This window comes from Cupressus sempervirens, chromosome 3 (genome assembly GCF_028749045.1).
Source record: "Cupressus sempervirens isolate cs-2001-9-10 chromosome 3, ASM2874904v1, whole genome shotgun sequence".
Taxonomy (NCBI): Eukaryota; Viridiplantae; Streptophyta; class Pinopsida; order Cupressales; family Cupressaceae; genus Cupressus; species Cupressus sempervirens.
The window spans coordinates 635,841,755-635,985,933 of NC_143120.1; the positions used below are offsets into that span (position 1 = coordinate 635,841,755).

At 35.4% G+C, this 144,179-nt stretch overlaps 1 protein-coding gene across 2 annotated transcripts; it reads right to left on the bottom strand.

The window, feature by feature from the left end:
* Positions 1–14,781: 14,781 nt before the first annotated feature.
* LOC149568286 (endonuclease 4-like) lies at positions 14,782–61,575 on the bottom strand. 2 transcript variants are annotated; one of them, XM_089821265.1, is made up of 9 exons: positions 61,186–61,572; positions 58,906–59,086; positions 58,467–58,571; positions 58,236–58,291; positions 58,006–58,089; positions 56,020–56,112; positions 44,386–44,453; positions 15,244–15,317; positions 14,782–15,165 (listed from the first exon to the last, which is right to left on the bottom strand). In XM_089821265.1, the coding sequence occupies exons 1-9, from the start codon at positions 61,300–61,302 to the stop codon at positions 15,038–15,040; spliced, it is 906 nt and encodes a 301-aa protein (XP_089677391.1). In that variant the 5' UTR covers positions 61,303–61,572; the 3' UTR covers positions 14,782–15,037. The 2 variants fall into 2 exon arrangements, with proteins under 2 accessions (XP_089677391.1, XP_089677392.1); XM_089821266.1 differs by lacking the exons at positions 14,782–15,165; positions 15,244–15,317 and adding an exon at positions 32,238–32,387 and having other exon boundaries at positions 61,186–61,575.
* Positions 61,576–144,179: the final 82,604 nt, after the last annotated feature.

A 144,179-nucleotide genomic window follows, 5' to 3' on the forward strand; every position in this document is an offset into this window, starting at 1 on the left:
GTTTTTTAAATTAGAATTCTTGCCCATTTAAGGTGATAGTGGTAAAACATTCTACATACTAGTTTGGCCCCTAAATTTTTCCCTTGAACATTTATGTTCTTGATAGTTGCTCCACTCTTAGATCTTCGCCTACATACTTCATCCCAAGCCATTAAAGAGATCTTCCTTTTGTCCCCCGATTCCTTGCTAAGAATGATCAAAGACATTTTTTTAGTTCCTCCCTTTTGTTCGTTGGAAGGTCTATACAAGATAGTTGAAAATAGATTGTGCTGAAAGAATTGATTGAACCATTGTTTCTTTACTTGTTGCTGAGAGCCACTTCCCTTTCTGTGAATCTATTTTCCTTTTGATTTTCTCAATGGTAAGTTCCCATAATTTGGAGGATCTATGCTCTGAGTCTAAAGAAGACCTACCTACTTACAGGGTAAGCTGCTTTTTTTGAAGTTGAGAATGAGACTAATATGATTTACTCCTTCTAGGGGATATTGATGAAAACATTTTTGATTTCTTAGCGTTGATTTCTTGTCGTGAAGCTTTTGTATTTATGTTAAGTGTTGCTTGAAAAACTTTGGCTTCTTCAATTGAAATTTGACCATATAACATGGTATCATCCATAAATTGTTGATGTGAAAAGGTTCTAGATTATTGGTAATGCTAATGCCCTTAAGTCTCTCTTCCTTACGAGCTCATGATATAGATCTCCCCAAAGCATCTGCCATAAGGATAAATAAGAAAGGTGAGTTTTGATCCCTTTGTCTTAGACCCCTAGAGATCCCAAAGAAACCTGTAGGTGAACCATTTACTAGGATAAACAACTTAGGAGTTTCAATACATTCAAATACCAAATTGATCATTGTTTGGTAAATTTGAAGGTTTCAAGGCACTTGCATAAAAATATCCAATCCACTCTATCACAAGCCTTCTTGATGTCTAATTTAATAAGCACATTTCCTTGTACATCTTTGCATACAACCAATCTCCATGGATATAACAAATATGTATCCATCCATGAGATGCACATATACAAATAAATCTTCATGGATACAATGGATCCATATCCATCCATGAAATGTGCATACAACAAAAAAATCTTCACGAATACAATAGATAGATATCCATACATGAGGTGTATTGATGCACAAAAGAAAAGTTGCCAGTAGGAACAAGTTTTTAGATACAATTACAAACCTACTAGAGCTTCTTTTTGGGCAAGGAAATCATCTCTCTCTCTCTCTCTCTCTCTCTCTCTCTCTCTCTCTCTCTCTCTCTCTCTCTCTCACACACACACACACACACACAGCTAAGCTAGTAGGTTACATCATGGAGTTGGTATTGTCGTTGGTGATGCACTTGTTGTTCCTATGTGATCACTTGTGCTTTTAATTTACAATAGGGGGGAAGCCAGTCCCAAATGGTAATGGTCCTCGAGGTGGGAGGAGAGGTATAGTTGGTTGCGGCTATAGTGGTGTCGAGTAGGGCGGGGCGGTGGGTATGGAATTGGGATACATTAATTAGAGTAGGGGCCAATAGTTTGTTGTTCATGTCATGTGACACTTGATAGTAGCCTATTACGTTGAGATCATAGCAACCTTGGCTTGGTCATAGATTCGCTAGAGATTATATTAGTGGCTAAGACATTTTCGATCGAGGTCATTTGTCACTAGTTGATTTGGAGTTTTGTTTTAGTACTAGCCCTTTTGTTGTTTTTGGGCATCTTCTTTTTTGGCTTTTTCCTTGTTTCCATGCTCTTCTACAAGGATGTAGAGTTCAGATACTTAGTTCAGGGGCTTATGTCCTTAGACTTGGTAATGTCTTATCTCTTTGCAATTTTTCACAATCATCTTTCCCTCTCTTTCTTTTATCTCTTCCTTTACCATAAGCATGAGCTTATCTCATACTCCTACTAAGTGGGGGCTAAATGTATAGTCCTAAATAGTAAGCACTTATTTAATGCGCATTTTGGGACCATTTTCAGCCCACTTTAGTCTATTTCTTTTGCGAGGAACTCATATTATACCTAATTGCGTACATAATTTAAATCAAGGTCCTTATTCTTCAACCTTACTCAAAACTCTAAGTTGGTTCTAATTTCTATGCACAATTTTTTATTTATCCATTCATTCACATAAATCATTTCCCTCTTGGGCACCATTTCAACATTTATGCTTTGATTTTTTAGCTTATCTTTTTTGTTTTTTTTCCTAAATCATTTAAAACTTCTTGAATCCCTCAATCAGACCTCAAACTTTACATTTTTTAGTATAGATCATTACTTATTTCAACCTATACCATATACAAGTCAAACTTGTTTCAACTATACCTAAGAGGTTGAATTTTGGTGGGTTTTGGGCCTGATGCAAGGTGTTTTCATTTTCTCACCTAGTATAGTTATTTTTTTGCGAATGTGGACCTAAAATCACTATAAAAGGACACCTCTTCCCCTCATTTTCACATCTTAACTTATCTCATTCGAGTAAGACATTCACACATGAGCTATTTATGCATTCAACGAGTTCAAGCAAACAAACATCCACTGAAGGCATTCATCCATTATTGATCAACCATTCATGCATATATCTAGCTTCTTTCTCCATAGGAAGCAAATAAGTTGGCAATTAATGTCATGTCCCCATTTTGGTTGACATCGTTTAGCATGTAAGATCAGTCTATCACAGGCTCTCGTAGACTGGTGGTGATGTGGAGATAGTGACCAACGACTATTTGGCAATATTTTGTCCTTACAGTTGATTAGTGATTTGGGCCTACATTTGTTATAAAGTTACTTTATTCGGGTCCAGTTTTATAATTTGATGTTGAGATGCACTTTTTATGATAAAGTAATATTTTATAAAAGTGCACTTTATTTCATAAGAATATTTGGATCCTTCTAGAATGTATAAGTGACTTCAAGAGGAAGCTACTGAAAAGTGAATAAATAGACCCTATGGGTCTTGCATTTGATCATCAAGTTTGTATTTTCTCCCTTGACATCAAATTGTGATTTAGTCATATAGTTTATTATGGAGCCAAGTGGTTTCATATAGTCACTAGATCTTTGGGAACGGAGTCTCCCTTGGATTCACATAACTGAAGGGGTGAGATATCCTCTGAAGGGTTGCACATTAGGCATCATTGGGCCTAAGGCCATTTTCGGCATTTCAGCATTTCAGGAGGCATTTTTTGCAGGGCCGACATTATAGGAGGTTTTTTTTAGCAGGTCCGAAATTATAGGAAGCCATTTTTAGCAGATTTGAAATTTTAGGAGGCTTTTTTTAGCAAACCCAAAATTATAGGAGGGAATTTTCTAAGGACTATTCATTTTCAGTCATGAATTAATTGCAGGACATCTTTAGAAGGCTTAATTGTAGTGGAGGAAAGATTTATAGCTATTGGTTCATTTTTGCTACAGGTCTGATCCAATTTTCAGAATTTCAAGATAGGGCTTTGGAACCACATTTTTGTTCATATCTTCCTCATTACTCAGCATATCATTCTGGGTACTTTTGCATCGGATTTCTATTATTGAGGAGATGAAGATAGGTGCATTTTGGAGTTCCAAAATGCCATGATTTATTTTTAAGGAATTTTTCAAAACTCCTAGAGATTTTCAAAAATTTGCAAGGAAGTACATTTTCAGATTTGGGGTGATTTTGGCTTGGGTGTTGGCATCTTCAACATTGGTAAAAATTATTACAGCCATCTACAATCAGGTTCTTCACTTCTCATTTGGCATTTGGCATATTTTCTGAGAAATGTTGTTTTCAACAAAGTACAAAATATAGCTTCAACACTTTACTATTTTACATTGTACTTGTCTTTGTTTGCCATTTGGCATTATTGGTATCAAAGGAAGGCTAGGATTTTGCAAGTGAAAGAGCATTGTAATTTTTAGACTATCTATATTGCCAACCTAGGGTTTGATGATCATATTATTGGCTAAAATATGTATGGCATTGTTGCAAATTGTTGATATATGAATGGCATATGGTTTTGAGCAATTTCCTATGTTCAGCATTTACTTTCAGTAGTAGTCTTCAGTTGCATGCCAAGTGTTTGACAAAATTTCTCAGTTCAACATTAGAGGTTTTTAGTGGCCTATTGGTAGGGGTCATTACAATGGTATCGGAGTGGTTTTCTTGCCATCCTGTTGGATAAGAGCCATCTTGTATGAGTGATCAACACTCTACTTTATCCAAAATGGACAGGTATAGTACAGAGTCTCAAAGGACACGATCTTGGACAGTTGATGGAGAAAGTAGGAAGATCCAGAGTCGGAACAGTAGAAAGGATGGTTATTTAGACATTCGAGATGAACTTAGGAAAATAAGCCATGACATGTCTGAACAGTTGGTTAAGCACCACCGTATGATGAATGACATGTTCGACCAAGCTAAGGTGGATAAGTTGACTGGATTTCTATTTGGTAGATCTTCTCACAAGGCAGATGACAAAATTACTAGGAACTTTCATGAGGAGTTCGAGAAACTAGCTTACAGCCAAGCAGAGGTCTCAGATTCTACTCCACCACAGGAGGTAGTGGTAAAGGATATTACACAGATTGATAGTAACGGTCAACTTGATACTCAAGTTGAGACAGTTGTATATAGGTCACCAGAGGATTATGTCATAGGTACGTGGGATGGTTTAGTTACGACAAGCAGTGACTACAACGTAGAGGGTTTAGATGATGATTTTGATGATGTTGTTGTGCACGATGGTGAGATACCCTGTAGAGATGAGCAGTCATTGAGTATTCATGACTTTGCTGAGAGGGAGTACTAGGCACATTTGGATGCTTCATCACATCAGGTTGAGGCTGGTAGTACTTCTCATGATTTGTCCAACCAATTGAAGGTGAGTGAAGACAATATTGTGACTTCATTATCTCATCATGACAAGATGCGGGATATGATAAAGGATCACATTCGGATGATTCAGTTACAGGGCAGACACAAGGGAGTTCAGGCAAAGTCTTCTTGTGTTGACTTACAGGCGATTAGAGAAGGAATGGGAATGATGAAGTTGAGTTATCTACATCTTCTATCAGATCGTGACCATCTTCTTAGCCTTGCCGGTGACTATTCAGATGCCTTGAGGAGGAAGGAGAAGGAAGTTGACAGGATTTCTCATGAGCTTGAGGACACTCGAGCTTCCTTGGTGAATACTCCATTCACATTACAGGACTTGGAAAGACATGGGAATGAGCATGGCATGGAGTTGAGTTTAGTACCATCTTGCACACCTGATACTCAGCTTCCTGCGGCAGGCAGATCAAATGTGGTCGTTGATAATGTTGTGAGTTCATCTTGCATTCACATCCAGGACACAGGGACAGTGTCAGACAAGTATGTGGAGTTAGTTGGCATTAGTCATATTACTTAGGTGAGGAGTTTGCCTGAGTTACCAGTTGATTCTAGTTTATGGATATGGACTCAAGATTGTTATATTGGCGTTTGGGATTTAGTTGACTGGAGATCTTTATCACTTTTTGGTAGTAGTGATTGTTTGGGTGCTATCATGGATTTGATTAGCAGATTGCATGGTGTTGTCCTATCTTGTGCCAGCAGCTTGTCCGATGTTGGTATTACTTTTTATACACTGGTGTTGGTCTTTGTTCATATATTCAGTCAACCATTCTTGTTGGAATGTGTTGATGATCTTTCATATTTGGTAGTGTTTACAGATGAGTCCTAGGATCATATTGGCATTGATGACATCCAGGACGATGTAGTGGGCAGTTTTGAGGACTTAGTTTCCTTGGTTGTTTCTTTTGGTACAGAGGAATTGGGTAGTGGTGTTACAATTTTTGCTACTCCGTATGTTGATATGAGCTTTGGAGTTGATTCGCAAGATGTGGATGGTAATACTCTAGAGACCAGTAACTTTGAGGATACTCCTTTGGACAGTGCGTCAGAGGAGGTTTGTAGGAGATAGTCTAGCCAGTGCCATCATGTGTCTAGTTAGCTAAGAGTTAGTGAATGAGACATTGCTATTGCTTGTGAGCATTTCGATGCTGCTTGTTAGTTGTTAGTAGTTGATGGGTGGGGTTCTCCTACTAGTGATGAGCAGGGAGGCAGTTATCTTTCCTTGACAGAGATCCACTCTTTATGGGAGGCTATCCGGATTCTGCGACAAAATTATATGCAATTGGTAGCCGATAGAGATTATCTTATGGAATGGGGGAGTATAGCATACGATGCATTATTGGTCGAGGAAGATGAGGTGACTGGCCTTACTCAGTAGCTCGAGGTGACTTCTGAGATTCTTGAGAGTACATAGTTGGCTTTTGAGGAGTCACAATTTCATTTGGCTGAGGTGACCATGGAGTTAGAGCGATTGTAGTCTTTACCAAATTCTGTACAGTCACAGGCTGTGGTGTCTGGTGATCCGAGGATGTCCATGGTCAAGATTGTCAGAGACAATGGAGATGGGGACACATCCATCCTTGATACTGGCATTGGCATATCGGGTTCGTTTCCACTAGAGTCAGGTTCAGTTGAGTTGGGTGTTGCAGCAGATAGTTGTGGTATGCCTGACATGGTGATGGCCTCTACTACTGATGGCACAGAGACTAGGGATGTTGTGTCAGAGATCATGTGTGATGCTGGTGAGCCGGCAGTTGGCATGGTTCCTGCTAGTGATGCTACTCCCTTGGCGATGTCTTCGGAGGTAGTAGTCAGTTCCAGCTTGGTTAGTGATCGGTTGCAATTAGTTTCATCTAGATTGCAGTTTGAGCCACTGACTGAGATTGGCGCATTCTATCGGCATTACACTGTGAGGTATGCTCATCAATTTACCTTTGATGACCATGTTGATAAGATGATGATACAGAGATGTACTTTGGTTCGTAGTGCTTGTCATCAGTTATGGGACAGTTTGATGCCACGGGATGAGAGTTGTGATGGTCATGACATGGCGATAGGTTCTGAGGTTGACAGATTGATAGTACATGACTTAGAGCAGGAGTTTGGGAGTGATGCTTCAGCAGTTGTTATTGATTCTACTCCTTTGGCTATATCTTCTCTTGAGTTAGTTGGTGATCAGTTACAGTGGGTTGTATGACCTATGCATGGCGAGTTGTCGACTGAGGCTGGTTCTTTTGATCAACATTATACTGCAGGGTATGTTCATCAGTTTGCATTTGATCCATGTGTTGAGGAGTTGATGGCAGACGGACTTGGTTTGGGTTCTATTTCTTATTGTTTATCTTGTGATGTCTACTCACCATCAGTAGTGCATGGGAGTTATGGTTATGAGATAATGGCCAATAATTTGCTGGGTTGTGTTGATTGCAGTTGGTGTCCAGTGTGTGGATTCTCCATACTTGTTATAGTTTCATTCAGGAGTGTCCACCATTGTGACAGAGTTGGATTGTACATTCTGCATAGGCCAGTGGGATGTGTCGATGGTACTTACTATGTTGGCAATTTGGGATGTCCACTCTACTTGGGTTCTGATATTTTGGGAGTTTGTGTCTTGTGGGTTCCTGACTATGGCAGTAGTGGATTTGAAGTTCAGTTGAGCAATGATTCACGCTTCATTTATGGATTCTTCTTGGCTATATTGTAGAGAATATTGCAGGAGCCTGCGTTGATTAACAACAGTATAGTACATGACTATATTTGGGATCCAGGTGGGTTGATTGGTTTATTGTTCAGTCATTGCTTGGGGACAAGCAATTTCAGGATGGGTGGACTATCATGTCCCCATTTTGGCTGACATCATTTAGCGTGCCAAATCAGTCTATCACAAGCTCTCATAAACTAGTGGTGATGTGGAGAGTCAACCAGCGACTATTTGGTAGTATTTTGTCCTTACAATTGATTAGTGATTTGGGCCTACATCTGTTATAAAGTAAAGTTACTTTATTCGGGCCCAGTTTTATAATTTGATGTTGAGATGCACTTTTTATTATAAAGTAATATGTTATAAAAGTGCACTTTATTTCATAAGAATATTTGGATGCTTCTAGAATGTTAGTGACTTCTAGAGGAAGTTACTGAAAAGTGAATAAATAGACCCTATGGGTCTTGCATTTGATCATCCAGTTTGTATTTTCTCCCTTGACATTTGATTGTGATTCAATTACATAGTCTATTATGGAGCCAAGTGGTTTCAAATAGTCACTAGGTCTTTGGGAATGGAGTCTCCCTTGGATTCACATAACTAAGGGGGTGAGATATCCTCTGAAGGGTTGCACATTTGGAGGTGATACTACAGTCACTTCAGCTAGGGCATCATTGGGCCTATGGCCATTTTCAGCATTTCAGCATTTGAGGAGGCATTTTTAGCAAGGCCAAAATTATAGGTCATTTTTAGTAGGTCCAAAATTATAGGAAGCCATTTTTAGCAAATTCAAAATTTTAGGAGGCTTTTTTCAGCAAACCCAAAATTATAGAAGGAGGACATTTTGTGAGGACTATTCATTTTCAGTCATGGATTGATTGCAGGACATCTTTAGAAGGCTTAATTGTGGTGGAGGAAAGATTTATAATTGCTGGTTCGTTTTTGCTATAGGTCTGATCCAATTTTCAGAATTTCAGGATAGGGCTTTGGAACCACATTTTTGTTCATATCTTCGTCATTACTCAGCATATCATTCTAGGTATTTTTGCATCAGATTTCTATCGTCGAGGAGATAAAGATGGGTGCATTTTAGAGTTCCAAAATGCCATGATTTATTTTTAAGGAATTTTTCAAAACCCCTAGACATTTTCGAAAATTTGCAAGGAAGTACAATTTCAAATTTGGGGTGACTTTGGCTTGGTTGTTGGCATCTTCAACATTGGTAAAAATTCTTACAGCCATCTACAATCAGGTTCTTCACTTCTCATTTGGCATTTGGCATATTTTCTGAGAAATGTTGTTTTCAGCTAAGTACAAAATATAGTTTTAGCACTTTACTATTTTACATTGTACTTGTCTTTGTTTGCCATTTGGCATTACTGATATCAAAGGAAGGCTAGGATTTTGCAAGTGAAAGAGTATTGTAATTTTTAGACTATCTATATTGCCAACCTAGGGTTTGATTATCATATTATTCGCTGAAATATGTATGGCATTGTTGCAAATTGTTGATATATGAATGGCATATGATTTTGAGCAATTTCCTATGTTCAGCATTTACTTTTAGTAGTCTTCAGTTGCATGCCAAGTGTTTGACAAAATTTCTCAGTTCAGCATTAGAGATTTTTAGTGGCCTATTGGTAGGGGTCATTACAATTAAGGGAGAAGATCCACATTCATACATTCAATTTTTCATCTTCTTCTTCAATTCAAACATTGAAAAGAAATTACAACATTCACTACATAAGGTTTCATCTTACAGAATTCCACTTTGATTTTTGTGTTTAGTCAAGGCTATTTCATCAACGAACTTGATCACATACTAAGCACAATTACATCTACATGGTATGATATATTTCCATGTTATAATCTCTACTACATGATTACATTTCCTTTATTTCAATTCAAGTTTGAATGCTAAATAGGGGCTTGATCAAGGCAAGCACCGACCCCCTTCCTACAATAATTTCTTCTTCTCTCTTGTGTGTAGATGCAAATTTACAAAGCTATGAAATTGGATTTGCAAATTCACAAACACAATAATAGTGATAGTCTAGAGATCTTCAATTTTTTCCCTCATGAGTATATGTCAAGCTTGTTTCAACCTATACATGGTATAAGTTGAACCTATTTCAGCCCATTCCTTCAACTAGAGAATAAAGTCTCCAAGCTTCTACATCTTGATCACTTTTTAGTTCTAACAACTTCTAACAAGGTTTTTTTACAAATCTAAAGTTCCCTGCTCTAGTACCCCTCAAGGTGAGTAAATCATCATTCTTATTCCTTCATTAGACTAATTTTGATATATTAGATCTTATATCTTGTTATCTAAAATTAAGATAAAGCGTTTTATTTTACTTTGTGTAAACACTACATTTGTCCATACATGGAAAGAATCACATCCCTTCACTAGATCATGCATTAACACCTTTTCATCTATTTGGGTTGTGCTAATCAAATTTAGTCCAAGGGGGTCACATTTTATGACCCCTTCCAATGTACGCGTAAAGTAGAGATCTATCACTAATCACCATTTTCCACCATAGAGTTGTATTCTCTTGTATGATCAAGATTTGGTGCATTACATCATGTGACATCTTCTAAGGACATGTTTTCTACTTTTGAGCCTTGGAGTTCACCAAGCATTTTGACGAGTAACAATACATACATAAAAAATAGTGGGAAAGGTTCTATCAATGTGGGTGAAGGATCATTTAATGATGTTTTGTGTACCTTCCCTTGCCACTAATCTCCTTTCATCAAATTACAACCTTCATCGACATTGGAGCTTCTTCATAAAGGGAGGCCATATTGTCTCATTTCTTCCTTTATGTGGAAGTATATTTGATTGTTTATACATATACTATGTAGTTCTTGGGAGGCATAATTGAGTCTTCTATCCATGCATCTCGATTGTCTCTCTCTTTTAGATAGGAAATTTCTCACACGTTTTCTTCTCCTCTATCTATATTAGAACCCATCTTGCATCTAGCTCATGTTGCATAATTATTCTTCTCTCTAAGTTGCACTTAAAGGGGTTTGTTTGGGTAAATTAAATTTACTCATAGCTTAAATCCAACCTTAGGTTAGTTGGCATTTATCATTTCCTAGGTTACATAATTACTTAAGCCATATAGTTGTCAAGCAGTTGAGTTTACCTACTACCTAACCATGCATTTCATTTGGCCACATGACACATTCAATGCCCTTCATTCTCTCTCACTTGGCCTATATGAAAAGGCTTCTGTACATTTGTAATTCATCTCAATATCAATTCTCATCTTTCGGTGAAATATTATGTCACATGAAGGTTGTTTTGTGGGCTTCAAAGTCCCGACAATGCCGCTAATCACACAACACAAACAACTATCAACGATAAGTACTATAGTGTTAAATGAAAAACCTCCCATGAAACGAAGAAAGGATTAAGATTGAGAAGACAAGAATCTACATGTGTCCTCCATGTTAGTTCCCAAAACCATAGATTAGAAATCCAAGAGCTTGCCACTTCATTGACAAGAATCCACAATCAGTTCTGGCCAACGAACAAGAATCACCTTGATTCCCCTGCACTTTAGTCTCTGCTACACCCAGGCAGGTAGAGCTTCACTTCAAACATTGACTGCTTGGTTTAAGGCTTTTCTGTAGCAAATTTAAGCTTTAGTGAGTTCTTCTTGGCAAAGTCCTTGGACTTGATCAAAATAAAGTTGAATGTTGAATGTTCGAACTAAATGAATATTTTGTATAATATTTGTCAATAATCGATTTGATGCTTGTAAGAAGGAAGATAGAGATTTTCTGACTTCAAATATAAATCCAATAATACTTCAATGATTCTAAAGACCAATGCCTTTGCTTATTCGAGCAGTAAAGTCAACTAAAAAGAAGATTGTAATGTACAATTTTATAATGTTCTATGCACATAAACTATAAATAGTATAATAATTAAGACGAGACATATCAAATATATATATACGCAATTTTAAACTAGTCCAAATTACGCTTCATCTTCTAAAGTCGAGGAGACAGTCTACAAATTCAAAAACAATTAAATATTTCACTATATCTATAATGATGAGTTTAAAATACCATAAATGATCTTGACCACTTATTTGACATTAAACAATTTATGAAATTTTAAATATGATTATAAAAGACAAATCAACTGTAATTTCAATCTCCATAACTTTAATAAAAAATAACAAATGACTTTTTATCTTATTATTAAAATAAAATAGTTAAATTCATATTACAAATTATTCCTCGCGAGTGTAAAATACTTTTTCATTCTCGAGATGTCGAGTATATCTTATTGTTCTTTGTTTATTTAAATGAATAACTCTCCTTTTATATCTTGAAAAAATAAATAGATCTGTCTTTTCAACTTCAGAGCAGCTACCGATGATTGCTAAAACCTTGGAAAAATCCGCTCTGTCCATTCGAGTGGCTCGTTTTGACTTTGATAATCAAATAAAGGCAACATGAGCAATAATTGCTTTTCCCTTGAACATCCAAGCTCTTTTGCCTTCATTTCTAGCTGTTCTGATTTTTTCCATTTCCATTCTTCTTTCTACTTGTTGTCTCATGGTTAAATCCTCCTCTATAACAAAGCGAGAACCCCTCAAGAGCTGTTTTTTGTTAAGTAAATTTTGTTTGTCGCTAATGTTGGGCATGACTACCTTGATTGGCCTATTTCTCTCAGCTTGTGGTTTCTCTATGCCATCAAAGAAAAAAATCATGCAAATGGTCGATCATCACATTGTCTCCCCAAATTCAGAGTGAGGTCTGCATACGGTGGAGCCGGCGGGCCATGATGCGTCGGCAATTGGAGATCGACGACAATGATCTGCATTGATATCAGTTTCAATGTAGAGTACTTTCAACGCAAATTCTAGCACAATACCAGATTTTAATACTTGCATCACGCAGGTGAGCCCGTGAAACGCATGAGAATAGTGGGCGGCAGATTATTGGTTTTCTAGTGAAAAATTTGGAAAAGATTAGTACCACTTCATTGTCGCAAACACTTCTTCTGCTTTTGTCTTCGCGCATAATATCATACTGAAAGAGACGATACTGGAGTTCGTAGATGCTGGAGATCATTTCCCGCTATGTCGTATGCCCTTCATTCATTACTAAGGCACCCACAAATACTGAGGAGATTGTTAAAGACCATCGCCATCATATTCACCCAGACCTATCTCTCTTCCATCCTCCCGTGAATCATTTTCCATGCGGCATAAAATATATTACGTGCCTATCTTCTTAATATTGTCGATATCCCTGGTGAGGCAGGGTATCGTTTCAGAATTTTGCTTAGTTGTTGATGGTATTGTTTCATACAGTGTGTTGTGTTTGACTTTTCGCTGAGAACATCGTTCCTCGTAAGAATTTGATCATTGCTATACATGGCCGGCACTACATATATATGTGAAGCCATCATGAAATTCTTCGATGACAGTTTTTATTTCTAATACACTGTGATGTCCCCAGAGAGGACCCCGAACACGTGGTAGCGACAAACCACACAGACAGACCTACGTCACCTTCCGTTAGGGGCCCACTCTGGGGACATCAAAGTTAGTAACCATTGCACCAAAAGCCCGGACTATTAGTAAACAGCACCTCCCCGCATTAAGGGGGCAACCCTAGAACAGCCTCGCTGGCTAGGACCCCGAACACGTGGTAGCGACAAACCGCACAGACAAACCTACGTCACCTTCCGTCAGGGGCCCACTTTGGGGACATCACAGCCCACCACGCTCCGCGGGTCTCGACCTCAAGACCTTCGGCTCTGATACCAAGTTAGTAACCGTTGCACCAAAAGCCTGGACTGTTAGTAAACGGCACCTCCCCGCGTTAAGGGGGCAACCCCAGGATAGCCTCGCTGGCGAGGACCCCGGACACATGGTAGCGACAAACCACACGGATAGACCTACAACACCTTCCGTTAGGGGCCCACTCTGGGGACATCACATACACCACTAGTCTGAATATTATACTTCTGTTTTTATTTGCCCATGAAAGGATAGATGTAACACATATACTTTTTATTTGCCATTGAAACTCAACACTCGACTCTACAAACATCAGCAATCTCTCATATTATGTGCAGTTCCATTGTTTCTTGTTAGTTTTTGCTGCTGACAGGATCTCCCTTACATTGAGACATTGTACTGACTTATCACGAGTATTCCATAAGAAAGATAATGGCTTATGTGTAGTCTTTGACACATGACATAATATGTCGCTCTGCATATATCAGTTTGAGTGTATATTGGTTGATTCTTGTTTACCATCGCTGTATTTATTTTCATCATGTCACACTTCAACCCATCTGATCTTTTGAAATCCTTCCCTAGAGAGCTCCATAGGCTCCTGACCATACGCTCTCTCTGTTTCATCATCTAGAGACAATATATAGCGGCTCACTAGACAAGTCTGTTAAGGTTTGGACAATCGGAGCACAGGAAATAAAATGCATTCAGGTTGTTGACATGAAAGAGGAAGTGCAAGCTGTGTCTCCAATAGCTCAAGTTATCAACAAACCTATACTCCATTTGATATAATTTTGTTGCTGTAACAAACAATCTCTACATTACTTCCGAGTCTTCCAAAGTATATTCTTCAAATTTTCATTCATGGCAGAGATATATGTCTGTCACGGTATACTTTATATGTATATCAAACAGTAGATGATTTCTTTCTAGCCAATGTAAGGAACCCCACAAACCTGATTTTATTTGTTTGAAGCAAACCAAACCACTCATAGATTTTTACAATTCCTATTTTGCTCAATTAATGAGCTGCAAGATCACTAGGGCCTCCTCAGTGATAACTAAATCTGGCTTGAAGCTTAACATTTGAGAGCATATCTTTTACATGTATTCTTCTTCTATCTTCAGCAAATCACCCCAATCCTCTTCCTTAATCAACTATGCATTTGTCTGGTTTTCTCCTTTTGTGTACTGTAGTGCAGTCCAAAAGAATGACTCTTGGGTTCAAGATTTTTCTCCTCATTTTATAGGTGCTGGAACATCCTTATTAAACATAACACCCTTGAGAACCTTGGAATCTTCCAAAAATATTTCTCAAATGGAAGCCCTAATTTGCAAAGTTTGGGCTCCATCACCCCCAAGGACATTACTGAAACCATGAACAGATGGAAAACAAAAGGCAAACATATATATATATATATATATATATATATATATATAAAATAAACTTTGAAATCTTCATATTTAAGAATAAATGTTGGCTCTAAATAATGTTCACTATCTTTTTCCATGGTCATGACATCATATGCTTCTACCCCTTGCTGCCACAGTATGTTACACCTCTCACTGTAAAAATGCGTAAGTACAGAAATTTAAGCATGACATAATTTGCAAGTATAGCAAATAGATTATCCAAATGTGTACCCTGATATAAATCTGTACAAAGAAATTCATTTCAACATTGTTTTAACTTCTCATATGATTGCTATCCGTCTGTCAGCCATTTTTGAAGTGAAAATGTGATTTAGTGTTGCAGCCAGCCTGACAGCTCCTTTTGCAAGTTGCTTCTCAACGATAGGCAGCCGAGAAAGGAAATAATCATCTGCAATTAAATAATTCGCTTTCATATCCTAGGGCTGAAATGATATAAACTGCTAAAATATAGAGTAGGTGAGATTACCACTTAAAATTGTGCCCGGAGTAGCATTTCTGTATGCCCACTTGCAAGCTAAACCAATGCTTTCAACTGCATACCTAATGCCACAGCCAAGTGAACCAAATCAACAGTGTAAAATGAAAATAAATGCTAGACGTGCAAAGGACCAAGAGGGAAAAGCCAGTCTTCTAGATCATGCGTCTACTACTTAATTAATCTACACCAAAATAGAAATTTACCTTATCCTAGGTTTAACAACAATGAAGGAAAAAATATTTAGATACATCTGAGCAAAAGCAGTTATGGACATAATTATATATCTTTACAGTTAATAGTTCAATATAAAAATGTGGAAACACACCTGTTCTCTGTATTTTTTGGGTTCCAAGCAGAGTGCAGATAATCAAAATTTCACTTGCTCTATCTAAATCTTGACATGGAAATGATAAATCAACTGACATGCTCAATAAGAGAAAAAAAATCAAACAACTTGGAATTGTTTGTTTGTGTATTAAATTTTTTCTTGAAAAAAAACCTTTATATTCTCTAAAGGCACACGTCATCCAACCAAAATGGAACTTAAGAGAACTCATTCTAGGCAGGTTGCATTTTGTGAGTCTGAGATCAAGCAGGTTGGATTCCTAGAGTCTGAGGAACATGGAGGATGCAATAGATCTCTCGAGGGAGTCAATTTAAGGGCCCAGTCTGTCTGGCTCTCCTGTTGTTTCAGATCCATCTGTTGCAAACGTAATTTCTCCCATCAATGCAATGTCAAGTCGGCCTAAATAAAAGAAATGTTTTAGAAAGAGCTGGATGAGGATAAACGAGTGAAAAACATCAAATATCATTCAAGTTGGCCTATGATCTAGAATTATCTATGTAATTTCCAGAATCATCTTAGACCCCTATAAAATGAGGCCTCCATGTAATGCTGGGAATCAGGTGGTGTATAAGTATGAGAATGAATGCTGTAGCATTCCAAGCGCTTGTAACGTATTCAAGAGTCTAATGAAGACTGCTGTACCACAACAACATTTTGATGAATCACTTCTGCATTTTAATTTTCTGTGTTTACATCTAAATTTATGAGTTTTGCCCACTCCATCCACTCTAACAGAATGGTATCACAGCAGGCAGTTCATGGAAGCAGGCAGTTTTGTTGATTGTATTTCCAGAGCCAGATGAAAGAAAGATGATGAAGATCACTGGAGAACAGTGCAAAGAAGAGGAAAGTTTGTAGCTGTTTTATGTAGCCACCAGAAGATTAGATTAAGGGTTTCCAATCATATATTGCTGTCATGAAAGCTGATAGGGCAGAGAGTCAAGTTGCTGCTATAGAAAATAAACATTGCTACTAAGGGAAGCTATTGACTGTCTCTGTCAAAGGAGGATTGCTGAAGGTATCACCAGGAGATCGGTTAAAGATTGCGGTTGCCTGTGAACAGGAGGAAATCACAAACCAAGGATGTGCTGCCATTATCGAAACCACTACACCTGATTGAAGGAGCTTTCACCAAGTCCACAGCTGAAGCAGAAGATCACTGCAGAAAGGAATGTGAAACCACTGGTTTGTGAACAAAATGCCCTGCAGACCCACCAATGTGTTTGGAGGTAAAAGGGACTGTTGTGTTTAATTATAATTGCTCAGTAACTAAAATTGTATGTTGCTCTGGAGATGAGTTTGCGACAAAAATAAGATTACAGCATTTACAAAGCTGTTTAAAATGCCAAGGGAGTTGATAATTAAAACAAACAAAGCACCGATCATGTTTTATGAGAATGCCTAGTTTGTTAAGAGAGACAATTTCATAAGGGAAGGAATTGCAACCTTCTGAAGCATACAGCCCCAACTGTTAGATAAATCATTAATCAAGCATATAAGATGAGTTGAAATTGTTTATTTCAATGGGCAAGATAGGTAAAAGAATGAAGAGAGAAAATGCAAATTTATTTTTCGAGATGGACAGTTTAAAAAAGGAATCGTTGGAAATGAAGAAATCCAAATCAGAAGGAGAGCAATTATAAACGAGAAACAAGCAGAAAAATGTAAACATTTAGATGAAATTTGTGATCTTTCAGCAAATTGAACAAAGTTGCTAGAAGAAAACCAGTTGTTTGATGAAGTTAAGAAGTGGAATGAAGATTTAGTAGAGAAATTAAAGAGATTAGAAAAGGAGAACGGTGTATACAATATCTAAATATCAAAATTGCATGAAGAAAAATGAATGCCTAAGTTCACAACCATTCATTCATGATTCTTCATGCAGTACACAAGATTTGTGTTCATCATTTGGTAAGTGTGATTTTTCTGAAAAAGATTGTCAAGTTCAAGATGTTAATATTGTTGGATTTGATGATACTACACTTGATTTTGCAAATGTTGCTAGTTGATTTGGTGGCGATGTTGGTTTAAAGATATGAACCAAATGTTATGAAGGTCAAGAGTTGGGAAAGCATGAAGAAGGAAAAATAAATTCTATTGAGCCAACAATGAAGCCAAAATATGAAGGCCTTGGCTTTCTCACAGACAGAGTAAGAAATAATACACTTGTTACAGGCTTGAGCAAATCAGTTCAAGGAATGTGCAAATTATGCAGTGTTCACATTGTAATAGGAAAAGATATACAAAGCACAAGTGTTGGGATCTACATCGTTGCAGTATTTTTGGTTAGAGAAATCATTGTAAAAAAAATGTTGGAATAAAGAGTCAAAATAATGAATCTATGACAGGTTGCATGAAAATGAATTGTGGAAGGAGCTATGGATCAAGTTAAAAAATGATTACAGGCGTGATAAAAATATGTTCGACTGTAAAAGCTCATATGTTGATAGCAATCATAAAAATTTAGAATGTTCAAGAAGGATGCATAATGCTTTGGATCAATGAAATTTATTGTCTCACAAGACGTCTACAGATGGTAAGTTTGTAGAACATTTTGGAATCAAATTTTAAAGGATTGAAGGACTGCCTTAGCAGTTAAAGAAGGCCAAGAAAAATGCACCATCAGATCTAAAGATTGTAGAGATGGTTTGAAGTTATCAAGAAGGAAAGGATTTGAGAAAGTCTGAAGGCATGATTGTGGATAACAATTAAAGGGGAGTGTTAGTAAATGTAATTTCTCTCATCAATGCAATGCCAAGTCAGCCTAGATAAGAAAAAATAAACTCTTCTAGAAAGAACTAGATGAGGATAAATGAGTAAAATTATTCAAGTCAGCCTGTGATCTAGAATTATCTATGCAATTTCCAAAATCATCTGAGATGTCAATGATATAAGGCATCTGTTAAGGTTGAGAAACAGATGGTGTGTAGCTGATCATGTATGAGAATGAATGCTGTTGCATTCCAAGCATATGCAATATATTCAAGAGTTTAATGAAGAATGTGCTGTAGCACAAAACAATTTTGGTGAATCACCTCTATGTTTTAATTCTGTGTATTTATTCCTAAATCTATGAGTTTTACCCACTCCATCCACCCCAATACCATCTGGTTGGTAGGCAGAGCTGGCTGATCTTTTAAAGAGTGGGCATGGATGTTGCAAATATTATTTTCTTGGGACAAGCAGCTATTATGCACAATGTAATCTGTCCCCAAGACATTATTATTACCCATATGGGTGATAATGAAATTTGAACGTTTTGCTTTTGTAGCTTGTATTGAACTTTTCTAGCAAGTTTATCTAGCTAAAAATTTTACTAGTGTTGGCTAATGGTGACATGACAAAAACAACAATATTTTACATCGTATCCGCCCTTAGTGCAATATAATATATCATATATTTTATCAATAAGATAAAAAATTTGTTCATAGAAATGATAGATGCCAAGTTTGCTTCAACCTTCTACATATACAACAGATTGGGTTACTGTTGTGACCATTTCACACATCCCCCCATTGCATATGTGGACCCCCTCTTTTTTCTTAGGAATTTGGTCACTCAGCTTAGTTGTAATTTGTGGTAGTTGTTTTGGCTTCTAAGTCTCCTCCTTAGGATGGAAGCAAGTCATTTGTCCCAGTCTTAGACCTATGGGTAGGGAAGAGCGATCAAGAGTTGACAAGAAACTGTCGAAATGTTGTCAAGAGAGAAAGTTGTTTCAAATGCGAGATATCACTTCGGTTTGGAAAATCAACATGAGGAATCTGTGGAAGGAAAAGAGAATATTAGCACGGAACAATTCGGGAATATGAGTTATCACAATTCGAAATCAAACTGGAAATGCTAAGCGGAAATCAGAGTTCACTAGCTTAAGTGAGGAACAAGTGAACAAATTGCTAAGTTCTTAGTGGAAAGTTGCAAGGAATACTAGTGAGTGTGAGCGAAAGGAAGGAAATTTTTTTCCCATTTCCAATATGGCATTGGAAATCCACCTAGCATTTTGCTCATTTTCAATATCCCATTTTCAAGTTTGCTCATTTCCATTACCTATCAAGAATTCCAGCCCAGGCATTTGCTCATTTCAAAACATCCATTGGAAATCCAACCCACTCTTACTCATTTCCAATACTTATTGGAATTCTGACCCACACATTTCTCATTTCTACTACTTCATTGGAAATTACTTATTAGCATCATTGACAATCCAAACTATCTCTTAAATCTCACAAAGAGAGGATAAGAGCAATTTCAGAAAAAGCTGCAAAGTCAAGTGGACATTTGATCAAATTAAGTCATAGAGGTGAAGGAAATATGGAGAGATTGAAATGCAACACATTTGGAAGAAACTGAAATGCAGATGGACAAGATTTTGGCCTAGCTCGGTCTCCTTGGTGTGAAATGCAACTAGAGCTCATGCATTAGGTTTTTTGTGCCTTATCATTTAAAATTTATTACAAACCCTCGTTTTTCCCTAGTTATGTTATAATTTTGTGTTACCCTTTTTATCACTTAACTAATGGGTCAAGTGATCATTGATGGGGTTGTGGTTTATAATTACCTAAGTATTCATTTAATTACATGGTCAACCTTTGTATTTCCTTAGTCTCATTTTCCTAAGGGTCCTAGCCTAAGTCTTCCTTTAACTTTTAAGCCAAGGTTCTTCCCGCACGGGCTACATGTCGATCTCCTGTGATCCCGCACTAAAGTTAGCTTATGTCTCCATTTGATCGTGGGATCACGTCGTGCTGCCACCTGTCCTTTTCGGTGGGTCCGACATCCTTTGTTTATTGTTTCATCAAAGGCTTCAGTACTCATCATGCTACTAATTGCTCCATCTTTTAGCACATGCTTAGATTGACAATGATCAACAATTGTGTCAGAAAACTAGCGGACTACATATCTTCCTGTCAGCATTGAGGGAGATTAAACTTCAATTCGAATGTAACAACTCTCATGATCCCATGTTGGAAGGTGATCGATCTTCATTAATCGTGGGATCGCTAGATATTGCCATATGTTCATGGTGGCAAAAGGTGTTATGTGGGGCCAATAGTGTGTCCATCTCAGTGATAGGTGTTTTCTTTCTCATTAGTTAGCATAGTTGACAAAGCACTAAGGTATTTTGTGCCACATATTATCTGATGTATGACTTGATTGGCAAATATGCTCAGATCATGCCACATGTCCCAAATGAACAAAGATCTTTAAAGTTGTTGGTATGTTGGACACGTCACCTTTTATATTATGTTGAGATGGAGATTAAACTTCAATATCGATCTGATGGTTCCTGTGATCCCATGTTGACACTTGCACTATGGTTATTTATTGTGGGATCATGGGATCTTGCTACATGTTTGAGGCTGCCAGAAGGGCTTGAGGTGGGACTTGATTAATTGGAATGTGTTAGAGTTCATGATTGGCACAATTTTGTGACGTGATGCCAACGCGTACCAAGCTCCAATGCATTGAGGGTAAACAAAAAGATGTTAATGGGTCTATCTTTGTGCACATTGAAATTTTCAACGACGATGTTTAAACTTGCTGATAAAGTTGCTTGAGAGTTAACCCATTTTTGTTCAATGTTGAGTTATGCTCATGATGAAGATCAACAACTCTTGTAATCTTGCACTGAAAAGTGCTCTATAGTTATCTATCACGGGATGCTGACACGTGTCTCGGATGGTGAGAAAGTAAAGTGTTATGCACCGGATTGTCATCATGGATTTTTTTGATGATTTGGAGACTTCTGATTAGATATAGTGTACACCGTTGTGACACACATTGTTGGTCAAAGGATGGTGGACTTCTCATTGTCTGATTGAGAAGCGTAGATGGAGATCAACAATTGGAATTCAAATTGTAATTTTGCCTCCTCTCGACCATTTGCTAACACATGAATTCATGGCAAAAATTACCTGTAGTAATGAAGATAAAAGATGACTAAATGATGAATTCTTTTTCATTCTGCTCTTCTAAAAGATTGTTCTAGGCTCTCTACAACTGTTCAACAATATGAAGGAGCTCTTTGCAAGCAAAATTGAGTGTAAGATTGTGCAAAAAATTCATAAGTTATTTGTGCCCTAGTTTGATTTGTTTTGGTGTGTGTAAGGTCTCTGTTGGTAAATTGATGTAAGGAATTATGCTCTTGGGTTAGGGTGAATTTATTGTTGTGATAATTTTGCAAAGTAGCAAAGGTTTTGAAGCTATTTGAGATTTTTAGTAGGAAGAACCCTAGTTTAACAAGTTACGAGTTGAAACCCTAGTTACAAAGATGTTGCCTATTACAAGATTTTGGGTGAATATTTTGCAACCAATAGTTTTGTTAAAATGCAATCGCAAAATAGGATGACCAACCATAGCATATGAGATAAACTCTCTCTTACCTTAAAGGGAAGGCTTCCCCTTTTCACCATTCCTTGGATCAACTCAAGGTAAGCAAGAAGTTGAGAGCTTCATAAGGGGTGCTACCAATAATATTTCCTCTTAAATTTTAGGAAAAAATCCACTTCTCTGCAGAGCGAGTAATGGGCAAAATGAAATCTCTAACTACACTTCTATCTAGTAGTTGGAAATGGTGATATCAATAAACCAACACCAACTCAAAGGCTGATTAAAAGCGTACCAATTTGGCTCTAAGTCTTGTTTGTCTAATTTATAAGAAATATTACTACCATTGGGGCGCAAAGACTACTAGAAGTGGATGATCTCTATTCTATAACTTATTGTTGGTTTTAATCTATTCTATAACAAAAAGCTCTACCATTGGGGTGCAAAGACTTCCAAAAGTTGGGAAATTTTAACTATTTTTTGTGAATTTGAGATGGTAGCACAAGCTACAGTCAAAGCTTCTAGTCCATGTATTACCACAACCACTCCCAGTCAAAGCTTCGGCTCCAATTGCTTCTCACTATGTTCTATTATTTAACACACAATAATAACATGAATCAAAGACAATAGGCACAAACTACAATCAAAGCTTCTAATTTGCTCTATCACAATTGCTTCCAGTCAAAGCTTCGAATCCAATTGCTTCTTTTATTCACTTTTCTCCCAAATTCGTACTACACAATCAAAGTTATGCTTGCACAAGTTTGGCACAACTTTCTTGCATACAACAAAAGATGATTTTTACAATGAGGGGGGTACTCCTTATATAGGAAAAGAAATGAGAAAAAGGAGGAACAAGTGGGAGAACTCGAAAAACTTTGACCCAGTCTAACTAGGTGAGAAGAATTATTGGATTACATGTATAAAGGACATGTAAATCAAATTACATGTAATTGAATCTCATGCAATTCATCCTCCCCAAATACAAATAGGAAAAACAAAAAAAGAACAAGACGGAAGAAGTTGAAACTATTGATTCTGAATGAATCAATCCTGTAGACTATCAACAAAAGCCTTGTACTTTGTGATGATTGGGGGATCAGGGATTCATGTATTCTACACCACTGCATTCTCTTTGATAAGTAATCAAGCTTTTTCTCATTCGAGTTGTCATGAATTCTCCTTTGTAGATTGGCATATTTTGGAGTCTCTTGATACTTTGAAAACCTTCTCAATGGGATCCAGATGTAAACTCGGAACAACATTCCATCAACACCTTTAACTTTTTTCTTTTCTTTTTCTTTCTTGAAGCAAAGTGCTTGGCATATTCCCACATGAACTCAGGTTCTTGGACAGCCATTGGAAAATCGGAGACCAACTAAATAATTTCTTCTTGAGAATCAAACCATGTTTCTTGACGGGATGCCTTTCTTCTTTGAAGAAGTTCTGACATATCTTGAAGAGTGTGCCTCAACATAAAGATGAAAACATCTTCCAATGAGATTGGGTCCATAAAAATTTTGGGATTTGAGTTACAATGACGTATCCATGAGGGATGAGCATCCGAAGTATGGATTAAATACTTATGGAACACATATGATGGCTGGAAATGAACAAGAAAGCATATGTATTTGGGTGAAAAGAGCCAAAATCACTCTCAAGGGTGGATTGCATGTGGGCAAAGATGGACTTTTGTGGGTATGGCAAAGAATGCAAGTTGGGATGCATATGGATGTGCGCAAATGGTGCCTTTGGTGTTTAAAGAGTGACCTTCTGCAAAGATGGGCTTTTGTAGGTATGGCAAAGAATGCAAGTTGGGAAGCATATGGATGTGCGCAAATGGTGACTTTGGTGTTTAAAAAGTGACCTTCTACCAAAGTCGGATTCTCCAGATGTAATTACATATAAAGTGATTTACATGTAATAATGACTTGATGTAATCATGTAATTAGGTTTGAAAGATGAGATTACATGTAAGTGGGTTTGGAAAATGGATTTATATGTAAATGCATATGAAGGATGGAATTATATATAATTAAGGATGGAGAATGAGATTACATATAATTGCATATGAAGGAAATGGATGCAATATGCTTTGACATTAATTGATGGGGTATGGAAAGATGTGATGCATTTGCATGGAAAGGTGGAAAGTGAAATGGATGCAATATGCATTTGCATTCTTGGGAAAAATTCTTCAACTTTCTTCCAAAACAAGCTAGAAAACAAACAAACAAAACAAAAACATACCCCTTGCTTTCAAACATGACAAAATATCAAGTTGCTCTCCTACATGCAATTTCGAAATTGGAATTTGGGGAAATTCCAAGCATTCAAAAATTGAAGTTTTCATCTTATTTAAAGGAATTTTGCACAATATATGACATGTCTTTGAACAAGTATGCAATAACAAGCCATAAAATGCAACAAAATAGCAAGATAAGCATGAATAGAAAAGCAAAGTTGAATTTGTCTACTTACTTGGAGATCAATGAGCCAAATATGAAGGAGAAAGAAGTTGCAATGAGAGACTAATCTCCAACTTTCAAACCAAATTTTGACCTTTCCAAACCTCGCAATGATGAATTCGAAATGAGCAATAGATGAGGTGTTCATGGATGGAGAAGCCAAAAATGTGCTCTCAAATCCCCAGTATGCAAGACGTTTTTGCAAGTTACAAAGTATTTGGACATTTTTTGACCAAAAACGTGGTCTCAATCTACCATTACATGGATCGGTTTTGGCATTGAATGTCAAAAACATGACTTGTAATGGCAATGGAATGAATCAATACAACAAAATGCCTTCCATATATGCAAAAACATGATCTCAAAATGCCCAAATATGGGCATTTTTTACCAAAATGTACCCTCAAATGGAATGAAAAATGACATTTTTTGTATGGAGATTCAACGCCTAAAGCATGGATATGCATAGAAATGCCAAAATGCACCTTAAGGAATAGACTTCATGCCATGAAATGGGGAGATCTGGACTCTCTCCAAAAAAGTGGTCTCAAAGGACAAAAACATGGACATTTTTGCTCTTAGAGGCAAAAACATGGACTCAAGATGTAAATGCATATGATGAAATGCAAAAATGCACTCTATGGGAGGCTTTGCATGTTTTAAATAACAAGTATATGGAGTCAAGAGGCAAAACGCAATCTCCAAGCCTCATTACATGTTTTAAAATACATGTAAGTGCCAATCTATGCAAAACGCACTCTAGAGGCTTCATTACATATTTTAAAATTATGCCTTTAGAGGTTGAGTAAGTAAAAGGCACTCTAAAGGCCTCGTTACATATTTTAAAACTTGCAACATGGGCAAACAATACAAAACGCAATCTTGGACCCTCATTACATATTTTTAAAATATGCAACATGTAACATGCATTTGACAAATTTGACCTTGGAAGGCAAAAACGTGGACTCTAGATGCAATTACATGTAAAGGAGGTTTTTTAAGCAAAATTGACTCTAGGAAATCCATTACATGCATTTTTAGTGCAAAATGCACTCTTGGAGGTCCATTGCATGTAAACATGTAAATGGGTTGAAAAACATGTATATGCTTATGCACAACTTAAGTGATAAATTAAGCACGTCTAATTGATTTTTGAGGAAATATCACTTAATTGGGTCAAAAATAACATTTATACTATATAATTAGCTTAGATGTTTTAAATACAACATATTCACTCAAAAATATATCAAATGATATAGTTAATAAAGTCACTTGAGTGAAAAGTTTAGAAAGCAACTCAACATGAAAATATAACATAAAGTGCTTAAGTGATAAATATAAGTGATAAAGTAACTTGAAAACATAAAATTGACTTAATTTATGTTATATTTTTCAAAAAGTGAATGTTAACATTAAAATACAACATGATATTTTAAAATTTGCAATTGCATCTCAAGGTAACACTTTTTGGACACCTAAATTGTCATATCTTTTGACTGCCAAGCCCAATTAAGCCCTAAGATTTACCGAATCGAAGAGAAAACTGAAAGCAAAGGTTTGAACAAAACTAAAAGACCAAAAACATTAAAACACACACTCAAAAACACAAAAAGGGACATTTAAGGTTTCATAAATCAAGCAAAAGCTTGATAAAATGAAAACAAAAAAAATTGACAAAAGCCTTCAATAAAAGGGATCATTATATGAATTGGAATCAATTGATTGATCAATATTAGCCAATTAAATAATGAACTATCTCAGAGAAATGCGAAACTAGTTGAAAACGTTTCATACTGTTACCTCCATTTTGTGGTGAAAAAATGCAGGAGAACAAAAGACAATTGATGAAGATCAACTGTCAGGATAGGAATGTATATGATGATCTTGGACCAGTTAAAACCCTCGTCAAATGAAAAAGCAACTGGAGATTTAACTAAGGCAGGTAGGCAGATTGTTGATGGGTTGTGGGACAAATTTGGAAATGTAGAGGATGCTAGGTTACCAGTTTGACCTTGGAAAATTTGTCCCTAATGTCTATCTGAATGCTAGCAGAGAAATATGACCCAATGGCCAGGTGATTAGCGGTGAAGTTCAACTTAATGTGAATGCTGAAGCAATTAAGAAAGTATTTGACACGGTAGAAATATCTCTGACCTTGGAAGAGATAGATTACGGAGGATTTCAAATCCAAGTATGCAAATACCAGAAAATAGTGAATGATAAGCTTCTTCTTACACAGCTGTCCAAGGTGGGGTCAATTGAGTTTTCTATGGGAGACCTTGGCCAAGAACCTTTCCGTCTAATATTCTTTACAGAGCATTTCCAAGATGCATACTACTACTTGGGCCAATTGTTAGGAAGACATATTGGACATAGTATTCCACAAGAGTATCTATACATGATAGTTCGAATTCAGCATGCTGGTTTGTGAAAGTTTATGATTTTCCGAGTTTTGTTGCAGAAAAGATCCATGATAGCCTTATAAATTTGACAAACAATGTAAATGAGAAATTTTTATGATATTATTTCTTGATGCATATGATTTTGTTTAAAAATTTTGAGTATTTTGGCGAGTTCATGGAAATGGATAGAGAGCAAGATGGTGAGTCTATGTCAGTTCAGGCTTGGTCAACAATGTTGCAAACGATAGGCCTCAATCCAGCTAAATCCTTTTTTATCATCATTTTGCATCAAGACTTGGGACTAGGTTAGAATTTCACCAAGGATCCTTGCAGAGATGCTGAATTTTCTAAGGTCAAGGGTGAGAAAGCCAGAATTGGATGTACAACACAATTGGGGAGACATTATCCCATACCTTGTCAGTACAATCATTAGAGTATATAGTTTCTTTGGTTTTCCATTTATCCTTATCATGTTACAATGAGAATTGGATTCTTGAACCCTATGGTATGGGAGTTAGTATGTCTTAATGCAATGAATCTGAGGGTTTCCACAATATATTTCAGGAAAAGAGTTAGACTCAAGGAAGTTGATCATGTTTTCCATTTTCTTGAGGATTGTATAAAAAATGTTTAGGATGAAGAAGAACAGGAGGAAAACAAGAGAGTAGCTTGCATACAAGAATGTGTTCAATGAGATACATAGATCTGATCCTACTTATCATCTCCTCAAGTCCTTGGTTTCTTTTGCCATCAAGATGTCTACCCTATTCAAATTTTCAATGCAATTTGCACTACATTGAGACAGAAGCTGTGAAGGATTAAGGCCTTCAAATTGGCTTCTTCAAAAACTAGTGAGCAAGTAGAGGGGAAGGCACTAGAGGAAAGACCCCATCCCCAAAAGATAAAACAAGTGAGAAGGCCTTCGAAAGATTCAGGGGTGAACAAGTCAATGATTCTAACAGTGATGAGGAGGCAAGGAAGAAAAAGAAGGGAAAGCAGAAGATGACTTATATAAGAGAGATTTCCCCTCCTATCGGGCCATTTAAGGGCATCAATATCTTGGAGCCTCATGATTCTCCTTGGAGGGAGCCATCTCTTCCATCCCCAAGGCCACTTCCACTTTCCCCTACCATGGAAATACAAGAGCAAGAGGTTGAATTGGAATCAGGTTAAGGAGAAGATAAAGGCAAGGATGACAAATCAGTTCGACTAGTGCATGTGCCAAGTGATTGAGGTTGTGATACAGATGAGGAGCATCTCATTGTTATCCCTGAGGAAGATTTGCAAGTTGGTATCCCTCCTCTCCCAATTGCCCCTCTTCTTGATTTCTCATCATTGGAGGTGCAGGGTGAGCTCCATAGAGACCTTAGGATGGAAGTCTACAATGAATTTTTGAATGATGAAGGTTTCATCAAGTCTCCCTCATTTCAACATTTTTTATGGAAAAAACATGTAGAGGAAAATAAAAGAAAATAGGTGGAGAGAATAGCTCAGAGGCCAGACTCATCTGAGCATGAGATAATTCATGAGGTGCAATTGGAAATGCACAACAGATTTCAGGCTATCACACTAGAGCAAAGAAGGAAGCGTGTACATGAGGCTGGTGTTTTGATTTTGCCTGAATGGGACATTTCAGATGTGTTGCCTTTGATGCAGTCATGAAAAGTTTGAGATTGCATGGCACATAATTTGAAGAGGTAAATGCAGCATTGAAGGGTGTTTATTATAGCAGAGATTATGCCACCCTAGCAATATGGTCCCTTACACCTGCAGACAAAAGAAAATATATCTCTAACATTGATCCTGGATTGAGAGGGCATGTAATATTGCAAAGAGTTGGTGATCTAGTGGTCTTCAGATTGCTCAACAAAATGTTCAATCTTCCCATTTTGCTCTTGCAGTGGTACAAAAAGAGGAAAAGCAAATTGAAGACCTGAGATTGAGGAACTGACATTTATTCAAAGAATATGATATTAAGGCTAAGTTGTGCACCAACTTAGAATCACAGGTTGCATTACTGCGACAGAGAGTAAATGATTTGGAGGGTATGTTGCCACCTGGTACACATGCCATCTACACCAGCAGGGGGATCCAAACAATTAGCAATAAGGCCAGTTTTGATAGATAGGGCCACATCCCCACCCTCTTTTTCCAGAAATATGCCAGAGACGACAGATGATTTAGCTGGGGCATCAAAAGCCTTGTTGTATCACAAAATTGATGACTTGGGGAGAGGAGCAGTCAGGGACAGGCAAGAATTTGAAAAGAACAAAAGAAGCTTAGTGCAGTTTGATCTTTGGCACCTCCAAGATGTAAGGTTGGTAGGCATTTGTGCCTGCTACACCATGCTTTTCGAAGCAATTAATAAATTTGATAAGGATAAAGAAGTGGCAAGACCACTCTATGATAGATGGATTCAGAGGGTTGATAAGATGGGGTTGATCAATCGAGGATCAAGATTCCATAAACAGAGGCCCCAAAAAATCCAACATAGTGCTCATTTTGTAAAAACATTACTAGATTTTCAGTTAGTACCAGATCATATTGAGGTGAGGATAAGGCAGATGCAAAGAGGTTATGATGAAATGAAAGATACCCTCCTCCCTCCAATTTTGAATAGCAACAGAAAGGTAAAGCCTTATACATAGTGGAAGGATGAAGCTGTGTCAAGCTTAGAGGTTGTCGTTGATGAAATTTGCAATGGAATGAATAAGGATTTGTTGCAAAAAAGTAAGGACAAAATCATTGCCACATGGTTGTATTTTGACAGTTTGAAAGGAAGATAAATCAATGTGCAGTTAAGTACATCCCTTTTAGAAAGAAATTAGATGAGGCGATGGATTTTGATTGGCCCACATAAGAGGAATATAACAAATGGATAGAAATGTATGTGGAAGAATAAAGTGCGATAACAAAATGACAGTTTTGCCAACATTTCATCATTATTTAAAGATATACCATTACCCTTTTGCAATCCAGACAATCACGGGCTCAACAACAGGTCTATTTTAGAATGAATGTGACATGCAAGTACAAGAAATATCTTCTATGCAATAGAAACATCTTCCATGTCATTCTTGCTGTTTTGAGTCCTCTAATTGTCTTTACACATGTGTCCATCTCTTGGTCCTTAGCTTGTTGCTACCCTTATTCCTTTAAAAGGGTAATCAAGACCAAAGATGAGGGTCCAAATTTTAATGAATTGAGTTCTTTTCTTTGAAAGTTTGTCAGCCCATTGTTAATATTCGTATTTTTCGAAGGAAGCAATAGAATATACCAGGATACAAGGGTTTTTAAGGATGCCAGTGTCTTTTCTTGCAGGTCTTGTAAGTTTTATATTAGACATGGTTTTGTGCCATCAAATTGTTTCAATAAATAAAAACTGCAGAAAGAATTTCTGATTCTGTCTCCCCCATTGTGTATTTATGTGTGTTTAAAGTGATTGGAACAAGTTTTCAATTGTTTTCATTACATTGTTGTGATATGTGTACCAGTTTCAATCTTAGTTGCCGGATTCGTGCCCTAGAGGCTGGATCCGGATCCGTGCCTGGATTCATCCGGATTCTTCTTTAAAAAAAAAATTGTTTTCTTTTAATTTTTTGAATTTTTGAATTTTATTTTTTTGTTTTTCCAATTATTTTCTTATAATCATAACACATTTGATCCATAGATTCATACCAGAATCACAAATTCATACCATGAAATGATTTTGTTTTAGAATTATATATATTTCTCTCATTTTTTAGTATATATAATGCATACACACACACACACACACACACACACACACACAAATCCTCCACGAATCATAATTGGGGGGGAAAAATCACAAATCCACAGATCTGATTCACATGCCCGAATTGGATTCGTTTCACGAATCGATAACTAAGGTTTCAATGCTTTAATTCAAGGAATTAATTAAAATGCATGAAATTAGTGTGCAAATACATTGTTAGATTTGATAAGTAGGATATAATTGAGAAGTTAGGGATTTATTGCAAAGCAAAAAGGTTTTAGATCTTGGGGTTGTTTTGGTATGGTATGAATGGAATGAGTGACTCTATTTTCTAATGGGTAAAGCACTGGTCTAATTAGGTAACCTTTGCTACCGGTTGTGTCAATGTTTACACAGAATCTTTAAGATGACCAGATCCAATTTATTCTATAGTTGTTATTGAGAGAATTGGTGATTTAAGTCTCATACTCCACTTTTGAGTTGTGTTGAATAGATAGTTAGTTGTTGTCTAACACTTTCATTATGTGTAGAGGGTTTGATGAGACATCAGCTATGAATGACCTATAAAGATATAGGTAAAATCATATGAAATTCATTTAAGGTCATAGGTATACCCACCTTGGTGTTATGGAGCCAGAAGAGAAGGGCTTACATTAAGTGCCGTGTCAATTGGCCCAAGTCTATTTGAATTTCAGTCATAGGAGTTAGCTACTTCTTAGGCTTTTAAATAGGTAGTTTGGTCGCACATTTTCATATGTAAACCCTGTCAAATCAGGAGCCAACAAAACTAACATGGCCGCTCAAGAAAGAGATATTTTTTTAAAAATGCAAAATCCAATGTCACAATAAACTAGGTCAGCCTCCTCAGTGTAAAAGATCACACCCCTTCATAAAATCCTCATGATTGATGTATAAGCAAGGTGATGGAGGTCATTTCAACCAAAATTAAAAACAAATAAGAAGTAGATCAAAGCAGAGATCAATACAAACTTCAGCAGATTCCAATGCTAGAGAATTTAAGAGTAAGCCTTAGCCAAGACCTAGTGAATTCAAGAAGAGAAGTAAATCTAAACCCAGATCTTACTGATTTTAGCAAAAATTAGAGATATAAGTGTGAATTTCCAATATCTAGGCAAAGTTCAAAGTAGTTTGAAGGCAGAATCTGCCCTAAAAGGAGGCATTTTAATCAAGTCTGCAAAAGCAAGGGTAAATTTGAAGGCAGACCTGCTGGTGTGAGTTTTGTGACCACTCCACAACTACAAGCATTAAACATCTATCCAGTATAATAAAGCACCTTGTGAACCAATAAAAAAATTACATTATTTTTGAGAGCCAATGAGAAAATTCAAAATAGGTTAGGTGAGAACATTGAGTAGACTCCACCATGTACACTTGGAATGATTTGATTAAATAAGCCTAGACATGTGAAACTGAAATTCTTTGATTGGTTGAAGATGAGTGGGTGCCACCTCAGCATTTCTATCTTGTACACTTCATCAATATCTTCTAATACCCAACATTATTAAGCCTTAGATTGATTGTGATGACCCATATTCCCAAAATTTCTTCTTCATGATTTTATCCTTCCTTTGAAGTTCATCTTATATTACTTGAATTTCCAACTTGCTTGTACTTGAAATCTTGATGTCTTGGCCTTGGTCTTGCTCCATGAATTGGCACTTGATCTTGAATTTGCATCTTCACTTCGATCTTCAATCTCGAGCATGAACTTCTTGTCCTCTTAATGAAAGCTTGCCATTTGAGGATGCTTGAATTCCCATGTTGCACTTGTTTGAAATATTGAACTTCGTCTTGCCATATCCTCTTATCATCTTCAAATCCTCCATCTTCCTCTCCTTACAAAAAAAGACAACATGCTTGTCAAAAGCTTGGATTTCATAATTCATAAAATCAACATTCAATGCTAAGAAGCGAAACTTAAGAGGAAATCATTCTACATAGACAATGTTGTTGTGTAATTAAATATTCATTAATTGTGCTTTACTTAAGCTTACTTAGGACATGTATTGCATAGTGGTTTACATATGAGAAAATGAGGAATTCTCACCTTATTTGCACATGTTGCAGGATAAATTACAATTTAGGCAATGATAGTTGTTATCACATTTAGCTTTATGTGTGAGATACATCTTTAGTGCACTTATCACATTATCATCCTCCACATGTTGCACATACTTCATTGCATAATGGAGAATGTTCCACCTTTGGTGGACATGATTCCACCTTGTGGGTGATGACTTATCTCTTCCTTGTCATTGTCTTTTATTGTCTCAAACATCTACATTGTAAAGGAATCCACCAAATATGGTATTGTAATCCACTTATTGTCTATTAGTAACAATAGCATTCTTGCATCTTCATGCAATTGTCTTGCCATTCTCTTGTGGAAGTTATATTTGTTGTTCATTTGATCTTAAGGGGTGCGATAGAGCTACCTAAAACTTTAAAATGGTAACAGAGCACTTAGGGTGTAATGATTCCTTTTCAAGTGTGATTCTAGCTTGATTCAACTATGAGTGCAAAGTAAGGTTTTTTGGGTCACTGTTGTGTCTGGGAGGTTGTTTCAGTGAAAAACTACCATAAATTTGCCTATATTTGGTAAAAGTCAAAATCAAGGCAAAATAATTAGCAAACCAAGTTGTACTAACCGATTTTCTTTTTTGCAATACGATCATTAAAATAAATTTATTTTTTTCACAGTTTTTTATCTTTTTTTTTTTGGCCTTTGGCCCCTACCCATTTGCAATTTGCTAGTACATCAGACAAGTTTGTTAGATCTGTAAGAAACTAGCATTTACCTCAAACAAGGCATTCTTTGATTTCGACAACCACATTCAATACTAAGGACATAATTGTCTAACATCAGGCCTCAACTTTGAGTCCCCAACTTCATGCAACTACATTGTTACGTAAACATCACGGCCTCTCAAATTAAAACATTATCGCCTCCAAACTTGTGCCGAATGAGGGACTAATCTTTTAGTCCCAAGAAGTCTACATACCACCAATAGGCTTTCCACACTGTCACTGCACCACTACCCTACATTCGTTGTTCCTCTTTTTCCACGCTACAACAAGGAGACAGGTTGCCCCCCTTTATAAGAACTGGTGGAATATCTACAGTACGCCACATCTACACGTGAGGAACTGCCATCAGCTGACACGTGTACATGTTGCCGAATCAAGAATACCAACTTAGATTTGTACATCCTCTTCCACAACCACATCATCAAAGGAGACCAATAATTTTTTGCTAGGTGTCTACTTAGAATAAATTTGACACCTATCTGACCGTCATTTCCCAGGGTTATTGGCTCTTTGCAACCATATGGTCATCAAATCTAATCTAGCGCTTTGCTAACATCATCAAGGGTTTATAATTTCTCCCCCTTCAACATTGAGCATTTTGATTTTGCAATTCAATTTCAAAGGCATATATCTTGCTCATTTAAAGTCCTTTTTTCGAGTAATATTTTTTAATTTGGGATAGAATTTCATGAACTTTCTAGTAGTTGTATTATTTCCAGATTTTGGTGGTCAGATTGATAAAAATTTGTAGGTTTTCATAATTGCATTTGTCTAACCCTAATTTTTGCAACTTCCGAGGTTTTGTTTGGGCACATAAGGTAACATTTCTAGGTGTCATTTTTTTGACAGTGCATAATTTTTCATTTACCTTCCAGATTTGCTATCAAATTGTAGTCATTGTGAGTGGACATTTTTCTTTCAGCATTTCACCCTTTTCAAGCCTATGGTGGCACTTGTTATACTTGGATCTCAATTTTTTTGTTTTGCATTAGTGATTTGGAGGAGTAATTTGTTATATTGTTCTCTTCGATTGTATCATGGATTTGTTAAAAGTTGCGCTCCAAACTTCATATAATTATCATCAATAAGAAGCCATTGAGGATTTGTTGTTAAATGTGAGATTGTGTAGAATCACTTTTGGTCAAGATCCATAGCCCACCTTAGGTAATGTAGAAAGGAGAAATGGCTTGAACAAAGGGATAAAGCTCTTTGGTACTCTTTGATTATCTGTCTCTCCTGATTTGAGATATCATATTGTATCTTGCACACATCCTCATGATTTTTGGTCTACCATTGAGGGACTCTTTGGTAAGCTAAATTGAATGAGAAAATTCAACTTGGAGAATGAGCTAACAAGTCTAAATCTTTGTGATTTTGACAATATTTTGGACTTCTTCTCAAAGTTCAATTCTATTATGTTAGAGCTTTCTAATTATGGGATTACTTAAGAGGATGAACAATTGCGTTCATCCATTCTTTCCAAACTAGGTCCTAAATATTTAGCTTTTGATTCTAAATTCTATGCTACTAAGGATGCTCTTGGTAGTACATACAAAATGCCTTCTCTTGATGAATTTGCAGCTCAACTCACAAGATAACAAGCAAAGTTGGCACACATGGGTCAATTGAAAGCCATCAAAATCTCATGCATTTCTTACAAATGATTCCACTCCAAAGGCTTCCAATGGAAAAGGAAAGAAGCAACATAAGGACCCTAAGCCTCATGAAAAAGGTGATGATTCTCCTTCGCAACATGCTCTTAAGTCTAAGTCCTCTTCAAGAGAGGAATCATCTAAAAGGAAGGTAAAATGTGTATATTGTAAAAGCAAGGACATGATGAGCATAAATGTTTCAATAAGAAGATTGATGAGCTCACTCAAATTCTTCAAAAGAACAATATTAAGTTGCCCTCATCAATTTCTCCTCCTCCTACACATATAGCAGCCTCTCCATCTACATCATCAAGCATGGATAAAGGGAAAAGTAAAGCTCTCATGGCTTCTACACATCCTAAATGTGGTAAATGGCTTCTTGATTTAGTTGCTTCACATCATACGAGATCTTCTATTGAGCCTTATAATTCTCCTAATATATTGATGGGTAACATACATGAAGATTTGTGGGAAGGGTTCTATTTTATAGGAGAGGGGAAACTTATGATGTTCTATGTGAACCATCTTTGAACACTAATCTTCTTTCTATCTTTCAAATCACTCATGGAGCACAAGGTAAAATTGTTGAGTTATCTCTTGATTATGTCTACATAAGGGACATGGAGACTTAAAAATGTCCTAGCTATGGGAGTTGTTAATCATAAATCGCGTGTGTATTCCTTTTCACATATTGTTGATGATAATGAAGTTCTTGATGTACCCACCTTTCCATCAGGGGTGTATCATGAGGAGACTTTTGGACACTTGACTATTGTGTTCTTGAGACAAGTGTGAGCTTCCTACTCCTCCACCTCCTACTTCTTTGGAGTCGAGTTCTACTCTTCAACAAGATGATCATAGTGCTTCAGAAATTGCAATGCGAGATAGTACTTGGATGGCATTTTAGGTATGTCCGCTGAGTATCATATTGCAAATTTCTGAGACATACTTAATGGAGATTCACTTTTGTTTGATGATAGTTACATCACAGTTGGAGTTGGAATATCTTCTTCACCTTCTTTGGAGATTGACATTCTTGATTATTCCCCTTCACTTGGTTTCTCACATTCCATGGTTCAGCTTGATCATGAAGATGTGATGGATTCTTTGAGCTTGGAGATACCTATTCAATCTTCAAAGATGGATTCTTGGAGACTTCCTCATCCTTCCATTTGGACATGGATTGGCTTCTTCATCATTTGATGTACTTGTTTCTTCCTAAGATGAGACATGTTACTTGTAGGCATTGAATTATTTTTTGTTTACAAGTACACTTCATCAACATTGGAGCTTCTTCAGTATTGGAGGGTGGAGGGGCTCTCCTTTCCTTCCTATGGAGGGATGATTGTATATACATGATATATGTAATCCATAGGGGATCTTGGGTTCTTTATCCATGCATCCTATTTATTTTCATCTCTTTTTGGAGGGGAGTTTTCTCCCATGTGATTGTCTCCCTTTCTCCACTTTATTAGAGAGTACATTGCATTGCATTGTATATGGGTACTTAACATGGCCTAGTAATCGAGACCCATTTTGAATTATGAGTTTAAGTGCATTCCCCTAAGTTGCACTTGGGGTGGGGGGGGGGGGTGTTGGTGTAATTTAATACACTTATTACACTTTACATTAGCTTACTTGGGGTAATGCATTGCATACTAGTTGCATGTGAGATACCTTGGAATTTGCACCTTATTTGCACATGATGTAGGAGAAATGCCACTTTAGCTAGTGACAATTGTTATCACATTTCACTTTGTGTCAGATCCACCTTTACTGCACTTATCATATTATCATTCTCCATATTTTACACATACTTCATTGCATAATGGATGATGATCCACCTTTGATAGACATGTGGGTGATAAGTTATCTACTCCTTATCATTGTCTCTTACTGCCTTGCCTATATAAGCAGGAACATCTACATTGTAAGAAAATCCATTAGTTATGGTATCGTAATTCAATTGATGTCTATTGGTTAAGTTACCATGGTACCTCCCCCCCCCCCACGACTAGAAAAAGTTCAAACTAGTCCACAGTACTAGTTCGGTTTGAACTTGGTTTGGGCAGGGTTTGTTTTTTGCCCTATAAGTACGATCGAGATTGAACTGGGTTTGAACCCAAGTGAACCAAGACCAAAAAGTTTGAACCCAGTTTAAACCCATAGCGAACTGAGCATCACGAACAGCTGGAAAGTGCTTTTTTGGGCAAAAATGAACTATTTTTTGATGTTCACAAACCTAAACGTTGTTATGAATTGCTTTCGGTGGCCTCTCATTATCATTTTCTGTTTCCAAATAGGTTATTTTGTCTTAAGGAAGTGCACATAAGTTTTTGAGCAAGCAACCGATTGTGCAAGGAGTTTGAAGATTGATTTGTGGGTGTTCTTCAAGTGTTTGTGCATCATTCATACACATTTTCAAGCTTGCAATGGTTGGAAAAGGTAAGATTTTATTTCATTTGCTTTTGTTTTTGTTCTAGTTTTTTTATTTTTCCATTTCTCTTTCAATGTTCATATGTTGTTTTCCATTTTTCAAAATTTGTCATTTTCTTGCATATTGATATAAATTATCAACATCAATCTAATCTCTTGCCATAGGGAAAGGAATGGCATCTACCCCTTCATCAGTAGGCAATACCAAACAAAGAATAGAACCCAACTCTGATTCTCCTCTATGGAAATGTGTAGACATTATTAGACCCCTTCTAGAGAGGTGGTGCATTATATTGGAGATTTTGGGGTTGTGCTGTAGAAAGAAATAATTCTTATTATCGTGTGGTAGGTCATTTGTGTGAATACATTGGAAGAGGAGTCAAAAAATGCCTTAGCAAAAAAAGTGTCCCTATACCAAATGAAACCGTGTTAAAATATATTGAAGAGCATGAGAGGACAAAAGAGAGAGGACACAAGGCAATAAAACTCAGTAGCAATAAAAGTAAAAGTAAAAGAGCAAAAAGAATGCAACCCCCACAGATTGTAGAGTACAAGACCACCCCTTTTATAGTACCGCAGAGGACGTTGACACTGAATCTGTAGCCCTTGCACACAAAAGAAAGGGACCACTAGAAACTGCTTTTCAAAATAAGAGACGAGAAATTGTTGACTTTAAGATGGGAAGATGTCTGTATGCAAATGGGTTGTCCTTTAATGTTGTTCGCTCTCCATTTTGAAAGGACATGTTAAGGGATGCCAATGAAGCTCCAAGAAGGTATCATGGCCTCAGGTATGAGAAACTGTGCACTACCTTGTTGGATCAAGAGGTCTAGCGGATTAAAGATTAATTGAAGCCCATAAGGAACTCATGGGTTGAGACAGGGGTGACAAATGTTTCAAATGGGTGGAAGGATTCCAAGAGCCGTCCCTTGATCAATGTCCTTGTGGTGTCCCCTAAAGGGTCAATGTTTCTGAAAGCAGTAAAAGATGGGCCATTTATTGCTACTATCCTAATTGAGGCCATTGAACAAGTGGGCGGAAGAAACGTTGTCCAAGTCATAACGGACAACACAAAGAATTGTAAAGCAGCTGGTTTGTTGGTTGAACTGTTAAAGCGCGATATCACTATATCTTTTGAACACCTTGTGCAGTCCATTCACTCAATCTTATGCTACAAAAGATTGGGAACCAAAATGAGTGGATCAAAACAGCATATGAAGAGGCTGAGGACATCCAAATGTTTGTTACAAACCACTACATGACTCAATCTCTTTCAGAAACTACTCAAAATTGGAGCTACTAAAGGTAAATGAACTTGAACTCAAGTTACTAATTTAATTTTTAATATTTGACAATTTCCGATTTTTCATATTTTGCTTGTGCAATGTATATGCTTTTCTAAAATATGTATCTAATAGTTGTTTTTTGCTCTAATTTATGTTGTAGGTTGTTGAGACCTGTTTTGCATCACATATAATCGTCTTGAGACGACTTGAGCAAGTGAAAGATGCACTTCAAGGTATGGTAATCAGCCATAATTGGGGTGTATGGAAGCAAAAGAACACTGATAGGGCAAACAAAATAAAGGATACGGTATTGGCTGACTCGTGGTGGGAACGTGTAGAATATCTCCTTAAAATCACGGAGCCCATTATGAGCATGCTTAGGTACATTGACATGGATAGGCCTTGCCTTGGAGAGATCTATGATGGCATAGACTTAATGCTTGAGAAGATCAAGCAAATTATAAATGAGAAGGACGAAGATCTGCAAGAGACCTTTTTCAAACAAGTGCAAGCAATTATTGTTGAAAGATGGGACAAAATGACCACTCCACTACATTTGCTTCCCTATGCCTTGACACCCAAATACTATAGCTCTCAATGTTGTAGTCTACCAGGAAGGTTGCCACCATATAAAGATATGGAAGTGTCTGACGGGTACTAGACAGCATTTAAAAGACTATTTCCCGATGATGATATGCAAAATGTAATCATGGATGAGTTCATAGTGTTTGTGAATGCTAGAGGTCTAAGTAACAATGCTCTTCCTCATTGGTTCAAGAAGGATGCTCATAGTTGGTGATACCTCCATGGCCAAAGATTCCAAACATTGCAGCCCCTTGTAATCAAAATTATATCACAAGTGAGTTTTATAATTTATTAAAAAAAATTAGCTCACTTTAGCTTCAAAAGGATCATGACTAGAAAGTGATTTTAAATTTGTTATAAGATTAAATTAAATTTTTTTTAATTGCTTACCATGTTCTTCCGCATCAAAAAGAAATTGGAGCATCTATTCTTTCATTCACTTGGTGAAGCGCAATAGGTTACAATAAAAAAAAGCAGAGAACCTGGTATTTGTGCATAACAACTTGCACCTAATTTTGCACAAGAGTAAAGAATACAAAGAAGTGGGATATAAGTGCAGAGATTGCGGACTTGGATGCTTCCAACTGCTCAGCCTACAATGGATGATTTTGATGACTTTGATGTCAATACCATTGTTACTTCTGCTACTAATCCCATTGGCCTTAGCTCAAGTAATACCGGAGAAAAAGAAGATGATGAATATGAAGAAGAACAATGAATGTGAAACAATGATACTTGAACTTAATATTTATAATGTTTTGAATCTTTAATGTGGAAGTTGATTGAACTATATGATGGTATTAATACTATGATTACAAATTTAACTATTTATGGTATTTTTGTTGTTTAAATGTGTTTATGCTACTATGCTACATTCTAATTTCAACTCATGCTTCATAAATTAAATTAAATTTTTTAAAAAAAATTAAAAGTTTTTGTACTAATGAATCCAAACAAACCCAAACTTCTTTCCAAAATTTTGACGAACTTGCAAACCGGTTCTTGAACTTCGAACTTGGAACCAAACCCGAACCGGCAACTCAGTCTATTAGCAATAATATCATTATTGAATCTTTTTGCAATTGTCTTGCCATTTTCTTATAGAAGTTATCTTGGTCTTTCATTTGGTCCTATAAGTGTTGTAGAGTTACCTAAAACTCTAACAAATATGATAGGTCGAATTTCTCAAATTTTTTACATTTGATCACATCTACACAAATGAGAACAAACATCAAAGAATTTAGTCAAAAAAAATTGAGTCCACAAACTCAAATCTGCAAGTACTTGATCTTTCTAAACTTGTTTTTGCCTTGGAAAAAATTGTATTTGTTCCTTCTATTTCATCAATTTTGGGAAGCAATATTCAGTTACAAGGTCTAATTGGCTGTGTTCTTGGTTGGATTTCGACCTCTCCAAGTCCAAGGCTGTGTATAGAGGGATCAGAATCTGACCTTGTAATATCCTAACCAGATATTAACTCGATTTCTCTTTTAACAATATATTCAGAACTAAAACTTTGCAGGTGTATTTTAATTTTTGGCACAATGAAAACCAGTATAAACCCCAATAGTTATCGGACCAACTTCTTCTTGAATATAACATTCAAACTCAAAAGGCAAATGGAATACAATGTTATAATAAAACTAGAAGGTTCTCTACAAGTATATAACCCGTTATTTTACAATAACATTCAAAATGTCGAACATAAAACCCTAAGTTACAAATCGGTAAGATAATACCAGCAAACTCTTATAACTCCTTAAACAACGTTATTGCATCATACAACAGCAATACAATAACCAGCAATAACAAATCCAATCCTAAATACAGTTTAACAGTCAGATTGGAATATTAAAATAAGAACCTGTAAGCGCAAATGAAACACCTGAACTAATGTCTTCCGGGACAATGGGTTTGCGTCCACTGTCTACCAACACGAGGGGCTACATCCTCAAACTAGCTGAAAACTAAAGCTTTCTGAAAACTCTCACAAGAGAAAAAATTGAACTGAATCATAAAATCAAGCATGACCAAGAATGAGCCTCTTTCCCCTTTTAATACACAAGCCAAGACTCTTCGGCTCCCCTCTGGCTTTCGTCTTATTCCCTTGTGGCTCATCATCTTCCTTAAGGCATTTCGTCTTGTTCTTCCTTCACCTTTTGCCCTCTTTATAACATTAAATTGACCTTTTAATAATTTGAGTTTATGTCTCAGAGAAAATTTCAATATTATGTAAAATAAGAATTCAATATTTCTAATGTCCCAAAAAGGGGACATTACAGACCTCTCCAAGTACCAACCTTGCTCAATCTTGACTCTCTCCTATATAACTTTTTCATTTTCTCACCCAAAATTTAATGATCAGGATTGATTCTCAGTTCATACTATGAGGTTAAATCATGAAATTTTTGCTCCTATAGATTTGATTCATGTCTTTGATGGAGAAATTTCCCTTTTTATTAGCCCAAATCAGACTTGCCAAGATTGGAAATGTTTGTTTTATGCTGACAATTGTCTCAATATCCGAAATGCATCTTGCTCTTGAGTGCAGAAATTTGGGTGGTGAAGTCCCAATTTGACCTGTCCAAGTCCCATCTGCATGCCACCTTTTATTGGAATTAACATATCCTTTCTTTCAAACAACTTCACCCCTCTTTCAACTTCTTCATTTGATGGCTTGGATCTGATTTCACCTTAAAATGCTGGATTTAACCATGTCTTTTCTTCCTGATTGCAGGTCTGATCGTGATTTTTTCATGGAGAAGCTGATCTCCACCCCACTTAAATCAGTTTTGTTTTGGTGAGGAAATCTGGTTTACACCTTGAAACACCCATATTTTCATGTTAGGAACCACATGGAAACAAATTTGATCAATATAGGTGCGCAAAATTTGGGGGTTGAAGTCCCACTCCGTACTTGGGGAGGTCAGATTCTGACCTCTCCAAGTAGAAGTTTTCAAAGTTGCATCATGTCTCGTCTCTCGATCACTCTTCAAAAAACTTCAAAATTCCATGCCTTCCAGGTTCAAACTTTGTCGTATGGTTGCATCTTGTCTTGCGTTCTCTTGTAGTCTCCATACCAAAAGTTGCTTCATTTTCATCTTGATTTCAATTCTCCATTTCCAGTATACTTTCTTCTCTCACGGTAACTAGATTCAAAATTGATCAACTTTCCTTTCATCATCTTGAACTCAACCTTTCCTAGGACTTGACTAAATGTTAGATTTCTCGCTCACAACTCCACTCTCAACTGTCCTGACTCTTAGGTGAACATGACTTGGATCTAGAGTTGTTCCAACTTGTCCTAACAACTTGATGACCTCGAGATTACTACCAAGAAAGAGCCAAACAAAGACAGACTACCACTAAGCAAAAAAGAGGCCCACATTTGCAATGTGACGTGTAAGTTTTACATCACAACAAAACCCTAGGAAATAACCCTGATTTCCAGCAGAGAAGTGGTTTTGAACAGAAAAACAGAATTTTGAAAGATAGATTTGTGGAAAACTTGTTGATTTTAGGTCTAAATTCCTCAAATAAAGCAAGATTAAGGGAAACTAAAGAGACTTCAATCTAATTTAGGCTGCTGAACATCAGAAGTAAGGCTCTGAATTTGAGGCAACAATGTGTAAAAGTCAGAAAAATCAGAATAAGGGTGAAATTTCTGAATTTGTTTTTGTGCAAGCAAAGGATGAAATTTAAAGTTATAGCAAGGATGTGAAGGTTTTATCTCTTTTTGGATCAAAAATTATATATCATTTTGAAAGAATCTGAAAATGACTACATGTTTTAATTTCCAAATGATTAGTTCAAAATCCGAAAAAATGCAACATGTTTGAGGATCAAACATTGTGAATTCAACCTAGGAAGTGCTTCTTCAAAATAATATCATTAAATTTTCCTTGCAAGTGAGATGTCAACACCGACAACTAGAGGAACATCAAGGAGTGCTCAATGATCTCAAACGGAGGACCAAGTTCATTTCAAAATGGAAGGTTGGAGACACCAAAGCTCAGGCATGTCGACGTCATGGAATTCAAAACATGAGCATACAAGCACAATTCATCAAAGTTAATGAAGAGAATGGTTAGAAATGGAATTGTGCAAGCAACCACTTTTCCCCCTGCAATGCAATGTGTTGAATTAATGGTGGAGTGTGCCGAGCATTATTATCCTAAGACAAGGCAAGTGGTGGCTCCCTATGGGAGAATATTGGCCTATCTTACAGAAAGGACTATCAAGGAAGCATTTGACATCCCTAATTACAAGTCCACTGCCTACAAGACAAAATAGGAAGCTTTGAATTTTTTTAATGATGGACCTCAGAAATATATGGAGATTTATCAATGATGAATAGATGTCGAAGGCAAGAGACCAAAAATTTATAATACCAAAGTACCTTCTTAAATCGGACTTCAAGGAGGAGTATAAAGACCTTGTTATCTTGTTGAATGGAGTGATGGGAAATCCTCAATCTGCCTTCTTCGAGCCTTGGATGTTTTTCTTTGTGGAGGAGATATGCACTAGAGTGCAGATATTCAATTGGGCTAAGATGATCAAGAACTTGTTGGATTGCCAATTGAGGAACTTGGAGTGGTCATGAACATTCTACATGAGTTCATATATTGTCTACATGTTGGCAAGAAGTTATAAATATTAAAAACTATCTAATTTGGTTGCGGGTTCCAAGACAAGCTTATCTTATTCCTAGATTAGGGTTAGATCTCTTAACTGTACTGTGTTCCCTGTTTCATTTGAATTTGTGAATTTAGGGCAAAGTATATGGTGATCCCAAAAAGGGGACATTACAGCCTATCTGTAGCTTTGATGTTTGTTAGCCTATAAAAGAATGGAGGCCTTTTCAAAAATCCTCTTTTACCTTAAACCAAAAAAAGGTTTTCCTTCTGCAGTGTTTCTAAATGCATGAAAGACATACTTCAAAAAAGAAATAATTTACAGGGCACAAAATATAGCATATACAGGGTTTATTGGCCAGCAAGTAGCCATAGCAAAGGACTCCTACTCTAATTAGAATAAATGAAACCTAGAGTGAATTTTAATCTTACGGATTTGGGCAAGCAAATTTATTTGAACTGCATCTCTCCCATGTAGAAACATCATTTGACCAAATATCCTGTTGTCCAAAACACCAAAAAATTGATTATTTGCAGTGGACATAAAAATGTGCATGCATAAAAATTAACTCAACAGCACAGAAAGGAAGCAAATGTCTCTGTGTTAAAGGAAGAAATGAAGCAAAGAATTTACTAATCAAAACATCTCAAGGTTTTGAATTGTTTTACAATGGACCAACAGCTGATGTATATAACTGAAACAGATGAACTACTAATTATGGATGCATTTTTATATGTTAAGATAATCTAGTAATTTATGAAAACTGATACAACTCACTAAAATGAAGTTGTGGGTGTGACCATGTCCATCTCAATCCACCACTTCAATGTCAAGCAGGTCAGTTGACCTTTGACGAAGAGTTAGAGCACATACAATTCTAGAAATCCAAAGATAACAACTACCATCTAATATTTCACAGAGACGGTGCCCTAAAATGCATTACAAAGACAGAAAGATCCAGGTGTAATGTAGAGGGATTTACCTCCTTCACTACAGATAATCCTTTTCTACGCATTTTACTAATGCTTTGAATCTATTCCTACAACTCGATATAAAGATAGAGAAGGTACAATATGTTGAAAATGTAGCTGCAGGAGATATCTTTCTCTGAAAAATACAACTAAAAAATGACTAATGTAGCAGTCTTTGTTATGTGTTTTTTATTCATATTCTGTTGGTTTTGTTTCAACTAAGACAGCCGACCATATTTCATTTCATCGTCAGTGGCTTCCTTTTTTCTACGGGCATTTGAAGACAATGAAGAGCTTTCCTCTTGGTAACAGCAGTCGCTTCAGTTGTTTCAGCGGACTCTTCAAGTATTATGGAAGACTCTTCATTGGTAAGACAGCAAGGAGGCCACCTCTTCAGGTGGAAATTATATTCATTATTCTGGAGGGCATTTGCATCACGGAGGTTACCTTTTTTGATGATCCTTGCTGAGGTGATCAACTGTGGCACTCATTATTGTTAGCAGAGTCATAGGTGTGAATAATATATATTGCTGGTTCAATATTCCAATTTAGAGTAACTTTGTATTAGGGTAGAATTTAGTTAGTATCTACAGATTCAGAGGATTGTAAAAAACTCCTGTTTATCATTATTAAGTGATCTGTGCGGCTGGGTTTTTTTTCCCCCTCAAGTTGGAGGGTTTTCCCAGGGTAACAAGTGTGTTGTGTAATATATTTTTACATTGTGTTGAGTACTTCATTTCTTCTATAAAATCAACATGGTATCAGAGAAGGTTTGAGCAAAGCCAGGATTAGATTTTGTAATTTCCCCCCTCAATTGAAGTATCAAATTGCAATAATCACTTTGCTAAGTCTGTTTTAGATGGGCATCTCCCAGCCTTAGTCAATTTTATGGAATAAAAGGAGATGAATGCGTGGAGTAAGATTCACTTAAGTCACTTGACTCCTACTTTTCAGTTATCAGTCGAGGCTGTTATTCAAACCTTGTTTATTAATCCTAAGACATTATTGAAGGGGTGATGAATGTATCATCGTTTAATTTATGAAAGGCAAATTTCTATGTAATATCGCCTGATTTGTAGGGGCTAGGGTGAGTGCTGATATTAGGGTTGCTTGCCTTTAAAAGGCTTAGACGGCATGTTACAATTATGTATTGTTTTATTCCTCTCTGTCTGATAGCCACATGAAAGCCTGGGATGCAAACCCTGTGATTTTTCAGCTTGGGCGGCCAATCAAGGTGCTCTTTATAACCAACCAGTACAGCAACAGCACAGGCTCCATTATCTAGAGGGCAAGGAAGCACCGATCTCATCTGAACTCAAGGTCCACGAACACATCTGTAGGAGCTACAATTTCATTCAAAGAATCAAAGAAAGCTGCTCAGAATTAATAACAGGCCTAGATTTGTAAGGGTGTCTATCTTGTTCAAATAATATTTGGAAACCTTTTGGACACGATTTATTGAAAAATTGCTATCCCAATCAATAAGTTTCATTACTTGCTGAGTAGATTATTATTTAATTCAATCACAGCATTTGGAACTCAAATAAATTTATTAATTGTGTGAGATTAGAACAGGGGTTTTGCTTGTCAAGATTGGCAAGGGTTATTTCAGATTCATTCAAGCCAGGAAAGCCTTCTTATTTTCTTCTCATCTGAATTAGCCTTTCTTAGCATTCAAGATGGTGAATGGTCTCAGGCTTGAAGATAAGCTTGATGGTGCACCAAACTCTATATCTTGGATATTCAGAGTTCTTATTATATTGGAAGAAAATGATATTCTAGAATATATGGAGAATGATGTGCCCAAGCATCTGATGAGGCTGAGAAAATTCGATGAAGAATGACTAAGGCTAGGAAGTTTTTGATAGATTTTGTAAAGGATCATCTTGAGCCAATTATATCCTAGATGAAGTCAGCCAGAGTCATGTTCAAGACTCTTCAAGCTCTTGCCTTAGGACAACAGCTCCATCATATAAAAATGGCTAAACGAAAGCCAATCATATCCTTCTTCTTGAAGATTACTGAGTTAATGGATCGGCTACATGCCATTAGAGATATGGTTGAAGCTAGGGACCTAGTTTTGTTGGCAATGAATGGTATTCCTCAATCTTGGGAGTCCTTCATTCAAGGAATTTGTGGAAGATCTAAACTCCCCAAGATTGGTCATCTTAGAGCTGATTGCATTCAAAAGGAATCTAGACTGGCTGCAAGAGGAAATGTTGAAGCTCTTCTAATGAAGAAAATCATGTTCTTGTTGCTTAAACATTCAAGACGAAAGGCAGTGAAGGAAGAAAAGGCAATTTCAAATGGAATAGATAAAGAAGTTTTGATTCAGCTTCTCAACCAAAGAAGAAGGAATTCTCTCACATTCAGTGTTTCAGACATGACAAGTACGGTCACTTTGGTCAAGACTGTGTAAAAAGATCTTAACTTCATTTTTCTGCTCCAAATGTTGATAAGATGTCACCTAAAAAGGAATCCAGTGATAACTCAAAGGTATTTATCTTCATCTCAGATCTGTTTACCATCGTTCCAACCAACGGCAACACTTGGTTGGTTGATAGTGGTGCTTCACACCACATTGCAGGATATCGAGACCATCTTTCTCATTTGGTAGAAAGAGAAACCAATTTACAAAGATGATGCAAGTTAACCAGTAAAAGGTGTTGTGCTTCTCTTCATCTAGATTTTGGCATTCCTCTTCATTTGAGTGAGGACTTGTTTGTTCCAAGAATCAAAAGAAATCTGGTCTCAATTTCACCATTGGAGGGCAAAGGATATCAAGTTGCATTTTGTGAAGGAAAAGCTCTTGCTTGGCGAAAGAACTCCTGCATCAAATCTGCCCATGTGATTGGAGTTTGTCAAGAGAGTCTATACAAACTTTTTCTTCTTCCAATTCAAGTATGGTGAATAACTTCAGCAACTCAAGTGAGCTGTGGCATAGGAGACTTAGTCAATTACACTTCAAAGCTCTTGCTTTCATGGAGAAGACAGTTACTTGTTAATCAAAGCTCAGTCAAGAGCATGATGGCATTTGCGAAGGTTGTGCCCTGGGTAAGAATGTTAAAAGTTCTTTTCTAAGTAGTGAACGTAGATGAAAAGGAATATTTGATCTAATTCATTCTAATTTATGTGGACCAATGTTTGTGACTTCTTTGAGTGGTTTTTGGTATTATGTTATTCTCATTGTTGACTATTCTCGAAAGAATTGGATTTATTTGTTGAAATCTAAGGAATCTAAAGAAGTACTTTATAGGTTCAAAGAATTCAAAGCTCAGGTTGTGAACATGTCTGGAAAAAGGATCAAGGTTTTGAGATGCGATGATGGAGGAGAGTACACTTATGGAGGCTTTCAAAATTTCTGCATTGAGAAAGGGATTAATTGTGAGTTTTGTGTCCCTTACAACCCTCAGCAAAATCAAGTTGCTGAAAGGAAAAACAAATTCATAGTTGACGCAGCCAAAGCTATGATTCATGATCAAAATTTACAAACTTTTCTTTGGGTAGAAGCTTCCAGAACTGTTTTCTATATTCAAAACTGAAGCCCTCATAAATTATTAGAAAATATGACTCCTAAAGAGGCCCTCACAGGCGTCAAACCTGAATTAGTCACTGAAGAACTTTTGGTAGTCCTGTTTATATTCACATGCCTAAAGATAAAAGATCTAAATGAGAACCATTAGGAAAGAAAGGTATTTTTGTGGGTTACAGTCAATGTTCTAAGACCTACAGGATCTACATTCCAGAGCAGAAACAATTTTAGATCAGAAAGACTATGTCTTTTTTGAAGAGGAAGTTGCCTCCCAAAGATCAAAAAGGTCTTCCGTAGAGATACACAGAAAAGAACAAGAGAGAATTCAGGATATGAACATTTATCCTCATCATTTTCCTGTGATTTGGAGGGAGTCCACTGAACCAAAAGAGACTTTTGATTCAGCTGATCCCAAAGAACCAACTGATAGGCCAAGTAACATTTCTAAAGGTAAAAAGAGACCTCTATGGGCTAGTGAAGTATCCCAAATGGATATTTTCTCTGCTGCTGCTATAATATTTAATTATATAAATTATATTTTCCTGTAGATTTTTCTTTGATCTTATAAAGCTAGACAGAAGTTGCAGAAGAATGTTGTTTCTTTTTGTATTTTTCAGAATATAGGTATTACAATGAACAAATAACAACAACTGATAAATAGAAGTGATAAAAATAATATGCAGCAATACATACTAATCTGGAAATGATTCTGAAACCATACCAGCGAAGTCTGATTTATTCCAAAATAGTACCAATACAGATGTGCTTCAAACAAGAGGGATGCCAGCTGAAAATGGGATCCAGGTGAGCTGCTGTAATAAACGCCAGGCTGAACCAAAGTGGCCGCCTTCCCTAAAAATCCACTACCTGCAAAGTGTAACTGCAATACTAGAAACCGATCCACTGCCTTGATCAAACAATATGCGTAGGAACGTTCGAATTTGTGTCCCTTACAACCCTCAGCAAAATCAAGTTGCTGAAAGGAAAAACAAATTCATAGTTGACGCAGCCAAAGCTATGATTCATGATCAAAATTTACAAACTTTTCTTTGGGCAGAAGCTTCCAGAATTGTTTTTTATATTCAAAACTGAAGCCCTCGTAAATTATTAGAAAATATGACTCCTAAAGAGGCCCTCATAGGCGTCAAACCCGAATTAGTCACTGAAGAACTTTTGGTAGTCCTGTTTATATTCATATGCCTAAAGATAAAAGATCTAAACGAGAACCATTAGGAAAGAAAGGTATTTTTGTGGGTTATAGTCAATGTTCTAAGACCTACAGGATCTACATTCCAGAGCATAAACAATTTTAGATCAGAAAGCCTGTCTTTTTTGAAGAGGAAGTTGCCTCCCAAAGATCAAAAAGGTCTTCCGTAGAGATACACAGAAAAGAACAAGAGAGAATTCAGGATATGGACATTTATCCTCATCATTTTCCTGTGATTTGGAGGTAGTCCACTGAACCAAAAGAGACTTTTGATTCAGCTGATCCCAAAGAACCAACTGATAGGCCAAGTAACATTTCTAAAGGTAGAAAGAGACCTCTATGGGCTAGTGAAGTATCCCATATGGATATTTGCTCTGCTGCTGCTATAATATTTAATTATATAAATTATATTTTCCTATAGATTTTTCTTTGATCTTATAGAGCTAGACAGAAGTTGAAGAAGAATGTTGTTTCTTATTGTATTTTTCAGAATATAGGTATTACAATGAATAAATAACAACTGATAAATAGAAGTGATAGAAATAATATGCAGCAATACATACTAATCCGGAAATGATTCTAAAACCATACCAGCAAAGTCTGATTTATTCCAAAATAGTACCAATACAGATGTGCTTCAAACAAGATGGATGCCAGCTGAAAATGGGATCCAAGTGAGCTGCTGTAATAAACGCTAGGCTGAACCAAAGTGGCCGCCTTCCCTAAAAATCCATTGCCTGCAAAGTAAAATTGCAATACTAGAAACTGATCCACTGCCTTGATCAAACAATATGCATAGGAACGTTCAAATCTAATCTTGTTGAGGGCTACGTCCCAACAAATTTTCTCTCAGCACTAGGGTTTGCGTCCCAGGTGAGGAATGCTCTTCCAGAGCAATGGCATCCAAAATAGGATGATAAAATGATAAAAGATACTCCTCTTTAAGTTGCTTTCTCCTTATATCCCCTCTCCAAGGAAATTCGAACCCTAAAGTGGATTGCATTTGAACTTTATAATATAACATTATTTTCCTAATAAAAGCATCCAAATAGAAGGAAATCATTACATTATTAATGACAAATAGCTCCAAGCATCAAATAAGTCCCAGCAAGTGATAATCAAATACTAGAGACTGAGCTCTTTCCAACAAGCTATCACACATTGGCAAATCGATCCAAATGGAGCCAGAAAACTCTTTATTACTCCAAAATGGCTAAACACTTAGCCTTATTTAAATTATTAAAATGCTAACTTAGGAGAATATTTAAATATATTAAAATATTTTCCAAGTAGCCAAGGAACAACCCAAACACCTCTAAAACATGAAACTGAGTTTGTCACCTACCTGTGACTGACGCCGGACAACCTGGGCCAATTGGCAGTCACACCCTCAAATCTAGGGATACTCCTAAAATATAGGGAACACACCCAAATCTCTTGAAATTGAGACCAAAGGGTCATCTCATAGAATCTCCACTCTGGAAATGTCACCACCTCCTAAAAGGTAGGAATCTCCTCCTACATTCAAGGAACTGCCTCCTAAAATCAAGGAATTGCTCTCGACTGATCTACTACTGCCTGTAATACCAAATCCGGATGTTGAAAACCCTGACCGAGTCCCTGATCACCACTGCCAACCTACGAGACTCCATAATAGGCTAACTCTCATGTCACTGCTAGACAGAGCTAAAAAGGGGACATGACAGCTAGACAAACCATGCAACAAGCAGAAAATTATGCAGCTCCTTGTGGCATTTTTAGAGAAAGCAAGAGACCACAGCGATTTTCAGCATTAATGTGCACATCGTTGAGTCAAAGCCTTCTAGCTTTTAGGAAGCATCCAATCAGAAAGTTTGGAGAAATGCTATGTTAGAAGAATATCAATGTATCATCAAGAATGATGTTTGGGATGTTGTACCAAGGCCTAAAGAAAAATCAGTTGTGTATTCCAGGTGCTTTTTCAAGATCAACCATGAAGCTGATGGATATATTGAGAAGTGCAAAGCAAGATATGTGGCAATAGGTTTCTCTCAAAAGGAGGGAATAAATTATGAGACATTTACTCATGTAGCTTGTTAGACATCCATTAGGACTATTATTGTTATTGCATCAGTTAAAGGCTGGAAGCTACATCAAATGGATTTAAACACTGCATTTCTTAATGGTGCAGTTGAAGAAGTGTTCATTGGAAGCTAGTTGAAGAAGTGTTCATTGGAAGCTACATCAAATGGATTTAAACACTGCATTTCTTAAGGGTGCAATTAAAGAAGTGTTCATTGAACAGCTAGATGGTTTTGTAATTCATGAGCAGTCTCATTTTTGCATTGAAGAAGACATTGTATGGCCCTGAGCAAGCACCTTGTGTATGGCATGAAAGAATTGATCAATACTTGACAAGCTTGGGATTCTCCAAGAATGATGCAGATTCGGATCTTTAATTTAAGATGGTTAATGATAAAGTCTTAAGTTTGTTCTTTACGGATAATTTATTTCGTACTGGAGTAGATATTCTCATTGTCAAATGCAAGAAAGTTTTAACATTTGAGTTTGAGATTAAAGATCTTGGATTCATGCATTACTTTCTAGGATTGGAAGTGTGGCAAAGACCCAGTAAAGTTATTCTTGTAGACACCTAAATTTGATTACACTATTTTAGTAATCCTATTTAGTTATCTAAAAAGGGCATTATTAATTAAATTTCTATTTAATTAATCCTTTGTCATCCCCTAGTTGATTAAGTTAATTAATCATCTATAGTCCTAATTGATAAATCAAATAATCTATTATTTATCAATTAAATCCTATTCTTCTATCTAATTCCAAAAATCCCCATTTATTAAATAAATCTATTTGATAAATGAAATCCTCAAATTCAAAAACCCCTAACCTATCTCTAATCCTCCATTTAGCCTAATCCACCCCATCCACCCATACTAACCAAGCTTAGCCACTAACTCACCCACCCTCATTAATGCCATCCACTTGCACATCTCTAACATCCCTAATCTAATCCTAAACCCAAGCCTAATCCACCCCCTAATGTTGTCACATTCCTTAAACAAGTTTAAGACTTTCCTAATCCAAACCAAAGTCTCCCCTCAAAAAAACCCAACCACTAAGTCATGAGTGCTCTTACAAAACATAAAGACTCTTACAAGCCCACTCATGACTCTTACACCCATCTTCCACACTCTTCCCTCTTCCACACTCATTCCTCTTACATCCCTCTTACATACTCAACCCCACTCATCATGCCCTTAACCAACCCTTAACCCTACCTTCTCACAATCATCCTCCTTGTGACAAGTGTCACCTTCCCATTGGTGCTAAACAAGCACAATCCATGTGCTCCCCTTTGAGTGCATCTTAGCCCTCCTTAAGCCTTCATCCATCCTTGCATCTAAGCCCTCCATCCCTCTACCCCTTAGCCTATAAATTGAATCCCATCCCAAGCCATTTCATCAACAATCTTTGAGCTAAAGTTACCATGCTATTTTGAGAACCAAAGCCATCAATATTACCCTTATAATGCCAAATTGAGAGCTCACAAAGCTACCAATTTGCCATTACCCATCTCCATTGAAGCAACTTTTGAGCATCTTGAGCATACATCCACAGCAAAAGGACACATCTACAGAATCAAGAAAGCATGGATTGTTTTCTCTTGTGAGGTTTGCACTTCTTGTTTGCTTTCTTTGTCTAAGCATATATGTGAATTTAGTTTTTGGTTTGTGAATGTTTACTTTATTTGTTAATGTTCTTTGCACACTGATTTTGGTTCTACAATTCTTAGTCAAGGGAGATACTTGATAGATATCTTAAAGAGGTTTGGGATGTTGGATTGCAAAGTCTTAGTCTACTCTCATGGAGACAAATTTGAAGAAAATGAGAGTTGTTGCAGCTAACTTTGATTTGGTAAATCCCACCATATACAAACAGCTAATTGGATCTTTGATGTATCTAACGAATACTAGACCATATATATGTTATACAATGAGTGCTCTTAGTTCATGTGTGAACCAAGACAAATTCTTCTAGTTGCAGCCAAGCATACCTTGGGATATTTGCATGACACAGTTGGATATGGTTTGAGATTTACTTCAAATTTAGATCTGAATTTACAAGGTTATTTTGATTCTGATTGGGTTAGGAGTGTAATTGATATGAAAGTCACTTCTAGATGTTGCTTTAGTTTGGGGTTCACCATGATTTCCTAGTATAGCAGAAAGTAGACCTTTGTGTCTCAAAGCACTGCAGAAGCTGAATACATTGCAGCATGTGTAGCAGCTTGAGAAGTAGTGCAACTTCAGAAGCTTCTTGTAGGTTTAGTTGGTTAGGCACTAGAGCCAATTGTGATTCATTGTGATAATCAAAGTTGTGTGAAGCTTTCTGCGAATCCAGTGTTTCATGATAGAACAAAACATGTGGAGATCAGATATCATTACATCAGAGATATGGTGATGAGGAAAGATATTCAACTCAAGTATATTTGCATAGATGAACAGACACTTGACATTCTCACCAAGCCTTTTTTTGAGGTGAAATATGTACTCTTTCAAGACACGCTTGGGGTTGTGGAGAATGTTGCTCTTGCTAAGAGGGAGTCTCAGCATTAGTAATACTTACTATGTACTAAAATGCATACTTCTCAAAAGACAGAGAAATATGAGGTGAAAGCCCTTAAGAGATGTTGCTCTTACTATATGCTAAAATGCATATTTCTATGAGACAAAGGAATATGAGGTGAAATCCCTTGAGAGATGTTACTCTTACGATATGCTAAAATGCATATTTCTATGAGTCAAAGGAATATGAGGTGAAATCCCTTGAGAGATGTTACTCTTCCCACACATGAGAGTAGCCATGGTGGACATCATGTTGACAGACTCTGTGACGACATCATGCTGAGTGATTTCGTGATGGGCACTTGTTGGAATAGCCATTGTGTACGTCATGTTGACTGAGTCCATGACGTCATCACGATGAGAGATTCTGTAATAAAAATCTTTTCCACAAATGGGTGTAGCCATTGTGGAGTCATATTGAGAGAATCCATGACATGGATATTTGGAAAAATAATTCCCTAGCTAAGAAGAAGTGTTGAAGATGTAGCTGCAGGATATATCTTTCGCTGCAAAATACAAGTAAATAAATGACTGATGTGGCAGCCTCTGTTATGTGTTTTTGATTCCTATTAAGTTGGTGTTGTTTCCACTAAGACAGACGACCAAATTTCCTTTCATCGTCAGCAGTATCCTTGTTTCAACGGGCACTTGAAGACAATGAAGAGGCTTCTTCTTGGTAACAGCAGTTTCTTCTGTTGTTTCAGTGGACTCTTCATGTATCATGGCAGACTCTTAATTGGTAAGACAATGAAGAATCCACCTCTTCAGATGGAAGTTATATTCATTATTTTGCATGGCATTTTCATCTCGGAAGTTACCATTTTTTATGTTCCTTGCTGAGGTGATCGACCGTAGCATTCATTATTATTAGCAGAGTCATAGGTGTGAATAATATATATTGCTGGTTCAGTATTCTTGTTTAGAGCATTCTTTGTATCAGGGTAGAATTTTCTTAAACATTTGCAGATTGAGAGGATTCAAAATCAGACTACTGTTTATCATTAATAAAGTAATCTGTGTGGCTGTGTCTTTCCCCCCTCAAGTCGGAGGGTTTTCCCAGGGTAACAACTGTTTGTTGTGTTATTTATTTTTGTACTGTGCTGTGTACTTCATTTCTGCTATAAAATCAACACAATGTAGTGCTCAGATATCTTCCATAAGGTATCATGATTGATAGATTCTCATTGCATCTGCTTCTATCATCATTGGAAGATTATTTAGTCTGTGTCTTATTAGATAATTGATATCCCCTTTGTTAGTGGTGTTCTCCTACCTGACCAATGGATAAGGATGTTGAATAAGTTTCAAGGCATCTCTTAAAGAAGATATTGTTGTAGTTTCCACTTGTTTTGGCAAAGCAAAATTAGATGCATGGCTTCCATAAAGGCAGGTAATGCTTCTGTTATTTTTACTAGTTACTATCCTATAACTTAATCACTTAATCTACATGAAAATAAGTGTTGCTTTTTTTCTGGAAGAAATATGAAAAATTCTCTAAACCTAATATTGTTACAATAATTGATTAATTTTTCAGCATAAGGAACCTCATCATTATTACATGAAAAAATTCTCAACCTACTGAAAAACTAAGAAGACCAGAAGACGAAATAAAATGATTTTGGTAAGTTTGGTTTTATGTGGATTCTTCTATTTCTGTGGAAAGAATGTATTTGAATGCCAATTGAGAGGAAAATAGAAAAATGAGAGTAGAGACTAGGTAATCCACATACACTTAAGTTTGCCTGAATTCCTTGTATCATAAGAGTGAGGTTAGAGTCATAAAAGTCTTTGACTGCTGTCTCAATTATCATATTATCCCATACCTGTTGGTATAACAAAAGCCAAAAAAGTTTATCAAAAAAAATGTCAATGTCAAATAGCTATCTTTTTCTTTAATAAAACTTCTATTTTACAATCAGTCAATCCAAATTAATCTTGGATTCAGCCAAATTTGGTGATTCTGTAAAACAAACAAGCTGTTACAGTGCATTGGGACTTTCATGGAAATGTTATGATTTGTTTGTGTTGAATAAAAGGAAAGGAACATGTACTACACAACTAGAAACTAAAGTCAAAATTATACAAGCATCAAAAGAAAGGTAACGTGTTCAGTCCTGCTTGAAATGAGATTGCATCCTTCATATTTTGTTTTGTCACTTTATTAGAAAGAAGTGAAAATGTCCACAGTTAGTCAAAGTAGTCACTGGATATGTAAAAGATAAATAACTTGCAGATAGTTTACAGAGTGTCTCAATAAATCATGTTAAAAAGTTGAAATAAAATGAAAGACGAGATAAAAATATTTCAACTAACATCCACAATATAGTATCAATGCAACAATCATAGAGATCTACAGCATCAGAAGTTGCAGTATGCAAGCCCGAGATGTCTAGATGCGGTGTGCATTGTTCGTGTGTGCATATAAAATGAACAATCATGTATCATCCACAACTGGGAATCTCCTGAAATTTTAGAAGCCTTTTGGCACCTTTAAAAGTTAACTTGTTTCTTGTTCAAATTTGTTTCAATTGATTGATTAAGACATCTAAATGTTATTTCTGGAAATTCATATGTTGTCAATCCAATTTTCATGTTTTATGTATCAGATACACAAATTCAATAAAAGAGGATAAAAATGCAAAATAAATGCTTAACTGTTTCAATATTTCCTAGTCCACTCAATGTCCAATGAAAATGCTATAGTCCCATGGACATCATTATTTGACTTCCTGATTACATCAGATTTGACCCCAACGAATCCTCAAACCAGAGGCCCAACTGATAAACTTAAGCCAATCCAATGCATTAAAATATTGATTGTTTCTCCTTTGCAATGGTGAATAGGATCCAATTCTGAAAAAAGAAATTCCTGTACTTGTGCTTGCACCAGTTGGCTTGCAAGCAAATAGCCTGAAGCTTCAGCCAGGAGAAAGGAAACTTGCTTATTGCAGATTGCATTGGCTTTATCTTCATCTTGTTTTGGTTTTTTTTTTCAGATTCACAATGCAATGAATTAGGGTTATAGTAAAGGACATAATTCATTTCTACTTTCATAAAGGTGAAGAGCAGTAAGTGATGAATGCATCTAGATAAGAATTTAACAAGTGATGAAATGTAACTGGCCTAAGTATCATTTCTACCAAAATGGGAACGTCTTTGTTTAAGTCACCTGTTCAGAACAAAGTGAATAGGTTTTGAGAGACCAACAGGACAGGTCTGATGTGAAGAGGCCAAACCATTTACCGGAAAGCAGAATGAATTAAAATAGAAAATGTTTAAACTAGTACGTTTACACAGACAGGGACAGTAGCAAACTAGAGACAAAACACATACCTTTCATAATACTTCGCCATTCCATGTTGACTTTACTGTATGACCTTTCATCCATAGGAATTCAATCTTATTATGTATGTTTCCTATATCTAAATTTACAACATGGTACGGTCACCAATATTGCCAGGATTGATGATGTCAACATACCCCAATCAAAGGTCCAACCTAGTAAAACACGGAGCATCACGTTGAAAAGAAAAACTTATGACAAGATGTCAAGAATAAACAGATAGTCCTACATACATTAATTTTTTTTTTTTAAATCTGAGTGAAAAATGAACTAGCTGCAGTTTTCCGTTTTTTCTCTGATCATCCTTAGATTCATTTATCCTTCTAATTCTCCCCACAACTAAATAGATTCTGCAACAAGCTTCTATACTTACATGATGCAAATTAGCCTTTCGCCGATACCAGTGTACAATTATTGTGTTTCCTCCTAAATCTCCAGTAAATCCGACATGCAGGGGCTGCAAAATTATTAGTTGCAGTTTTTCTGTTAATTTTCATAAATGGTTTCCTAGATGTAAAAAGATATTTAGAATACCACTGAGATCCTTGGGCAATGATCTCCCATTTCTTAGGAGCTAAAACAATTGGATAGTCCGAACAAGACCTGATGAATGTCTCCCATGAAGTGAGACAGAAAAAGCAATGATTCTGTCAAATTATCTGTGGAATTCAGGGATATCTATAAGTTTCCAAACTAGACATCTCCTGAATAAACATTTCCGTTTTAACACAAGCTGCCAATAAATACATTATTAAGATAATTAAGAAGCATCATTGACTATAAAAAGTAGAAAAGATCTGAGAAGCTAGAACAATTCCTAATGAAGAAACATACATTTCTCATCAGACACAGAGCCATATGTTGCAAGCTGATAAGTGTAGTTATTGATGGCTCCTGCCACACACATGTCTCTTTCTCCCTGTGCATTATGACAGTCCCCTGTACCATAAGTAATAGTGGCATTCAATTAATAGTGTGGCAATAATGAATGTCAAAGCATCACAATTTCTTGGTGAGACGGTGAATCAATCAACATAATCAGAAATTAGGATGATATTTCTCCTTATGATCTCAAGTGCAGAAACGCTCTACTTCTAGTTTGATGATGACAATATATAACATGATGATAAGTTACTTTAATTTTCTGAATATACTTTAAGTACTAAGAATCACATTACATATTGAGATTAAAACAATGATTTTATGTATTTGTACTTGATCACTATATGCTATTGATAGTAGTACATAGACACTTGTTGGAAAAGGTACTTACGAGAATAGTCATAGTTACACCTGAAATCCGGTGTATCAATGTAGTGCAAAGGGCTGGTCCAGTGGTATTTGTGCCAAAACTTAATCTCGTCAGGCCATGAGCAGAGGGATGCAAGATCACCCTCTGCATAGTCTGGAAGCAGTTGGTGCACTGCATCTGCTGCTGTTTTACTTAGAAGGGCCTGTATTTACATAATATGATATACAATGAGGACAAAGTTTCAGCTTTTAAAAACAGGAAATAGACAAATATAGCACTAGATAGAAGCATTGTAGCAGACCATAACCCCTACAAATATGTGGCAGTGTAACTCAGTTTAATGAAGCATGATCGTTTCAGACCTAAGAAAACCCTACAAGCATTTAAACATAGCCAGACGAGATTTTAGCCCAATCTTACCTCGTGCCAATTAAACATAGCCATAACCTCACCCATAATTAAGTAAGAAAAAATATATCTTTTAAAGATTGAAAAATAGGAAGAACAGAAAAGAAAACTTATCTTAGAAATTATGAATAGGACTAAAGCTTCAAAAGTTAAAAGAAAACTTCCATTGTGCAATGGTGGAATGGCAAGATGGGGCACTTAACTGCAAATAGAACCAAGAAAGAGGTTCAACGCCAATCAGTAGCCCTTGGTGTGTAGTAATGTTTGTGGAGCAACCCAGATCGTGAGTGTTCTAACATTGATGAGGAATTTTTTTTAAATGTTGCAAAAAAATTCAGGACAGTCATGGGGACAAAGCAGATTGGATGGAAGAAAGCTTACTATATCAAAGAGCATGGTGAAAAACATAGTTAGCCACAGCTATTAAGGAAAAAGCAAGGTCGTTGCTTGTCAATTGGACAATTGAGGTGGCAGACCGAGAGCCAGCTATAGCTATGGATGTGTAGGAAGATAAAACTTGGATGTTCTATAGTAAGGACTGAGTGGTGGAAGTGAAGTGGCAGTTTATCATAGAGTGTGCAGTAGGTATATCTATACAAACAGTTTGAAAGCTATTTAAGGAAGCAAAAAACAGCAAGATGGCTAGCTTCTTCGTCCAGATCCATATTGGAATATCTGAGATTGAAAGTTGTCCACAGATAATTTAGCCATGTGGTTCTTGTCCATTAAACTGCTAGATTTCATAGATATCAGTAGAAATTTAAAAGCTTTTAAACATTCAATCACATGGGTTTGTGTCTTGCAATAGTGTGTTCTAGTGACATTATTATTATTAATTAATGATGCCCGTCATTTAAATGTACCGAAAGTAAAATCAGAGGGTTATCCTTTGTAAAAGCACAGAAACAAGATAAACTTCAGCCATTGACTCAATTACAAGAATAAAAGGCCTCGAGGAGAACTTCCTCAAGTGAATGTAATATTTTTATTTTTATTTTTAATTTTTTTATATCGGTGAATATATAACTTTAATTATTTGTCTGGGTTATTAAAAAGAAAAAAACATCCTGAGAGCGATGGTCAGTGGAAGTGCAGATTACAGTCTGTTAAGACGCTAGATGACATTCGTACAAGAGAGAATTTGATACGCTTAAATTCAACGTACTTTTACTAACAGTTACAGTGCCTGGTTTGGCCATCATGTCTAACTAAGCTGATATTCTAGATTTTTGGCAATAGTATATTGTAAGTATTCTACAAATGCATTTGCATTTATAAACATTGACCTTTCGACATTGATCTCGTAGATTTTTCGATTCCCAAATTATAAAGTCAACAACCCCTTCCACATGAGTAGCCATTCCTTCTCATGAGCTTGAGTAGCCCACTAGGCTATCATTTTGGAAGGATTAACTTGGGATGCTATATTTAATTCCAAGCCATCCTGTAACCGTTTACCTGTGACTATCTCTTGATATCTGGAAAAGTCCATTTGTGACTTATTGGTTAAAGCCGTACAATTGAAACTAGCCAAATGAATCGTCAAATAGAATACACGATTGTCGTGCTCGATAAGAGGAACTGCTCCGACCCAGGAATTATAGCTCAAGCATACTCAATTTTTAAAACTGTATTTGATTCACTTATCTTCACAAACTGGTGGAAAATCGGTTCTCAATCTACTAACCTCAATAAAAATCTTGCACTTTTGGTTGTACTGCACGGCTAAGAAACAAGGTTGTGACCTAATTGGGCACAGTGATCATTTAAAACTTAAGGAAAACGGATCAATTCTTACCCCATGCCACTAAAAAGCAAGTCCATAACCTCATACAAGATGTAGAAAGAAAAAAGGGTCCGAGAAATGCACTTGTAAAAGAAAAGGGTTCTCACCTCAGCAATCTTGCATGTGGCATAATGTCCATCTTTTCCCCAACACAGTGCACCAGGAAGAGCCAAAGCCACAGAAATCGCTACACTCCACATTAAAAAGGGCCCAAACGTGTCCATCTTATTGCAATTTCCTCCGTTTAAAAGACGATAACTGGCGATTTACAGTACTCTCCGTGGGCTTTAGATGTGTAGTGTAGAATAGGGAGAACAGGCGCTTTACATTGCGTCAACTAATGGAATTGTCTGGTAGATCAAATTTGGATGCTATTCATTTGAAAATAGTGACAGGAAGGTAAAAGCAGGTAGTTTCAGTTGAAAAGGATAAGTTGTCAGACTTCTCGAAAAGAGACAATGCGTACTGACAAAATAGACAGATAGGAAGTGGCCAATTTTCAATTACTTCGAAATTGTAGATTTGTAGAGGGTTAGATTGTATCTCATTCAATTCAAGATTTAGATGTTTTGATTAGAGCACCAAGGGTAAGACTGAATCTTTTCATTTAATAGTAAAGAAATAGAAATATATATATTTGTGTCAATTTGCGTTCAAAACTTGAATTATTAATGTGGATTGACAAATCAAAAGTATATTGAGTTTATTATCGTTTTAAATGTTATCAAGTAAATAGAAAGGGTGATATAATATGGAAAGAATATTCTTGCACTTGAAGTACTTTATAGGGTCCATATCCATGTAGAGCGTCATTTAATTAATAATTAATAAAAATATAGTCATATAAGAAATAGAATAATAGACCCAAACACTTTAATTTGCGTGTGTGGACGCAATTTGTTACCTATAATGCTACTTAAAAGTTGAAAGAGTACTATAGTAAACTTGTTTGGACACCTAATAATTCTTAAGTCGAGATAACCCATAGAAATGTTGTGGGAGCAATAATTACATGTTCGTAGTATCACATGGTGAGCAGGTAGTTCATTATCCACAATTTCCACTACCTCGCATTTATGACATAACATCTACTATTTCCTTCTTAGCCAAACACTTCAACTATGTATCATTTCCCATTTACTAAAACTCCTTGGCACCAACTTGTAAACGATGTAAACGAGTATTCATGAAACTTTAATGTGGAATGCAGATAGATTGACAACGAACTAGACTAAATCCAAGAAATCGTTATCAAAATGTAAATTCTAAGAACGTCTCATGTTTTCCTAACTACAACTGCTAAGAAAGCTCTCAGACTAGCATCTCAGTGACAAATAATGAATGACCTGATATGATTTTGATTTGAAAGTTTGTTGTGTACTTCTAATTTTCTCCTCGATTTGCATTGATTGATTGGAATTGCTTTATTTAGGTCTTTGCCAATTTTGGGTGTCTACAAATGCCCTTCTTTGAGCTAATATGCAAAGCATATTAGTTCAAAGACTGTCTTGATTTTTTGATTTTAGGTCAACTTCTGATGATTGGATGTTTATTCAATGATATTTTGACATTTTATAGTTGTCATGATGTCTGTTTGTTCGTGGTTTGATGTTTGATCGTTGATGATTTGATGTTTTGGTTGTTGTTGATTTGATGATTGGTGTTGCGATATTTTTTTGCTTGGATACCCTGGTTTCGGTTAATTTGATGTTTGAAATTTTGGCTGGGGTAAAACGTTTTTTATTCTTCAAAAAATTTGGATGCCCCAGTTTGAATGCCTTGGTTTGATATGGATATATTGCCACCTCAAAAATGAAATTGGAAAAAAATATGGAAGTGTGAAAATTAAGTAAGTTCCAATTTTATTTCTGGAAGTTGGATAGTTGACGAATAAAGATGATCAGGTTGGTTTGATACAATGCTCATTCATGAAAGTGAGCAAAAAGATTCCAAGGGTGGGTAAATAGGTGGAAAAGTAATATAAATGCCCCTTAGGAGGGTTAAATAGGTCAAAAGACCTTTTACCCTTGTCATTTTCACACTCTCCTTTTGCATTTCGTGATTTGGAGCTCTGAGTCAGCAAGGATGGTGGTCCCTTTACGAGAGCACAGATTTGAGAGGGGTCATTGGTATGAGTGTCCAACAGACTGTGATGCCCCAGTAAGTCATCGAGAGCCTCCATTTTTTAGCTTTTTGTATTTGTACCTATGTTTTTAGAGTTTTGCATGTGAATTTTTATGATAAATGGGGTAGTTTTAGCCTTTTAGTGATTTATCTTTTCTTTTAGCGCATTGGAATGATCCTTTAGTGCATATGTAGGACAAAACAGCGCATTTGAATACCTAGGTTATAGGCAAAATAGCACATGTAGGGAAAGTTCAGCGCATTTAGTGGTTTTGGTAGTGCATTTGCACAATTTAGCGCATTCAACTAGTCTTATAGTGCATATGTCTGATGTTTTAATGCATTTGTGTATAATAGTGCTTTCACCCTATAAAATAGCGCATATGATAGTTTTAATAGCGCATAGACATATTATAGCACATATGATGTAGAAAAAAGCATTTTTGAATGTTGAAGTAGCGCATTTGCTTATTTTAATGCATTTAATTGATTTGGTAGCATGTATGTCCTAGGAAATAACGCAAATGATTATTGAAGTGCAAAAATTGAGTGTAGGGCCTTAGTTGAGCGTAAGATAACGTGAACGGCTAGATTCTAGGTCTATTAGCCAGGGATCGTTTGTACGAGTGAACCATAGGGATCAAGTATTCCAAAGTGATGTTGGAGGATCAGTCTTGATGATAGATAGGTAAAGAGTGATGCCCAACTCAGGATACTGAGTAGGGAAAATAAACCGGTCCAACTCAAGATAGAGAGGGACAAGTAACAGGTTCGAGATAGAACCAGTAGCTGAGTAGCTAGATATAGATAATAAACTGATGTATGATGATCACTCAGGATGAAAACTAACGGTGTTGTTTGTTTGATGGAAAATAGGTACGTGGGTGAAAGCTCATGGTATGAGGACTATATATGTGGCCCTTAGAGGCAGTAGGCCAATTGTCGAGCGCAGAACGCCATGTGATAGATAGATGTGGGTTCATGCATTTACTACAGATGCCCTAGTTATGAGTGAACAGGGGGCTATTGACAGTTGTGGTCGAGCGGTGGCACTCAGACCACAACACCTTTTGTTTGTCGATGGGGGAGATGACAGTGACTCCCGAGGATGTATATCGGATATTTTGGATCCCGACAGTAGGGGATTTGGTGTATAATGATCAGACTACTAATGGCACTGCTTCCAAAGATTTGTTCAGAGATGAGAGCATTAGGGATGACAATGTATCCTGGTTTCAGATGCTATAGTACAATCCACTATCGACAGTTTTGGCAAGATTGATAGGAGGGTTTTTGCTGCCAGATTAACAAGGGCAAAGATGTTCAGTTGGATGGGGCTGGTTGATATAGGACATGATTGATCATCCACGAAGATTTGCATGGGGTAGTTACATTTTGGCCCACTTATATCATGATTTACATCAGGTTGTGTATTTTGAAGCCTCGTTGCTATCAGCAGGGGTGATTTTGTTATAGCTATGGACATGGGAGCATTTGCCCATTACTTGTCCATTGTGTGTGTGACAGTGGCCTCAGGGTATGCCATACATGTATATTGATTCCAGTGTGATCATGTAGCCCCATTTGGGCAAGACAAAGTATTGGCAGTGGATTTTGGATAACATCAATGAGGTTGTGTGGAGACCTTACAGGTTTACAGAGCCATGGGCTGAGGACGATGATGAGATGGTATATTTCTTTGGTCTAAGGTATTTGTTGGGCCAAATAGCTACAGTGATAGAGCGGTTTTGTTTCAGGCGGGTGGTGAGGTAGTTTGGTCAGCGATAGGGCATGCCATAGGGATCAGTTCATTTTGCTCGAGTGCATTTAGAGAGAGTGGTGTGGGGGCTGACTTTGGAGTATGAGGCTTATCTAGAGGCCTTTTTGCAAATGATAGACACATCACAACCATAGGCATTGCGGGATGGGGTGGTAGATGCAAGGATGGAGGGGGATTATGCATAGTGGTTTTGGGAGAATACCTTTCTGAGATACACAGATCTGGCCGAGCCTATTCCTGGGATTAATGTGCCATTGAGTGGGGGAGAGGATGAGGATGATGAGGGTGGTCTGGGGAGAGGTAGAGGGAGACAGCGGGCCAGAGTCAGGGTGAGAGGTGTGGTTAGAGCACGGGGGAGGAGAGGCTAAGTAGCCATGGTGGTACCGCAGAGGGGTGTGGCACGAGGTCCAGTGCAGGGACTAGTGGGTGCAAGGGGGTTTGGAGGGATCTGAGGCTGCAATAGTGCAAGGGTGAGAGGAGGGATGGTTGGTGGGATGGGAGTTGGGCAGTAGGATAGAGGTGTTGAGCTGGGTGGGGCAAAGCAAGTCAGGGCCAAGTTGCTTGAGAATGTTCAGTTTATTCGGTGATAGAGGCCACGGGTATAGGGTCCTATCAGAGATCCACAGGATGGACAGCCACCAGGGCCGCAGTAGGGGCTACCAAAGGCGCAACCACAAGTATAGCCACAAGTGCCACCAAAGAGGCCAGAGGGATCTACTGATTTGGAGGCTTGGATGAGTGTTGTGGAGGCTTGACTGGGTGAGTTGATTAGTACCCTACAAACATTTATTGTTGTGATGACATCGAGGCCACCACTGCCATCGCCGCCACCGAGGACAGATGGGGCGTTGATGAGTCAGATAGTTGATGTTGCACCAACAATAGACGTGACAAGCCAAGTGCCCCAAGAGGATACAAGTGCCCCCAGTGAGCAAGGACCGTCGAATCAGGCACCTATGCATGGATGAGTTGATATTATGTATTGTGATCGTATTCCTCATTATGTATGATTATTCTTGTGTTGTTCATTTGGTACTCATGCTGATGTACTTGGTTGATCCTTGGATGTAAATGTTATGATTTATTGACATTCATGTTATTAGATCTGTTGGATGTTCTCATTGATGCAGTTTATCTGATATACATGTTGATTGTGGCCTATGGATATATTGTCTGATTGTTGTTTTTTTGCTTTATGAGATATCTAAGCTTATAGAAGTTCATATGTGTGCACTTGTTATATCATGGACTCATGTATGCATGTGATGGTTTGATTGGATGTATATGGTAGCAGTAGATGTTGATGTGTATATATGTGAATGATTAATAACATATGGATAATGATTAAAATAAATGACATGGCAATACAAATGTAATAAAAAGATGACGTGATAATATGAGTGTAATGACATGAAATGAAATATGGTAAAATGAAATTGGATTTAATGAAATGAGATGTAATGGAATGGAATAAAATGGAATATAATGAAACGACATATGGTATAATGTAACATGATGTAATGAAATGTAACGTGATGTTATAAAGTGATTTTTTTAATGAAATGAAATTAATCATGAAAAATGAATTGTAATGGGATGAATGTTGTGGTAATGTAATGAAAATGTGATGAAATGTGGAAAAAAATGATATGTGGTGAAATGAAATAGGTAATGAATTGTCTAATGAAAGAAATGATATGATGTAATGAGAGAACATATGATATGAGGTATGATAAAATAAGATTGTATGTAATGGAATAAAAATTAATGTAATGCGATGTAAGGTAATGATATGTAATGAAATGAAATTTGTTGGGATGTGATGTAATGTAATGTAGTGATATGTAATGAATTGAAATTTGAAAGGAAAATAAAAATGTAAATGAACGAATACGGGGCAAATATGATAAAATGAGAATAAAAAATGTGAAGAGGGGATGTAATGACATGAACTGATAAATAAAAATGCGGGAAAATGTAATGGAAGAAAATGTGATAAAATGTAATGTGACAAATGGAATGTGAATGAAGGTGAAAAAATGAAAGGAAATGAAATTGTCTGAGATTCGAAAGTTATGAGATGGGACGTCAACTTTTGAGATTCAAAAGCCATGAAATGAAATAGAGGAAATGTAGGAATTAAAGGTAATGTGATGAAGAACACGAAATGCAAGTCACAAATGTAGGAAAATAGGGGAAGTGAAATATAATAAAATAAAATGAACTATGATACAGAAGGAAATGAAATGGAAGGGAATGGTATGTGATGTAGTGAATAATGATAAGTGAAATGGGATGTGACGAAATGAGATTGTTTGAGATTCTAAAGCCATGTAATGTAGTATGATGGGGTGTGATGAGGAATGAAATTTGATACAAGGCAATAGTGACTAGAATTGTTTAAGATTCAAAAGCCACATAATGCAATAAGTGGAATGAAAATATAAGACAATTATGTGAAACAATGAAGTGTGATGCATGGTAGCGATATGGTGAGAAGACAAAGTCCATGATAGTTGAGTGCTAAAAGCTTGTCTTGATGTTGATGTTGTTGCCTGTTATTGGATAACCAGTCGTGAATTTGCTGCCAGAATGTGTGAAGGTCTTCTTGTGTAATCCTGATTTATGTGCCAACTATTTGTTTTTAAAGAACCCAAGATGAAAATGCAAACTAAATGAATGCAACTAACTATCACTTTGTAAAGAGATGCAAAATTAATTGTCATCATAAAGTGTTCAATAAAAAGTGATTAAGTACAATCACCACTAGCTTAGCTATGGTGATACAAATACTATGTCACACTGAGGAGTACCAACAAACATGAACAATGTACATGAAAAAATGTGACAATTATTAGAAAACAAAGTTATATCTGCAGAAGAACAAAAATAGGTATGCAAATAGTCACATATCAAAGGGAAAACCAATAAAATATCATGACTTCATCTTGACACCTCTAGTAAAACACATCATCGAGGCACTAGAAGTACATAATAGTGAAAAAGAAACATTATTTGTGGACCAAGCATGTTGCTAGTTGTGTGCAATAGTGTTGAGTTTGTTCAGTTCTATCTAGGAGCAATTGTTTGTACTAGCCAGATAAGAAAATGTGGGATGTTTCAGCGGTAATTTAGCAGCGGATTCTTTTTGATGATGTGCGTCGGTAGGAATTAGGGTGTCTAAGTGTCAAAGCCAAGGTTCAAGTGTACCTAGTACCAGTGCAACGGGATGCAGAGAGTGGATATGTGGTAAGACTAGTGGAAAACAAGTCTTGGGTGAGTGACGATTATAAGTAAGCGATTATCATGGGAATGGAACAAGGCGAGGTGGAGAGTAGAACATGGCCAGTGGATATATTGAGAAGTTACAGGAAATGTGCAAGTGGAACTATGTCGAGCTCACCATATCAGTCGTAATAAGAGGGTGATATTAGTCAGGGAAGGTGGATGAGGCAAGGGTGAAGAGCAAAGCGTGTTCGGCGAACCTCTGAGGAATTGGTGTATCAATTAGAACTACAAGTGGTAATTCTGGAGCCTAGTGAAGCATGTCATGTAGGACAAGGGTCAACGCAACTTGAATAGGTGGGGAGTAGGGTAGAAGAAACGCCCTTGTCGACATTAATGATATTGTTAGGGGTTGTAGTGCAATAGGCATTGTAGGTGGTATTGGATGACGAGCTAATGACGTAGGTGGAAAATAGTCTACCTGGGACAACAAAGAGTATGTCAGGAGCGAAGGAGGAGATATAAAATCTCTTGAAAAGTCCATGGGAGAAGCTCTAAAGGATGCAGGAGGTGTTAATGGGGTGAGGAGTGGACCATGTCGGTTGCTTAGCCTTAGGATTTCGGGACAAGGGTCAACGAAAAGGGAAGCAAGCGAGGTAAATGCGGAGGATCCCTAGCTAGAAGTGGGGGGTGGGGGGTGGAGATCAAGCATCAAGTGATGTGGAGGAATTACAAAGAATGTTTGCCACAGAGAGAGTCTGAGTGGGAAGTCACATTTTTGTTGGGATTGATGGAGAAGGCGCGGGAAGATGGAGTGTAAATAGAGGCAAGACGATTGCAAGCAGTGGTGGATATTGAGCGGGTGTGGGTGTAATCGCTAGAAGTGGAACTACGTATGGAGCAATCGCAGGTGGACAAAAATGATGTGGCAATGCAGGCAAAGCAATCGCAGGCTTAGAGGTTGCAAGAATCGCTGAAGATGGCACAAGTGGGTTTAGAAAGTGCTCAGAACAAGCTCGTGTTGTTGTTGTCATAGTTTGAGTCATTTAGGGAGGCGATTGCAAAAGCAAACTCTCTGTCATTGAAACTGCAAGAGAGGTTAGCATTGAGTGAGGAGAAGGTGAGATAGTTGCAACAACATTTGGGTGAGGCAAAAGTAGATGTGGAGCACTGGCGAATGGCAACTGATCAAATGTAGTAGGAGCGGGATGTAGCCCAATGACCGATCACTGCACCGAGAGTAAACAAGTTGGTGGAGAATGTGTTTGTGGAAATGCACCAGACGACAAAAGTACATTGGGAAGCCACTTATTTTATGGGGCATTTTCATCAAGCATTCTCGAATGATGACTGGCGAGAGATGCAATTCGTGGATAGGGAATTCACCCAATTGTTAAATGCATAATTATGTGGTGGGAGGTTTTCCATTCTCATGGATGCAGTGTGAGTACATAGAGGGCTGACACCAGGGGCTTCCTCTTCTGGAGCTGCGATGAAAGAAACACCATTGGTTGGATACCCTATCTTGCCACCTCCTGTAGGGAGGCTAGAATAAATGATCTGCCAAATGTTTATCAAATGTAAAGTTGTCATTGTCGTCGTAGTGGAATAATAGTTTGGGCATGTTGTTGTGGCAAGCAAAAGGGACAACTAATGTTGATTGTAATATATTGGCAAGTTTATTTTTGGTATTTTTAGAATATATTTGGATGTTTTTAGCATTTTGAGGAATATATGAATGTTTTTGGGATTTTTCATAGATATTTGTATGTTTTTGGGATTTTTTGAAAAATATTAGAAAGGTTTTAATCTTCATAAAAGTGGGAACAATATGATCCATAAAGGAAGGCAAACCCTTACTTATTTGTGGGGAATTGAATGTACGTGTGGGCTCATGATGAAAGATGAGTAGAGTTATGCATAACATTTGGAGAACTGTGATATGTAAGACATAATTTTACGTGTGCTAGTAGTTGTTACAGAGATTACAAAGCCAACATTGGGACATTTCTCTAGGTGCATGATGAGATAGATACTCTCAAGACCTATGGAATGGAGTCTAGGGGTTCAAAAAAGGTGCTTGAGGGGCTTGAAAAAGGTGTTTGAGCCTAAAAAGGCTCTTGAGGGGCCTAGAAGAGGCATTTGGGCCTAAAAAGGCATTGGAGGGGCCTTGAAAGGTGCTTGAGGAGCCTAAAAAAAAGGCATTTTGGCCTAAAAAGGTGTTTGAGGAACCTAAAAAAGGTGCATGGGCCAAAAAAGGCACTTGAGGGGCCTGAAAAAGGCATTTTGGCCTGAAAAGGCATTTGAGGGGCCTGAAAAAGGTGCATGGGCCAGAAAAGGCACTTGAGGGGGCCTGAAAAAGGCGCTTGAGGGGCTTAAAAAAGGCATTTGGGCCTAAAAAGGCACTAGAGGGGCCTTGAAAAAGGTGCTTGGCCTAAAAAGGTGCTAGAGGGGCCTTGAAAAAGGCATATGGGCCTAAAAAAGGCACTTGAGGGGGAGCTAAGCTCTCATGCTTATGCTTACTTATTCTATGCCCTCAGTTGAGTGAGGATGAAAGAGGCCGATGGATATCTGGGCTTTCGAGATAGCATTGATATATTTGTTGAAGGGGGCTAGACCAATCATAGCCACTACAACATAACTAAGACTAATGATCCATTGGGAATTGTTGTTTGTGACAAGAGGAAGGAAAAGAGGGCACCTCTTGTGTTATCCGCATTGTGCTAGATTTTCCAAAGCCCAGCGAGATGTTTCAGGATATTACTATGCTGCTTCTTAATATCAGTGAGGCATGTTGGATTCAAATATTTTATGCCCTGTTGTATAACCTATTTGAGCTTAGGTGAGCCGCGTTTGACAAGAATTTTGAGGTGTTGTTAATTTTTCAAGTTGTCACGATTATGTTTGGCAATTATGACCCCCTTTTGAATGGTTTTGGCAATTGGTGACAATTTTGAATTTTTTGAGATTTTTTTACAATTTCTAAATTTTTTTGATAATTTTCAGTAATTTTTGAATTTTTTTTGACAATTTTTAAAATTTTTTTTGATAATTTTGGATGATTTGTGGGTCTGTCGAGGTGGAATAGAGGATGTGAGTGAGATTTGTTGGAATACGAGGGTAACCAGTACCATGTGAGGTACCTAAAGAGGCAATGAAGGGAATTTGGGACATCAAATGGGTCAACTGGGGCCTAAAATAAATATTGGAGATCGTTGGTCGAGGTGGGTAGTTGAGATGTGCATTGATTTTCCTACAATTCATGTATATGACCCAGTATCTCAATACATAATAGGACTCCCTATTTCTCCCAATTTGTGGTTCTTCCCTTTGTTGTTATCATACTGGTTGCCTCTACTACTACAAGCTATGTTGGATGCTAAGGGACCATTGAACTGTAACCCATAAGTGTTTCGTAATTGGGTATGTGTGAAATTAACTTGACTTTGCTAGATAAGCCTCAAACAAGCAAAATATTGTCTTGATTTTTTTAGCATTGAAGGACTTGTGTTGTTTGGGGAAGTCCAAAGGTGCTATCTCTCGATCCTTTTTAAACCAATTTTTTTTTTTGTGAAATTTTCTGGTTTTAAATTTATTTTTTGGTATTTTTGATGTGTTTCTCAAGGCTCTAGACATAAAATCTCTTGAGATGGATGCTATTGATGGGTTTTGCTAGGTCTGTGCCATCACAATCTAAAAGTTTGTAAGTACTAGTCCCAAAAGACTCTGTGATAATGTAAGGACCAATCCAATTAGCTTCCCACTTACCTTTCTTTTCTCTAGCTGCTTTATTCTTAGGGTTTTCTCAGAGCACTAGATCACCAATCTGAAAAACATGGGATTTGACCCTTTTGTTGTAATGTCTTAATAACCTATTTTAATACACTTTGAGATGTTCATGTGTTATACGTTGATGTTCTTCTAACAACTATAGTTGCTCTAAATAGGCCACTCTATCATCCTCATCTAATAGGATGTCCTAAAGAGTAACTCTCAAGGATGGGATCTCAACTTCTAAAGGAAGAATAACTTTACAACCATAGACCAAGGAGAAGGATGTTGCACCTATAGGTGTCCTGATACTCATCCTGTAAGCCCAGAGGGCAGGGTTCAAGTGTAAATGCCAATCTCTACCAATAGTATTGACAGTTCTTTTAAGGATGTTGATAATGGTTTTGTTGGTGACCTCTGTTTGGCCATTGCCTTGGGGGTAATAAATTGACAAGGAATGGTGTATAATGTGAAATTTTTCACATAATTCATCAATTATTTGATTTTTAAACTACAAGGCATTTTCTGTGAGAATGGCATGAGGTATGCCAAACTGACAAATGATATAGTTTAGAATGAAGGAAGAGATTTGTTTTCCCATAGAGTCAGCAAGTGGCGCCGCTTCGACCCACTTGGTAAAGTATTATGTGGTAGTGATAATCCATTTATGTCCATTGGAGGAAGGTGGATGGATTGCTCCAATCAAATCAAAGCCCCACTGATAAAAAGGCTATGGTGTGTCTAAAGGGTTGAGCTCTTGGGCTGGTGCATGAATAAGGTTACCATGGATTTGGCATTTTTTGCAAGTTTAACTGGTGCATGAATAAGGTTACCATGGATTTGGCATTTTTTGCAAGTTTAACATAGTCGATAGAATCCTTTTCCATGGTTGGCCAGAAATAGCCCATCCTAAGAATCTTCTTTGCTAGTGTAAACCCACTAGAGTGTGACCCACAAATCACTACATGGACCTCCTGTAAAGCAACTCTAGACTTGTCCTTTTCAAGACATCTAAACAAAGTACTGTCAAGACCCTTCCTATACAGTGTATTGGCCACCAAAGTGTAACATGAGGTTTTTCATATGAAATTTCATTTTTGGTTACATGAGAGGTCAGAAGGAATGGTGTTATCATGGAGGTAAGTGATGATAGGGTTATAATAGATGGAATCAAGATCATCTAAGTGGCAAATGATAAGGGAATCAAGTTGAATAAACATGGGTTGAACCATCTCTTCTACTAAGAACTCATACCGCTCATGCTGCTTTGGGAGCTAGAGTAAGGAGGCCAACGTAGCCATAACATATGTTCCTCTATTTTTATCTCTGGGAATTTGTTCAAAGGTAATATGAACAAAACATGCCTTGAGGGTGTCGACAATATGTTTGTAGGCAATAACTTTTCATCTTTGGTTTGATAAGTGTCAGTGACTTGATTGATGATCAACTGGGAGTCTCCATAAACCTCTCGTGTTGTCAATTTCCACTCTAAAGCTAGTTTGAGGCCCAAGACCAAAGCTTCATATTCTGCCATGTTGTTGGTGTATGGGAAAAGTAGTTTGTAAGACTTAGGGATCGTAACAGCTAGTGGCATGATGAACAAAATACCAGCGCCTGATCCATGATGTGTGTAGGAACCATCAAAATAAAATTTCCATGTTACTAGCTCTGTTTGAAGAATGTGCATATATGGGAAATCAGTTATGATAGGATTTCAACTCTCTATAGGTGCCTCTTCCAATTGATAAAAAATGGCCTATCCTTTTATTACTTTCCTATCAATGTACTCAATGTCAAGTTCACTCAGGATCATCACCCATTTCGCCAATTTGCTTGTTAATATTGTTTTGCTGAGAAGATATTTGAGGGGGTCAATCTTAGAGATGAGCTTGACTTTATGTGTTAGAAGATAATAATGTAGCTTTTGGGAAGCAAAAACTACAACTAGACATGCCTTTTCAATAAAAGAGTAATTAAGGTCATAATTGACCAAGGTACGATTAATGTAATAGATAGCCTGTTCCTTTCCTTGGTTGTTTTCTTGTGCTAGGAGGGCTTTGATTGATTTATCTGTTAGAGAAATGTATAGTAACAAAGGTTTGTGTGATACTGGAGGTACTAACACAGGCAAATTCATCAAGTAGGTTTTGAGTAAGTCAAAAGCTTTCTAACATTGATCATCGCACTGAAAAAGTATATCTTTGTGTAGTAAGTGGGTGAAAGGTACACACTTTTCCATAACTGAGAAATGAACTGACAAACTGATTTCTTGAAGAGAGCATAACTAACTCGGGTTTTTCAAAGATTGCATGTTGATTATGGCTTGGACCTTTTCAGGATCAACTTCTATTCCTTTGGCTAAGACAATGTATCCTAGAAGCTTGCTTGATTTAATGCCAAAAGCACATTTCTTGGGATTGAACCTAACTATGAATGCTTCTAGGCGAGTGAATATCTTGGCTAGTATGAGGAGATGTTCTTCTCAACCATGAGATTTGGCGAGGATGTCATCCACATAATCTTCCATAAAGATATGCATCATATCGTGAAAGATAGTAGTCATGGTGCGCTAATAGGTGGCCCCAACATTCTTTAGCCCAAAGTGCATCACATTCCAACAAAATGTGCCCCATGCACAAGTACAAGTTGTTTTCTCTTGATCTTATGGTGCTATCCTGATCTGATTATACCCTGAAAACCCATCCATGAGTGAAAACATGGAATGGCCTACTATCAAGTCTACAACAGTGTCGATGTTGAGAAGAGGGAAGTCATCTTTGAGATATGCTTTCTTTAAATCCTAGAAATCAATGCAAATGTGTATGCTACCATTCTTCTTTGATATGGGAACAATGTTGGATATCCACAACGTGTACACCAAGGGCCAAACGAAATTGGTGCTAATTAACTTCTCTAACTCTACTTTGACTAGTAGAGCTATATGGGGATGCATCTTTCGAAGCTTTTGTTTTACTGGTTTGACCTCTGGAAAAATGTTGAGATGGTAGAGAATTAAAGTTGGGTCTAATCCAAGCATGTTTGTGTAAGACCATGTAAAGTTTATTTGTCATTCTTCAAAGAAGCAAACAAATGCATTTCTTTCCTTTGTGCTTAGGGACTGTGCTAAATAAATGACCCTTGGTTCTTGCTTTGTACCAATATTGACTTGTTCTGTTGGTTCAATCAAAATAGAAGATCTTTCCTCGGAGTGTTTAGGTAAGGTATCAATCGCCCCATTCGTGGGTGCCATAGTTGGGTTTTCACTTTGGGATGTGTCACTTTTATTTGTTTCTATTTTTTCTCGAGATCAGCTACAACTTGGTAGTGATCATTAAGGCCATGAAATGCCTAACCTTTTCTAGCCTGACTGAGGTGATTTATATTAGATCCAACTATATATGCCTCTTCTACTCTTTGTTGACAAGATGGTTCAATTGCATTATGGTAGATGAAAACATGATGGTCAGTGTCAAAATGAGGAATGTGGTGAGGCTCAGTTGTATCCTAGCTAATAAGTTTGGGATGGACTAGGGAGAGTGGTTCAAAATATGGAAAGGGTTCAGTGGGGCTTAAAGACATGACTTTGTTGGATAGATCATACATTGTATCTATTAGATCTATGACATGAGCTTCTTCTAGAGTATCAGGAAAAGTAGAGCTTGCAAGAGGCTCGTAGTAGTCATCTTAAACTTCTATTGGAAAGAAGTTAGGGAAGGGTTTGAAACTGAAAACCTTCAACATGTCCATCATCTTCTCAGCTGCTCTGTTGTACACTGACTCTCAATGAAGTGGGTCTCGGACAAGAGGTTGTTCCTTGTGTAGCTAAACTGTCAGATGTGGGTATGTGAACAACATCACATTCTTTATCATGGAGAGACTCCTTGGATAATGATTCAAATTTCCATTTAGTGGAATCGTCATCATCTTCGTTATGAGTGGGATGTGGACCTAAGAGGGATAGATTTACATTTATGATGTCATTTGTTGTCTAGCAATTATCATCCCTTTGTTTAGGTACCCACATCAAGGTGGAAGAGGAGGAATCACTATTCTTAGGATGACCTCAGGAAAGGTTTGTGTCTTATCTTGTTCATCATACCCTACCCCTATTTTGGACCTTTTGGACTTGAATTGTGCTATCAGAGGTTTGACAATGCCTGTCCCTCTTCCTAAGGGACCATATCTCGTATATCCCATTTTTTTCATGAGATCAAAACCTTTTCTATGTAGGTGGGGGGAGATATCAACGTTTCTTTGGCTGATTTCTTTTGTTGAGTTTGGAGGTGCTCCACTTGCTTTGATAAAATGTGCATGATAAGGTTCAGTGGTAGATGATGGTTTCCCATGAGACTCCAAAGAAAGTGGGGGATCAAATAAGGAGATTGAGTACTCGCCCACTCCTTTGCGTTATAATTTACACTTTCTATCAAATTCTTTCATCAGTCTATCCATTTCTTCATAGCGTGACTATTTAAGGTCTTTGGATGATGATGGTGAAGGAAGGGAAGGACCCAAACAACTAGCTTTCTCTTTTCCCTTAGTTGATGTTGATGAGTGGTTGTCATTTTGACTGGTAGAGCATGAAGAATCTATAGATATGGACTAGCTAATGTTACCTATCAGTGTGCCAATTTCTTCCCTATTATGAGGGACAAGGGAATTACAATATTGAGCAAAATGTTGATCTTTGGGTATGGTCACCTCTTGACCCATGTAAGGAAATTTAAGACACTGATGGTAGATAAAGGGAATGGCCTGCATGTCATGAATCCACGGTCTTCCCAACAGGATGTTATGAGTTAATTGTAGTTCTAAGACCAGACAAACAATTTCTTTCACAACTAGTCCTACTTTGATAGGTAGAATGACCATGCCTTTGGAGGATCTCTCTTCATCGTCGTAGGCTTTGATGGTGATTTTCTTTCTTGGGTCAGCAACATCCTCTACATACCCTAGGGCTTTTACTAGATTGAGTGTACAAATATTGAGGGCTGCCCCACCATCAACCAATGCTCTTTTAACTCTATTTCTATAGATAAAGACCTCAATATGCAAAGGAGAGTTTTGTGGCTGAATGATAAACTGTTGGAGATCTGATTGAAAAAGCTCATTGTTGTTGAAGATCAAAGAGGGAGATTGTTGTAAAATAATGTTTTCAATCATTTTTTTGTCATTGATGTCAAACCTACTATTTGTAGGGATGATATTTACTTATAAGATCCAAGTACTATCACTTAGTTGATTGATGAAGAGGATTTGATCAACAAGATGTAACAAGAGCACCTAAGGGAAAGGTTGAGTTATGATGTTGTAATGAAGTGCAAGGATCAGTTAAGACAATGGTTAAGTAATGTATTGATGACATACTCAAAGACACAGAGGGTGGTCACACTTAGAAACTTTGGAGAAAGAAGTTGTAATAAGGTTGACTACAAAGCTTGAACTAAGATGATTAGTGGGTGCCGAGCAAGTTAGTTGAAACTGAGCAAATTCTCAGTAGAAGTCATGTAACAAAAATTTCTCTGTGTGCCGAGTGAAGATCAGGTGTCGAGCATCAGAAAATTTTCAGTTGGTGTCAAGTGATCTTCAGGTGCCCAACATCAGGAAAAACACAATTGATGCCGAGTAACACAATATGTGTTGAGCACTAGTATTTCAATAGTGTCGAGCTATTGCATTATTTCAAATGATGAAGATTCACCAAATCTAAGCTGACATAGTGGTTACATTGAATTTTGTGAATGAGTTGGAAGATAAGGATGATGAGTTGGTGGCATAGAATCCTATGTAAGCCGTTTTGGGCGAATTCTAAAGGATTATTCAAGAAGTTTCTAGAGGAAACATAATATGGGTTAGATGTAATAAATCCTACTTAATCCATGCGAATTGAAATTAAAAGAATTGAAGAATTGAGTGGAAAAGGTACTCCAAGACTTCTATTTAAGAAGGCATAGACTAAGAAGCAAAGAGCTACTAATACTGTTGCTACTGAAGAGCCAAATCTGCAAAGTTGTTAGAAGGGTGTCAAGGAGGAGACATCTAGGAGAAGGAAGAGCATAGAGGCTATGCTTCTATGAGTGGTCATGAAGAGATGATTGCATTGGTACATTGAGTGTGGAGACTCAAGGAGACAAAGCTTGAAAGAAGGGCAAGCTGTCAAGAGTTTCAGAGATTAAAAGCCAGGCAAGGGTATGAGCTGAGAAGTGATCTGAGATCTGCAAGATAAGTTGTATGTTGTAGTCAGGTCAAGATTTTCTAATACTCTCTGGCAATTGTATTAGATCTGAAAATCCTATGGACTTAGGTTGGACTAACAACCATTTGTAAATCCTTTCACAGGGTGGCATTCCAAGCGAATGTTCTAAAGTCTTCTAACCAGGTCCACTTCTAACAGGGTGGTTAAATCCTCTAACAAGGTCACATTTAACAGTGTGTTGTAAGCCTTTAACACGGCAGGTATTTCACAAGGCATCACTTCAGAAGAGTGAGAATTGAGTAGCATGTTATTGGTGGTTTTTCCCAAATTAGGTTTCTACATAAATCACTGTGTCATGTGTTGATTTCTTATGTGTTATGCTTGCATGTTGATTTACAGTAACCTGCTGATTAAATAAGTTAAAGCTTGAATGGTTGAATGGGTTCACTACACTTAGTGAAAAGTTTGAATAGGACATTTGGACATTGAATAACTAATTCACCCACCCCCCCTGCCCCTGCCTCTCAATTATTCTAAAGGATTTCTAACAATTGTTATCAGAGCCATTTGCTGATTTAGTTTCAAGGTACTAGAAGCAGAAAGATCAAGATGTCCAAGAGAGAAGTTCCCAAGCTCAACAAAGACAACTTTTCTACATGGCAGAGTTTGATGAAATTGCACATTGGATCAATAGGTGACTATGCACAAACCTTAATTGGAACAGAACATGTAACTCTAGCAGGACCTCTAACTGCAAATGATTTGAATAAAAAGAAGGAGCATAACCAAGCAATGTTGGAGATTGCCTCTGTACTCAGCTATGTAGAATGTGATGACATCAAAGACTGTGACACTACATTCAAGATGTGGAAAAACTTATCAGAAATGTATGGAGGAGATCAAAATGTCTAGAGAGCAAAGAGAGAAAGTCTAAGAGGAAAGTTTGATGACATGGAGATGAAACAAGGTGAAAATGCTGCTGAATACGCTGCAAGAATGAAATAAGTGGTGAGTGCAATAAGAAGTCTAGGTGGACAATTAGAAGAAGAAATTGCAATCAACAAATAATTAAGAACTCTACTTCCTATCTATGCTATAAGAGTTTCAGCCATCCAAGAGTTGAGGTGTGTACAAGGGAACACACTAACCTTTGAAGGAATAGTGGGAAGACTTACTGCATTTGAGCTATCCAATTTTGACAACTACATACCTGAGAACCTTGAATCTGCTTTCAAGGCCAAGATGACAATAAAAGAGACTAAGGAGGACACATCAAGCAAGAACATAAGAAAAGAAAAACATGCATCCAATGATAGTAGCATAGATGAGGAGGATGTGGAATAGTTAGAAGCACTACTGGCTAGGAGATTCCATAGAGGTAAAGGCAAATTCAAAGGTAAGCTCCCTATCATATGTTTCAATTGCAATGAAGTAGGTCATATAGCTACAAGATGTCCATAGAAGAAGAACTACAAAGAAGGAAACAAGTATAAGAACAAAAGAGAAGATGACAACAAAGAAAAAAGCAAGAGATGCTACATTGTTGAAGAAGACTCTGATGAAAATGATGATGAAGTAGTCTATGTAGCAATGAAGGATGAATCATAAAAAGATGAAGATGAAGCAACAACATTGGTTACCTGTGTGAACAAAAATGACAAGTGGATCATAGATAGTGGATGCTCACATCACATGACAGGAGATAAAAGTAAGTTCATTATCTTTACTTAATATGATGGAAATAGTGTTAGATTTGGTAATGATGCCCCATGTCAAATCAAAGGAAAAGACTCTATTAAACTCTCAAAGAAAATTTCATGTGATAATGCATAGTATGTTGAAGGATTGAACTGCAACTTGTTGAGTGTATCATAGTTAGGCAATGTAGGTTGCAAAGTTGAATTTGGAAACAAAACTGCCAAGATCTATGATACTGATGGAAATTTGATAGGAAAAGGTGAACAAACTAGGAGTAATCTATTTTACCTAGATATGGAAGATGTAACATGTCTTGTTGTTAGACTTGATGATGTGTGGTTGTGGCATAAAAGACTGTGTCATGTTAACTTTGATAATCTGATTAGTATCAGCAAGAAAAAGAAAGTCAGAGGATTGCCCAAGTTGAAGAAACCTAAAAACACAATGTGCAAACAATGTCAACTAGGGAAGATGACTAAGTTTCAAAAGCAAAACATACACTTCCAATAAAGTACTAGAGTTAGTTCATACAGACTTATGTGGTCCAATAGAAGTGCAAAGCTACCTAAGAGACAGATACATAATACTATTTGTAGATGACTACTCCAAGATGATGACTGCTATATTCTTAAAGCAAAAAATTGATGCATTCCAAATTTTTAAGTGGTATTTTGCTAGAATTGAGAAGGAAACAAGAAAGAACCTAAAATGCCTAAGGTCAGACAGAGGAGGTGAGTTCACATCAAGAGAGTTTGAAATATTCTGCAATGACAAACGTATCAAAAGGCAAATCAACACCAAGAACTCCACCACATAATGGTATTGTTGAAAGAAGGAATAGGTCAGTAATTGATTGTGCTAGAACCTTGATGATGGAGAAAAATGTTGCACTAATATACTAGAGAGAAGTTGTAAGTACTGCAGTCTACACACTGAATAGAGTTCAAGTCAAGAAAGGTACAAATGCAACACCTTTTGAATTATGGTATGGTCATTCACCTAATGTTAAACATTTCAAAGTATTTGGTTGTAAATGCTATATTATGAAAGATACAAGAAATGGCAAGTTTGATGCAAAAAGTGATGAAAGCATATTCCTTGGACACTGCACTAGAAGTAAGGCATATAAGTGTTTGAATGTTAACACTAACAAAGTTGTGGAGAGTGAAAATGTAAATTTTGATGAGCATGTAGAAGTTTAGGTTGATGAGTGAAAACAAACAGAGGATTATAGATCCTTTGTATACTTCTATGAAGGAATGATAATTGAAGACAATGCTGCAAATCAAGTTGGAAATCAGCAATAAACTTTAGTATCTTTCGAGTCTTAGCCTGTGAATGTCGAGCTACATTCAGAAGCCGAACTACAGAATGTAGAGAATGCACATTCTGATTCTGAAAATAGTATGCAAGAAAGGAATGATGAAATGCCAAATGAAGAAGAACAAAATGACTCTGAAGCTGAAGGATCAAATATGGAAAGAAGGACTGAACCCAGATTAGCCAAGTATGTGAGAAAACATCACCCTGCAGATCAAATCATTGGTGACAAAGATGCTAGACCAATGACAAGGAATAGGCTTAGAAATGAATAGTGTCTACTAAGCAAGGTTGAACCCAAAATAGTGAAAGATGCTCTACAAGATGATGACTGGTATAAAGCCATGGAAGAAGAGATAGATCAGATTGAGAAAAACAAAACATGATCTCTAGTTCCTAGACCAATTGATAAGAATGTGATTGGTACAAAATGGGTGTTTAGAAACAAAATTGATGAGAATGGTGAGATAACAATAAACAAAGCCAGACTAGTTTGCAAAGGCTATGCACAAGAAGAAGGACTGGATTATGGAGAGACTTTTGCCCCTGTTGCAAGAATGGAAGGAGTAAGAACATTACTTGCATATGCTGCATATAAAGGTTTCAAAGTCTACTAGATGGATGTGAAGTCTGTTGTTTTGAATGGTATACTAGAAGATGAAGTTTACATAGAACAACCAGAGGGATTTGTTGATGAGAAGAACAAGGACATGGTCTGCAAGCTACACAAAGCACTTTATGGATTGAAACAAGCATTTAGAACATAGTATGAGAGGTTGCACAAATATCTTGTGAATATAGGATTTGAAAGAATAGATGAAAACAACAACTTTTACATCAAAGCTAAGGAAGGTAAAGACATTTTGATATCAGAAATCTTTGTTGATGATATAATATTTGGAGGAAAAGATGTTTTATGCAAAGATTTTGTTGATCAAATGAAGCATGAATTTGAGATGTCAATGTTTGGAGAAATCAAATTCTTTGTTGGATTATAAGTACATCAGTCGAAGCATGGCATATTTGTGATCCAATCCAAATACATCAAGGAAGTACTCAAAAAAATTGGGCTAGAAGACTCAAAACTAGTCAGCACACCAATGGCAACAGGCCATAAGCTATCCAAGAATGATGAGTGTGCTAAAGTAAATTAGACATTGTATAGGTCTATGATTGGAAAGCTGCAATATGTTGTATACAATAGACTAGATATTGCATTAGCTATTGGAATAGTGGCCAGATTTTCTGTAAACCCAAGAGAAAATCACTTAATGGCAGTGACGAGAATATTGAGATACCTGAAAGGAATTGATGACTTTGGTTTGTACTACAAGAGGAGTGAAAAAATTGAGCTGAAAGCTTACACTGATGTAGATTGGGGAGGTAACATTGATGATAGAAAAAACACTAGTGGGGGAGCACTTTTCTTAGAAAAATGGTTAATTACTTGGACTAGCAAAAAGCAAAGCTGCACCTCACAATCCACTGCTGAAGCTGAATATGTGGCAGCTGCTGTAAACTGCACCAATATTGTATGGATCAAAAATTTGCTACAAGGTACGAAGGAAGAAGTAAATGAGCCTGTGATACTTTATTGTGATAATACAAGTGCTATCAATATATCAAAGAATCTAGTAATACATGCTAAAACTAAGCATATTGCAATCAAGTATCACCATGTAAGAGAGCTGGTGGAAGACAAACAAGTGAAGATGGAATATGTTAGCTCAAAGGAACAAATTGCTAATATCTTCATAAAAGCACTACCAAAAGATGATTTTGAGTATTTTAGAGGTAAGTTAGGGGTGATACCCCTAGCTAAGGCTACTTAAAACAAATAGAAAGTATGCCTTGCATCAAATAAGCTAAATGTTGAAGATTTTATACATTGATGCAGAGGATTTTTACTTTGGGATCCATGCCTAAAGTAGTAGAAGTGCTAAAATTTCAAATCAGTCACAAGCAAGGCGACAAAGGGAGACATTGAATAAACCTGTAAAAGCTACACTTGCATATTAAAGATGCTAATATGTCTTTGGCATTGTTGTCAAAGAGGGAGAAGTAGACAACTGATTAACAACTGTTGAAGATTTTTACAACTGGTCAAAGAAGATAGAGGGAGAAGTTGACAAGAATAATTAGAGGTTGATCAGAACAATAGAAGATAAGCAATACTGAGGGAGAAAGACAAAGAACAAGGATACAATAGCAAAGAGGGAGAAGCTGAAATAAAGCAATCAAAATAGTAGAAGGAGATGTGATATTACAATTTACTTTTTGGCATTTGACTTACTATTCTAACCTAGTAAGCTTGTGCTTGAATAATTTAGTTTGATGGTTGATCATTTTGGTTTGCCATCAATGCCAAAGAGGGAGATTGTTGGAGATCTGATTGAAAAAGCTTATTGTTGTTGAAGATCAAAGAGGGAGATTCTTCTAAAAGAATGTTTTCAATCATTTTTTTTTCATTGATGTCAAACTTGATATTTGTAAGGATGATATTTGCTTATAAGATCCAAGTACTATCACTTAGTTGATTGATGAAGAGGATTTGATCAACAAGATGTAACAAGAGTACCTAAGGGAAAGGTTGAGTTATGATGTTGTAATGAAGTGCAAGGATTAGTTAAGACAATGGTTAAGTAATGTATTGATGACATACTCAAAGATACAGAGGGTGGTCACACTTAGAAACATCAAAGGAAGAAGTTGTAACAAGGTTGACTGCAAAGCTTGAACTAAGATGATTAGTGGGTGTCGAGCAAGTTAGTTGAAGCCGAGCAAATTCTCAGTAGAAACTGAGTAACACAAATTTCTAGTGTGTGCTGAGTGATCTTCATGTGCCGAGTGATCTTCAGGTGCCGAGCATTAGGAAAAACACAGTTGATGCCAAGTAACACAGTATGTGTTGAGCACCAGTATTTGAATAATGTCGAGCTATTGCGTTATTTCAAATGATGAAGATTCACCAAATCTAAGCTGACATAGTGTTTACATTGAATTTTGTGAATGAGTTGGAAGATAAGGATGATGATTTGGTGGCATAGAATCCTATGTAAACCATTTTTGAGTGAATTCTAAAGGATTATTCAAGAAGTTTCTAGAGGAAATAGAATATGGGTTAGATGCAATGAATCCTACTTTATCCATGCGAATTGAAATCAAAAGAATGGAAGAATTGAGTGGGAAAAGATACTCCAAGACTTCTATTTAAGAAGTCATAGACCAAGAAGCAAACAACTACTGATACTATTGCTGCTAAAGAGCCAAATCTGCAAAGTGGTTAGAAGGGTTTCAAGGAGGAGACATCTAGGAGAAGAAAGAGCATAGAGGCTCTACTTCTACAAGTGGTCATGAATAGATGATTGCATTGGTACATTAAGTGTAGAGACTCAAGGAGACAAAACTTCAAAGAAGGGCAAGCTATCAAGAGTTGCAAAGATTAAAGGCCAGGCAAGGGTATGAGCTAAGAAGTGATTTGAGATCTACAAGATAAGTTGTATGTTGTAGCCAGGTCAAGATTTTCTAATACTCTCTAGTAGTTGTATTAGATCTAAAAATCCTATGGACATAGGTTGGCCTAACAACCATTTGTAAATCCTTTAACAGGGTGACATTTCAAGCGAATGTTCTAAAGTCCTCTAACCATACCCACTTCTAACAGGGTGGTTAAATCCTCTAACAAGGTCACATTTAACAGTGTGTTGTAAGCCTTTAACAGGGCAGGCCTTTCATAGGGCATCACTTCAGAAGAGTGAGAATTGAGTTGCATGTTAGTGGTGGTTTTTTCCAAATTGGGTTTCCACGTAAATCACTATGTCATGTGTTGATTTCTTATGTGTTATGCTTGGATGTTGATTTACAGTAACTTGTTGATTAGATAAGTTAAAGCTTGAATGGTTGAATGGGTTCACTACACTTAGTGAAAAGTTTGAATAGGACATTTGGACCTTGAATAACTGATTCACTTCCCCGTCTCAGTTATTCTAAAGCATTTCTAACATAGACATGTCATCTAGGCTGAAAAAGATACATAGTGAGGGGCAACTAGATTGCTGACCATGTTCTAAAATCTACTCACATCTAGGTCATTTGGCACTAAGGCTTTGGTGAGTATTTCTTTATGCTCCGGGGATATTTGTAACATTTCAAAAATGGAGATGTGGGAAAGAGTCTTAAGTAATTGGTTGACTAGGTTGTACTTGGGCAAGGAGGAACTTGTAGCTATGTGGTCAAGATCTGTCACAAGTTTTGGTAAGACAACTTTAGAGGCTTGACCTCGGGTAACGACGTTTGAGGATTGTTTTTTGTTTTTGTCCTTAAATATGATAACACTCATGACATCATCAAAACTAGAGATCATATTAATGGTGTTTTTGTAATGATGCACGTAATTAACCTTAGTCTGATTAGCTTTGGAGGATTCCCCCTTTTCATGGCTCATGAAAGGGTTCTTGAAGGCCATGTGGTCTTCATTATTGCTAAGGTTGTTCACTTTGATGATTCCATCATTGATTAATTGTTGTGTTGCTCCCTTAAGGGAAAAAATATTATTTGTTAAGTGTCCCCTATTTTGATGGTAGGCACAAATGTGCTTGTCATTCCACCACTTCATCTTGACTTGGGGTTCATAGGGTTTAGCCTCAAGAAGTACAATGAGCTCATCAACCAAGATGGTTTGCAAGGCATTTTCGTAAGACACCTCAATAGGAGTATACACCTTGGGCATATCGGAGGATTGATATCTACGGGGAGGAGGAGCTTGATTGTAAGAAACTTGTTGATTGGTTGTTGAGGGAGTTTCTACATTACGTCGATAGAATGGGTTGGCATTGTCTTGTTGGGGTGTGTTGGAGTTGGTGTTGTTGATGACGAGATGTGACTGAATTAGATTGGTTTGAGGTTTGACATGGTTAGCTTTGACCATCCTAGCATTAACGATGTTCTTGTTATTATTTCTCCACCATGACTTTTGTTTATCGGTTGCCCAATCAAAGGAATTATGAGCCTGTGTGGATTTATTTGAAAAGACCTTACCATCTTTTGATAATTTAATGATGTCATTATTTAGTAAGGTCTCTTCTACCTTAGTAGCATTCTCTAAGGTGGTTTTTAAATCTTTAGGCCCTTGGAGTTAGAGCCAGTAATTCATTAGTTTGGAGAGACTATTAATGAAGATGGTAGTCTTCTCTTTGTCTAGTATGTCTCTATGATACTTTGCGAACATGTGTCTCCACCGTTGTAGGAAGGTCTTAAATGACTCGTCGAGGAGTTGTTTCATGTTGCATAAGTCGATCATTGTGACTTCTCTTTCGATATTGTAGGAATATTAGGAGATGAACACATAAGCCAATTGGTCAAAGGTCTTGATATTGGAGGGTATCCTGGAGAATCACTCCATGGCTTGCCCTCCAAGGCTCCTAGGAAACAGACACATCAAGCACATCGTATCATGGACAAACTCCATACTCAAAGTATAAAATTGTTCGAGGTGGTCTTGCGGATATGATGTACCAAAATATTTATCTTATTTTGGTATTTGTACATTTTGTGGGAAAGGTGTGAAGGTAATGTTCTTATCGAATGGGAGAGGACACACTTTTTCGAGGCTAAATTCTGCGGGTTGTGTTTTTCCTCTCTTCATTCCTTCCATTTCCATTTGTAGGTCTTGTAATTTTTATGTGACAACTTCTAGGAGTGACTCTTCTTCATCTTGTTTCAAGTTGGTTACATCAAAATTGGATGGCAATTTCGCACCTTGTTGTGCTAATGCTAGTATATAACGCTCCTTGTATTTCTCGAGTATCTTGTCCATGATGTCGACAAGTTCAAGATTTTGTTGAAAATCTTTGATTTTAGTTTCAATACTCCTATCGTCCCATATGTTAAATGAAACCACTATGGCTAAGGATTTTGAATTTTGATTGAACAAGGGTGATTTGTGAATAATTGCATTATGTGAGGAATCTATTGATGTAGTAGGTTCAAGGAGATTTAGAGGTTTTGTGTGTTTGATGGTTCTGTTGGCTATTCTAGCACTCACTCGTATAGGCGATCATTTCAATTTTGTAGCTATACTAGTTTTATGTAGTGGCATGAAATGTGAATTGGATTCCTTTAGTTCTTAGGCATTTCCAAAATGTGAGGGTTTCCATTGATTGTGATTCATCTGGAGTAACAAGCTAGGTTGGCCAAGGTTCTTGCTAATGTCGATAGGATGAGTTTCACTTTCGCATAGTCAGGTAAATGATGGATGTGTGTCACTAAATATCTCTGGCTTGATGTGAAAAATGAAGCAATGATAATTGTTGGGTTGATAATGATGTTTGTAGCTCTACTTGTTTTGGAAAGATGTTTTTGGTCAAATATGGAATTTCTCAGACTTTGTAAAATACCAGTGAGGAAAAGGGTATCCAAATTTGTCACTTGTTCGTAGTTATCATACATGTAGATGGCCTTTGTTTTATGTTTTCACTCAGATGCATCACATGATTGGTCAAATGCACTATTTTACTGACCATATGCACTTTTTAAATTCTTAGATGCACTATTCTAATTGTCATATGCACTATTTAATATTTCAGATGCATTATTTTACTGTGCAAATGTGTTGTTTAAAGGGTCAAATGTGTTGTTATGCAAGAACATGCATTATAACAAAGATCAAAAGTATCCTAGGAGTGTTCAAATGCGCTTTTGCATACAGTATATGTGCTACTTCAGGATTGTTCAACAATGTTCTTGTTTTGGACTTGGTTTCTCAATGTTCAATTTGAAGTTGCATCTTTTGGAAGGACAATGATCAACATTGGTGTTCCTTATTTAAATTTTAAAATACACCCAAGAAAAATAGTAGTATAAACCAAAGTATAATATAAAGCCACACACACCTATAAAGTGAAAGAAAAGAGTTTCCTAACAAGGTTATCTAAAGTTGGTGACTAGTGGGTCTTAGTGTTTAACCATCTATGTTCATATTTACCTCTCTTGTGACAAAGAGCTTCCCACCAATGCTAAGGAGGTTCGGCACAATACCTTACGGGACTACTAGAGGAAGGCTATATTTTGAACATGGATGGCTTGCATTCAATTGGAAATACAAGATTGGGAGGCAAACCCTCTCACTGGCCTTGCTAAGGCAACTCAGGAGGTAGTCTTTCTATAGCTAGATAATTCTACCTAATGAAAAGCAAGAAATGGAAATCAAAAATAGGTTTCAGAATCTGATCACTTGAGAAGAGTGAGAGCATATCCCTACTGTTTTGGCTTCCCAAACAAAATAGACACAAAGGTTTAATCACCAACCCTTATACTACTAAAGACAGAGGGGCTCCTAGTTAAGCTATGTGTGGATTCTTTCCTCGTTCAATTATAACTAATCTTTACAGAAGGTCGAGCATTCTGATCAACTCGAAGGATTTGATAGCATAGGCCTACTTTTGTTTTGGATCAACAAGATTGAACACTTCTATTAAGCAATGTTTGGAACTTTGAAATGCCGCACTTTATATTAACAAGAGCCGAGGTCCACTTACCTGATTCAAAGCTAGCAAAGGCTAGGCGCATTTAGGAGGGTCTTCATTCCTGTCATATGCTGTCTGTAATTTGAGAGCTTTTCCTTAACTCGAAAGGGACCTGTAAGGAGATGATATTCGAATCTGGAAGTTAGATTTAGGAAACTATAGTTTTTACCAGATACACTACAAAAATACTTATATGCATTACATAAAGCTTTGTATGTGCTATTTAATCTATCAAATGTGCTATAGTAACATCAAATGTGTTGTAAAACACTTTATATGCACTTCAGAAATGATCACATGCATTACAAAACTGTTCAAAGGTGCTGCAAAAAGATGTAAATGCATTATAGAACTATTCAAATGCACTTTAGAAATATTAAATGCATTAAAATAGAGTTCAAAAGCAACAAAATATCTCTCAGAAGCATTAAAATAGAGCTCAAAAGCATAAGAAGATTTAGATCTAACCCTTATGTGTTCGAGAAAGACTTTGGAACTTTATTCTCATTGATATGAAGCCTCCAGAATGCTATAGAACCTGCAATCAATCAAATCTACACAAGGAAATAATGAGAAACACAAATCTATACTAAAAATGAAAGATTAGATTGAAAGATTTGAAGATAGAGAGGCTTTGAGTTCAAGCCCCATGGTGGGTGCCAATTTGTACATGGTGTAAACGTGTATACATGAAACTTTAATGTAGAATGCATATAGATTGACGAATGAACTAGACTAAACCCAAGAAATCATTATCAAAATGTAAATTCTGTGAACATCTCATGTTTCCCTAACTACAACTACTAAGAAAGCTCTCAGACCAACATCTCAGTGATAGTTCTAGAATGAGAGTATGCTTAGAATGTAGGTCTACACGAATGGATGCAAGATCTATGACTATAATGTAGATTATATGAGGGTAACAACTCTTAGAATGTTATGACAATGGACATAAAATGAGCTAACATCTAATAAATGATGCTAAATGACATAAAAACAATGCTAAAATGATAACTTAGAGTGTGCCTATAGTGCAGATGCCTAAAACTTGGGTCCCTTGGCTCTTGGATTTCCCTCCCATTTATAGGATTTTAGAAGGGGTCGGGATAAGAATCAAGATTTTTACCTTTGACTAGTGGATGAAAGTGAATCTAAAAATATCTCATAAGAGACCAGGAGGAAGAATCCAATAGACTTGGTTTTGAGGATAAATGGGGATATTTCTAATTCTTTTAAATGAAAAAGGGAGATTTTCTCTTTTGTGAGGATAATTGATTTAATAAATGTTTATTTATTTCCAACACTTTGTCTTTTTCTTCTTCCCTTTTTGAATTTCATTTTATGAATTTGAATTACTTTTCTCCTCTTTTTAAGTTGATTTAGGTCTTGTTGATTTGATAGATAATTAATGACTTGATGCAATTTTGATTTGAAAGTCTATTGTGTACTTTTGATTTTCTCCTTAATTTGCATTGATTGATTAGAATTGCGTGACTTAGGTCTTTGCCAATTTTTGGGTGTCTACACAACTTTAAATGCATTTGACCATTAAATTTTTCACAACCTCGCATATATCACTCACTCATTCCTCATTTGCAACATGCATATTCTGAAGTGTTTGTCTTTATATGCATCAATATGTATTTGGCTTTTCTCTATGTTCATCTGAGTTAGCACCAATCCATGCTCAACTCTATAATTATGAGAATGATTGGTTGATGCAACTTCCTTGTCTTTATGGGGATGAAGTCATGAAGGTAAAATCACGTTCTTTCCTTGAGTAGCAAAAATTACTATGAACTTATTTACTTCTTATTTAGCCTTACTAGATGCTTCTTTATCTAGTATCTTTTTTAATTTCATGCTATGGATTAGATTGCATATTGGTTGTGTTTTTCATGTTCTCATCAATCTACTTTTGATCTAGGAGAGTTTGTATTCCCGCACAAAAGAAATGAATCAATGAATTTTTACTATATGTTGTGGGTACTTATTTATGATTTTTTGATTTGTTCACCTCTTCTCATGCTCTATAACTTAAGGTTGTGTTATTCTTGGGTGCTTCTCTAACTAATGATTAATGGGTTTTATGGTTTATAGTTTTCTTACAAATTGAATGTGTTAGGGTTTAAATTTTTCTAACTCTATTAAAAAAGGAACCAAAAGTGTTTTTCATTGGTCTTTTTAAAATTCTTTTTGGGTTAACTCGTCAAGCATTTCCCAAGGTGGACTCATCAAGTATGTTTAGGGTTAACATGTTAAGCCCATATGAGTCATATAATATTGGATTAGGGTTAGCATTCTCTAAAGAGAATATATAGCTTCTTGCAGTGGTATTGAGTTGTAAGGAAGATTGAAAATTGTGATAGGTTGAAGTTGCTGGATAATAAAATTGGACTCTCTATTTGGTGGACATTTCCCAAGATTTGGTAAATAATGTTTAATATTTGTGTCTTCCATTCCATTTATGTGTACTTGATTCCTTTGTGTTATTGGTTATATTTGAATGTAATTGTTATTTTCTATCTAGATAATCCTAACAATTTGATGGTAGAATATTAGTCTGGAAGTTTTGGTATGTGTTAGCTCACTTGATTTCTTATTTTATTACATGATATAATCCTTGAATTATTGTATACATGGTCTGGATGTTATCCAGATGAATTTTGTGCTCAAACTCATGATGGAGTAATAAAAAATTTGGTTAAGTTTTGAATCACCACATATCATTGTGAATGTGAGTTAGTACTATGCTCTATATTTCATTGCATTGCATCATATAGTTGTGCAATCTTGGATTTAAAATTTGAATGGTTTTAAATGTCTACTATCAATATTTCAAATCATAATTTCTTTTGCATGAAAACTTATAAGATTTTGAGCTCTAGATTATATTCTATCAACTTAAGGTCTTCTAGTTGGCTCATTTGATTTCTCTATGTTCTACCACAATGATTGGTTTGGATATGTAGTTTTGGGATGATGTTAAGGAGACACTCATATTGGCTATTGATCTTGTTGAAGAATACATTCTCCACCCAATCTACATTATTACTATTTGTTTAGAGAATTACTTTTGAACACTGATTGTTAGTTTCCTTAGAAATTATTAAAAAGAGCCTATTGATGTTTACATGTCTTGTATGGTGGTCCATGATGTTCTTGGTTTCTCCTTAATGATGAGATGACAAAAAATTAATAGTGGTGTTGATATCCAAGACATCTAGGTATGTTCCTTCAGTTACAATTTATCCCAACCTATTTCATTAGTTTTGAAGAATCTAAAATGACATGTTTGGAGGTTAAATTAAGTATTGCTTAGTCTAAAACCCATTTTTAATAACATTGAAGGAAGACGAGGTTGAATGATGATCTGTTGTGCATTTTATTGATTAGGGTTTGTGTCAACTTATTCAATGCTTTGAGATGTTACAAAAGATTCATGAAGTAGAATAAACATTTTTTTTGTGAGAAGTAAGAGTTTATGTAAGGTTTTTCAATATGTGAACATATCTATATGATGTATTAAATGATTGTCAAGTGCAAAATTAACATGATAAAATATTTGTGCTACAAAGAGAGCTGCACTCTAAACATTTTTTAGACGTGTCAACTATTATAGTTCACATTAAATATTTCATTGTAATCTTATTATATCTTGCTTTGGAGAAGTGATATTTAGTTTGCAAGTTGTTGTATGTTGCCCTAGGGCAATGTACCTTAACCTAGAAGGCTATTTACCAAGCGTTGGGCCACCCTTCCTTAGCATTGAGCCTAAAATAAATCTCATAAAAACTTGCTTAGTATATTGCAATTTGATCCTCACTGTGATATTTCTCTTCTTTGGTTTTATAAATAAAAATGTTACATTTGTATATGGTGCATGTTATGTATTTTCTCTTTATTTCTACACATGTGATTAAATTGATAATTTTTTTATTAAATTTAGTTTATGTTGATCCAACCTCATCCTCTTAGCATTCAAGTGTGCTAATTTATTTATTTTTATGATTAAAAAAAAACAAATTTTCATTTTATAAGTAAGTATAAAATTAGTATGTCTTCGAATAAATAAACTTTTGTATACAATTTCATTTACAAGTCAAAAGTTTATGATATGATAGAAGATCATGATTGTGAAAAACCCCTATCTATCAAGTTTGACCTTTACTATGATTTAACTTTTCTCTATTGTTTCCTCTATGATCCACCTTTTTTTTTAATGTGTTATGGGTTTGTGTGCACATATCAATAATTTTAACATTTTGTCTTGTTTGTAATCTTTTCAATATCATGTCCAGATTCATTATTTGCCTTAAAGTAGGGATAACTTTAAGAAACCCCCTCCTCGAAAAATATATAAATTCGTGGCAAATCCAACATTAGTTTTGGGGGGGGGGGATTAATTTCTATTGGCAATTTTTTCTTTCAATGTCAGGAAAAGTTTAATGTTAGAGGCGATTTTGTCCTTTTGATATGTGTGTGTGTGTGTGTGCGCGCGCGCGTATGTGTATGTGTATATATATATATATATATATGGTAATTTTTCCCATTTATTGGAAAAACATATATATTTGATTAGGTAATTTTTCTCGTTTATTGGAAAAATATACATAATTGATTAGGCAATTTTTCCCACCTATTGAAAAAACATATATAATGCGTTGGCAAATGTGCTAGAAAATGATGTGATTACTCAATGAATCAACTACTAGAAAATAATCGTATGTTATTCAAATTAGTTGTCAAATTATCAAGAGATTATGCTCAGTATTAAATCAAATAGTGAAAAGAAAGTGAGGTTTCTATAGGATGACATGTATGTGGAATGTCCTATTGCATTTATGGTATATTGGAATCTAGTTGAAAACACATTCTTTAAATTGTAGACATCCTATTCAGTGGTTGTCATTAAGAAATATAGGCCGGTTGCCAAAAAGGGGAGTGCTTGTGGAAGAGGGATCATTGAATGAAAATACAAGCTCTATTGTCAACCCATATTTGATTGTGGAGAAGGATGAGGAACAAAGAGATCTTACCACTAGGCATATTGTAGCTCTATAGGTTTTCTCTACTAATTTCGGGGATGCCATCAAAGAGCTCAAAAAGGAGTAGGAAAAGGAAAACCTACGAATGATGTTCGTTGAAATGGGTCTCAACCCTACTAATTTTGAACAACAAATTACAAATGTGGTAGAATAGCAAAACTAGAACTTCAACACTTTTGGGATGTTTTTTGAAGGATAAAAGAAGTGTTACTCCAAGAATCATTGGTTTAGTTAGGGCTTATTTTGTAAAACATATTATTGAAAGTGTATCAATTTGAAACATAACGATTTGAAGCTTTGTCGCTTCCCTTTTTGAGGGAAACAACAAGTGTTTTTGGTGTATATATACACACACACATGAAGAATCATCGACATTCTTCGATTTAGTTAGGGTTTATTTTGTAAAACATACTATCGAAAGTGTATCAATTTGAAATGTAACAATTTGAAGCTTTGTCACTTCCCTTTTTTAGGAAAACCACAACTATTTTTTGAATATATATATACATATATATATATATATACATATATACATATATATATATATATATATATACATATATATATACATATATATATATACATATATATATATATACATATATATATATATATATATACATATATATATATATATATATACACATATATATACATATATATATATATACACATATATATACATATATATATATATACACATATATATACATATATATACATATATGTATATATATGTATATATATGTATATGTATATGTATGTATATGTGTACACACACACACACACACACACACACACACACACACACACACACACATAAAGATGAATGTAAAGCAAATACAAATAATATAATGCAAAGTAAACCCCTTTTGTTGACATTTTATATTTTAGTGGGCATGGTATTTTCTTTTGGGCTCTAGTTATTTTACAATAATCGAATGATGTATTTAACTATTACTTTCCAAATTTGTGTGAATCATAATTTCATTTTCTAGCAAGTATATACTAGTTAGTAGTAGTATACAATACATACTACACATGTTGCATGCGAGCAAGAATTGATGTATGAAGTAATAGATTTTTGGGAAATGTTTCTAATAACATTTCATATCTCTAACATACCTGTGTAACCGGTAAAATCCATCTACAAACTATCATCTGGCGATAATATATAAATGGTTAAAGCTTTATTTCGGGCCAAACATTTCAATTGAAGCCTCAACCTTATTCAAGTCTCTAGAATGTTGACATGTTTCCTTCCACCTTGTACCACTTGCAATGGATAGTAAATAGATGTCTTGTCACCGTCAGTGGCATTCCCTCTTCCATCGGCTTCGCACACATTACAACTTTTTGGGCACAAACTTGTATTTATGTTGTAGATTTTCAAAGAGTTAAACATTTAAAATAATTAATCTGGAAGTAGGACATACAAATGTGTAGGGACCATCACTCAACCACTTAGCTTATTTATAGGCAATTAAGCTTCTTCTTTTGTCATTGCTCATCTTTTTTTTGGTAGTCAATAGTCTAGTAATAGGTATACTTTTAGTGCTTGTTCAATTCTGGTCTAGTTTACTTGGTGTGGTGGACTAGTAGTCATTGCTCTATAGTCAAGATATACACTCTAATTCACTTGACATGTAAATTGGAAGAGGAACATAAGGCCTTTTTAGGTGATGTCCCTAATGGAAACCTCTTGTCAATTTGGTATGAGGTAGTTCCAATTGTGAATTTCATTATCCATGTTGCAAAAATGGTTTTGGGGCATGAGTTTTTGGAGAATGAGAATAGGCACTGTGTCAACACGAACATTACATCCCATTTTCTAGCGTCTCTGCTTGACCTCAGAGAAGAAAGGGTCGACATTTTTCTACTCTTGAGAAAGAATTTTAAAGAAGAATACTTGGTTGATGACATTGACATTGTTGCTCATGCAAAATTAGGGGTGGGATCCCTTGGGTGGGTGAAATCCACAAGCTTCTGGAACTTGGCTAGAATGTGGCACTGAAACCATTTATGTTGGGCCTGACTGTTGGGCAGTTGAAACACCATAAGAAATGGGTACAAATTGGCTTAGATTTTCTTTGAAAATGCTATAATATGGATGAAGTGGCATAGGACAACTTGTGGCTACAAGAATTCACAACCTTGGTCAGGTCTCATACTTTCTACAATGACTAGTGTAGTAGTACTAGGGTTTTCCCCTGTAGTTTGGTTTGACTTTCTATTTTGTTTAATCAAATTACTATAATTTTACTTGTGCCTTCCTCAGATTGTAATTTTCAAGGAATATCAATAAAATTTCTAGAGTTCCATATAAAATTGTATTTTATTGTTATGCTTACTTTTGCAATGTTGTGGCATTTAAAAAAAATTCTATTAAATTGTTAAGAAATAATATAACGTTAACATTGAATTAAAATTAACATATTGAGGTTTAAAATTTAACAATTAATTTAATTAATAAATCACTTACTTTGGTGTTCAGTTTCAGCAGTACAAAATAATAGAATATGTGGATCAAAATCAATAGTTATTTTTAGAATAAGATTTAATTCTCCATTGGATAGGCTTGTTTTACAATCAAATTTAGAGTATCATTGAAAATCTATTTTATTTAAAAAACTAGAAATATTCTAATATATTTAAGAACTATGTTAGTAATATTATAAAGGTGATGTCACAATTACCATTGGATGAACAAAGATCAACGACTCTAGATGTTTTTCAGGCCGAATTTAGCAACAATGAACTAGCTTTTCCAAATTCTCTGGAAAGAAGACATGTGACAAACATGATCAAGTGTGAAATCACTATGTTCATAACAACACCATTTGATCAACTTAGATCAATGACTAGAGATGATTTTTGGGCAAATTTGGGGAATGCTCAACCATTTTTATAAATGCACTTGGAAAAAAGACACCTTTCATCTCTAGTCTCTAATAACTAATAAATATGCTATATGAAAACTTTATGCTATGAACGCTCAATTATTCATATTGTAATAGCTTTTAAATTTTAATTAAAAGTTTAAGCATGTTATATAAATTAGAATTATTTAACTATATTGTATTAGGTCCTTAATTATATTTTAATCATCATCAACAACATAAAATAAGATAATTATTTTGTTAATGTAAATGGTTCAATTTGAAATTCAATGCATAAATACATAGATTCCTTTTTATATTTAATTTGTTATGAATATCTTCTTATTCAATCAAAAAATAATTAAAAAAACATAATACAAATAAGTTAAATTGTTTCTTAAAATAAAACATAAAATATATTTATTCAATTTATTTTTAATTAGTAATTTTTATCTTTAACAAGAGTTAATATAATAAAGGGGATGCCCCGACCATTGTTGGATGAGCAAGGATCAATGGCTTGAGATGTATTTTGGGTTGATTTGGGCAACACTCAACTTGTTTTACCAAATCACCCCAGAGAGAAGACATGTGGCATACATGTAGTACCAATGACTGTTCATTATTCATTTCAATGTGAACGGTGGACCTGTGGCAAATATTATAGTGACACACATGACACAAAATCATTTAGGTTGTATGAAAAAAGAAACAAGTTGACCACCATTCGATCAACTTAGATCAACAACTCCAAATGAATTTGGGTAAATTTTGGCAACAGTTGACTTGTATTCCCATATTCTTTGGAAATAGGACATGTGGCATACTTGACATAACATCTATTGAGGCATCAACATCCTTTACACACCATTCGATCAACAAAAATCCAATGCCCCTAGTTGTGTTTCGAGATGATTTTGGCAAGAGTTGTCTCACTTTTTCAAATGTTGTAGAAAGAAGACGCGTGCAGGTAAGAAAGAAGACACATGGCATTGATGTAGACCATGGTGCAGTAATGGGATATGTAAATATCGATGGCTACCACTATTGGAGCATCAACGATCAACGAATTGAGATTTATTTCAGGTCGATTTTGGCTACCCTCATGTTTTTTTCAAAATTTCCCTGGAAAAGAAGTCTTGAGAAAGAAGTGAAGTCACCGACTTTTCATAAATTAGCAATAATTACTAGAGTTAATCCTAAATTATACTATAACATTGTACATTTATGATTTAACAAATAATTATAATACCAGTTTTCCATTGTATAATGTACATAAGAATTAATATCAAACACATGCTCGACTCTCTCAATTTTAGAATTTCTAAAATTTGCTTTTGTGTAGATCATAAGGTTTAGTTTTTATTATTCAATCTTCAATCTTTGCACAAACTACCAATCTAAGATTCAATAAAAGCATTGGAGCATCAGAAAGGGGTTATGAATCACAATTTACATGTTGCAATATAAACCCAGTCTTCCTAGATAGCTCACATCATCACAAAAATTATTTATCACTTAAAGTTTCAAAATTTTGGGTAAGATCCTGAACATATTTTTACTGAAAATTTAGTAACTAGTACCAGTTGTAAAATTCACAGTTTAATTTTTAATTTATCATGTCTTCTAAACCTAAATTGTTTACTTTCTAGCGGCTAGGTAACTTGTAAAGTTAAATATTATATACAACTTTGGGTTTAAATGTTAATTGGGTTTGTAAATTATAATTTGTGTATGTTTATAGTTCTATAAAGTTTTCAATGATGATGAAAACATACAAGAGGAGTGGCACTGGCACTGGTAGTGGAATTGCAATCCAAAAGAAAATACAGAGGATTGGGAAACTATATTTTTCCATGCACAAACTTGTTAAAATACCAAGTTTTATTGATGAATTCCATGATATTTTGAATCATATTATCTATGGAAGGAGTATTAAGGTAATCATATATGCAATTGAAGATAAGTGGAATGATCCACAAAAGGAGTCAAAATATATTAACTCAAGCAAAATGAGAGGGTGCATTGTAAATAAATTTGCAACGTGGACTGGGGGAATTGCTAGCTTGGGGTTCTCTCAAGTATTCCCTTGTCCAGAATTTATAATGTTTTGTGTTGAAAAAATATCGTGAAAATAGATATGAATTTGTGAATCCAAATACACAAGAGGTAATTTTATCGATCATGCAAAATGAATTTGGTAGACTATTGGACTTAGGGTTTGAAGAACAAAACCAAACCCACATTGACCTGGAAAAACTGGCCAAAACATATGATAACTTGGGAACAAATAAAAAATTGTTTTATATCAGAGGGTTATGGATGGATTAAATCTAACTCATGATCATAAACCTCCTTATGAATTGGATTCTTTGTCATAGTGGATTCAAGATACTATATCTCTGCTATCAATGTGTTTAGGTTTGGAAAGTAACGAGAAAGTGGGTGTCATCATTTTGGAAATAATTTTCAATATTCATTATCTTAAATAACGCTTAAGATATAATTATATTGGGCACATTGTATAAAACATCAATGAACAATCGTTAATGATTAAAAGAGGTTTAGACTCACTATCACAAAAGACATTTAGATACACAACCTACTTGTGTTATCTTCTATTATCAAAGCATCATCAAATTTTTGAAACAAACAAGCTTCAACTTAAGTTTGATAGACCAATATTTGAATGAAATCTATGATTAGGATGGGTGATCCCTAAGGGAACTACAACCACTATGAAGACTTCTTTTTAGCACTACTTTATCATAAAATTACAAGCACTTCAATGCCTAGATTGTTTGTGTCTTGTAAATGATTAATTCAATTGGGAAGTCAAATTTAATTGGCTGAATAGTACTTTATGGAAGAGTACATTGTATTAAGATTTTAGTGTTTAGTTGTAGAACCCTACTATCGAAAATGTAAGAGTGTAACTGAGGGGGGGGGGATGTGAATTGGTTACCACAAAAACAAATCCTTGTCCCTGAAATGTCAATACAAACTTCCACAGATCATGTAATACATAACAACTCATATAACACTTAGAATATTATTGTTACTCGGTTAACAAAGCAATCTTAAGATTTATTAAAATTTTTAATCCTTTAGTAACTTAGTTACATTAACATAAAGCATAAGAAAATAACATGAACACATATGACACTAGGATTTAACATTGAAACCCAATTTGGAAAAAAACACCTTGTAACTAGTCACAATATTTTTCACTCATCTAAAGTGAGCCCTATTAGGAGCCAACCCTTTTAAAGGTTACAAAACACACCGTTAAGTATGATCCCGTTATTGAAAAGAGATTATTTGAAATGTAGAAATTGTAATGGAACAATCATTATTTTGTCAATGATATCAAATCTGCTACTTGTTGGTGAGACAATTGCTTTTTGGTTTGAATGCTATCATTTGGTTGATTGATGACGAGGATTTGAAAAGAGGAGATAACAAGAGAACCCAGAGAAAGGTTGAGTTATTTGGTGTATAAAAGAAGCATTAAGACCAAGTAAGACATTGATACTATAGTGTATTATTTATCTACTTAAAGTTTGTAATGAAAGATTTACTCAAGCGAAGATTGGAAGAAGATCAAGTAAGAAAAGTGTCTACTAAGCCTTGTAGAGCAAATAGTGCAAGCCAAGTATAAAATAGTAGAAGTCGAGTAAAAATCAATAAGTGTCGAGCAAAGATGAAAAATAGTGCAAGCCAAGTGAAAGTTAGTATATGCCAAGTAAATTTTAGTTGGTATCGAGCATCAATAAACTTTAGTGTATGTTGAGTGAACTAGTGTTGGCCGAGTGACAAAATAGTATAGATGTCAAGTGACAACAAACAATGTTAAATCAAAGATTTGACAAATCTGAGCCGACTAATTGGATTTCTTGAATTATGTGAAGCATGTGGAAGATGACTATGACAAGTTGGTGGCACAGAACTTAAGGTAAACTATTTTGAGGTGAATTCAGGGAAGATTGTAGAGGAATTTTCTAGAGGAACTAAAATGGAAAAGTGGTTAGATTCATTGAATCTTATCTAACTCTAAAATGGATGATTGTGGTTAAGTGGAAAAGTATCTAAATTCTCAATTTATAGAAATAGTTGGCTAAAAGCAAAGGTTATCATGTGAGAGAACCTAAGGAAGACAAGAAGTCTAGGGTGTTGCTTCATCTAGTGGCTGAATAGAAGAGACTATACTTGGCATACAAAGCAAGAAGATTTAATGGGATGAATGCTTGAAGGGTTAACAAGCTACCAGACTTGAAGGATATGAATGCTAAGAAAAATGGAGGACTAAACCAAAGACCTATAATTTCTAAGTGAGCTGTAAATTTTTATTAAATCAAGTCCTACTATTGCTTTCTAACAACTATACCAGTGGGGATAAAATCCTTTGGATTAAAGTTGACCTAACAGTGATTTGTAAATCTTTTAACCAGGTGATATTCTAATGGACTTTTCTAAAGTCTTGTAACAAGGCTCACTCCTAATGTGCTAATTGAATTCCTCTATCCATGTCACACTTAACATTAAAGGGTTGGCCTTTTATAGGGCATCACTTCAGAAGAGTGAAATTGGGTAGCATGTTACTGGTGGTTTTTCCCAAATTGGGTTTCCACATAAAATCCTTGTGTCAAATTGTGTGAATGTGCTTATGATATTTCATATTTACATTTTTGTAAAGTTATTTTGACCTAGGATAGTAACATAAAAATTTAAGGTATTGTATGATCTAATAGATGCATGAATATTATGGTTTTATGGATATGGATTTGTTAAGCACTGAAAAGTCTTATTTGTAGATTTGGACCTTGGATAACTAATTCACCCCCCTTTCAATTATTCTAAAGAATTCCAACAATTGGTATCAGAGAATTGGTGCTTGAGAGGAATAGTTTGAAGGTACTAAAAGCAAAAGATCAAGATGTATAGAAAGGATGCAACCAAACTAAACAAGGAAAACTTTCCTGCATGGAAAAGTTTGATGAAGTTACACCTAGGAGGTCTTGAAGACTATGCACAATCTACTATCACTACTAAGCATGTTGATCATGCTAGAGCCCTAATTTTTGATGATTTGAAAAATGAGAAAGAACACAACTAGACAATGTTGGAGCTAGCATCTTCCCTAAGTTACTCATAGTTTGATGACATCAAAGGATGTGACACTGCAAAGAATATGTGGGATGCTATACAAACAATTTATGGAGGAGATACAAATGTTTTGAGAGCCAAAGTTGAAAGTCTAAGAAGGAAGTTCAATGACATGAGAATGCAAGAAGGTGAGACCATTGTCCAATATTGCACAAGAGTCAAAGATGTTGTGAATGTTATCAGAGGAGTTAATGGTATTATTGAAGATGTGACTTTAATCAAAAAAGTACTAAGAACATTGTTTCCTATCTATGCTATTAGAGTCTCTTCCATACAAGAACTAAGGTGTGTTCCTAGTAGTAATCTTACCCTTGAAGGATTGATGGGTAGACTCACATCCTTTAAACTCTCTAATTTTGATAATTTCAAAACTGAGAAATGTTGAATCCACTTTCAAAGCTAAACTATCATTAAGGGAACCTAAAGAGAAAAATAAAAAGGTCAAACATGTTTCTAGTGATAGTGATATAGATGAAGAAGATGTAGAAGAGCTTGAAGCATTGCTGGCAAGGAGATTTCACAGAGGCAAAGGAAAATACAAAGATAAGCTACCTATGATGTGCTTTAATTGCAATGTGGTTGGTCATATTGTTGCTAGATATCCAGAAAAGAAGAACAATAGAAGTGGAGACAAATACATAAGTAAAAGAGATGAGAGAAACAAATATTATAAAGACAAAGGAAAGAAGTCTTGCTACATTGATGAAGAGGAAACAAAAGACAAATCTCATGGCCATGATGATGAAGTTGTGTATGTTGCTATAAAGGATGATTCTGATAAGGATGAGGTAACTGCACTGGTATCTTATGTGAACAAGAGCGATAGATGGATCATTGATAGTGGATGCTAACATTATATGATTAGAGATAAAAGTAAGGTCATTATCCTTGATTATTATAATGGAAATAGTGTAAGATTTGGTAATGATGCACCATGTCTGATAAAAGTTAAAGGGTCAATCAAATAGACAGAAAATATCATGTGTGACAATGCTTATTATGTAGAAGGACTTAACTATAACTTGTTGAGTGTGTCACAACTGATTAATTCAAGTTGCAAAGTTGAATTTGAGAAAAAAGAAAGAAAAGATCTATGAAATTGATGTAAAACTACTTGGAAATGGAGATCATACTAGAGGTAATCTATTTTATCTTAACATGAATGATGCTACATGTCTTGTAGAATTTGATGATGTGTGGTTATGGCACAAGACATTATGTCATGTTAACTTTGATGACTTAGTTAGTATCAATAACATGAAAAGAGTCAGAGGTTTGCCTAAACTAAAGAAACCTAATAATGTGATTTGCAAGCAATGTCAGTTAGGCAAGATGAAAAAATCTAGTTTTAAAAGTAAGACTCACTCCTCTAAAGAAATTATGGAATTAGTTCATACTGACTTGTGTGGACCAATTGATGTGCAAAGCTACAAAGGTGACAAGTAAATTATCCTATTTGTTGATGATTATCCTAGGATGATGATAGTTATGTTTCTAAAATAAAAATTTGTTGCTTTCCAAATGTTGAAGTGGTTCTTGGAAAGAGTTGAAAAGGAGACTGGCAAAAGCTTGAAATGTCTTAGATCTGAGAGAGGTGGAGAATTCACATCAAATGAGTTTGAGATGTTATGTAATGATAGAGGAATCAAAAGATAGACTCTGCACCTAGAACCCCTCCACAAAATGGGATTAGTAAAAGGAGGAACAAATTTGTAATGGATTGTACTAGAGCACTTATGATGGAGAAGAATGTTGCTTTGAAATACTAGAGAGAAGCTATAAGTACAACTATCTATACCTTGAACCATGTACAAGTCAAGAAAGGTATGCCAGTTGATGAAGGTGATGTGAAGCAAGTTGTAAATCAACAACAAGAAGTATCAGTGACTGTCAAGTCACATACAATGGATATCGAGTTGCATTCAAAAACTGAGTTACATTTAGAAGCCAAGTTGCAGAAAGAAGTTGAGGTACATTATGATTTTGAGATAAGTGTACATGAAAGGAATGTTAATCTACTTGATAGAGAAGTACATAGTGATTTTGAAGTTGATAGACCCATTGAAGAAAGAAGAGCATAACAAGATTTTCAAAGTATGTCAAAAGACATCACCCTGCTGAAAAATTTATTAGAGATAAAGAAGCTAGACCAATGAAAAGGAATATGTTGAGAAGTAATACATGTTTTTTGAGCATACATGAGCCTAAGTTAGTAAAAGATGCATTAGAGAATGAAGACTGGAGTAAAGCAATGAAAGAAGAGATTGACCATATTAAGAAGAAAAAAGGACACTAGTACCTAGACTAGAGAACACGAATGTGATTGCTGTAGACACCTAAAAATCTTTAGAAAATAAAGTATTTTTATTTTCTGAAAAATTCTTGATGACATCATCATTAATTAATTAATTAATTATTTGATTAATTAATTTATTTTTATGCCATTAAATCCCTTTATCTTAATTAAAAATATTTAATTAAGGAATCCCTCCCAAAAATGTTTAAATCTTATTTAAACATTATTTCCTTATTTATTAATTATTTAATTAATAAATTGACCAAAAAACCCAAAATAAATAAAAAATTTATTTTTTGCCCAAACTTGGCCAATTTCCTTAAGACCACTAACCCCTTCCAAAATCTTCTAATCCTTCTTTAATTTTGATTAAAGGCTAATCCCATTATTTCCTGCCCCTAATCCCAACTCAAAATATTTAATTAAGATTAAATATTAATCCTCATGTTTATTAAAAAAGTTTTAATAAATATCTCCTCAACCCAAACCCTTGAAATAAATAAAACTTTATTTATTTCTTAAAAATCTAATTTATCCTTATCCTAAGAAATTCTAGACTCTTCTAGAAAGTCTTCATCCTCATCCTAGGAAGTTCTAGACTATTCTAGAAAGTCTTTATCCTCATCCAAAGTCTAGACTCTTCTAGAAGATGTCTTTAAACCTAATCCTAATCCCCTCCTAACCTTTTCACATTCTCTAAACATGGGTTAAGACTTACTAACCCAAGCCAAAGTTAACAAATATCTCCTCCTTCACCCACCCTCATTAAATGCCATCCACTTGCCTATCCCTAAGCTAATCCTAAACCATCCTAATCCATCCTCTAATCATTTGCACAATCCTAAGCAAGCTTAAAACCTTCCTAATCAAGCCCAAGTTGAAATTCCTTTCATCTCCCTCAAAATATCCCAACCATAAAACTTTATGAAGCCCACTAGGCCATAAATGACTCTTTCAAGCCCTTTTATTGCTCTTACAAGCCATTATGAGGGCCTTTATGAAGATTTTATCCCTTGAGCCTCCTTTGTTGACTCATCCTTCCCCTTTCCTCCATCCTCTCACCCTATGACATGTGTCACTCCCTAATTGGCTGTAAGGAAGCACAATCCATGTGCTCTCCTCTCATGCAATCTGAGCCCTCCATGAGCTTTTTCCCATTCTTGCATCTTAGCCCTCAATCCCTCAAGCCTCTTGCCTATAAATTGGATCCTTCCCCTTTGCAAAACAACACAATTCATGAAGTAAAGTCATAATGCCATTTTAAGAAGCCATTTTACATCAAAACCATACACTCACACCCAAATTCCAACTCCATTTGGAGCCCTTTTTGAAGCATAAGTTTGAGCATACATCCTATCTATTTAGACAAAGCCACTCAAAAAGAGAGCTTCTTATTGAGAGAGCCCATTAATGGCTCATATTCTTAATTGAGAGCTCATCTTAGTCTATCTTGAAGTTTATGAATTTTGTTTAGTTTGTAGAAGCTTTATTTAAATTTGGTTTCTATTAGCATACTAACATTGCTTATATACAATTGCAACCAAGTGGGCATAGAAAAATAAGTTAGATGAGAATGGTGAAGTCAAAAAGAATAAGGAAAGATTAGTTTGTAAGGGGTATGCACAAGAATAATGAATTGACTATGGAAAAACATTTACCCCAGTTGCTAGATTGGAAGGAGTAAGAACTCTTCTTACTTACTCTGCATACAAAGGTTTCAAATTTTATCACATGGATGTGAAGTTAGCATTTCTGAATGATATACTAGAAAAGGAGGTTTACATAGAACAACCTGAATAATTTGTTGATTCAAACAACAAGAACATGGTATGTAGACTACACAATGTTTTATATGCTAAAAAGAAATCCCCAAGAGCCTAGTATGAGAGGCTTCACAATTATCTTGTGAAGATTGGTTTTGAGAAGATTGATGATAACAACAATCTATACTTAAAGACAGAAGGAGGTAAAGGTATTTTACTAGCTGATTTTTTTTTTTATGATATCATATTTGGAGGTCAAAATGCATTATGTAAGACATTTGCAAATGAAAAGAATAAAGAATTTGAGATGTCTATGTTTGGAGAGATCAAGTTCTTTGTTGAATTGCAAGTATATAAGATGAGATATGGTATTTATATCACTCAGTCTAAGTATGTAAAGGATATATTGAAAACTTTTGGTTTGGAGGATTCAAACCAGTTAACACTTTTATGGCGACAGGACACAAACTTGCAAAGACTAATGATTTTGCTGAAGTGTATCAAGCATTGTACATGTCTATGATTGGAAACTTGCAATATGTAGTACATAGAAGACATAATATTGCATTATTTGTTGGGATTGTTGCATGATTTTCTACAAATCCTAAGGAGAATCATTTGATGGTTGTTAAGAGAATTATGAGATATCTGAAAGGAACAAAAGATTATGGACTATACTACAAGAAAAATGATAAATTTGAGTTAAGAGCCTATATAGATGCTGATTGGACTAGAAACATTAATGACAGGAGGAGTACAAGTGGTGGAGCATTTATCTTAGGAAAGACATTGGTCACCTGGACAAGTAAGAAACAAAATTGTATATCTCAATCTATTGCTGAGGTTGAATATGCGGTTGCTATAGTAAATTTTACAAATGTGGTATGGATCAAACAACTACTCAAAGGGATGAAGGAAGAGATTACTAAACCTGTGGTACTTTATTGTGATAATACAAGTGTTATAAACATATCAAAGAACCCTATGATATACACTAAGACAAAGCATATTGCAATCAAGTATCATTACTTGAGAGAATTGGTTCAAGGCAAAGAAGTGAGAATATAATATTTGAATACAAAAGAATAGATAGCTGATATATTCACAAAATCTTTACCTAAGGATGCACATGAATATCTTAGAGGTAAACTAGGTGTGATACCCCTATCCCAAGCTACTTAAGAAGCATGAGTAGTGCCCTACATCAATTGAGTTGAATGTTGTATTTTACAACTTGATGTAATGGATCTTACTTTAGGAGCTATCTAAAGTAATAAAGGAGCCGAATTAGAAGATTTACATTCACATGTAAGGTGACAGAGGGAGAGCCTAAATTGATTATATCTACATGAAAAGATGACAAATCTTTGGCATTATTGTCAAAGAGGGAGAAACAAACTATAGAGGTAGAAAAGTATCTGACAAGGGATATAAAAGAGATAAATTGAAGGATATTGACAAAGAATACATTACCCTATATAGTGGAAAGACATATACTGATAGAGGGAGAAATTTCAAAGATATTATTTTCTTTTTTGGTATTGTTGTTGGTATTGGTTTGCCATCAATGACAAAGAGGGATATTGTTGAAAAGAGATTGTTTGAAGTGTAGAATTTGTAATGGAACAATCATTATTTTGTCAATGATGTCAAACCTACTACTTGCTAGTGAGGCAATTACTTTTTGGTTTGAATACTATCATTTGGTTTATTGATGAAGAGGATTTGAAAAGAGGAGATAAAAAGAGAACCTAGAGAAATATTGAGTTATTTGGTGTATAAAATAAAAATTAAGACCAAGTAAGACATTGATACTATAGTATATTGTTTATCTACTTAAAGTATGTGAAGACTAGAAGAAGATAAAATAAGAAGTGTCTACTAAGCCTTGCTGAGAAAATAATGCAAGCCGAGCAGAAAATAATAGAAGCTAAGTAAAAATCAATAGGTGTCGAGCAAAGATGACAAACAGTACAAGCCAAGTAATAGTTAGTATATGCTAAGAAAAGTTTAGTTGGTGCCAAGCATCAGTAAACTTTAGTGTTTTTCAAGTGAACTAGTGTTGGTCGAGTGACACAATAGTATAGATGTCAAGTGATAACAAATAGTGTTAAATCAAAGATTTGACTAATTTGAACTAACTAATTTGATTTCTTGAATTATGTGAAGCATGTGGAAGATGACTATGATGAGCTGGTGGCACAAAACTCAAGGTAAACCATTTTGAGGTGAATTCAAGAAAGATTGTAGAGGAAGTTTCTAGAGGAACTGAAATGGAAAAGTGGGTAGATTTTTTTGGAAATATAAAATAGGCTAAGTTACGGAGACATGAGGGGTGAATCAGTAACCAATAAAACTTAATCTTAATTCATCAATTAATCCTTCATGTGAATTCTAATCTAATTGCATGCATGAAAAACTAGAAGCATTAAAACATTCATGACACTTTGACACACAATATGGTGACCCAAAAACCTTCCAAATAGAAAGTAAAACTAGGGTGGGGATGATACTCACAAGCTTTAGTACTATAGTATAAAGTTGGCCTATTAAGGCTTACAATGATCACTTCTAATGATCTGCCCTGTTAGGAGCAATAAGGGCTACTAGGTCCACCTTGTAAAAAAGATTTACAAACATACAGTGAAGTATGCACTTAGTAAAGAGATTTACAAAAGACTATTAAGTTTACCTTGTGAAAGGGTTTAACTATTCCACCTATTAGGATGAGCTAGTGGCTAATCTCTAATCTGCAACCTCAATTTTTTGAATGAGATTCCTTTGAGTGTAATGATCACATTGTTGTGATAGATAAATCTTTGCTACTCTTTATATTGTTGTAGCCCTTTTTACTTCACTCTTCTATGTCTTTCTATACACATATAATAATTCTCATATTTGGATGTGATACAATACATTACATATACCAAACCAATTTATAATTCATCAAAGTTAGCTACAATACAATTTTCACCATAATTCACAAAGTTAGCCCAACTGTTGGTACTTGGGTTATGAAGACAAACTTGGTGAGATTGTGATACTTGGCAACCATTATCAATGCTCGACATTATCATGCACTTGGTAGACATAGAAGCTTGGTTCATACTAATCACTTCCAAGTAGTCTAAACTTAGTCTGCATTGGTGACTCGGTAAACACGATAAAACTTGGCATATAAACTGAATCGCTTGGTTCACACTACTTAGCTCGGTCAACACTATCTCTTCAAGCTTGGTATAAACTGAATCACTTGGTTGACATTGGATAGCTCAGTCAATACTGGATTCACATTATTAAAATTGCAAGCTTAGTACACACTAGAAAACTCAATTTGCATAGAGAACCTTGGTAAACATTATGAAGCTCAGTTTACACTGATAATTACTTGCTTGGTAGATACTGCTCGATGCAAACTAAATATTATTCCTGGAAATTGGTAACAACTGTAGAACTTGGTAGAGCCTAATTTACTTAGTTAACATTGTTAACTGTACAATAAGCTCAGTAGCTACTAACCATCTGAATAAGTGTGTGTGTCACTAATAAACAAACTTGACTGTAAGGTCAACAATCTCCCCCTTTGGCATTAGCGACAAAAAACACTTATAAATCAAAACTGAATTCAAAAATTCAAAAAAATATTTAGTCTTTATTCCATGTCTTCAATTCGGTAATGTACTCTATTTTTAAATTTTTTCAAAAATTTCTTTAGTTAGAGATGTTTATCTTAATATTTGTACATGTATATGTTATGATGCTCCCCCATACATATGTATTCAATTAACTAGATACATCTTCTTAATGTCTTATCTTCTCCCCCTTTATATCACATCTTCTCCCCTTTATATATCACATCTTATATTACATCTTCTCCCCCTTTTTGACATAAATACCAAAGGTCTATTTTACACGGTAATGCCAAAATGTGACAAGAAGTTAGAATGTACCTTTAGAATTAGTGACATTGTCTTGTCCCGATTTTCTTGCAACACCTTTTGCGTGCAATCTAATTTGAACTTCTGTTGATAATTCCATCATGTGATCAACTATAGAGAATTTGTAGAGTTTTGGCATGTGCAATATGTTTTTGCAATGTATCCATGTTTGGAAGAATCATGCCTTGTATATCTACAAGTGTAGCCCTTATCCTGGCTTCTTTCCTTAGTAATTTTGCTTGCATATCAATCAGAAATCTAATTTTTGCATAATGAGCAGAACTGTAACTTAGGTCAAGTGACAACTATTGTGCACTTTCCTTAAGATCTTCATCTATTTTGGAGAGTTTATCTTTGATTTCCTTTGTGAAGATAGATGTATCATAGAGTTTACCAGATATCGATAGATGTATCATAGAGTTTATCGGATAAAGAAGTGACATTGTTGGCAGAGGTTTCCAATAAGCTTAGAATAATAGACAAGTCTACTTGATATATTGCAATCTTTTGTGCAACTAGCTCCAATACTTTATTTTCAAATTTCTTCTCTACTCTCTGCAACAATTTCTCTTGTCCATTCAAATCTTCATTGAATTTTTGGACTACTTTTACTGGTTGAGCCAAAATAGGTTGAGAAGTATCAACCTCAAAGCTGAGTGCATCTGCAAGAATATTCTTTGCATCTTCTATCACTTAATGCTCTTTGTTTCTCTCCTCTCTAAGCCTTTGTTGCTTAGCTTTCTTCTATAATGGCTCACCTACTATATGCATTTGATCAAGATTCAAAGTAGAGATATCCTAATTTGGAATAACTATATCTTCAACAAGATCAATGTCTTCTTCCTTATCTTTGCCTTTGCTAGACACTTTTGTACTTGGTCGAGGCTTGCTCTCAACTATCTTTGTACTTATTATTTGAATACTCAAAATAGTAACAATAGTCGAAATGGAAGGACTGGCAACAAAAGTAGATATTGCACTGATTGAAGAAATACCTTGTTGCTGAGTAACCACAATTGATGAAGAAGGAAGCACTGGTTGTTTGGTAGATGAAGTGTTGATCACTTCATTCAATAAAGTACTAAGCTAAACAGGTGCAAAGATTGGTTGAGTGCTTGGATTTTTAGTGCTTGACACAACCAACTCAATAATAGCTTTCTTTGAGCTTGATGTCTTTAATGCTTCATTTAGAGAGTGAGGAAGTGAGGATATAACCATTGTTGCAATCTTTTCAGGGTTTGTTTCCTCAATGCTCTGAATCTTAGGGAGATTCCCCTTGGCTTCCTATTCTTATTCCTCATCATCTTTATTCTCATCAATTGATTCTTCTTCATCATCTCTTTCCTCTTCTTGCTTGTTATCTTCATCATCACCTTCTTTATCACTGACATTAACAAAAAAATCACTTTTCTTATGAAGATTATAGATATTCTTCCATGTACTAGTGGCATTCCTCACCAAATGTTCAATGTCATTGACCAGTATCAAGCAGGTGTTAAATTTCAAAGTAAGTTTTACTTCATTCTGCTTGATGGATTCTTTTACTTCTTTGTCATTGAGACTCGGCATGAGTTACCTCAGAGTCTACTCATATATGTATTTTGTAGTTTCTTTGGCATGTTCCCATCTTGGCTTGATTTTCTCCATCAGTTCAGTGGGAATCTGTTATACAAGTTGGTTTAGTGAATACTTCTATTGCCCTAGATTAGACATAACCATGTCTTTAAATTACTACCTCTCCTCTGCATTTCTAGTCTCATACCTCAATGACTTAAAATTTTCCATGCCAGTTCCTGCATCAATCTCTTTCAATTTCTCTTAAAATGTGGGTGGAGGCCATTTAAAAATTACATCCTCTACTTCTTCACCCAATTTCAGTTTCTTTCTAGATGTTCTTCTTGTAAACATTGCAGTAGATGACTTGGTAGGTTTGGTTATGACAGCCTTACCTTTCTTCTTGACTGGCTCTTCTTCTTCTAATTTTGCTTCATTTGCCTCATCTTCTACATCATCTTGTTCTATGTCATCTCCTTTACCTTCTATCAATAGGAGAGTAAAACTAGCTTGTCTTAGTTTTGCTATCCTCTTCTTTCCTTTACTGACTACCTAAGGAAGCTTTATCTCTAGTTCTATTCTAGCTTTAGCTTCATCACATGTACCAAAATATGTGGCCTTGGGATCCATAGGTTCATTCAAAAATGCTTTAATAATATCCATAGTGTCATCAATATTTACCTCATAGCCTAGTCACTTGACCCATACATTTTAGGTCTGACTAATTGTATATACACTTTGTCACAATCTACCATAAAACAAATATCATCCTTGTAATCTTCTACAAGTTTCTTAGGAATTCTAAATCTGTTATTCATCTTTTCTTTAAAAGAGTCAAAATAATTGTCTATGATATTGACATAATTTCACCCTTCTTTGCTATATACTCATTGATTTGATATAGTACACACACATCTTTTCTTCATACAACTGTACCTTTTGAGGGGGAAAACTTTTGCACAAAGAAGAACAAACAGGTTATAAGTGAGCCAAACTTACATAGGTTATTCTTCGATGTCCTGATGCTTTCCATGTTTTTGTTGAATTGGTTCAACATCAACCTGGCAAGGTCGAAGGACATGTTCTTCACCACCTTGAAAGCAAGATCCACTGGTTCACATGATACACTATTGAATCAACTAGAACTATATATCTTGTGTGCAATTACATGAATTTCAAACTTCACCTCCATGTTAGCTACATAGTTGATCTTCATACCTCTTCCATCCCATTTGGTAAGGGTTTTCTTCTCCAGTTCTACTGGACTTAGGGTCTTGGTGGTTTTTTCCTTGGCCAACATTGGAAGTTCTATGATCCGATGAACCATTTTCTTTGTTATCAAGATAGGTTGCTCCAACCATAACTGCCTATTGTGTACATGGCTAAGGATAAATCTTATCCATTTTATCTGAAAATCTCAAGGCATGTGAGGAATATGGGTTAAACCCTTGGCTTCCAAGTGTTGATGTTCGGGTTTCAACACACCATTCACACATAAATTTTCCAAAGTTTCATCCATTTCTAGGGCTCCTATGTCTTGAATTGAATAAAAAAAATGTGAGCAAATGCCATTTACCAGAAGTACATTTGATGGAATTTGTGATTGAGCTCTAGTTGGATCAAGGGTTTCTGCAATTGCCAGACTCGATTTGAAATCTGGTACCTTCTATTCAACTCCTTAGACTAACATCTCAAACCCCTTCTTGGTTTTGTTGCTAGATGATGCCATTGCTTGGTAGCATTTGGAAAAACATGAAAAACTTCAACAACAATTCACATAGATTACTTGGATGCACATAAATCATTCTTTGCACAAGCTCTTGAAAATTCACGGTGACAAATGAATTTGATTTTGCCCTTTTTATCAAATTTCATCTTTCAATCACCATAAATGCTTAGTATGTTTTCTTGGTTGATGATAGACTATCTTTCACTCAGCTTGAATTAATTGCTCGGTAGGAACATTCATGACTCGATGTCCACACAACAACTTAGTTACTCCTGACCTTGCTTGAAAGGGTCTTGCAACCCAACCTCGCTCGGTAATGTCCAGAATTTCTTTATATTCTTGGTGATTCCCTTACATCTAGAATGCTGATATGGATCTTTCCTTCTAGATGGATGGAACTGATGTAGGATGATTGCTTCAAAATCTTAGTTCTAGTTATCCTTGTGGGAGATCAAGTAGAAACTCTTGAGTCACCCAATTCTTGAGTGACATTTTCTTCATTACTTGGACTTGCATTCTCAGAAGATTTCAAAATCCACTGCTATCTCATCTATTTTCTGATGTTATTAATTTTGGCTTTCTTTTCATCTTCAATTCTTCTAGTGTTCATACAATTCTTGGCAAGATGTCCAAGTTCTATACAAATAAAACATCTTCTAGTAGTGTCTCTTGTCCTCATGTAATGTTTTACACAATTTATTTCAAAGTGTCCAAATTCTCCACAGTAGTGACATCTGCACCAAGTGTTGTAGTCCCAACCAAATATAGCATTTAAAATTTGTTCTGTTGGATTTAATATCTTAGTTTTGCATTCAAAAGATTTGTGCCCATGCTTCTTGCATTTGTGACATTTCCCCTTAAATTTAGGTTTCTCTTTGCATTCATTAGCTATATGCACATGCTTATTGTAATTGTAGCATTTTCCATTGAATTTTTCTTTACCAGGACTCCAACATTTATTTGATGTATGACCCAACTTACCATACTGCTTGCAAGTAGGTCTTTGATTCTTTTGAGCTTCTTGCTTAGATGATTCACCTTCTTCTATATATCCAATTCTTGCTTTTCCTTTATGTCTGTATTGGATTTTCTAATTCAATTGATCCATGTATGCTTGAGATTTCATCATCCTCTCATTGGTTTGCTTTGCAATGTTTAGATCATTCTGCAATCTTTCATTTTATGATCTTAGAGTCATGATTTCTTCATTTTCATTAGTAAGTTGATCAATGAAGTCTGTTTGTTGAAGAGATAGATGCTGAATTTCATTATTCTTTCCTTCTAACACTTCTTTTATCTTTTTTTTCTCTTCCATGACTTCACACAATCTTACTAACTGAATTTCTTGTTCTCTTTTCAACTTTCTTACTTCTTCTTGAAGTGTACCATTCTTTTCTAATCATTCTTGTCAATAGCCTTATCAAGTCTAATTACCTCCATTACCTCTAATCTTTTCTCAAGTTGTTAAACCTTTTTCTTTGAGAACCACAAAGCTTTGATACCAATTGTTGGAAATATAAGATAGGCTAGGTTACTGAGAGGAGAGGAGTGAATCAATAACCAATAAAACTTAATCTTAATTTATCAATTAATCCTTCATGTGTATTATGATCTAATTGCATGCATGAAAAAATTAAAGCATTAAAACATTCATAACACTTGAAAACACAATATGGTGACTTAGAAACCTTCCAAATAGAAAGTAAAATTAGGGTGTGGATGATACCCATAAGCTTTAGCACCATAGTAGAAAGTTGGCTTGTTAAGGCTTACAATGATCACTTTTGATGATCTACCCTATTAGGAGCAATAAGGATTTCTAGGTCCACCTTGCAAAAGGATTTACAAACATACAATGAAGTATCCACTTGGTAAAGAGATTTACAAAAGATTGTTAAGTTTATCTTGTGAAAGGAATTAACTATTCCAACTATTAGAATGAAGCAGTGGTTGATCTCTGATCTGCAACCTTGATTTTTTGAATGAGATTCCTTTGAGTGTAATGATCAACTTGTTGTGATAGATAAATCTTTGCTACTCCTTATACTGATGTAGCCCTTTTTACTTTGCTCTTCTATGTCTTTATTTACACATACAATACTTCTCTTATTTGGATGTGATACAATACATTACATATATACCAATCCAATTTATAATTTATCAAAGTCAACTACAATACAAGTTTCACCATAATACACAAAGTTAGCCCAACTACTAGTACTGAAGTTTAGAAGACAAACTCGATGAGGTTTTGATACTTAGAAACCATTATCAACACTTGACATTGTCATGCACTTGGTAGACATAGAAGCTCTATTCATACTAATCACTTCCAAGTAGTCTAAACTTGGTTTGCACTAGTGACTTGGTGAATACTGCGAAACTCAACATATAAATTGAATCACTTGGTTGACACTGCTCAGCTCCATCAACACTATTTCTGAGCTCGGTATAAACTAAATCACTTGGTTGACATTGGATAACTCGATCAACACTAGATTTACATTACTGAAATTCAAAACTCGGTACATACTAGAAAACTTGGTTTGCATAGAGAACCTTGGTAAACACTATGAAGCCCAGTTTACATTGATAATTTCTTGCTTGGTAGATACTGCTCGGTGCAAACTAAATATTGTTCCTAGAACTCCATAGCAATTGTAGAACTTGGTAGAGTCTAAATTACTTGGTTAACACTGTTAACTGTATAATAAGCTTAGTAGCTACTAATCATCTAAATAAGTGTGTAAGTGTGTGTGTGTGTGTGTGTGTGTGTGTGTGTGTGTGTGTGTGTGTGTGTGTGTGTGTGTGTGTGTGTGTGTGTGTGTGTGTGTGTGTGTGAAATGTCAATAGATTCATTGAATCTTACCTAACCCTAAAATGGACAATTATGATTAAGTGAAAAATTATCTAAATTCTCTATGTATAGAGATAGCTAGCCAAAAGCAAAGGTTGTCATGTGTGAGAATCTGAGGAAGACAAGAATTCTAGGATGTTGCTTCATCTAGTGGACAAACAAAAGAGACTGTATTTGGCATATAAAGCGAGAAGGCTTAAGGGTATGAATACTTGAAGGGTGAATAAGCTATCAGAGCTGAAGGATATGAATACCAAGTAGAATAGAGGACTGAACCAAAGATCTATAATCTGATGTTCTTTGCAACTTATCTTTCACACTTTCTTATTCTGCCTTTGTTCACATATCCATCTTATTCCACATCTTACCACTTACACATTATCCTTGCTACATGACCTTTCTTATATATCATAAGCTTTGATAAGTTGTCTTGAATACCTTTTGAAACAATTATTAAACATCCAAATAGTCAGCCTCAATCAATTAATTATTTGACAAGTGTATTCTAATGTCACTCGATCAATACTAAGATTGATCACTTGGTTGACACTATGAATCCTATGATGCCCAACCAGTTGGTCAATACTAGGAGTGAATACTTGGTTAATACTATGAATCCTTTAGTGCCCAACCACTCGATCAATACTATAAGTAGGAATCCTTCACTAACCAACTTCTTGATTAATACTAGAAATTCTTCTTTGCCTAACTACTCAGTCAATACTGAGATATACAAGGTTAATACTACAAACTCTACATTGCTTAGTTAATACTGACATTTGTATAACATCAATGACAACATGCAACTGAAGAATTTCTTTCAACACCTACAAAATTATGATACATGTGATAGAGAGGGTATTTGCATTGTAATATATACAATAGATGGAAAGCACAGATGTACTCTTTCATGGTCAGAAAAAGAAGACCATTTTCCTTCCTTGGCCATTAGATATGGAAGGTTCACATTTGAGAGAAGAGCATTCAACATTGTACAAGAATTTCTTGTAGTTTTTAAAATTTGATGTTGCTAGGCACTGCAGTATGATCCACTAAACATAATTGGTATAAAGCTTGTACAAAATGGGAACTCCACAAGAAAATGTCAACATGAGAGTATGTCATTGATTGAAAGATTTAAAAATATGCAATCATGGAAAGAGATCAAAATAGAGATGGAGAAATTCTCTAGTGAAAACAATATTTCAATACATGAATTATTAGGACAAATAAATAATTACACAGATAGAAAGAAAAAATGCAACCAATGACATCCTACAATTTCTACTAGATAGTGGATCATCCAAGTAAAAAACATCTTCCAGATGCCATAAATAAAGATTTTGTAACTGTACATTGGTGTCGATAAAAAAAAATGTGTTTTGGGAAATGAGGAAAAATCTTGGTGAACCTATGACCTCTGCAAATTTTGAAGACTTTCTCGTGGAGGAAACATTTAGAAAATTATGGGATAGTGAGCATCTAGATGTAGCAACAATACAACATGATGCAGATGATGAAGATAATGAGTATTGGATTTGTAAGGATCCTTCATTCACCGCCATAGGTATTGAAGATGATTAAAAAAATGGGTTTATCTAGGTGATGGTTGGTTGGGCATAATAGGTCAAGGAAATTGGTATCCATTCCTAATACCAAAGCCACCAAAATTTGGTCATCAACTAATCATTGGAGATGAGTCAGATTATCCATCAGGTTCTTCAAAAAAAGGTGAACCCATGACATTATTCATACACTGTGGCAATGTAACCTTCCATGTTATTTCATCTTCAAAAAGTACAATGGGATTGAAAATTGAGTAAGATACTATAGTTGAAGGTCATTGTGCAAAGAAGAAAAAGGTTTCAGATACTCATATTAATAAAATGCCAGTCACAACTCCCTCAGGACAAAACCTTTAGAATAGACCAAAAACTCCACTTTTTAGTGGTAGTGGGGCATGATTAGGAAGGGGTGATGCCATTGGTAATCCTCAAAATGTAATTATTACAAGCTTGGGTGTTGGTGGAGACAAGTACAATGTTGCAAGTGCTATTTCTCATTTCAAACATCATATTGTATCAAGAGACCCAAATTTTGAATTCCATAATTTTGTAACAAATTTTCAAGAAACCACAAAAATGAATAGGAAAAAAAATAGAAAAAATAATAAGGCATTAAAGAAGGATGTACTTGAGGTGGCTTATTCTCAAGAACCTACATCAAGTAGGATATTTCCAACATATAATAAAAATAAAGAAATGATGGAATTTATAATTGTTTCACCCCTATAGCTAGATATTAATCCACCATAGAGTGAGATAAATCCAATAGATTTTCATGTTAGCATACTATCTATGGATTTCTCCAAAGTTAAAAAGTGGACAAAATTAGTGTGGTAAAAAAGACCAACTGTGTGGTCTACAATTCACTGTTCGAGAGAGAGAGAGAGAGAGAGAGAGAGAGAGAGAGAGAGAGAGAGAGAGAGAGAGAGAGAGAGAGAGAGAGAGAGAGAGAGAGAGAGGGCTAGAGAAGGCAATTGAAATGTTAAAAGCAGACCTGGAAAATGTAAAGGAAAAGGAGAAAGTAGTAGATAATAGGTGCAAAGAAATAGAAAAAATATTACAAGTGCTTCATTTCAAGAAGCAAGTGCACAGTCTTAGGCAGAAATATGGAGGCAAAAATGAAAATTCTAAAGGAACAATTGGAAGAAAGAAAGAAAATCTATGTGAAGTAAATGTAGAGAGAGAAGTAGAACTTAAGATGTTGAAGGAACAATTAGAATAGAGTAATAAGAAACTCAGTGATACTCTGTATCATGTTAATATGGATGTTGAATTAAAATTCAAAGAACATAGGGACAAATTGCAAGAATCAAATAAACAACTTGAGGATGAAAGAGCATCTGCAATAGATATTTTATAACATTTGGAGTCTAGTGGACATACAATTAGTAACATAAGTAAGAAATTGGACAATGAGACGGTAAAAGGAAAACATTGGGAAGAGAAAGCTGGGGAAATAAAGAAACAAAGTGAAAATTAGTTGTCACAAATGGTGCAAGAGGTATAGAAGGCAAATAAAACAATCATAGCCTACAAGAACAACTTGTTTGACTCAAATGAAAAAAATAAAAAATTAAGTCAAGCTAATTAAAGAAAAAATGTGGGGGGAAGTTATGGAAAATACAGATAGGTTGTGTGATTGGTTTGAATTGCATAAAAAATTTTGAGCTGTTTGTGGGAGTATCAAAGATAATATTGAGAAGAACAAAGACCTTTTTAAGCTTGAGAAGACTGCAAGACAAATTATACACATAATCAACACACATAGTGATAGGTATTTGGTCTGCCAAGGAGTTCATGATCGCATTAGTACATTAGTAAAGTCATCAACTATCTTTCAAAAATGCTAGAGTATAAGGGAAGGCGAGGAATATTTGAACTCAATTGGGAGAAAGCTCACCAAGATGGTTGATAGAGAAAAATTAATAATAAGTCTTGGTTTTCCTAATCTTTTCTCTAGTAATTCATTAACGACATTCATTGGAAGGGAGCTTACCAAAAAGAGGTGGAGGCAAAAATGATGTTTGAAGTAGTTAAGATTCCTCAAGATTCAACTCCTGAAGGCATTTTGAAATGCATCAAACCATTGGCAAATCTTAATGCACTATTGAATGCAGCATTGGTTTCATGTAAATATTCTAAATATGGAAGTTTGACAAAGTTAAAAGTCATCTACTAAAATATAACAAATCTTCAAACTCCAAATGAAGCAAAATTCAACATCCTAAAAATGCTAACCGAATCTTCAATCATATCATAAAACATCCATCAGGTATTAGAGTATATAAAACTTAGAAAGTGATTTTAATCATCTTTGTAGTATTTACTTTATTTCTATTTGTAAATGTTTGATATGATTTTAAAGTTTGAAATTTGTTTCTTGAACAAGATAAATGTAGTAGAATCCAAATGCTATTTTGCTTAATAGGCCTATCAAATGAAAAGACAAAATATGTTTGTGATAATGAATTTGATGCTACTTTAAGACTCTTCCCATGAGGAAAAATGTCTGAAGCTGTTGTTGCTCCCTTATTTCTATATTTATGTAGAAGGGAATTAAGGGTCATTTGCTAAATGTAATGGTTGTAAATTTAGTACTTTTAACTCATGATTATGAAATTGGGTATTAAATTTAACTTTTGCAAATTGAATTCATTGAATTTTATCAATTATCATGTGTTAAAAAAGTATTGAGAATGAATATGAATTTCATCATTTCAATTTTTATATTTTCATAAAAATCATCAAGGATTTTACCATAACAACGTATCATATGAGCATAACAATGCAAATAAAAAACAATAGTCATGGTAAAATTTGAATGAATCTTGATTCATGGCATCATCTAACATAAAATGTACATGTTGGTTTGACATTAGACATTTACAAAATGATATGAGTTATTATGCATGATAGATGAATCATGATTAGATTCAGAGAATATTGTCTAGAATCTAGAATGTAGACTAAACTAATTACTAATAAGTAATAAATTCAGAATTGACACATCATACCGTAACTATTAAACTTGCCACATAATTTCATCATCTGAATCTTTGGATTCCTCACCATCAAGGTCAAACAATTCATCATGCTCCATATTTTCTCCAAAACTTCACTTGCTTGATAGTGATCCTCAGCTTCAACATCAATGCTACCAATATTAGTACCACTACTTGAGTTAGTGATCTTATTTTTTGAATGTTGTCCAAACCTTTTCTTTGACATTTCATCCATAATTTTAGTTCCCTTTCATAAGGAAAAGTATTGACTTCATATCTGGATGTATACAACCTTTGACAATTTTCCAAATTCTTGTCTAGTTTATTTCTTACCTTTGTCTTTAGGAACTCCAAAGAATTGAAAACTCTCTCATCCTCCACAGACCCCAATATTATGGTCAAACATAATTCAACAAGCTTGAAAAATTCTAATATTGAATCCCACAACACTTCATTCTAAGCTACATTTCTCCAAAGTTTGGTTACTGGTCCTTCTTCTCTAGGGTTCCACATAAGATCATATTATTCCTTCATTGTACTAGAAAAATGATGGGACTGCTCTCTCAGAAAATATTCATCTAAAACTCCATTTACAACTACCCTATCACAATTTTTTTTCTTTTATAAAATTGATCCATCAAAACCAATAACTTGTATCTAAAATCTTTAGGACTTCTTAAACTCCAATAATGGGGAAACATAATACACATTAATTCAAGTAATTCATGTCAAGGAAATACTTCATTAATTTATGGGGAAAGATTACAAGAAATATCCTCCATAGAATTCATTACAAACTCAACAATCTATTCAAACACTTCCTTTGTAATAGTTAATTTTGGTTGTGTGGGCTTCTTTCCTTTTCTCATGGACACGGGCCTTCTATAGTAGTGCATTGGTATCTCAACACCTTGTATATTGGCACATAATTCCCCCTTTGCATAAATCTTTAAAAAGTTATCAGGATTATCCAAATTTGTGATTCTCATTTACCTTGAAAGTTTTTCATCTACAGAAGATGAATATGGATTTTTATAGATATTATCGAGGGTCGCGCATGTCATTTTATGCAATGTATTATATTCTACAATATACATAAATCTTTGTTAGATCTTCTTCATTATATTTCTCATTTCCTTTGACATGGGGAGAATGAATGCTAACCTTAGAGTGCCTCTACATTACTTAACCTTTCAAGTAGCTCACCATATTTCTATTGACCACCCTGACCATCACGAGTTGAATCCATTATACCAAGAAATGATGAATATTCAAAAAAAATTGATGAGTTGGTCCATCCAAAGAGATCCATCTGGTACCATTATCCTTATGCAACTTTCTCCCATTAGTTAGTCCCTCAACAAACTGTTGAAATTCCTTGAATTATTTAGATCTTTGACAAAAGTTCCTATAGATATCTTTAATTAAAACTTCAACTCTATATATTTCTAGAAAGTTGCTAACAATTCCAAAAGATAGATTCATTATGTGGGCCATGCATTGAATGCCAACAATGTAAGGTGCAATAAATTCTTTTAACTTTGTTACAAGACCATTCTTGTGGCCTTGTATTACTAAAGCTCTATCTTCTCCAACACACACCACCTTTTGGGCAATTATCATTTCATCTATACCTCCATATTCAATTAGAGAACTCTTTAATAATTCAAATATGTTTTCCTCTGTTGAATTATCCTTCATTCTAATAAGAGTTAGTAGATTGGGTTGGCAAACAAAATTGTGGATAATATAGACATGTATGCATACCTAGGGAGTATTATCTATTGTAATCACCTCATCTAAAGATAATGCAATAAAATTTGACTCTTTAATTATTGCTTTGATATTTTCCTTTTCAACCTTAGCAAGACAACTTGCCCATTCCCATTTGTTGTTTACTGACCAGCGACTCCTTGGATAATAACGAACTTTCACAAAGTGTAATAAACCACTCAATGATGGGTAGTCTATCATGGAACACCCTTTGCTCAAAATATAGAAGAAAACAATTAACCGAAGAACTTTACCCATTTCTTGAACTTCCATTTCTTTTCTAAGAAGAGATTCAAATGAGCCCTTTACTTCAATAGATTTCATCTGTATTTTCTCCTAAAATTCTAAGATTTCTACATTCTTAACATGACATTCTGATCTAGGTGGATCTACCACTAGAAATTTAAGTGTTCCAACATCTCTTGGAAGTAGTGCCAAATTGAGGAACTCATTAAATTGAACTTGATGGAACTTGGACGTGCTCAAAAGGAGTTCATTTGCTCAAGTTATGGCTAGTCAAATTTTTGGTCAAAACCTTGTAGCAAGGCCATCAAAAAGGTGAAAAAATGATCATCTCAAAAGTGGTCAACAATGGATTTCAAATTAAATATCTTGCTGATAGCTTTCCAATGGCGTTCATTTCATAAAAAATGAAGATGGGATGTGAGAGTTATGGTAATTCGAAGTTGAGGTGAAAAACATTATTTTGATGATGTCAACATATGTCATCATACTAACATGGTAGAAAATGATGTGGCTTATCCACCAATCAGTGTTTGACATGTGGCATGATGAAGATTTGGCACATTGGTCAACTTTGTCCAATCAAACTTGGACACAGGGCATTTGAAGAATGAATAGGAGAGTGCCATGTGGCACCACCATGTGATGCTGCATAGGACCTTGGGTATAGGATAGGTGAACTATTATAAAAAATTTGCCAAATGTGGATTCAAACCCATGATGCCTTGACCTCAAGCAATTGCCTTTACCACTAAACCAACCATCCACCTTTACTATTATTGGGAATGGATTTTATATTAACCAACATGCCCAAAGAAGGAATGAGGGTAGTGCGATGTGATCCTCCAACTATTGCACTACCAAAACTATGCATAACCATTGTGCTATCTATAGGACATAACCAATTTGCAGGAGTAATTTATTTTAACCATTACTTATCTCGTTGATAGGGTTTAAAACAAACCCCTTAAATTACATGGTGGAGAATTGATTGGATTTGTTAAAGGGGATATTAATGGGACAATATGTTTTAAATAGAGATTTTATAGTTTTGGAGGTTTTGGCCTGTTTTGGCTAACTTTTATGTATAAAAGGGACTTATGCAAAGCATTCAAAGGGTATTCACATTTGATTTAGTCAATGCCAAGAGGAATGTGAGAGTTTCTCTAATCAGAATAATTCTTGAAGGAAATGGTGTAATGGTGTTTTATCTCTGTAGTAAATCCTTTTAAAGCAAAGTCTTTCTTGCTCTTTAGAAACCAATTTTGCAACTTTGAGGGCTTGTATGCAAGGTGGTTCAAGTAAAGATTTGTATAATGACTTTATGGATGGACTACAGTATGTTGTAAATCAACTTTGGGAGCATCAATAATACATCAGTCAGTCAGTTGAGCTAAGCCCCAAGACATAGTTTTCTTAGATCACATGGACTTCATAATCAAATTGGTTCTCTTCTCTCTCTCTCTTTCACACACACACACATCTATCTCTAGTGATATAAATCTCTCTTTCTATTGATCATGTTATTTTAATATTTAATGTCTTTTTAGTTATATAATACATATTAAGTATTTGTACACCTTTATGCAATTTCACTTAGCATATAATTATCTAGATCCTCAAATCAGATCAAGTGGAATCAAAGCCTAGCTTGGCAAGTTTTACAAGAAGTGATTGTAGGTGTACTTTCCACAATGACATCCAAAAAGGGGGAATCATCTAAGATCAAATTAACTCCATCTATGGTAACAAGCATCCACTCTATCAAAGATAAATTGGAACTAGTCTTTCAAGACCACCAGGAAGAGGATGAGAGATTTTAGAAGTTGGAAGAAGCTAATCAGTGACTTCAATTAAAGAATACAAATCTTTGAAGGCTTCTAGAAGGGGCCAATAGAGTGAAGTAGAACTTGCATGAGATGTTCCAAAGGGAGCATATTGGAAGAAGGCCTCTTTGTTCAGAGAGTGTTGGGATGTTTACATTGAGCTCACGATCAAAAGGAACTTCGTCATACTCTCCACTCACCCCACTTGGGAGTATGGATGCATCATTAGCTATGAAGTCCTTACCAAAGCAAGGAGACCCTTGTGGTCATGGAAAGTAGGCAATTATGGCTCAAATGAGAATGAAAGCCATTGTGTTTTTTCCAAACATATAGAGTACTTGAGACAGTTTCAAGCCCCTACCAACCAAAGTGGTTGAGTGGAGGTATCTTCTGCATTAGAACAGAAGCAGGAACCTAAACAACACTCTATTGGGAGCTTTGAGAAGCACACTAAGGGCATCGGTAAGAAACTGATGTTCGAAATGGGATATAATGGTAGAGGCCAAGGTATCCATGAGCAAGGCATGACCCATCCTATTGAGGCAAAGCAGACACCTCGAAAGCAAGGATGGGATATGGAGGAAAAAAGAAGTACTCTAAGGCTATTGAATTAAGTCTTCACTAAAGAAGAAGGTCAAGATGTATGAAACAATCCAAAACTTCTACAACCATTGTTAGATAAGTGGTCACTAGAGAGGTAAGTGTTTGAAGTTGCATCTAGAACTCCAACGCTCTCCTAGGTTCATTGTAGAATCTAGTTAGCCCAAAGTTGAGAAGGTAGGAGTTAAGGTGGTACCTAACACCACCATGCAAGAGACCAACGTACAAGCAATACCATTGGTTTCCATTGGTCCTGAGGCAATCCTAGTGGAAGTGCAACAAAGCAGTGAGAAACCCAAGAAAAGAGGTTCCTTTAAACAACTCCATAAGTGTTGGGAACACCTTTCAAATAACTAGTAATATCAACTTTGTGTCTATTACCTTTTTTAGAGTAGGGTAATTGTTGGTAGTAAGCTAGTGTATGTATGAGTATATGACTCTAAATAAATTTTTAAGCAATAAAGTTATATAATCCTATGGTTGAGATGTTTGTACATCTATTAAAAGCCATATCTTTTATAATCCAAAAAGGAGAATACTTTGAACTTCTAATTGCAGACTTTGTTTAGTGTGAGGCTTTTAGAAGAAGCACTTGTTATAGTGAGTGTGATTCAAAGTTATAGAGAATGGCTAGCTAATGCCTGAAAGTTCATGACTCGGTTAAAAATTGTTAGTTGATGACCAATGTTCCTATAGGTCTTTGTCATGACCTTGGTGTATATGCAAATATTTGGAGCTTTTTGGTGATGCCTTTAGTTAGCCATTCTAAAGTACAAAGGTGAAGGAATGTTTCAAGCTGAGGCTTTTGTTACCATCACTTGTGCAATTTGCAAGAAAGAAGGAGCATCAAAAGTGACTAGGCTAGAATGCAGACGTGAGCTACCATTGTAAGAAGCATTGAGTGATAGGTTTACCATGCTTAGTTATTCTTCTTTCTTTATAGTTTTTCAAGTTTCGTTTGAACTGCATCCCTCTTCTTTAGAAGCCCTAGTGTGGCCAAAGTACAAGTTCCCTTGAGGAAAAATATGACATTGAATTCTTTCATGATATTGTCAAAATGTAAGACCATGAGAAGGTAGAATGGACAGTATCAAGGCATAGATGAATTAGACCAAGACCAGAGCTTGATTCAATTATCAAAGGTGAAGTAAGTAGTAGCATTACAATGAAGATCCAAAGGTGGCAACATAGTTAAGATCTATGACAAGAGAGATAAAGGTTCTACTATATACACTTTTGGAGGACCAAAAGCCTTTTTAGCAGGGAAGTTTAATCTAGGTGGATCTGCCACTAAAAATTTAAGTGTTCCAAAATGTCTTGGAAGTAGTGCCAAATTGAAGAACTCATTAAATTGAACCTGATGGAACTTGAACAGGCTCAAAATGAGTTCATTTGCTCAAGTTATGGAAAGTGAAAGTTTTGGTCAAAATCTCATACCAAGGCCATCAAAAAGGTGAAAATATGATCATCTCAAAAGTGGTCAACAATGGATTTCACTTATACATTAGAAATTAAGTATTTGTACACCTTTATGCAATTTCACTTAGCATATAATTGTCTAGATCCTCAAATCAAAACACATTCCTCCTTGGTTTTTCATCTTGTCACCGAGTTTTCCACTCCATCTATGATTTTGTTCTCATAAACTTTACCCATATGCTTTTCTATGGTGTCAATTTTTAGTTGCAACCTTTTTTCCTTTTTATTTATCCTTGTCCATATCATGCATTTGCATTCTACTGGAGGCTCACCTTCTTTTGAATTGCATATAAGTTTAATGAATGGATACTTTGAGGCCCATTCTATTTAAAAATTACTGATTGATAGATCCCAATGCTAATCTTTTTTGGATTTTGCATCAATTCTTACATTGTATTTTATTTTTTCCTCCTATTCGTGCACCATCACCATCTTTGGAATTATCATCCAAGTCTATTATATTATTCTAGCTACTCTGGGTATTGACCTAAAGATCTTGGCTACTCTACGTATTTACCTGAATATCTTCTTCAAATTCATTATGATTAGAGATATTAGGTTTGCCAACTTCTTCAATATGTGCTAGTGGAATTGGTAGTGGAAGTGTTTGGGAATCTTGTAAATGTACTTGTGATGTTGTAGCTTCATGATTTTGGCTACCAAAATATGATGACAAGGTTTTGCGAGTGTTCTTGGTTGGCCTTTCTTCATTTCCACCACATGTAGGACTCTTACCCTTGTTCATGTTTGACATCTCCCAAGAAATACAGGTTGCCATAAAATTCAAGTTGTTCAAAAAGTGACGGTCGACTATAGTCTATTACGTATATTTATCTAAATAGTATTCATTGGTTATATGACCTACACTATAAAATATCAATGTCTTAGGTCTCCTTAGTTACTGCATGACTTGGTTGTACTGATCACTAGTCCTAATTGATAACTAACCACTAACAATCTAACTTGTATCTACTAGATAAGAATGAACTAAAATTATAGAGAATAGATAGATAGGGGTTTGAGTTACTCACTTGACAATGATCTCGACAATATGTGAAATTGAGACTTCATTATTAATTGGAATTGAGACAACCTACTGATCTATGAATGTATTTATACCACTCTTTTTTGGCAAATTTTGTGGGAATATTATAGCCCATACAAAATATTTGGTGAAGCCCACATAAGAAAAACACGTATTCTGAAATTTTCAAGTTGAATATGGTTCATCCATTATAACATGCATAATATAGTTAGTGAAATTGAAATAGTTAGTGACACACTTCCACATATTTTGGGGGCGAATGTTGTCCCTCTCCTAAAACATTTTTTAAAACCAAGGGCAAATTGAGGCTGTCCGAAAAGTTTCACTTTGGAAATCATAGGCGAATGTGTTTAATTTTCCATGTGCAAAAAATATTTATGATTGGATATTTCATTTTGAAAGGAGATTTGATGGCATAAATCCTCTAGGGATGGGCTCGGGGGTTTGCCTTATATTTGGTTAACTTGGGATGACAAACCAACCCACATATGCATTAAAAAATTGCTAAACTAACGTTGGTTGATGGGTGAGGTGAATATTTGTCACTAAAGTGAACCATGCCTTAAAGTTGGTTTTTTTTTGTCAAAAATCATAATGTTAAGGTTTCTAAGTGCTTGGATGGTATTAAGGAAAGTTGAATGAAAATAAACTAAAACTTTTAAAATTAGTGGTGTAAAATTGGTATTAAGCATCTTTGTGTTGGAATTCTTTAGAATAACTGAGAGGGGAGGTGAATATGTTATCCAAGGTCTAGATGTATAAATAAAACTTTTCACAACTTAGTCAACCCATATTCATAAAATATATTCATGCATGCATCCATTAGATCAAAGAATCACTTATACTTTGTATGTTACTGTCAAATCAACTTTGCAAAAATGTAAGCATGAAACATAAAAAAATTCAATAACACATTTGACATAATGAATTTACATGGAAACCCAATTTGGGAAAAACCACCAGTAACATGCTACTCATTCTCACTCTTCTGAAGTGATGCTTTGTGAAAGGCCAACCCTGTTAAAGGTTACAATACACACTGTCAAATGTGACCTAGTTAGAGGATTTCAATCACCTTGTTAGGAGTGAGCCTTGTTAGAGGACTTTAGATCATTCACTTGGAATGTCACCTAATTAAAGGATTTACAGATGACTATTGGGTTAACCTTAATCCAAAGGATTTACCCTAGACTGGTATAATGTTTAGAAAGTAACAATAAGGCTTGATCTAATAACAAATTACAACTTACTTGTAGATTACAGATCTCTATTTCAGTTCTCCATTTTGCTTGGCTTTTACACACTTCAGCTCTGATAGCTTGCTCACCCTTCAAGAATTCATACTCTTAAATCTTCTTTCTTTTCTTGCCAATAACAGTCTCTTCTGTTCGGTTTTTGAATGAAGCAATACCTTAGACCTCTTGTCTAGCTTAAGTTCTCAAATATTGACCAACCTTGCTTCCGACCAACCATCTCTATAAATAGAAAATTAATATCTTTTTTCGTTCATCCTCTATCATCCATTTTAGGGTTAGGTAGGATTAGGTAGGATTCAATAAATCTACCCATCTTTTCATTTTAGTCCCTTCTAGAAACTTCTCCTTCAATCCTCTTTGAATTTTCTTCAAAATGGTTTACCATGAATTTTGTGCCACCAAATCATCATAGTTATCTTCCACACACTTCACAAAATTTAAGAAAATAAAATAGTCAGCTTAGATTCATCAAATCTATGATTTAACATGAATACTATCACTTGACATCAATATGCTATCACCTGGCTTCCATAATGTTCTTCCACTCGTCATCCACTAGATAACTTGGCAAACACTAGAGTTTACTGGTGCTCGACATCAACTAAACTTTACTCGGCTTACACTGTATCACTCAACATACACTGAACTTTGACTTTTCTTAGCTTCAACTAATTTTTTGCTTGATTTGCACTAACTTTTCTTGACACCTACTATCCACTTGGTCAAGTTTGGTAGACTCAATTTTTCTTACTTGTTCTTCTAGACTTAATCAATGTATCCAACCTTTGCAACCTTAAGTAGATAATCAATGTACTATATCATCACTATCTTAATTGATCTTTGTACTCCTTTTTACATACCATAACTCAACCTTTTCTCTAGGTTCATTTGTTATCTTATTTGATCAAAACCTCCTCATCAATCAAACAAAAGATAGTACTTAAATCAACTAAGTAGTTGTCTTACTAGCAAGTAGCAGGTTTGACATTAGTGACAAAACAATGCATATAAGGAAAAGTACATATTTATATACATGTAAAGAGAGATATGTATAGGAAGAAGAAAAACAAAAACAATTTTGAAAAATCAAAAACAAAGTTTTCCAATTCAAACCAAGTTGCAATCTTTACTGAAAATCGAGCTATAGAATAGAGCACATTCAAAGGGGGAGTTTGACTAAAGAATTTTGATTTCAAATTTTGTGCATGATAAGTATTTTTGTCACTAATACCAAAGGGGGAGATTGTTAATCTCATGGAAAAATATATTGTCAATTAGTGCCAAAACACTTAGTCAGTTTGAGAAGTCAATAGTAACCAAGCTACCAGAAAAAAGTGTTAACCAAGCTGTAGTGTCAACTGAGTTGATAGTATCTACTGAGCTCTAGTGTAAACTAAGTCAATAAAGTGTTCTTGTTTTAGAATTATAACCAAGCATGAAGAGTAGTGAAAACTGACCCAAAAGTGTTCGTCGAGTGATCAATATGGATCAAGCATCCAGTATCAACCAAGTGCCAAAGTTAGCCAAGGTGACAATGTTGCCTGAGTGTCTTCAGTATCACCCAAGCAATCCATTGAACCTGAGTTACAACTCTAAGTCAACTTGGTAATTATTTTTTGAACTACTTAAGTTATAACTGACCTATAGCGTAATTATTTGAATGGATATAAGGTATTTTGATTATCCAAAAAGAAGAACAAGAAAATAAGTTAATATGAAAGAAAAAACACTTAGAAGGCTATAAGAAGCATAATGAAAAGAAGAGACTCATCTATCATAGTCAAGTGATTAGTTTACTTTAAAGGATCTTCATTAGCAATCAAAGTTGCACATCAAAGATCATGCCACTGATTAATCCTAACAGGTGCATTAGTTCTATATTGTTAAAAAATGGAAGCACTTCCATTTAGGACTAGTTTAGCCCTTTGAGTAGGTGGTTTGGGGTTATGTCAAGTGCCTTGAGTGGGTATTTGATTGTATCTAGATTTTTCCCCTTGTTCTTCTCTCTCCCTTGCTTCCACATCTTTTCTAGCAACCTTTTATGAAGATCTAAGATCTTTGACCTAAGGGTCAAGGATGACCTTCTGGGTCGAGGTCAACCATGACTTAGACCTAGGTCAAGACCCTAACCTAGGTTAGAGTTGACCTTGACCTTGACCATAGGTCCAAATTTCAAGTTCCAAAGGCTTCGAGATATCGGGCTTTAGAAAGTCTTATTTCCCACTTCTAGGTCAACTGTTTCAAATTTTGGAATGGTAAAATCTTAAATTGTATTTAATTTAGGTCCATTTCTAGGGGTTAAGGTTTAATTAGAATTTAATTCTCCTATGTTGGCCTCTCTAGAATTTTGTGTCCTAGATTAGTATAAAATGAAGCCTTTCTCTCTCATTTTGACGAATCTTCAAATCCATTATTCCATAATCAAGTATCCACCTTCCATTGAATTTGAGTATAAGTGCAATAAAGTGATCAAGAAATAAAGGAGAATGAAATAATTCAAGCATCTAATTCATCAAGGAGATCCACTGATAGCTGTTGAAGGGTTCAATCTCTTTGGAGCCCTCTTGTTGAAGATTTTAACATCAACATTCCATAAAGCTTCTTTCTATTCCAAGATCCATTCAAGATCAGTGTTGAAGACCTAATGCAATTTATTTGAGACATCCTATATTCAATTCTACATTCATTTGGAGCATCCATACTTGTGGATTCACGAATTCGAATCCTCCACAAGGATTTCAAAATAAGCAAGGTGAATAGTTCCATTTACTTTGTTATCTATATTGTAATTTCAATTCTATTTGTAAAGGTTAATTCCAAATCAAGTTTTGACCAAGGAAAACCCCTCATCCAACAAAAGAACCATTTTTCTTGAAGGAGCAGGTGTGGGAAAATGAATATCAGTGCGGATTTGAGTAACCTTTTTGGTAAACTTTTAGGATTTGCAAACATAATTTTCATCAGAGCAATGCAGGTCAAGGTAAAAAATAAAGGGGTAAGATCTTACCCCCAGCTTTGGGTCAAGGTTGACCTTCCTTGGAAAGGACAAAGGTTTCTAGGTTTTCTCTGTTTTTGCATTTCTAGCCTAGATCTAGTTGCATAATTTCCCAAAATTGTACATAGACATTAGAAAACAACATTTTCTAGGTTTACTCTACTTTAAGGTTAGTATTTTTTTTCAATTCAATCAAGATTTTAGTATATAATTTTCATAATAAAATATAAGATTTTCTTCTCCATTCATATTCTCCATAGATTGATTCTTTTGTGCATTAACCTTATTGGTTGATCATTTGGATCTCTCCTTTCAGAATTTGGATTTAGTAGTAGATCTTATATTCCTTTCATTCCTTTACATTTCAAGATGAACACCTATTGTTCATCTACAAGTTCTAAATCCTTTAAGAGGGTGGACTTATAAATAGTCCTTTTCTAAATCTCTAAATAGAGTAGATACTTCATTGTATTGTATAAATCCTTTCACAAGGTGGACCTAACAATCCTTCTTACTCTTAACCAAATAGATTACTAGAAGTGATTAATTGCAAGCTTTAACAGGCCAACTTTATTATTGTAGTAGTGAAGCATTGTGGGTGTCATCCCCACCCCAATTTTAAGTTCTACTTGGAGGGTTTCTGAGTTACCAATTCTTGTGTCAAAGTGTTATGACGTTGTTACTTTATTGCTTTATATTCCATGCATGAAAATAGATTAAATAACAATAACTAAGTGGATGAAGTTTTAAGTGGTTCCTAATTCACTACCCCTTTCAATCACCTAGCTTTCATTACATTTCTAACAATACCAATATAAAACACTGACACTCAATCATTACCAAATATTTAACTTGGTACTTCAGCTCAAACATTAACATTTTCCCTTATACATCTTCACTTTTGCTGATATGGATTTCAATACATTTTATGCTAAGAACTGGTGTGGGATTTAGCAACTTGAAACATAGTTCCATACATACCCTTTATGTTTAGTTTGTGGTATTTTGATCACCTAATCCATTGGATTAGGGGGCCTCAACATCAGTTTTTTCAATATTGCTTCCTTCTTCCTTCTTTCTCCAGGTTTGATTCATTTGGTTGTTCATTTTTTCAATTTCAACTATTGTTTTCCTTACGTTTTTCTCAACATTGAACTCTGGTACTTAGTTCTTTCATTTTTTGCTCAAATGACCAATCATATGACATTGATAACAAACCATACTACCATTCATCTAACTTTTGGATTTACCTCTGGAATTTGTTCTAAAATAATTAGCTTCAATATGTCCATACTCACCACATAGCTGACAATTATACCATGTATTATAATCCCAATTGATTGTATTACCTTTCTTTGATGCTTTGCCTTGTCCTTTGGGTGTCCAATTGTTATTTTCCTTAGATCTTATATCTTGTGACTTATGACCATACTTTTGACATGTATAATAGTAACCTTCAAATCTAGAAGAGGTTGGTGCTTTGTTGACCTTTTATCTACATTCATGTGCTTGATGACCTTTCTTGTTTCATTTAAAACAATAGCCATTGAATTTTGGTTTAAGGTTTAACTTACCAATCTTTCTCCTGCAAACTTTTTCTATATGGCCTAGTTTTCCACAATGATAACATACATACTTCTTGTTCTTTGGCTTGGCATTCACATTCCTTTGTTCTCCTTTCTTTGATGATTCACCTTGCTCAACACCTAATAGGAACTTTCCATATCCTATTCCATAGGTTTCATTAGGTCTTCTAGTGCATTCATTAGATCATTTAGTAATTTCATAGTCTCCTTAGGTTTTTTAGCTTTTCCTTGAAATCCTTTTCACCTTTCAGTTCATTCTTCAATCTCTTATTTTTAGATTTTAGACGTAAAATCTCAAGATTCTTTCTAGCCAACTCATGGTTAACGCTCAATAATTAATTTACCATGTCAAACTAATTGTGTGTTAGGGTTTCTACCTCTGTGATCTTTTTATCCAATCTTGTAGTCAACTATGTGATGGTTTCTTCTAGCTGAACTTTTTCATCCTCATCCTTTACCTTCTACTCCATGGCTTCACATAGTCTTACTAATGTCACTTCATGTTCTCTCTTTAGTTGTTTTAATTCCTCATTTAGATTATTTTTTCTCTCCAATAAATATTCTATTGTTTTATCAGTATCACTGGATCTAGCTTCATTTCATATGGCCTCAATTCTTTCCTCCTTGTATTGTGTGTCATTTTCCCTAAGTCCCATCTCCTTCCTTTGATCCAAGAACTTCCTCCTCTTTAGAGACCTTGACTTGATCCAAGGCAATTTGTAAATCATGATTTTTTTTTCTCAATAATCTTTCCCAATTTATAGGCTTCCATCTCCAAGATCTTGTCTCTCAAGTGATTAGACTTCTGATAAGAAAACCAGTTCTCTGAGACCAATTATTGGGAATCTAATGGGGAAAGTAAGTTATTGAGGGGGAGGGGGTGTGTGAATCTGATCTAGAGGATATTTTTGCTAAAATTTGAAGTATCTCCAAGACTCCAATAATCAGTACCATTCTGAAGTCCTCAAAATTTTGAGTCCAGAGCAACTTGAATGGACGAAAATAGAGTTTGCACGCTCAAGTTATGGTCAGTCAAAGGTTGGTCAAACCCTAGGTCAAAGGCCTTTAGAAAGGCAAAATTTTGAACTCTCCAAAATTGGTTGAAGTCAAAACCAAATTGAAGGTCTCGTCGAGAGCTTTTCAACGACATTCATTTCATTAAAAATGAAGCCTGGATGCAAAATTTATGCTCAGTCAAAGTCTAGTTGACATAAGTGCCCTCATTGACTATTGATGTGGCAAAAAAAATGACATGGAATATGGTAGCTGGTCTAAAGTGGACATGTGGCAACTCACTATTGGCCAATCAATGCCTAACACATGGCATGATAGTAGTGTAAGTCACTAGATGACATGGAAAGTGTACAGTTAGTAGGAGACATGGCAGAGACTTTGACACATGTCATCATCGTGGAAGGTGCCACATGGCACCTACATGGTGAAAGGGACTGAGTCTGTTTTAAAAAAAATTGTTTATGGGTTTCAAACCCCCAACCTCCTCCACCTAAACCGGGCAATGGCCATTGTGCCAAACTTGTCGGTCATAACTTCTTTTAGCAAACATCCTATTTAAGTTTTAAATAACCATCGTCAAATATGGCAAAGGGGATTGGCAGTGGGGTTTGAACCCTTGACAGGCCACAAGCTAAAATACATGCCCACTGCTATAAATATAAATTTTTAAATTTATTTTATAACAAACAACCTGCCCACTATTAAATAAGGGTTTTTGTTATTTTGTTAATTTGTTTAACTTGACTTTGGTTAAAGGCCAAATTATAAAAATGACCAAGGGGTTATTTTAGAAGGGAAAATTGTTAAAATCTTATTAATGTATTTTATTGTTTTGGCCTATTTTAGGCCATTTTTATGATAAAAAGAGGGGTTAGGGGCCTTTTTCAAGGCATTCAATTGATGAAAAATTGGGAATTCAATCTTTTGAATTGAGGCATTCTAGAGGGATTATTTTGGAACCAGAAGGACAAAAAAGTGCCGAGGAGGAGAGAAAATTATGGAGGACATTTTTTCAGTCCTGTACACTAATGTACCTGAAGGGGTTGATATTGTAACACATTGTAATTGATTTTTGGAGTTAATTAGATCAGTCCACCAGTTGGAGTAGGACCCAAAGACGTAGTCCAGATAGGGCAAACTCTAAGATCAAATTGTGTTGTGCCTCTTATCTCTCATTTCTCTTTTTGTTATTTTATTTAGTGTTGTTCTTTTTTGTATTTCAATTACATTAATTTGCTTCAGTAAAAGCATTAAAATAAATTTACATAATTGGTTAGAATTCCTCTGTATCAGTCTTAGCTTGTTTTTCTTTGTAAATTCAATGGTTTTAAATACATAGCCACACATTTACTACATGGATCGGGAAATCATATCTAAATTTTAGGATTAAGTCATAAAACTTGTAGATCCTAAATTAGATCAAGTTTGGTACCAAAGCCTATTTTTGCAGAGAAATTGCAGGTGGTGAATGTTAACCAGGTTGAAATTGAAACAAGGAGAAGGTGAACTTGTAGAGTTCAATCCAGATATTGGGAAAAGAAGAACTTTTTTGTGAGTCATGGCATATAAAAAAAATCTTTTTGACTTTGATATAGAAGCCTTTTAGAGAGCTTTTGTGGAATTGAAAGCTTTGGTGGACATTCTTCTTTAAGAGAGGAATGAACGATAATTGAGAAAGGTAGATAAGGCTAAGAAGAAGGAAGCAGCTAAATCTTCATCAAAAGATGACAAAGGAAAAGGAGTAGGAGGTGGTAGTGACCCTCCTAAACCTCCATCCCCATATTCTTCTTCTTCTTCTTCTCTATCTACTTCTTCTAAAAAGAAACATGTGAAGAAACCCTTGTTAAAGCTTGATGTAAAGTTTGATTTGCCTGTATATAGTGGTGAATTGGATGCAGAAAAACTACATAACTAGCTTAAGTAGTTTGAAGTGTACTATAGGGTTAAAAATATTTTGGATGATTCTTCCAAAATCCAGCTAGCTACTCTTAGAATGGGAGGCACTGCATTAGTCTAGTGGGAGAGTAAGATCCAAGATGATCTTGCTACACATGGTAAAATCATTTCATCTTGGTACGAGTTTACTTCTAGTTTAAAGAAACAATTTTATCATTTGGGTTATTTGCAACAAGCCATTATGGATTGGAAAAATATTAGGCAAGGTAAAGGGCAATCTGTACAAGAGTATATACAAGTGTTTAGGAAGAAGACATTAACTCTTGGAATTCCTCTTTACACACAAGATACTTTGTTAAAGTATATAGGTGGAATGCATTCTTATTTAAAGCATACAATATTGATGTTTAGTCCTTTTGACTTTGATGAAGTATGTGTTCAAGCAACCCATATTGAAGTAGGTGGAGGAAACACAAGTTTCAATTCAAAGAAGGAATTTTTTCCTCCTGAAAGCATCAAGAAAGGAAAGAAAGCAACCACAGTAAAGAAAGAGGAAGGTGACAAGCCTACTTGTTCACATTGTCTGAAGAAAGGGCATGCAAAAGAAAAGTGTTGGAAATTGCATCCAAAGTTGAAACCGAAGTGATTTAAGCAGGATCAAAAAGGAAAAAAAAGTCTATAGCTATTATTCAAGATCTTGGATCAGATTTTGGTGATGAGACAACAATATCAGATATAGGTTTGAAAGGTAAAGCTTTTATTGATTCTACCATTGATGTTTCATATGCTTCCACTTTCAAAAGTCACGTTGTTCCTCAAGATAGTAAAAGGTGTGAAATTTTTCATATAAGGGTGATTTCAAAGAACACTAAAATTGACACATTGATAGATAGTGGGTCCCAAGTTAATTTGATTTCAGAAGAAGTTGTTAAACAATTAGGATTAGAAACTAAGCCACATAAGAGACTTTATCCATTAGTTTGGGTGTGCAATGATAAAAAATTGTGAGTCACTAAGCAATGCAAGTTAAGATTTACAATAACATCTAAGTTTGAGGTTGAATTTGATGTGGTTCCACTTGTATCTGTGGGATTGTGTTGGGTAGCCTGTACTTATATGATAGGAATGCTATCTTCTATAGGGAGCATAATAAGTATATTTGTTTAAGAATGGAATTGGATACATTATATAAGATCATCACATGAAGAATGAAGGATCAATTGTAAACACAAGACATTTGAAAATGATAGTAAATGTAAGCAGTAAACTGATTTTCATGTCTGCAGCAGCTAGTGAGGATCAGGTGTAAGCAGAATCAAGTCTTCAGTCCATGATGGTAAAAGAGGAATTGAAAGGTTCATTTTCTAATGATGTTTCTATATGAGAGGTCCAAAATTTTGATACTTTTTCCATTTCATCAGTTATTTCAATTTTGTTGCTCCTATTTCTACTAGTTGGTACTATGTGGGTTATGGATGTAACAATGAACACTAGTGGATATATGGTCAATTGCATTAATAGTACTATTTCATTCTTCATAATGTGTTTGATGGTTTAGATATTCAGAATTCCAATAGTTTGTACAGGTGATACTGGACAAGTGAGGTAAACATGCCCTCATTTTCATTTTATGTAAAAATAAAATTTTAGAGGTCCAAAAGCTCTTTTTCAATAGGGAGGCTTGATTTGGAGGATATTTTTACTAAAATTTGAAGTATCTCCAAAACTCCAATAATTAGTACCATGTTGAAGTCCTCAAAATTATGAATCCAGTGCAACTTGAATGAATGAAAATAAAGTCCACATGCTCAAGTTATGGCCAGTCAAAGGTTGGTCAAACCCTAGGTTGAAGGCCTTTAGAAAGGCAAAATTTTGAACTCTCCAAAATTGATCAAAGTCAACACCAAATCAAAGGTCTCCTCAAGAGCTTTCTGATGACATTTGTTTCATTGAAAATGAAGCCCAGATGCAAAAGTTATGCTTGGTCAAAGTATGGTTGACCAAAGTGCCCTCATTGACTGTTGATGTCATCATGCTGATGTGGCAAGAAAAATGATATTCAATGTGGTAGCCAATTTGAAGTGGACATGTGATAAGTCACTATTAGCCAATCAATGCCTGACACATGGCATGACATCAGTGCAAGTCACTCGATGACATGACTAGTGTACGATTAGTAGAAGACGTGGCAGAGACTTTGACACATATTAGCATTGTGGAAGGTGCCACATGGCACCTATGCGGAAGAAGGGACTAAGTTTGTTTTAACAAAATTTGGCTATGGGTTTCGAACCCCCAACCATAACTACTTTTAGCAAACATCCTATTTAAGTTTTAAATAATTGCCATCAAATATGGCAAAGGGGACCGTCAGTGGGGTTTGAACCCCTGACCAGTTGTAGGCTAAAATACATGCCCACCGCTACGCCATGCAAGCAATTTGATATATAAATAGAAACTTTGTTATTTATGTTATAAAAAACAACCCACCCACTATTAAATAAGGGTTTTTGTTATTTTGTTAATTTGTTTAACCCCGACTTTGGTTAAAGGCCAAATTATAAAAATGGCCACATGGTTATTTCGAAAGGGAAAATTTTTAAAAGCCTATTAATGTATTTTATTGTTTTGGCCTATTTTAGGCTATTTTTATGTATAAAAAGAGGGGTTAGAGGCCTTTTTCAAGGCATTCAGTTGATGAAAAATTGGGAATTTAGTCATTTGAATTGAGGCATTCTAGAGGGATTATTTTGGAACTAGAAGGACGATTAAGTGCTGAGGAGGAGAGAGAAAATTTTGGAGGACATTTTTTTTCAGTCCCGTACATCAAAGTAGAGTAATGCTGATGTACTTGAAGGGGTTGATATTGTAACACATTGTAATTCATATTTAGAGTTAATTGGATCGATCCACTAGTTGAAGTAGGACCCAGAGACGTAGTTCAGATAGGGTGAACTTCGATATCAAATAATGTTGTGCCTCTTATCTCTTATTTCTCTTTTTGTCATTTTAATATGTGCTATTCTTTTCTATATTTCAATTACATTAATTTGCTTTAGTAAAAGTGTTAAAATGACTATATGTAATTGGTTAGAATTCCTCTGTACCAATCCTAGATTCTTCTTCTTTGTAAAGTCAATGTTTTTATATACATAGCCATGCATTTACTGCATGGATCAAGAAATTATATCTAAACTTATGATTAAGTCATAAAACTTGTAGATCCTAAATTAGATCTGAATCATAGTCTATAAAACTTTAACACTTCAAACAAGTATGAAATATGATAGCTTCACCATAAACCCTTATCTCAAAAATACCATAGACTAAATTAATATTCACTATAATGCATAATTAGATCTAGCATCTAATATCATGAATAACACACAAACATGGAAAATAACTCATAACACATTAACACAAACATTTGGTTACACATAAAACCTCCAATGTGAATGTAAAACTAAAGTGGAGATGACACCCACAAATCTTCACTACTGTAGCAATAAAGTTCACCTATTAGGGCTATAATTTTGATGACTTCTAATGATCTACCCTATGAGGGCTACACCTTGTTAAAATCTCAAGACTTATATAGTCTACCTTAATTAAATGATTTAACCTTACAACTAAGTAAGTACTCTATTAAGAGATTTACAAAGGTCTATTAGGACCACTTTGTTAAGAGATTTAAACCTTGATTACACATATTAAAATGTATCGGTACTTGATCTCTGGTTGGCACTAATACACTAATAACACCTCTCCTCTATTCATTCACTGATCACCTCTCTCATTTAATATATCTCTATCTCTATACTTTACTACTCTGCTTGGTCTCTATACTCTATCTGATCCACCTTCACTCTTGCATGCATCCAATCCTTCACACTTTGCACACACACAACAACATTCTCACAAATTACGTCATAGAACCTCCTAAAAAAGATGATTGGGTGAACCTTCTAGATCCAAATCAATGATCTAGAATCAATATTTTTTTCACTTAGACCTTCCAATTTTCTAATAGGTTGAATCCCTTGCCTAGGGATTAATGATCCTAAAAAAAATGCATAATCACCTCCTTGATAACTCCTTGGTCTCCAAAACACACTTCCAACTTGACAAAAATGGTTAACATAGGTTTTAGTGCCATTCCAAATAGAAATATAAACATTGTTATTCGACATTTACAACATACTGGCACTCAACATAGGTTGTTTCTTCATATTTTTCCTTGGCCTTCACTAGCTTGAAATGAACTTGATAACTTGGTCTATATAACACTTGACTTTGAAAAAACTCTGGCTAACTTGCCATCCATTGTGATCTCTGATTTTCTCAGCAATCATGTGAGTACTCAGTAAAAATAGCTTGCTTGGTAGTAACTATTGATTGATACTTGACTTAGAATATCTACAAGTCTTCATTCCTTCATTTGGCCTATATGGGATGACTTGGTCATAGTGTTGATCAAATAAGAATGCCTTGTGAATGACTAAGTGTTTGAAACTAATAGACAACATGACTTAGGGATTAATAGATGTCTATCTTGTGTATTCACTTTTCTTGTTTTTGTGTATGTTAACGAGGGTAGACATAAGGCCAAAGAAAAAGGCAAATCAACAAAATCAAGTTTTGGTCCAAGGAGAATTGTACAAAATCATTTGACTCATTTGTGCAATCGAGCGAAAAGAATGAATGTGCAAAATAAAAATAAGAGATATAGTGATCATGAAAGTGTGGTACATAGTGTTTTAGTAGTTATCAATTGGTGTCCTCCACACATACATAGATGGATGTTTATTTTTTGTCTCAATAAATATTGATATTTTAGTTAAAACTATGTGAGGGACTGGACAATGTGAAAGGAACATTTCCATGCACACAGATACCATTAGTTTATTTATTTTTCAAATAAATATTTGAATAGTTTTAATTTCTTATAGAGTTAACATGTTCATATCTATGTTTGACATTAATTAATTATAAGGTTTTTCACAACTTAAATCTCTACTTTATGTCTTCTTATTGTATACTTTCCACCATGTTAAGTAACGAGTGGTAGTTAAATGGTTATGAATTACTTAAACAAACAAATGCATTTAAATGGTGTCATTATTTTGTATTCACATAAATTATCTTATGCTAATGTTATTCACTTATTTTCTTACAATAAATGTTAATGCCAAAAAATACTACATCATAACCATTTTCAAATATGTTATAATTGGTGATCCATGAGCATCTTATCTTGGAAGAGACCAAATACATTTCCATTTACCGTACTCATGATACAAACCTTGTTAATCAAGTAATTGAAAGATGGTTTTTATTCCTCTAGGAAATTAAGGCCATTAAAACACAACTAATAAGGAAACCAAAGAAAAACCTTTGTAGTATTTCAATTTATCAAGCTTGAAATCTATTACTAAAATATACTGTAACATCTATCCTATCATGTTCATTAGTTTTGTTCAAGAGGATGTTTGTTTTCATGATTTTTCTATTACCATCATATAAAGAAGTTTAAGAATTGTAGTTCCTCTCAAAAATAGTTTTGAAGGCTTCCATCAATATGGTTATCTATGTAAATTTTACAACACTAACCATGCATCACTAACTCCTTTTCATGACATTCGTGATCTGTCATCAATGAACACTTTCCATAGTCTTGAAAATTGCTAATATTGAGAGGTATAGGGATCTTTTATGCCATCCTATATTGATTCCTTCTAAATAGAAATTAAAATATTATTCTTTTTTCCAATGGCATTCATAATAAAGTTTATTAATAGAAAAGTAACCATAATTGCAATGTATTGATATAGTGATGGGTAGTTAAAATGATGAACACAAAAAAGTGAATGGTGGCAAAGATTCCACTAATGATAATTCCATTGATACAAGCTTATTATTTTTAAAGTCTTTTAGGTTGAGAAAGTGTGCAAGAACCAATAATTCATTTAGTGATAGGGAAGGACAGAATTCAAAGGAAACACCTCTATTGGGAGTAGAAAATAGTGGTAGTGTGCTGGGGTTGGGCAAGGTGGAAATAATGTATGCTCAAACGATCCCCCCTTAGATGGAAACATCAAGATGTTAATAGATAACCTTACCAAAAGTCATGTCTAGCTTTAACAAAATCATATAACTTTTCTAACACAAAAGTTGGTGGCTTATGAAGAAGATAGCAAATGCCCTATGTTGCAAAATGCAGAATTAGAGAAGAAAAACAAAGAGTTGGACATGATGTTTGTAGAGGTGAAGGAGAATAATGTGGAGCACAATATTCAACCACATGAACACTAGTTGATCATTCAAAATCTAGAGGAATCACTTGCTGCCAACAAGAAGGTTTTTTCTAAGTTAACCATTAAGTATGATGCAATTATAGATGTTTTTGAGTGGTCACACTAAATTCTAGAAGGTGAAATATTATGAGGTGGTTGGTTTGCCTTTTGATTGTGGCCAACAACCACTTTCCTTCCATCTTGTAGGCATGGACATGAAGGTGAATCAAACATGGTTAGAGGTACATATGTAATACAATATGTTTAGGCTACCTCTGTATCTATTCATTTCATTGCCAAAGCTCAATTATACTAAAAAATGACATACAAAGTAATGCTATATGTGTGTAGTTTGAAACTTATGTATATGTAAAAAAGGGACAACATGCCCAATTACAATCATACACTCATCATCCTAAGAATTGAGATATGAACTAAAATACATAGAATATTGATGTCAATTAAACATTTTCCCCATGTTCCTTTGCTATATGTTCATGGATTCATTATATATAATTCATTTTGTTATTTTAAATTATTACTTAAAGTAATGGAGGTAATGAATGGATGTAAATAATTGTAAATAAGATCATTCTTTCTTATCAAAAACTTCTCATGCACTCATAATTATCTGTCTTAAATGCTTTGATTGAAAATACATTAATGCGTAATATGGTTTACTATATCATCTTCAAGTTTTTTTTACATATTTTCTATGTGAGTTAATCCATTTGTCCTGACTTATGGATTCCCCATTTCGCCCTTACAATTGTATTGAACTCAACCACTCTCGCTAACTCTATTACCTTTACTTGAATTGAATGATTGAAAAAATAAAAGAAATCAAAATGTGAAGGATAAAATGTGATTTGAATTATAGGTGATGCAACATGTACTTTTTCACTTTGAATAGAACTCAAATTGTTCACTCTGAATGACGATTATATTCCACCACTAGAAAAATCCCCTATAGGGTATGGAAACTTTTTTCTTGTATGTTATCCTAAGGACCACGTAGGACCAATCAGATGGAATCTAATGACATATTTAAGGAATACATTTACTAAAGAGTCAAATGGGAAAATGTGCAGGAAAGTCAATAACTAATATGTTTTATATGACAATGCAAGCTAGGCATACATGTAAGACCAATTTGATAGCTCTTAATGCCCCCAATATGTGGAAAGAAGTACCATCTAGATGAAAAACTTATTTAGTCATAGAATCATACTTGAAACCAAGAAGGTCAGCCACCTTCTTTGGCATAACTGAGCTACTAGTTCCAGAGTGTATGATACAATTGTGAATTAGTTTATCTCCTATTGTAAAAGAGAGATAAAAAGAGGTGGTTTTACCTTCTTACTTGTATCTTATTCCTTAGGTTGCACAAGACTTTCTACTCTATTCATTGCAGCTGTTTCATATTACCTCTTTATCGTCTGTGGTTTTACCTTCTTACTTGTATCTTATTCTTTTATAGGTTGCACATGACTTTCTACTCTATTCATTGTAGCTGGTTCATAGTACCTCTTTTATGGTATTCTACTCTTCTTGTAGTAATTCCAGTGATGATGACATTGTGAGGACAACCCACATAGGAACACTATCATTAGTCCTCTTAATCTAATCTATAATGTTAAGGCAATGTGGATTTATTGGAA

Coding starts and splice junctions, on each gene's coding strand:
- LOC149568286 (XM_089821265.1), bottom strand. CDS start 61,302: ATGGACACGTTTGGGCCCTTTTTAATGTGGAGTGTAGCGATTTCTGTG. Junction 44,454..56,019: donor GAATTCAGGCAAACTTAAGT/GTATGTGGATTA, acceptor TTTGGACAACAG/GATATTTGGTCAAATGATGT. Junction 15,166..15,243: donor TCCGGGCACAATTTTAAGTG/GTAATCTCACCT, acceptor ATTTAATTGCAG/ATGATTATTTCCTTTCTCGG.